We start from the raw sequence: 144,179 nt of genomic DNA, 5'->3' as shown, positions 1-144,179 counted from the left end.
AGTTACTATTTGCTGGGGGAGAGAACTCTCCTATGGTCATAATTAAACCACCACTAATGAATGCTGGTAGGTATGTCGGCTGGAAAGCATCCCTCACCAACATAAGCGCTGTCCCCACTGGTGCATTTGTCAGTGAAACTTATGTTGCTCAGGGGGGTGCTTTTATTCATGCCCCTAACCAACAGAAGTTTTGCCAATGAAAGCACTGGTATACACGAAGCTTTAATCTTCGTTGGTGGTTTTGGGCCAGGATGACATATGTATTTCAAATTATAACACATTAATCTTCCTCTGAGTGGTCTGTTCATAGCACCTTAAGAAATAAATCATCTCAAAATGAACATCAGCTGTGATCATGTGATCCAGAACCTCACCAGTTAAAATTATTATAATTCAAGATGGGCTGGACCACTTGGGAGGGCCCCAGAGTTCCCTTTAATTATTACACTTCCCTGTAAGATTGTCATGAAGCTGAACCATCTATTACATAAGTACCATAGATATGGCATGTCATAATCAGGAGTGCTGACCAGCACCTGGTGACTAAGGGGTTAACTAAAGTCTCCTGTACCTAGCTAGGTATCAGGTGGTCAGCCAATAACAATGCAGGAAGGAATTTCAAACTGGAAAAGAGGGGGTTTTCTCTCTCTTCTGTGTTTGAGATGCAGAGCAGTTTCCTCCCAGACTGAGGAAAATGGGAGACACTTCTCTCTCCAAGAATGGACTGCTTAAAATGTGTAAGTAGGGAAAAGTTTAGATAGTCCATCAGGATTTGTTGTTTTCCTTGTTTGGGAATTTGGAAATAATGTCTGAGCTGTTAATTGTGTTTTTCTTTTTTCTTTGTAACTAAGTTTTAGCTCAGGGGGCTTTCCTGAGTATCAAATGGTGGTTCTTTCCATCTAGCCACTTTACTATGCTTGCAACTGTAGCTTTGTTTTGATAATAAAGGATTGTTTTCTTTTCTAATTAACCAGAATTGGTTGATTGTTGTGTCCTTAGGACTTAACACCTAGTTACAAGGGTAGACTCCATTGTTGGCTGTGAATTCCCTCTGTTTTAACCAACTCCAAGTAAAACGGAGATCAGGGTTGGGGGAGAGTTTTACCTTAAGGAGGAGATTTCCCAAGTGATCTCTTCCCTGGTTTTCTTGGAATTACTTGGGTGGTGGCAGCAGATTCCTCAAACTCTGTGTATTAGGATTGGGGGGGGGGGAGTTTTTTCTTACCAGAGCCTGTAGAGGCAAGGTTTTGAAGTGCTCTTGCAGGTCCCCACTTCTGCATTCGTCATGCCAAAGTGGAGAACAGCCTTGACACAGCAAATGAAAAAGAATGATAAACAAACAGTTGCAGCTCTTGAGAAATGATGTCAGCTAAATGGATTTTCTCATTGCTCAGAATAAAAGCATAACTAAGAGATTGTTTGGATTACATAAGGAGCTTGAAATTAATGATTCTTATCACATTTTCAGTCATGCTTTTGGAAAGGCATGGCAGCAGTCTCACTGAAACTTACAAGACATTTTTACATTTATATTTTAAAGGTATGTCTCACAGAACCTTACAGTGCCACATTCAGACCAGTTTAATTGAATATAGATAGCTAAAGTACAATATTTCCCTGAAAATAATATCTGATGCACTACATGTTTGTTTCTGTAATTTTTGCCCCCTCCCAAGTGTAGGGGTTAATTGAGGAAGAACTGTGTACGTGCAAGTTTACGGGTGGTGAGACATGCATTCCCCCCTTCCCCTTTTCTCTATATCTGATGAGCCAGAAGTAAGCCTCTAGGAACATACACCATTTAAGATAAGCAATGGTGCCAATGTAGCAAAAACAAATTATAGATAAGGGTAAAGGGCAGGAACATATAAACAATCCTGTTTACCCTAATGTACTGATCATGTAAACAAGGCCAAACGACAAGTAGAACCAGATCAGTACCAGATCGATAGTTAACAGCTAAGCCACACACCAGCAAGTAATGAGTAACTCCTGGGAATTTCCAAACTGCAAAACAAGGCAGAGACATTGTATTTAAAGCTGCACCAGAGCACAGCAATTTGGACTTCACCGATGGGCTTTAATATCAGCGCCTCGAAGCTTAGACAGTCTCCCACTTTGTCCGCAGCTGTAATGGGGTCCCTAGCTTGCAGAAAAGACGTAAGATGCCGCTTTTCCTATCATGTTGTTCTTTTAGTTAAAGGGTGCAGCTGATAAATGTCAGAAAATTAACTCCTTGTGTTTGTCATATACCTGTGCAGCATGTTTTTGTACTTAGAGAACCCAGTATCGGACCTGAGTTTTTTGCCAGCAACTCCAAGAAACTTGGAAACAATTTGGTTTCAGTATGCAGTAAATCATCATAAACACAATTGACTTAAAAATCATTACTTCTGCCACTATACATTTTAGATAGATTATTAATATGTGATGGGATTTTTAAATTGTGGTAAATATTACTCTGCACATCTTTCTAGTATTTAATTTTTCTCTTATGACTAATTCACATTAATTGTTATTACTGACCAATGATTCCTGTGGATGGCAATGCTAAAATAGGATATTGTTTTGGTCTGTAAATTTGTTGATATGTCACACTGGTGTTACCAAGAGACTAAGCCTTCATTTGTAATACTTAAAGTCACAACTCATTCTTCTTCTTGACCTTTTGAAACATTGGACTGCAATCTCATGATTTGGCATAGGCCAAGCACGTTGGGTCTGATCAATAAAAGGCCAGGAGGTCTCTATGAAAAACAATGGTACGGCAGGTGATTCAGTAGATGCTGTTCTCCCTCTGAATCAATGTCGAACAAATGTCCCTTCATGACATTAGCTAAGTGAAGCTTAAGACACCAGCATGTGGTGAGATGAGCAGTCATGTGGAGGCAAATGAGGAGCTGCAGTTGCCCTCCTGGCTTTGGAGTCAGAGGAAGTTAGAGCACCCTCACGATTGTTCTAGCTGGCGCCTGCTTTCAAAGCCCTCCAGGAGTCTCTGAAGCACAAAGGAATGCTGGCCACATCCAGGGGTGGCCTGTGCATATAGGCCTACTAGGCCATCGCCTAGGGCGCCGCGTTAAATGGACGCCCAGTGATGACATCACACTGTTGAGGGCTGTGGATGCGGGGATGCCGATCACGCATTCTGCCTGGGGTGCCAGCTGCCGGCTGCTTGCCTCGGGCCGCCCCTGGCCATACCTCCCTCCTTCAGCTGGCATCTGCCAGTATGCTGGAACTAGCTATACCAGCCCTATCAAATGTAGGTGTTCCCCTAAAGGAGGTAAGAATACAGGCCATGGTTAAAATTAAACATACAATGCACAGAAGGCATTATTGATGTAAAAATAAACAGGGTCCACTGATAGACTTTTCCAGGCTCTGGACAAAGTGGGGAGGCTCAAATCCAGCCCCTCCCCCCAAAGTGGCAGGACCCCTGGTGAAAGGGCTAGGGCTAGGGACCACACCATGTGGGGCTCCTTCCCAAGGGCCTGTTCTCCTCCCTCCTCAGGCCACCTCCGCCAGCCTGCCTGGGGCCTGTTCTTCCCTCCCCCTGGCCACTCCATAGCCTACCTGGGGCTTGTTTTCCCCCTCGGCCCATCCTGTTCTACCTGTCCCCAGTCCCTTCTCTGGCCACCTCCCCAGCTGCCAGCGATGTGTTCTTCCCTCCCCGCCTCAGACCACGTCCCAGCCTATTCATGGCCTGTTCTCTCCTGCTTGCCCCCCACCCTGGATGATCCCAGCCTGTCCCAGGGCCTGTTCTCTACCCCCCACGACATTGTGGCCAGGGACTGGGAGTCGGGGAAATGGTTTGGGGTAAGGAGGCTACTTACCGGTGTGCTGCCAGACAAGATGGCCAAGCCCCAGCTCTGGATGGCCACTACCTTAGTGCTGCAGCTGCCCCCAGTGGACACTGCATGATAGCTCTACCTCATATTGCATCCCTTGGAGAAGCAGCCCCTCCCTTTGCATTTTATGGAAACTGCATACCAAATTTGGTGGCCCTAGCTCTTAGGAGTCTTGAACAATCAGACTCACAGACAGACACACAGACAAATGCACTTTAAGACAAACAGATAATAAGTCAATATAACACACTACTCACACCCCACTCACATCTCCTGCCCCAGAAGTACAACTATCAAAAGAAGAGATTCAAACAAACCTCGCTGTTTTAAATGTATACTGGACATGGTCAGAAACTTAACTTAGTTATTAGCATCGTCGTTCCCTCATTAACATCTTTATAAAGACAAAATACAGATGTAGCAGCCGATACACATGGTGATAGAGGGATAGATATTGATTGCATCCACAGGAAAGAAAGTCCACAAAGAAAACCCATTAAAGCTAGTAGAAAAATTATGAATTTAAAAACTCTTCAACAAATAAAGGGACACATTTTTTGCCAAATTTTTGCTACCAGCTTGAGATGCTAACTTTTTGAAAATGTGGGGTAAGATGTAATATTATGGTGAAAGTGAGCAAAAAATTACAATGACCATCTTGTACACAATACATGTGGACTGATTATGGTCATTTAAACTTTATAAGTAACTAAATATAAGGAAACCAATAGAAACTCTGAGTACAACTGTGATGATGATTTATTCACTTCAGATATAGCTTACACAAGCACCTAACCTGCAAATCTGTTGCTTTGTTATTTCTGTTTGTCAGTTCTGCTCATTAAAACATGGCCAGTATGAAAGATGCTTTGAAGATCACAAAGAACAAGAGTCTGCTTATCATGGAGATCTTGTGTGGGCTGCAGAAACAAAAAGCTACAGAACTTGTCCAGGCTTCAGTCACCTTGAGGAAAACTAGCACAAATATATCATGACAAAATGGAATAAAATGCAAATAAAATAAAATACAGGCAGTCCCCGGGTTATGTACAAGATAGGGACTGTAGGTTTGTTCTTAAGTTGAATTTGTATGTAAGTCGGAACTTGTACATATTGTAGGGGAAACTATAGCCAAACATTTCTCCAGAGCTCAGTTTTATTCTCCCACACCTCACTTCCCTCAGTCCTTTATTCTCAAGCTGAGGTGTCTGCTGAGAAAAGCCATTCCGCATCTCCCTGGTCTGCTGGGGGGAAGCAGCTAGTGCGGGGTTGCCTCACCCCATTTGTAAGTAGGGATCCGATGTAAGTCGGATCCATGTAACCCGGGCACTGCCTGTAAAATAAAATAAAATACTTTCTTTGGAGTGAAAATACCTTAAACTAACAATACATTTTGATATAGCCTTAATACATTAGAAATTATGCTTCGTGGACATACCACAAACATAGTAGCAAACAGAAGTTATAAAGCCTCCTAAAAGAGTAGACAGCACACCAAGGACATTTCATGGGACTTTGTTGATACTGCTGGCATGCTCTAGGGGAAAAAAGTGAGGTACTGTACTAGTAACCTGTGCTGTTGATGTTTGCTGGAGATATTGCTCCATTGCTTTGAGTTCTGTTACTGCTTTCTGACCTTTGGAAGCATTAGTTCAGAAGGCTCATCTCTTCAGTTTGCAATTGTTCTGTACAAGGTAATGAATACATCATAAAAAAACATTCAGTGAGAAACCTGTCTCAACTGAATGTCTTTCAACCACAGGACTCTGCTAGGGGAGGGAAAAACTATGTGTAAAATGACAGTTAAGAAAAGAAAAGTATGTTTATCTTCTCTGGACAGAAATATGATAAAACAGCCAAAATGGTTTCATTACACTTGGCTTCGAAGACACACAGTAGCTGGCAGCTTTCAGATTGTTGTACCTATACTGTGTGAAAAAGTCCAATTTTAAAAGGACATGGTGAGCTATTTGAAACCCAGATTGAATATATTTTTCAAGCTGCATAGTTTAAAGGGTTTTCCTGTTCATCTTATTATACTTTAATGTTGCTAAGTCCTTTGATCCAGCAGGAAACAAGTTGGTCATTTGCAGCAGTGAAATTTCTCCCCACATTTCTCCTACCACAGACCTTACAAAGCTGGCTAGGTTCTCTGAGGGAAGGCTTTTCTTTTCTTTGAGGCATCTCTGTCTTGGTACCCCGTTAGAGTAGAAGCTTAACACCTGAAAAATGGGAATGAATTGTGCCTCACAACACCCCATGTGAGGTTGGGAACTTCTATTATCTCTGCAGAGGGCAGAGGAGCTGAAGAGCCTCCACAGGCCCCTGGGCAATGTGTGTGTGTGTGTGGGGGGAGGGTGGCTCTGTGCTCCCAGAAGGGGTAGGACTGTGAGCAGCTGGCCCTCAGTGCCACCCGGAGCATGGTGCTTTTCACCCTCTCCCCTCGCCAGCCCTCAGACCTGCACAAAGCATGCAGTGCAGCCCTCCAGCAGCTATTTTTAAAGGGCCCAGAGCTTCAATAACTGTCACTGCCACAGTAGCGGCGGTGGTGGCCAGGAGCCCCAGTCGCCTTTGAATTGCCGGGCTCCGAAGCAACTGCTCCCTTTGCCCCTCAGACCACACCACCTCTGTCAGTGGGCCTGCCAATACAGCACAAAGAGACTTACTGGCATGCCCAAGAGCAGACAGGAATTCTGTGACAGGGCTGATTAGTGGTTACTGCTGAGATATTTTACTGGATTAAATCTCTGACCCAACAAGGCACCTAATAAAAATAAAGAAAATGTAAACAAAAATGTGGGCACATAGGGCCACGTTATCAACAGAGCTCAGGGCTATATTTTAAAGCACTCAGCATTCACCATCGGCAACACCTTCAACTTTAACATTATATATTATAAAACAACTTTAATGATAAATAATCAGTTAACATTACAGAGCTTTAGTTCAAAACTAATATACCTTGGAATATAGCAGGCCTTTTGCAGCTATCATAAACTCCCCTGGCTGACACACTTAGCATTCCAACAAGTCTAGTCTCTGAGTCTCAACAGAGGATCATTTCTTCATTCCCTGAAGCCTAGTGAGGACAGGAAGCAGTCCCTACTGTGCAAATGGAGAGGTATTCACTTCCCTTTACAACATAGTCAAACTATTCTGGCATGCTAGTAGAATCCCACTGAAGAAAAGTTGCTTCTTCTGCATACTAGACCTGTACCTGGCCCTTTTTTTGGGTTTCAATCTTGAATCTTCTCTATTGCTTCAAGTTCCTGAACCTCAGAGTACTCAGATCATCAACTTCTTGCCTCCTACTGCTCCTGCCTCCTACAATTCTTATCAAATCTGAATTATGAATGCTTTGAATATTCTGGATGCATAACCTTCTGAGTTTGATTGATTGCTGAATTAGTCTCTTTCAAACACCCTTCTTAGTTCATGTGTTTCTTTCAGCCCCCACCTCAAATTACATAAAAATGCTCCCTGACAGCTACGTTAATTTTTGCGTAAGTAATTCAGACATTTATAGTCATAAGGACCCTTTAAAAACATTTCACAAATACAATAACATAAATCATTGCAAAAGTTACATTTTCCTTAAACCAAAATGAAACTGCTCAGGACTGCCATCTAGTGACATGGAGCACACTTTGCATACAATCAAACTTCCAGAGCTGTCATAATACCCATGACACCTGTTGTCATAGATAGCATGCTTAGTTAGCTTTGTGTTTGGAAGAAATGCTCGGGGAATGAACCTGACCTGTGATACACAACACTAACTAAATCTTTCATTGCAAATGCCAGCAGAAGTATTGAGCCTTAAGTGTCTTTGGGGGAGTTTTGTTTTTAAAAGTGTATTTATTTCTGCAGCATGGTAAAACGGAAACCTGCAAAAGAGAAACAGTCATTCCAGGAAGGACTGCTTGGCGGAGATGGAGTTCACCTTTCTAGGAGCGGGAAGGCCTTGTTTGGACACAGACTGGCTAACCTTGTGAGGAGGGCTTTAAACTAGGTTTGTCGGGGGCAGTTGAGCAAAGCTCACAGGTAAGTGCTGCATGTGCGGGACTGGGAGATGGGTTGGAAATGGGGGGGACTACGGCCTATAATGGCAAGGAGAAAGGAGGGTCAGGGCACAACAGGGAGGCAAGATCAAATCAGTATCTTAGATGCCTATATACAAATGCGAGAAGTATGGGTAATAAGCAGGAAGAACTGGAATTGCTAACCAATAAATACAACTATGATATCATTGATATTACAGAAACCTGGTGGGATGGGACGCATGATTGGAATGTTGGTATGGAAGGGTACGGCTTGCTCAGGAAGGACAGACAGGGAAAAAAGGGAGGAGGGGTTGCCTTGTATATTAAAAATGTACACACTTGGACTGAAGTGGAGATGAATGTAGGAGATAGCTGTGTAGAGAGTCTCTGGGTTAAGCTAAAAGGGGTAAAAAACGAGGGTGATATCATGCTAGGAGTCTACTACAGGCCACCTAGCCAGGTGGAAGAGGTGGATGAGGCCTTTTTTAAACAATTAACAAAACTATCCAAAGCCCAAGATTTGGTGGTGATGGGGGACTTCAACTATCCAGACATTTGTTGGGAAACTAACACAGCGAGGCACAGGCTATCCAATAAGCATTGGAGACAACTTTCTGTTTCAGAAGGTTGAAAAAGCTACCAGAGGAGAAGCTGTTCTGGATTTGGTTTTAACAAATAGGGAGGAACTAGTTGAGAACTTGAAAGTGGAAGACAGTATAGGGGACAGTGATCACGAAATAATAGAGTTCATGATCTTAAGGAAAGGTAGAAGGGAGACCAGCACAATTGAGGTAATGGATTTCAGGAAGGCAGATTTTGATAAGCTCAGAGAACTTGTAGGTAAGGTCCCATGGGAAGCAAGACTGAAGGGAAAAACAACTGAGAAGAGTTGGAAGTATTTCAAAGGGACGTTGTTAAGGGCCCAAAAGCAAACAATTCCGCTGTGTAGGAAAGATAGAAAATATGGCAAAAGACCAGCTTGGCTTAACAAGGAGATCTTGCACGATCTCAAAATAAAAAAGGAGTCATATAAAAAATGGAAACTAGGACAACTAACAAAGGATGAATATAGGCAAGCAACACGGGAATGCAGGGGCAAGATTAGAAAGGCAAAGGCACAAAATGAGATCAAACTAGCTACAGGCATAAAGGGAAACAAGAAGACTTTTTATAAATACATTAAAAGCAAGAGGAAGACCAAGGACAGGGTAGGCCCACTGCTTAGTGAGGAGGGAGAAGCAGTAACAGGAAACTTGGAAATGGCGGAGATGCTCAATGACTTCTTTGTTTCGGTCTTCACCGAGAAGTCTGGAGGTGTGCCTAACATAGTGAATACAAGCAGAGAGAGGGTAGGTTTAGAAGATAGGATTCACAAAGAACAAGTTAAAAGTCACTTAGGAAAGTTAGATGTCAGCAAGTCACCAGGTCCTGATGAAATGCATCCCAGGATACTCAAGGAGCTGATAGAGGAGGTATCTGAGCCTTTAGCTATGATCTTTGAAAAATCATGGCAGACAGGGGAGATTCCAGAAGACTGGAAAAGGGCAAATATTGTGCCCATCTATAAAAAGGGGAATAAGAACAACCCAGGAAACTACAGACCCGTCAGTTTAACGTCTGTCCCAGGGAAGATAATGGAGCAGGTAATTAAGGAAATCCTATGCAAACACTTGGAAGGTAATAAAGTGATAGGGAATAGCCAGCATGGGTTTGTGAAGAACAAGTCATGCCAAACTAATCTGATAGCTTTCTTTGATAAGATAATGAGCCTTGTGGATAAGGGAGAAGCGGTGGATGTCATATACCTAGACTTTAGTAAGGCATTTGATACGGTCTCGCATGATATTCTTATTGATAAACTAGGCAAATATAACTTAGATAGGGCCACGATAAGGTGGGTGCATAATTGGCTGGATAACCGTAGTCAGAGAGTTGTTCTTAACGGTTCTAAATCTTGCTGGAAAGGGATAACAAGTGGAGTTCCTCAAGGGTCTGTTTTGGGACCCGTACTGTTCAATATCTTCATCAATGGTGTAGATATTGGGATAGAGAGTACGCTTATTAAGTTTGCGGATGATACCAAACTGGGTGGGGTTGCGACTTCTTTGGAGGATAGGGACATAATTCAAAATGACCTTAGCAAGTTAGAGAAATGGTCAGAGGTAAACAGGATGAGGTTTAATAAAGAGAAATGCAAAGTGCTCCACTTAGGAAGGAACAATCAGTTCCATACATACAAGATGGGAAGCGACTGTCTAGGAAGGAGCATGGCAGAAAGGGATCTAGGGGTCATAGTGGACCACAAGTTGAATATGAGTCAACGGTGTGATGCTGTTGCCAAAAAAGCAAATATGATTCTAGGTTGTATCAACAGGTGTGTTGTAAGCAAAACTCGTGAAGTCATTCTGCCGCTCTACTCTGCACTAGTTAGGCCTCAGCTGGAGTACTGTGTCCAGTTCTGGGCGCCACATTTCAAGAAAGATGTGGAGAAACTGGAAAGGGTACAGAGAAGAGCGACAAGAATGATTAAAGGTCTAGAGAACATGACCTATGAAGCCAGGCTTCATGAACTGGGCTTGTTTAGTTTGGAAAAAAGAAGATTAAGGGGGGACATGATAGCGGTTTTCAAATATCTAAAAGGGTGTCACAAGGAGGAAGGCGAAAATTTGTTCCTCTTGGTTTCTGAGGACAGGACAAGGAGTAATGGGCTTAAAGTGCAGCAGGGGAGGTTTAGATTGGACATTAGGAAAAAAATTCCTAACTGTCAGGGTGGTCAAATATTGGAATAAATTGCCAAGGGAGGTGGTGGAATCTCCCTCTCTGGAGATATTTAAGAACAGGTTAGATAGACATCTGTCAGGGATGGTATAGGTGGAGCTTGGTCCTGCCTTGAGGGCGGGGGGCTGGACTCGATGACCTCTTGAGGTCCCTTCCAGTCCTATTATTCTATGATTCTATGATTCTATGATTCCTTATCTCAACGCACAAGGCAAAATATGTTTTGGGCTTTAACACCTGGGAGATTTTGTATATGACTTTATTGGAAATTTTAAAAATACCTTTAAATAATTCAGTAAATTCATAAGCTGATGGTTTTATATAAACATAAATGTGCTAAAGAAATAAATGTATCTGTGAAACAGATATATATATATATAACAAATGTGTCAGTGGAGATGACGAGTTATTAGAATGTCTTTTTTTCTGTTATATGAAGCTATGGGATATATAAATAATGCATCTAAATAAACTGACAGAAGTAAGATTGTCAAACTTAAGTTTGCCTCCAATAATGCCTGGCATCATAGAAAAATGGAGTTGTCACTTGGTACCACCTAAATATAGCAATTTATTGTGTACGAATTTGGGGTCGGAATCTTCAGGGTAGTAGACTGTAGTTGTTTTTCATGACCGCTGGTTTAGCTGTTAGACTTACCAGTCTGTAATTGCTGGTAAACAGGAAACAATCATAGATAATGTAAATATTTATGTCTGGACATAGTCAATACCGGGTCAAGTCTAAAAATCATTGTACTAAAACACTAGAGATTAATGCTGTTCCAGTTCTTATATTTTTGTCCTTTTCCACAACTCTCCCAGGGACTTTTTGTGCTGGTGAAACTGAATTTTTAAGTGGACGTAAGCAGAGCAATAAATCTAATTCATGCTTTCCCTTGGGCTTTCATACAAAACAAAGATGTGAATTTAAAACTTCTTATCTCATCTTAGTGGCCTAGATTGTCTCATGAGCATTAGCATTAACCTTATCCTCATGAAGAACCCTTTCTTCCCCTTCCCCCTCCCCCACCTACATCTCCCCTGCCCAAGGATGTCATCTTTCCACACTGAATATGTTTGGGTGGGAAGAGAGTATCCTATAGCACCATTTCCTTGCCCTGTATCTAGCTGCCTCTAGTGTGATTTAGGAATGGGTGTGACATAAAATGGAAGGCTGAAGTAGGTTAATGGAACATGTATTTCCAAGGTTCTCAGAAGAGTCAGCAGAGACCCGCAATGCTTAGGGCTTTATTTACAGTTCCGCCACAGCCCTCTGTACTGTGTGTCCTGCACAGTGACACTGTGGGAAGGATTAGAAGTCCAGTGGTATTGGAACTGTGCTTTGACGGATAGGATTATAATTCAAAATGATACAGGAAAACTGGAGAAATGGTCTGAGGTAAATAAGATTACGTTCAATAAGGACAAATGCAAAGTACTCCACTTAGGAAGGAACAATCGGTTTCACACATACAGAACAGGAAGTGACTGTCTAGGAAGGTGTACTGAAGAAAGGGTTCTAGGGGTCATAGTGGATCACAAGCTAAATATGAGTCAAAATTATTGCCAAAAAAAGCAGACATGATTCTGGGAAGCATTAACAGGAGTGTTGCAAGCAAGTCATGAGAAGTAATTCTTCTACTTTACTATGCACTGATTAAACCTCTGGACACCACATTTCAGAAAAGATGTGGAGAAGTTGGAGAAGGTCCAGAAAAGAGCAACAAGTATGATTCGAGGCCTTTAAAATATGACCTATGAGGGAACTAGGTTTAGTTTGGAAAAGAGAGGACTGAGAGGGGACATAACAGCTTTCAAGTACCTCAAAAGGTGTTATAAGGAGAAGGGAGAAAAATTATTCTCCTTAACCTCTGATGATAGGACAAGAAGCAAGGGGCTTAAATTGCAGCAAGGGAGGTTTAGGTTGGACATTAGGGCTTCCTGTCAGGGTAATTAAACAATGAAATAAATTGCCTAGGGAGGTTGTGGAATCTCCATTACTGGAGATATTTAGGAGCAGGTTGGATAGACATTTATCAGGATGATCTAGATGGTTCTTGGTTCTGCTGTGAGTGCAGGGGACTGGACTTGATGACCTCTCAAAGTCCCTTCCAGTCCTAATATTTTATGATTCTATGCTCTTTGGGCTCCAAGGAGAGCCACCTGGTGTCTTGAAGACAGTGGGGACAGCCCCTATGATGTATAACAGAACTATTACCCACTTCTTAAGAGGGAAGGACAGAACTCATCCTTAAACCCTCTCAGAAGAAATGCCTCAAGACAAACTCCATGATGGAATCTTCCCAGAGAATTCTTCAGCCATTCATGCTTCCACAGCAGAACATGACTTATTTAGTTTGATTAGCCATGAAACTCATAGTAAAGTACCTTTCCAAGTGCTGTTCCTTTTCCTCACATTCCTTTCATCAGAAGGGGACCCAATGAAGTCCACCTCCAGCAGCATCACTTTGGTATTAGCTGTGCTGAATTTTCTCTAGCTTTTACATTAATGAATCCTTTTTGATACTGCTGAATTTCCAGATTATCCTGCCCTCTTGTGGTCCTTTGTTTTATTAATCGTGCAAGAGAAGTAAAGGCAGAAGAAGTAAAAAATGCAGGTTGATCCAAATCTAAGTTGTATTTGTGTGCATAGGAGAGATGGATCATTGAGTGTTCCCACTGTCTTGTCAGAACACTGCTTTGAAAGGCCATGTAAGAGTCTTCAGGCTGTTATAAATCACATTTTTGTAATTCCCATTTCCAGGCCCAGGATTCTATCATTTCCATCAACAGCTTCAAACTGTGAAGATTTGAATCTGGGAGGATGGGCCCTCTAAATAAAAAATTAAAACTTTATTTATATATACAAAAAAATATGTTCTCCAGGTCTGTGAGCTAAGGCAAGTCACCAAAAGCTGTCAGGAAAAGAGTATGCTTATCTCTCTCTCTCTCGCTGTTCTTGGGCAAATACCTCTGGAATGGAGACTGCTCCTATTTCTGAAATGTTCATAACTCCGAACAAAACATTATGGTTGTTATTTCAAAAATTTGCAACTGAACATTGACTTAATATAGCTGCAGAAGAAGAGTGCTCCTTTTAACAATATTAATTTAAATAAAAACCAGATAAACCATTTCATTACCTGGTCACATCTTTAACACAGTACAGTACTGATTTTTTTTGTCTCTGCTGTTTTTTGATTGCATAATTCTGGTTTCCAATGAGGTGTACTGTGGACCAGTGGGTTCGTATTGCTGGTGCTCACAACTCTGGGATGCTATCATATTGTATGATTCACAGTGGATGCTTATTTACAATCTGAACAAGATGAAAATCAATAGGTTGTATGGGCTGCAGGAAAAACAAAAACATCAGAGTTTATTCTGGTTAGCAGTAAAGATAATGAACATTTTAAACTATGAGGGTATGTCTACACTAAAGGGGAAGGTCGACTTAAGATACGCAACTCCAGTTACCTTAATTACGTAGCTCAAGTCGATGTATCTGAAATCACCATCCACACAGTGGGAGGTCGATGGGAGCGAACGCTCCCATCGGCTTCCCTTATGCCTCGTGAGGAGCAGGAGTACTGATGGGGGTGCCATCTCAGTTCAAATAAGTAGGTCTTCACTACACCCACTAAATCGAATCCCAGAAGATCAACCACAGCAGTGTCGATCTGCCGTGTAGTAGAGACATGGCCTAGCTGAGGTGCAGAAGAACCCCCAATTATCTTTCATTAGTGGAAGATAGATTGGCAGTGGGTTTGGCCTTATGACAGAAGAATCACAACCATCCTGATTAATAAACACTGCGAGCAGGACTTCGGGATACACAGTAACTTATTTATTAGACAAGAGGGCATCTTGTTAGTTGAGTGTAGGTTCTACAATGATTTTATTTTATATGTAACCCTTTGTTTCCAATGTTTCTCTGTTCTTTGTTAAGTAAATGGGGATATTTAATAAATAAAGTTTGCTTTCAGTAAAAACTGGAAGTGCTCCGTGTTAAGCAGAGTTTGTTCTAAGGTGTAGCTAGCAAGCTGTGGTGTGCATTCCTTGGGGAACGGGGAGCCTGGTAATTCTGAGAGAGTTCAGTGACTAAGGGGCGGCACACAAGGGGATGCTTGCAGGGCTCAGGGCCTGTCGCTAGCCTGCACGCGGGACAGCAGAGCCTGTGTGGGCACAGAGGAGTGCTTATGTGGCCTGTGATTGGGAAAATCAGAGAACACATGCAGCAAAGTCCCTCAAAAACCTGGGTCTCCCTGGAAAGCATTGCACTCACTCATTTGGGAAATGAGATGTTGAACCTGCATTTCCCACATCCCACAAGAGTGCCACGACCAGCAGGCTATTAGCTACTCTGGTCATGAGTCTCACGATAATTATTGTTTTCCTTAAAGCCCCAACTTCTAGAGTCAAGGGGATGTGGGACAATTTCAGGCTTCATTCTGAAAGAAAAAGTAAGTTTCTAGCCCTGGTGGTTTGGGAGAAAGCATCAAAATGTGGCCCCAGTGCACTTTAAAGTCTCAAAAAGCAGAATAAAAAAAGAACACCATACATAATCTCATGATTTTAAAGCTAGTCTCGTGATTTTTGCTAAGCCTGACTCATGATTTGATATCTGGGGTTGGCAATACTGTTTGGGTAGCTATTTCTAGGGCATTTTTGCAGTGAAGAATGATCATTCAGATACTCTCTGGGGTTCTAAAATGAAATCTCCAGGATCATGTTCACATTCCCTCTAAGGATCCAATCAATCCTTAAGTTATTATTTATTATTTATTTGTTTGTTTGTTTATATTGCCAAAGGAACTCAGAGCCTTAGTCATAGGCCAAGACTCCATTCTGCATTTGTATCCTGACTGGCACAAAGGGACAGTTCTTGCCCTAAGGAATTCATAATCTAAGTACGAGACAGGAGACAACAGACTTACAGGCAGACAGACCCATGAACAATGAGAGCACACTGAAAACTAATAGCCTGACCACTGTCATGTTTGTTTTCCTGGCAAGAGAGTTCGGAGGAGGGATTTAACTGTGAATAAGGAGGCAGTTTTGCCAGCGTTCATGGGGGAGGGGCACCTCTTAAGCTGTGGGGCAGCCTAGGGGAAAGCACAAAGGCTCTTGTATGAAATTTAACAAATGATCTGAAGTGAGCAGTGAGAGCTCTGTAGTGAATGAGAGATGTTAGGTAGGGTAAGGATTAACCACCAAGGGCCTTGAAAATGAATGCAAGCTAAGCAACTTATGTTTTATTCAACAGAGAATGAAGAGCTCATGGAAGAAAGTGATCTTTGCACTAAAATTTTCAATAGATTTGCGTGGAGCCAATTTTCATTTGTCACGATCAGAGAGAAGGATATTTACAATACTAGAGATGCAAGAGGTTGTGAGCTTGGATGAGAATTTGGGCTTTCTGTCCACCCATACAGTTATGTCTTTGAGATTTTATGCCGAAAGGATCTGTAAGATGTAGATATGAAGATCTAAGGGGAAGTCCAAGTCCAAGAGAATGCCCAGATTACTGCTCTAGGTGACAGACAAGATGGTGATGTTGGCCACAGTGACCAAATCCATACCTATTCAGTAAAACTACTACAAATTTGTGTTTAAATCCTGTAAAAGTCTGGAATTTAATCATGCACTGATGGTTAATTATGTGCTTAAGTGCTTTGTGGAATAAGGATGGATGACTGATTTGGAACCAAGATAATGAAGTCTAGTTGTCAATAATTATTATTTAGTTAATAATTTTGTTCTGTTACCCTTTCTCCTCAATGTCTCTCTTGGGAAACCCCCAAAACCATGACCATGAACATAAATATTGCCATTATTACTTCTTTTCTGTTATAAACTGCTTCTATTCCATCTGTCCAAAGCTAAAACCAAATATTGATTAATGCAGACTTAGAATCCAAAACAATCCAATAAAATTAATAATTACAATACATCTCATTCAAATGTTATAAACATAGGACCAGCTCCATAAAAGGCATTAAAGCAGGGGTGAGCAATAATTTTTAAAAGAGGGCCACTTAAGAAATTTCTGAAGTGGCCCCGGGCCACCCTGGAAAGGGCGGGGTCACAGGCAGAAGGGGCGGGGCCAGGAGACTTCTTGTGCTTCCCCCCACCCTGATTGGCCTGGGGTGGGGGAGCATGAGTGCGTGTGGCAGCTAGAGAGCCTGGGGTGGGCAAAGGGCCCTCCATGGGCTAGATCTGGCCCACAACCACCTTGCTGCTCCCCCACACCCAGGCCAATCAGGGGTGGGGGAGCATGCAAAGTCTCCTTGCCCCCCACAAGAGCATGCAGTGGCTAGAGAGACATGTCGGCTGTTTTAAAACAGCCAGTGTCTCTCTAGCCACTACACACCCCCTGGCAGGGTAGGAAAAGGACACGAGAGACTTCACATACTCCCCATCCCCAGGCCCTGATTGGCCTGGGGCAGGGAGTGCACAAAGCTCCCCTCCTCCCCACCAAAGTTGTATAGCAGCTAGAGATAAAAACCAGCTGTTTTAAAACAGCTGGCGTGTCTCTCTAGCCACTGCGTGCTCTTGTGGGGGCAAAGAGACATCACATGCTCCCCCGCCCGCAGGCCCTGATTGGCCTAGGAGCAGGGGAGCGGCAGAGTGGTCGCAGGCCGGATCCACCGGCTTCGTGGGTCAGATCCAGCCCGTGGACGGCCCTTTGCCTACCTCTGCATTAGAGCTACATCTACGTACTACACACAGGGCATGTTTGGTGTCAAGGTTTTTGTTAGTTTGTGTTTTCTTCTTTTGTCCCCACATTTCAGCTTATCAAAAGATCCATTTTTCTTTTTTCCCACCTACAGGAACTATATCTTTATTCTTTTTCTGATTTCTCAGTTTGATTTCTTTTATTTTGGGCTACATCTCCTGGTTTTATTTTCCACAGTGTAATTTTGACTTACTGATTTCTCTTACTACTTTTAGTTTTTTATTTGGCTCAAGTGCATTTGTTATTACTTTTCTTTCTTCATTTTCACTCCTTTATACTGTTTTGTAAATGCTATATATGGCATCTTTTTACTGCTCTTTTATTTAGAATTATACTGTTAGGGTACATCTACACTTGCTCCCTATCTTGAGATAGGGATGCAAATGAAATGTACCGAAATTACTAATGAAGCGTGGGCTTCATGTCCGGTCGCCATTTTGAAATCTCATTATTGCGAAATAAAATGCCCTGTGTAGCATCGTTATTTCAAGAGAAAAACCTTCTCTCTTGAGGTTTAACAGTTATTTCGAGAGAAGAGTTTTCTCTCGAAATCATGCTGCTACACAGGGTATTTTATTTCACAATAATGAGATTTCAAAAAGGCAGCTGGACGCGATTATGCTAATGAAGTGCAGGATATTTAAATCCTGCGCTTCATTAGCAATTTCGGTACACTACATTTGCATCCCTATCTCGAGAAAGGGATGCAAATGTAGATGTACCCTTATTCCATATACTTCAGGAGAGTTTTTCTGCACTGTGTCCTTTTTATGCATAGTTGATACAAGGTTGGGTAGTGCTTAGTGTTTGATTTTATAGAAGCCCATAATTATTTCTCATTCTCATGTCAAGTATTTCAATGTGTACTGCATTTTTCAGACTCTTTATCTTTTACTTTGGTATAAACCTTAGAGAAGCATAGAACCATAGGGCTGGAAGGGATTACAAGGATCACCTAGTCTAACTTCCTGCCAAGATAACCATCCAAGAGAGATGCCTACCCAGACTTTCTGAAAACCTCCAATGGAAAAGCTTCCACAACTTCCCTCGCCTTCTACAACTCTTCCTAGTCATTCTGTTCTAACAGTTAAGAGGTTTTTTCCAGATTTAATTTATATATACTATGTTGTAGTTTGAACACATTGGCTCTTATCCTGCCCTCTGAGGCAAAAGAAAACAAATTTTCTCCATCTTTTTATGGCAGTTTTTCACATATTTGAAGACCACTATCGTGCCTCCCTTAATATCCTGTTTTTCCAAAAACTAAACATAACCTGTTCCTGAAGCTTTTGTTCATATGGGTTGTATTCCATCCCTTTGATCGCCTTTGTCACTCACCTCTGGATCCTTTCCAGTTTCTCTACATCCTTTCTATACATTGATGTTCAAAACTGGACTTAGTATTCCACCTGAGGTGTAATCACCATTGAGTAAAGTGGTACTATCAACTTGCATGACATGGCTCTGTTAACGCAAGCCAAAATTTAACATACTTTGTTTTTTTTACATCATGGTTCTCTGATTTTCCTCTTTTGTGTTTGTTTGTTATACTAACTAGCTTACTTTCATGCATATTTTATGGTAGTGCCATTTTTAAAAAAAATCTCACCATTTATTTATTTATTTAGGTATTTGTAACTCGATGTCCCACTTAAGTTGGTGTCATGAACCCATCTATGATCTCACTTGACAGAATGACCAGACTGAATCCCACCCAGAGTGCTGTTGCATGTTCAGAGGCCTTAGCCAGCTTTTGGATACTGCATGAGGAAGAGGATTTGAATGGGCTCTCACCACTGGGCTAGATTCGATGCATGGCTAAAGTAAGGAATAGTTACAAGTGGGAATCAATCTAAGGATATGAAATGCTGTAGTTGAAAACGAGAGATAATGTGTTTTAATTGTCAATATTTAGACTACTGAAAATGTTGACAATTGAACAATCTGGTAAAAACAAAAGAAGGGAAAATATTATAAAATATTTTGATTTTTTCCACAAACCATTTGTTTGCAGTTTCAAAAATCTGAAAATGTTGAACCAGCTCAACTCTTTGCAAACAATAATCAATTGGGACTCACAGTCCCCCAGGATGTCATCTTGGACAATGACAGGGACTGACCAACAAGTTTTAATTAAGTCTGTCACCTCAGACTTGCATTTCCCCTGAGAACTTTGCCCTTGAAATCCTGCTGGCTGGCTTTGACAAGGGGCTGGTAGTCTAAACAAATTCCATAAGAGCTGTTGCCACACTGCACCCCCTCTTTGACTCCAACCCCTTCCCATCAAACTTCAAACGCAATCCTGCCCCTTTCACTCTTCTATTCATTACTGAAATCTGTTTTAAAAGTGTGCAACTTCCAAAATATACTTCATTTAAAGAGAGCAGGTGTCTTAAACAATATTATTTTGTGACCCTATGAAGCATTGTTCACTAATAGCTCATCTATATTTTTCCTTAAAAGGTTGTCATGTACAGTAGTTCTCATATGCTACATGTGCCATGTGATAAGTTACCGCAGCAACTGCTACTTAGGTAACAAATAGCAGGCAGAAAGCTCTTGTCATTCACACATGTTCCTTCATACTTTTCTCCCTGAATTTTCCATTCCTGTTATGCATAACCAAAAGGTGACCACATACTGTGCCATATAAGGGGGGAAGGAATTGGTAAGTTTCAGGAAATAGTAAATTGTGCTTACAGCACATGGTCTTTGAACTTTTTTTCCCTTTGCTTCTGCAACCTGCAGGGAAAATAATAAAATGATCTATGCATAAATACAGGCCTGAGAGAACTGATGTTTTTCAATCTGACTACCAACATTCAAACTCAGATTTAATGCTACTATTAAGATGTTTATACATAGCAAGTTATAATCAGGGGCATCGTTTGCATGGGGCTGGAAGAGATGGCTGTTTCCCACCCAGACTTGAGGTTATTTCATCATTGCAAAGATTAGAAGTGCAAAAATGCCATGCATGTCTCATTTCTTCTCCAGTATGGTTTTGTTTACTTTGTTGCCTGAAGCCCCATGAATATTCACAGGGCTCCAGAAATTCCTCTCCCTCCCCATCCCCCAAACACCACCTGCCCTCCTGCAACAACTTTGAGACAGCCCAACAAGGCTGTGTTGTCAGTTACAGCGAAGGAAGCATTTCAAACTGAGTGACAGTCTAGCTAGTTAGAACATAGCTCTTCAGAATGACTGTTGGAAATCTTTTACACAGGAGAAGAGGTTTTGGTGTTTTGTAAAGTCAACCTTTCTAACGTCACTTAAAATGGGAGCTATTCACAACTTCTCACATAAGGCACAAACAAGTGAGCTGTGGCATTTTAGAGTGCTTACAATATTATGGGCCTGTTTCAAAGCCCTCCAAACTCAATGGAGATTCATGTTGACTTCAGGGAGGCTTGGACCAATCTGTAGAAACCTGACACTGCAGCTTTGCACCCACCGTCAGCTGCTGCCTCAACCTAAATTAGCCCAAAGAGCCTGGCTAAGTTATGGTAACCTTCTTGGGCTGCCTTACAGGCTGCAGCACTGCTTGGAAACTTGCCAGCAGTGGGCTATGGCTCTGCTTCAGGCATGCCCCATGTATCTCATCACCTGCCCTAGCTTGCTGTCCCTTCCCCTGGGCATCTGAGAGAGCATTCTGAAGCTAGCCTTATGGCTGCCTTCAGCAGTGCCTGTGCAGGAGCTATCCTGCCATAGCTCATTGCAAAACTTGGAGAGTCCATCTGTGCTATTCCAACCCTGTTACCCAGAAGTATCCCCCCACACTGCAAAGTCCACAAGAACCCCTTGCCCCAGGGGATTAGCCTGTGTCTTTCCCTCAGCATCTCAACTGGTTTTATTTTGTTTTGCTTTGCCATGTCAAAAATGCCTAGCTCCCAAGAATAAGCGTTAACAGTGAAATATATTCTTGCCCTGGAAGCAAGAGGTTGAGGACCAAGTGCCTCCAGCGCTGCTGAAATGCATGTATCTCACTTCAACTCCTTGCCAAGGGTGTACCAGTGAAAGTAGCACTTGCTCTTACAAAATGTTTTTCCTGTGCATTTCACTAACTGAAGCATTACAAAAATTATACGTACTTTGCACAAGCAATAGTTTTTATTGTGTATATGGATACTAAAATCACAAAAAAAATCTCCTTTCTGTGAAGTGTGATATGGTGATTACTATTTGGAGCTCTTTAAAAAATATTTCTGTTAATTGCAGCTTAGCATATACACTGCAGGATCCCAATTCTGCATGGCAGCTTTCAGCCTGACTGTCCATTAACCCCCTGCCAGACAGACTTGACCAGTAATTACTTTAAATGCTTTGAAAATAGATTGACACAAAACAAGAATTTTCACCAAAGTCGATCATTAAAAATAGAGGTTCCCTGCAGAAGCTTCCAAGTGCGGAAATCAACTGAGGCCAGTATCTGTCAAGGGACTAAAGATGTGAGGCCTGATTCAGACTCATAATCTTTAAGGTCAAAAGCAACCATCCTGATAATCTAGGCTGACCTCCTGACCATCACAGGCCACAGAATTTCACCCATCCACTCCTGTAACAAGCTCATAACCTCTGGTGGATTAAAGTTCTCAACATTTTTATTTAATGGCTTCAAGTTACAGAAAACCCACCCTTCATTCTAGTTCAAACAAGCAAGTGACCTGTGCCATGCTCAACAGAAAAAGGTGATATTCTTCTACCCTTCACGGTCTCTGATTGGGGAAAATTCTTTCTGACACCACAATATGGTGGTGTTAGACCCTTAGCATTTGGTCAAGAACCACCAGCCTGATGGGAGAAAATTCTCTGTAGTATCTCAGAGCTCCCTTCAGCTAGTGTCCCATCTATGGTCATTGGAGATACTTGCTAATAGCAGTCCCAGATAGGCCATATGTTACTGGTAAAAACAAAAACAAAAAAAGGGAAAAGATTATAAAATATTTTGGGTTTTTTTCCCACAAACTATTTGTTAGCAATTTCAAAAATCTGAACATTTTGAACCAGCTCAACTCTTTGCAAACAATAGTCAATTGGGACTCTCAGTCCCCCAAGATGTAGGTCATCTCAACTTGAACAATGACAGGGACAATGCAGGCAATGTTGTCGTACCATCTTCTCTGTAAACATATCCAGATCCATCATTAAACTAATGGAGTTCAATAAAGAACAATTTGTAAGACCTAGCAACATGGATTGCCAGTGGAAGTGTTAACAGGCTCCTTATCAGAGCTGGCTCTATGATGGTGTTGCTGGTGTATATATGTGGGCAGAGCTGGCACCGAGGTTTGTAGCAGGAGGCTTCTGGGTACACGTCTGGCTCTGTCAATCCCGAAAGCCTACCGACTGCTATGCTTACCTGCATGCCTCCAGCTTCCATCCCGGACACACCACACGATCCATTGTTTACATTCAAGCACTGAGGTACAACCGCATATGCTCCAACCCCTCAGAAAGAGACCTACACCTACAAGATCTTCAACAAGCATTCTGTAAACTACGATAGATTGACAGAGCCAGACGTGTACCCAGAAGCCTCCTGCTACGGGACAAGCCTAAGAAAGAAACCAACAGAACACCACTGGCCATCACCTACAGTCCTCAGCTAAAACCTCTCCAACGCATCATTAGTGATCTACAACCCATCCTGGACAACGATCCCTCACTTTCACAGGCCTTGGGAGGCAGGCCAGTCCTTGCCCACAGACAACCCACCAATCCGAAGCATTCTCACCAGCAACTACACACCGCACCATAATAACTCTAACTCAGGAACCAATCCTTGCAACAAACCTCGGTGCCAACTCTGCCCACATATATACACCAGCAACACCATCACAGGACCTAACCAGATCAGCCATACTGTCACTGGTTCATTCTCCTGCATATCTGCTAATGTAATATATGCCATTATGTGCCAACAATGCCCCACTGCTATATACATCGGCCAAACTGGACAGTCCCTATGTAAAAGAATCAATGGACACAAACCAGATATTAGGAATGGCAACATACAAAAACCTGTAGGGGAACACTTCAATCTTACTGGACACACAATTGCAGATCTAAAGGTAGCCATCTTGCAGCAAAAAAAACGTCAGGACCAGACTTCAAAGAGAAGCTGCTGAGCTACAGTTCATCTTCAAGTTTGACACAATCAACTCTGGATTAAACAAAGACTGTGAATGGCTTGCTAACTACAAAAGCAGCTTCTCCTCTTTTGGAATTCACACCTCCAGATCAGCTACTAGAAGTGGGCCTCATCCTCTTTGATTGGATCCACCTCGTCATCTCCAGCCTGATTCTGGCCTGCATATTTATATCTGCCTCAGGAAATTTCCACTACCTGCATCTGACGAAATGGGTCTTTGCCCACGAAAGCTTATGCTCCTACACTTCACTTAGTCTATAAGGTGCCACAGGACTCCTCGCCGCTTTTACAGATTCAGACTAACCCGGCTACCCCTCTGATACTTTTCTGGAACAGATATTCCAAAAAAACTTCTTCTGAAAGAGAGCATTCACACTGCCAAAGCATGTTGAAAAAGCGGTCTACTTTTTTGAAAGATAGCATCCACATTGATTGGACGCTCTCTCACCCAGAACCAGTTCAGCCAGGGTTTTAGGTCACCAGTTGTTTCCGAGTGCTGTTGCCGAAGCCTAGCCAAGAGACACACTTGAAGGCACCTCCCTGGACAGCCGTTTTTCTGCTTCTGCTGCATGCTTGCCTACCTCTCCGAGGGATAGCAAAGCTCTTGCAGTGCCTGTTGTGGTTGCCCAGCCACACATACATGGAACTCCCCTCTGATTGCACAGGGGAACTCCAGGTGCTAGCTGCTGCCAGCGTCCAAGCTCCCACTGACATAACTGATGCTGGAACAAACTCCTTGTGTTCTTACGGGATCACATCCTATGTGTAAACACTGCTCCATAGTGAGTTTGGCTTGTGCTCACAGTAGAGTATACCAATGGAATCTTGGGACAAAGACCTGTGGTGTGGAAAGGCCACTGGAAAGAATTTTGTTGCAGCGTGCTGTGCCTTGCTGTGACCTCCTTGAAAGGGAACCACCCATGGATAAAAATGGACTTCGCTCGTCTCCCAGACATTATCTCCTGGCAGAGTTCCAAAGGAGCCTGAACTAAATTGTAAAGTTAGCTTTCCCCTCCCACCCCAGTGAAGAGCCACTGTGCAAACACTGCATGTCATTCACCAGTGCATGGGTCTCCATCATTGGAAGGATGTGCAATCTAAATCTTTCTGCACTAGTAAGGCTGAATTAAATCTCTTAAATGTTAAACATTATTGTATCAGAGACCTCATGAGAGTACTGTGAATTAGCAAATATAGCCCGTGGGTTGTCCATGTTTTTACCTACCATGCTTCCCCCCCACTCCCCGCGGGGTATATATGTCCGCGTCTTATGCAATTTGATTTTTACTCATATTACAAGAAGACAAGATCAACATAATAAAATCAGCATCACCAGATTCTTTTATGAAGGCAGCAGAAGTCTCTGCAGGTTACGTCCGTCCATGGGCATTCTAATATATTTTTTACACATGATAGAAAAACTGTGGGTAATACATGAGTGCATGTTATACTTGGATGCATGTTATATTCACTAATTTACAGTAATTAAACATGTTCTGTGCCTTTTCCAGCTCCTGCAAACACAGAGTTGAGAAATAAATTCCTGTTTTGCACACATTTGTGTAAAGAGAAATACTGATCCTTAGAGAAAATTGAAGTGGGTTCATTGGACAGTATTTCCCCCTTGTTGACCATAAGGTGGCACTGCAACATAAGTATTTTCTCTTAACTGTGATCCATATTTCAAACATCTTACAAGAGAGAGTCACATGGTACAGCGTTAATATTAAATATGCCTGTATTCGATTTACATGTTCCATCTATGTAAATCACATTCTGACACACAGTTTTGTCTTGTCTGGAGCTTTGCCTTTGTTGGGAATGGCATTAATTCTCGACAGGAAGACATTTTCAAAGCTGTAACAACTTAATTGTTTATTAAGCTGAAACATACAAGTCTCAACACTGGAATCAATAGACAGCAATGTATCATTTTTAATGTAAATAAGAAAGTTTGTTTATCTCAGAACAAGGCTTTTTTGTTGTGTGTTTACTTCATTTTTCCAACTGATCAAAAATTCTTAGATTTAATGTCGAGGATCTTACAGAAAACATATTTTGCATTCTCCTGCAGTTTGGCTGCACCATAATAAAAACATTTGGAAGTGTCCCTTTCATTAGTGACTCAGGAACCAGGCTTTCCTGATAGTTATGGCTTTCCTGATTACTATTATTTCAGGGGAGTAAGTGAAAACAGTAGGTGAGATATACATATTCCATTTTCTTCAAGTTGCAAAAAGCCACTGACACTTTGGCAAGCCTTAAAACACAGTATACTGAAAATACATACAAATTTTAAATTGTATGGAGTTGCTGGATGGTTCTGTGCTAGAGCAAATAGCACTATCACTTATGCTTTCCTCATCTGGTTTACCTCTTAGAATCCAACCCCCCATCCACAGTGTCAGAAAGTTACCATCCTTGAATTAGTGTCCAGCAGAGGAACAAAGAGTGAATTATCTCGGGAACTGAACTATTCATCTTCTGACCCATAGCGGCTTCTTGCCAAGTCAGGCTTCAAGTCCCTGGATAGGCAACGCCAGGAAGCTGGTATGATTCCACCCATAGTTTACTTGTTCTCTGGTGAAAAAGACAGGGTTTGGATCTCGAGAACCGTCAGTCTGGCATCTTTGAAGAACACTAATTTACCAAATGCTATTCTATGGGGAGAGACACTAGTCTCATATTTTCTTTTTCAGTCCTGGGAACAAACAGTGAATTCAGCACATAAATGGAAAAGTCCCACTTCATCGACCTGCTCCTACTGTTTTACCATGTGATATCACAATCTTATGTGATGCTGTTCTAATTTGTGATGTCACTTTTAGGCGGTACCTGAAGAGATGGGGCAATAAAATCAGCCTAGCTTCCATTTTCCTAGTTACTACAGTAACCTGAGAAATCATAAATGACCATTATTAGCATTTGATAAAGTACACAGTTTGCTGGAGTACAGCAGTACATCTTCAGTGTTGCTTTAGGACATAAAATCATGAACAAATGCATGATGATAACCTTAAAACATCCTAGCTTTTCTCAGATTCCTACTGGGACATTTTTCATTTTTACATTTAAAAAAGGCACACTTCAACAGAGACCCAGTCTGTGTACATTTAGCAGTCCTTCTTTTGAGCACAAATGAAATCTGATCTTTTCAAATCTTCATCTATTTTCAGAGTATGCTAGTTTTTCCTTTTCCCATTTTTGAATCAATAATCTTTGTACCAATTACCAGCTGGTATCTTTCCCATACGCTGCTGTACATGATCTGGCTGCGACCCAAGAGGTCTCTGGCTGTAGTCCCATTATTGTCCACACGAGAGTAGGCAATATCCACACAAAGTCAGGGTGCTGTGGGAAATAATGTTGGTGAACAAGTAGCGTCGGTTCTTCTGATCAATGGGTTACAACTGAACAATGCCTCAACATGGTGCTGGGGGCAAATAAGACTTACTACAAAGGTTGTGATCACTAAAGGTTAGGCTGTGATTTGGACTATGGCCCACAGCTGGGACTAGGGCAGGAAGTCCAGAAGGCAGCAATACCCAGAGACAGATGGCAGTCAGTTGGGATACAGAAGGGAGTGACCCAGAGAAGCTTAGTTGAGGCTGACACAAGATACCAGAGGGTGAGCGGAGCTGAACTAGCCTGCCAGGTAGGAACCCAGTAGAGCAGGAATGTTTGGGTTGCTTTTCCCCAGCCAGGAACTGTATCCATTCTGTCTGTAGAGCTGCTGCCTGGAATCTGAACCCACGAGGAAGAGCTGCTGTTTGTGGACTGGACCCACGAAGTTGAGTTCCCACCAACTGTATCCATTAGGTAAAGCTGCTGCTTGTGACCTGCACCCACTAGATGAGGTTGTCACCAGAGATGAACCATTGGGTATAACAGCCACCAGGAGCCCTAACCACTAGTGGAAGTCATTGCCTCTTGCCCAAAATCCCTTTTACAACCACTGAATTCAAAGGAACTAATCATGTGAGCTAGCACTGCTCAGCATAGATGAATGTTGTACAGTCCAGTTCAATACAGTTTGGTCATGTAGTCATTCCTGATACAAAGTGCTAAAAACAATATCTTTGCACTGGTAAATTTTGTACCACCAGTGCAAGATCTGTGCTATTGACAAATGAATGAAAACTAGTGAAAAATCTAATTTGGTACCATGAACTCTCCAAGAAAAATGCTTTTTGTAGTTTTCATCTGCCTTTCTGACAACAGATTACTGACTCTGATATACAATAGGACTGACAACATTGTTCAATGTAAAATAATAGTTGTTGAAAATATAGACCTATTTAGACCTATGTCTGTTCATACATTATTTCAGCAAATATGTCAAATATTCATAAATATTCACTGAATAGTTCTCATAAACAATTTTGAATATATGTTTATAACCTATTTTTTCCTGACCTAAACAAGAGGTCTGTGTAGACTTGAAAACTTGTCTCTTTCACCACCAGAAGTCAGTACAATAGAACATACTAGCTCTCCTAATTTGCCTCTGTAAACTATTAACATTTGTGGTATGAGAATGGGTCACCTGAATCTCATGGTATTGTTTCTGTTCCCTAATTATTCGATGAATGAATCTTTTTAAACAGGAGATTTGCCAATAGTGACTACGCAGTGATGAACTTCTGGCATGAATTTTCACATGAAGAATCATTGGTGAAATGTTCAGGTTTTGTGAACAAAGGAGGATTGGTACATAATAAATAATATGACCCCACAAACAGCAATGCAGTGAAGTCAGTACAATTATTTGCTAATATATTTACACATCTGGTTTTTTGTTATTATTATTCAGCCAGCTCTACTATGGACACAGGCACAAGATCAGAATGACAGTATTAAAAATAAGGGCACAATATACTGGTTAGAACCGGTTCTTTGGACTTTGGTGCATCAGCTTTAGTTGATCCAGTTTGGATGCACTTCAGTGAAGACATCATCCTAGCCCTTGAGAAGGAACTATACTAAAAGAAGTGATTTTGACTATCATCCACTGTGATTATTTAAAAATCAGCTTTACAGTTAGAATATGCTGGGCCAAATTCTTCCTTCACTGAGGCTATGTGAGTATAACTGAAAGGTGAATGTAGTTTGCCATATTTTAAATAAAAAGCATGAAATATTGCACAGCTGAACTTGCTTTGGACTAGATGCATACAAATGGCCTCAGCAGGGAAACAAGGAATGTGTGAAACTTCAATCAGTTTATCTGCATCTATCCTACAAGAATGAAAAGCATTATACTGCAATGCATGATACTGTATGGTACCAGTATATACATTTAATGATTAGGTTTTTAAATAGTTTCATAAATTCAACATGTGTCTTTATAATGGAATATTACATAGTAATGCATGTAGGGCCTGATCTAAATCCCACTGAAATAAGACTTCCACTGACATCAATGGAGTTAATTATCAGACCCATTATTGGTTTCTTGAGAAAATATGTATGTGAATGAATTTTACATATCTGATTTTAAATAAATAACAGTTTAAAAAAATCAAATGGAAACTTGTATATATGTTACTCTATATATACTCTACGTATAGCTTTTTCTTTAAGTTTATATTTTCCAGTTACTCATTCTTGCACTGAATATACAATTCTTCTCTTACTGCAAACTGTAAAATACCAGAAGAATTAATTAGGTTTGGGAATTTACCTAATTGCAGTCAGACACTGTATAGTCACTTGGTTATGCTTTTATATATCAAATTAATTAATTAATGTAAAGCAATAGTTTTAATCTGGGTGAACAGATTCCAAGCTATGTGTTGATGCACTGCAGTATTAAAACAGAATTTTGTATTCAATTCAAGTAAATGTTTTCGTGGCTAATGGATATATTTGATTTCTTTGGAAAGAGCGAGGGAAGAACATACCTTGAAAGTGATGACATAAGTGAAGTTTTAAGAGATCAATGCTAATTATGTATTATACTGTTTTAGAGAAGATTAAACTTCGAAACTACAGCCAGATGGTGTAAAATAACTCCTTGATTCCAATTTTATTTCCACACTACTCTGTTGCTGGGGGGAAAGAAATGGATAAGCATAATGTTTTACAGACTCACAAGGAAAATGTGATTTAGCTTCCGTGAAATATTGTACACTAAAGAAAGAGAACTCTCATCTCATTAGATCTGCTTTTTCTTGGAATGGATAAAATGTAAATATGTGCACACAAAAATAGACTTTAAAAAATAAAAACTCCTTAAAGAACTGTATTTGTGTAAGTGAATTTACATATTATGTCTTTTTCCATAAAAATGCATCATCAAAAAGAACTTGTGCCAGTTTTGTATTAAAAGGCCTATAGAAGTCTCTTAGGATCGCCTTTGTTGTTGGTAACATGGGTCCCAGATTTCGGTCCTCAGGCCGTCTAGTGTTTGATGCAGGACTCTTTGTAATTAGAGCTTCTTGTTTCTCACTTATAGGCCCTGCATTGAACAGAAAACTATTTTAATGTATTTTTTCTCAAAATATTCATATTAAAGAATGTAATTGGCTAAGTGAATAGGTTTGTCAAGAAAAGATTAATAGAATTTTTTTAGCAGTGGTTATGTCCCAGAATTAAGGATGTTAAGGTGCAGGTAACTGACTAATCGTATAGTCGATACAATTTGTATAAACTACACAATTAGTCAATAAGGCAGGCCTGGGCAAAGTACAGCCCATGGGCCACATCTGGCCCACCAACCCATCAGACCTGACCTGAGGACGCAGCAGAGCACCCCAGGCAGGCTCCCTGCTCGCCTTGCCCCACCCGCATGCCACTCAGAAAAGCGGCTGCCAGGCCGTTTCTCTTTTGCAACTGTGAGCCCGGGCAGGGGGTGGGCAGGCGGGAAACTAAGACTTCAGGGGCTGCCCGCACCCCCAGCACACCCATTGGCTAGTTTCCGACAAGAAGCTGGCCAATGGAAGTTGCCTGTTTGAATAACAGGCAGCACATGAAGCATCACTCCTCACTCCCCTCTGGCTCATAGTTATTCACACATGCACCCAACTCCTGCAACCTGTACAGAGGTGGAGCAGGCAGACAAGCTGCCTCAGAAACATGCTGGTCTGCTAGCCATGAATTACCCTGGGAAGTCTCCTGGCCAGAGCCTGCCTCTGTCACCTTAGCCCTTCCCTTCCCCAACCTTCTGCCCCCCACTCCACATAACCCAAACCTCTGCTCCCCCTCCTGTACCAATATCCCCTCCCAGATTCAGCACCCCGATCCTTGTCCCAGATCACAATTCCCTCCTGCCTTAGGTCCCGGACCAGTGTGAGCCAGGACAGAGCCGGGATCACTGTGGATCCGCATTTTAAATGTAGTAAGAGCCACCTGGCTCTTACTATGTTTAAAATGCAGAACCGCAGCAGTCCCAGGTCCAGCAGACCCTGTTCACAGCAGCCTGGGCTGGCCACAGGCAGAGGCTGCCCTTGCAGCAGCCCCTATCCATGGTCAGACCTGGCTGCTGTGAACAGAGGCTGCTCCAGCAGCAGCCCCTGTCCACGAGGGGGGCCCAGCTTTGAGGCAGCAGTGGGGCAGAGGGGAAGCAGCACCAGGGAGACAGTGCTGGGGGAGAATCAGCTTTTAAGCCAGCTCCCGTCAGCATTGCCTTCTGTTTCACCCCCCCCCCTTTCTGCCTCTCATGAAAAGGCAGCAAGGGGGGGAAGCAAGTAGTCAAGCTGCCAACTCAACTACTCGCTTTCATCCCTATCCAGAATATTGTCTATGGGTTTAGTTTAGAAAAATAAATTACAATTTGAATACATGGAAATACTTTGTTTTCCTTTCATATCAATGAATCATCTGTGCTATAAGTAAATATATATCATGCCTAGAGGTAGAGCTTTTGTTTCAGGAAACAAATATTACAGTAAAAATAACCATTAATGTGCAGGAAAAACTTAAAAAACAACTAATAGTCTAGTAGCACTTTCAAGATTAACAACACATGTAGATGTTATCATGAGCTTTCATGGACACCATTTGTTGCTGTTTAAGGTTCTCCTGATACAGACTAACGCGGCAACCCCTCTGAAGCTATTGAACATGAATGTGCATTCTTTGGTAACAATTATTTCATTTTATTTCCTGGTCTTTGTTATTTTAGGAAGGAGCCACCTGATACCTTTTAAAGTGAAGTTCACCTACTCAAACAGTGCAGCACTTATATCTGACTTCATCCCTCTTTAAGGACTTCAATGGGTTAGAAGTGGTGCATAGGTGCTATGAGGACTGTTAATGCAAGAGCCAATCTTCTCTCTCCTGAATCGTACTTAAGCATTCTGCTACCACTGGCCTCTTTCAATGCAACATGGATGGGAGAAACCAGGGCTCAGGTTAAATTCAATTACTTAGTCCAATATTTTGATTCAACTCAGTTAATTTGCAAACATATACTCCTCCTCCCCCTGTCTAACAAATAGGAGGCACCATTCTTTCTGCCAGTGTTGTTCTGATGATTAGCTATACGTGTCTCAGTAAATGACAGCCAAAACATATTCTCCCAATACTAGAAATGCTGCTTTTTATATTAGATTTTGGATTGGCTTATCTAGCAGTGAAACGCATCATTTAGAGAGCTTGGGCCTGCTCTTGCTTCTGGCTCCAGTCCATCACAAAAACTCGCACTGACATCAAGAGAAGTAGTATCGGCCCTAACTAGGGATGTTAATGGTTAGCAGGTGAGGCTTACCAGTTACTGGATAACCAGAGGGACTGGAGCAACCCTCCACCCACGGCAGGCCCAACCCCGGTGTGCCGTGGATGAGACACTCCAACACAGCCAAAGCAGCCCCCATCTGCAACAAAGGAGTCACTCCAGCTCATCCACAGCAGGAGGGGTGAGGGAAGCCACTCCAGCCCTAATTAAATGGGATTTTACACTCTGAGCCCTAACTGCTAAACACATGCATGGAGTACTGTGTTTCTGATTTTTTAATATAGTTTTTAATTCTTTATAAACTCTCTTGCACTGTCTTTACTCAGCCAAAACTCCCATTGAAAACAACAGGCACTTTGGAGTGCTGCCCCCTGCAAAAAAAAAAAAAAAAAAACTTGCTTGAGTTAGGACAGTACAATTTGCCCTTCTATCCACACAGTTTCACATTTTGAATCTCTCTCCATAAGCATTAATAATCCAGAAAGTAAATGTGATTTTTGCACTTCACTCAAACCAGCTAGACGATGCCTACCTAAATCCAGAAACTGGAACACCATGTGCATGGTGTATTTAACATTGGAGGCATGATCCTCTAAACGGAGAACTAGTATTTGATCTTTGTCAAAAACAGTCAGCCAGTCCAAGAGATACACAACATAAAGGCCAACCTGTAGCCTTACCTACAAAAAAACAAACAAAAGGAGGTGAGTTAATTCATTTATACTGTCTTGTATCAAAATCAATGAATATTCATTCCACTGTTCTCTATGAGAAGAAAAATCTATTTTGGATTTGATCTAGAAGACTTTTAAAATACAGTAAGATGCCTACAACATTTTAAACTTGATTATGTCGCTCTTATGCATGGAGTTGTCTATTGAGTTCAGTGGGGCTACTTACATAGTTAAATCCTTCCACACTGGACCCCTATATTTGTAAATTATGTCTCAATTTAGTAAGAGCCTGAGCCTGTGTGCTTAGGCTCCAGTACTGCTAAGTGCAGAGCGCTCTGACCTTCAACCATTGAACAGAATAGGCATTCATGCAGGTATTTCAAGCTAGACATATAGCTGAGTACATTCACTTTCACTAGAGTCTAAAGGCACAGGAGTCCGCACAATGGTAGCTGAAAGCACTCAGCACCTTTTAAATGTGTCTTATAAACCTTATGATATATTGGGGTTACAATTTATTCCTCTATTTTATCAAAAATGCATTCTGTCAGGATACTCACAATATCTGCACCTAGGGTTGCCAGGTGTCTGGTATTGTACCGGACAGTCCAGTATTTGTGAGCTTTGTCCGGTAAAAAAGAAAATCAGAAAATACTGGACATGTGCAATGTCCGGTATTTTCTGATTTTTCTGGCTGCGCATCGGACGGAAGCCTGGTGTGGGCCGGGGGAGTAGCTGGAAGTCCCAGCTGGGAGGCGAACCCACAATTGCCGCTGGGAGCCCTCAGTCGGTTGAGTGTAAGGAGGAGGAGAAGCCTCCTCCTCACTTGTGCGTCGCCGAGAGCCTGCACGGGACAGGCAGCAAGTGCCCAGGTCAGTCCCACTCCCCGCCAGGCAATTTGCTCCCCCTTCCCTTCCCAGCCGGCTGTTTCTCCATCACTTCCCCTCCCTCACTTCCCTGGCCAGCCCCCCTGCACCCTCACCAGCTCCGCTTCCCGCTGGCCCATTCCTCTTCCTGATCTCCCCAGCCAGCGCCATTGCACACCCCCCCCCACTGCCAGCTCTGCTTCCCGACCACCCTTCCTCCCAGCCAGCGCTGCTGCCCCCCCCAGCTCTGCTTCCCATGCCCCCTTATTCCCGGCCAGCCCCCCCCACCGGATATCCTGCAGACAGCCCCGTTCTGCCTGACCCCCCCCCACAACCAGCCCTGCTTCCCGTTGGCCCCCCCATCTTCCCTGGCCAGACCCGTTCCCCCCGCTTCCCCCCATTAGCTGTTTCCAGGACCCCCCTTCCTGGCCAGCACTGCTTCCTTCCTGTCTGGTCCTCCTCCCCGTCCCCCCCCCCCCCCCCCCGATGAAGCATGTCTGGGTTTTTGTGTGTTTTTAAATGACTACCTGGTAACCCCTAGCAGTGATCCAGGTCCTTGGAGTCCCCCCCCCCCCCACCTTTTTTTTTCCTTCAACAAAATTTTTTCCCGGTGTTTTTTCTTGGGGGGGGGGGGGGAATGTTCAGTGTTTTTGTTTCAGCCATCTGGTAATCCTATCTGCACCATCCTTAAACTGTTGGACTACTGCACAGAATGGCATGAATTGCTATGGTACACCCCTCAGGTTTTCAAACCAGTTAGAGTGTGAAGAGATAATCAGTTAAGTTTTGCTTTATGAAGATCAATCCTGAATAGTTCCGCCTGACAGATTCTGCCTCACAAATATCCAGAAGGAAAAAGTCACCAATGTTATCTTAAAATGAAGAAAGCAGAGGATTTCTGTACTATTAAATCATACTCCTGTCAGTCAATAATAATAATTCCTAGAGAACCAAATAGATGGTCAGATACTAAAATTAGGGGCATTGAAAAATACCTTGATAGACTTAGCAGTACACCATCTAACAGTTAGTCTCTAAGGGTATGTCTACACTTGCACCCTCTTTCAAAGAGAGGGATGCAACTGAAGACATTCGAAATTGCAAATGAAGCCAGGATTTAATATCCCGTGCTTCATTTGCATATTCGCGTTATGGCGCTATTTTGAAATAACAGACGCTGTTAAGACGCGGTTATTTCGAGAGAAAATCCTTCTCTTGAAATAACCCTTATTCCTCATACAATGAGGTTTACTAGTTATTTCAACAGAAGGGTTTTCTCTCGAAATAACCGCATCTTAACAGCGTCTATTATTTCAAAATAATCCTATTTCAAAATAGCGTCATAACGCAAATATGCAAATTAATTGTGGGATATTTAAATCCCGGCTTCATTTGCAATTTCGAATGTCTTCATTTGCATCCCTCTCTCAAAAGAGGGTGCAAATGTAGACATACCCTAACTGTTCAACAGAAGACCTATAGGCTACGTCTACACAGGCACCCTTTTCCGGAAATGCTTAAAACGGAACAGTTTTCCATTATAAGTATTTCTGGAAAAAGCGCGTCTACATTGGCAGGATGCTTTTCTGGACAAGCACTTTTTCCGGAAAAGCGTCCGTGGCCAATGTAGACACGCTTTTCCAGAAAAAAGCCCCAATCGTCATTTTCGCGATCGGGGCTTTTTTGCGGAAAAGAAATCTCTGCTGTCTACACTGGCCCTTTTCCGGAACAGTTTTTCCAGAAAAGGACTTTTGCCTGAACAGGAGCAGCATAGTTTTTCCGGAAAAACACTGACAATTTTACAGTAGATCGTCATTGCTTTTCCGGAAAAGCAAGCAGCCAGTGTAGACAGCTGGCAAGTTATTCCGGAAAAGCAGTTGCTTTTCCGGAATAAGTGGCCCAGTGTAGACACAGCCATACTGTATTATACTATAGAGGAAAATATGATCATTCTCTTTTGTGTCAAGGGCCAAATTTTTAGTCTGGCCTAAATCAGGTCTCAATTTTTTGCATAATTTTGCACAATAATTTAAGGGTTTAAACAAACATTTAAAGGTGCAGACTAGGCTTCTTAAAACCCCAAGTGCTTGTTTGGGCTTATGTGTTGGTTTTTTATAATCATTCTTTCAGACACAGAAACAGAAGAATGTGAAAATGTGGCCTCAGGTGCCTTTGATAAGATAAATTTGGTACATCTCGGAGTCATATTCAGTACAGACTTGACAAAAGCAGACAACAAAGTCTTGTGCTCTTTTAGTTTGACTTCTGTAATGGCAGTTATGGCCTAAGTATTGCTGAAAGAATGAATGTTTTGAATCATTACTATCGAAAATTGAGAGCTTTTTAAAATTAATCTATAAAATAACTTACACATCAATAAACAACATGAAACCATTTAAAAAGACCCACTTCGCTGTCTCAGTTGCCAGAAAAGCACAAAAGGAACATTAATCCTATCCTCCAACAATTGTCAGAATATTATTAAATTAAAATTCCAACTCAAGAACACAAACAGAATATTTTGGTTTCTACTTTTATGAGATGACAACAAGCAGAGAAACTAATCTATGCAATCTGACTCAAAGTCTATTCAAACTGAAAAAATCAAGTTTCCAAAGCAGCCTCTGCATGTGCACTTTCAAAACTGCAGATCTACATTTTTTGGTATTTAAATATTAATTCCTGAGTTTTTGCATGGCAAACAACTTTTGATTTGCATTAAAGTAGCTACAGGTTGAACCTCCTATATCCGGGACTCCCTGGCAACATCTGTGATCCGGAAGGATCACAGATGTTGCTGGACCAGTGATCCCCGGCACCTGGAAGTGTGAGCTGGTCAGGAGTCCAGCGGTGGGGAGCACTGCCATCAGAACTGGACAGCCTTGTTCTGGGAAGCCCTAGCTGGTCTCAGCACAGCGGTGCAGCTGCAGAGCCCCAACCCCATGCAGCACAGTGGTGTAGCCGTGGCACCCCAACTCAGTGTGGCACAGACGCAGAGCATCAACCTGGAGCGGCACAGAGGGGCAGCTGTGGAGCCCCAACCACGGGAAGCCCTGGCCAGGCGGGAAAAAAGCAAGGCAGCTACAGAGCCCCGTTCATGGAAAGCCCCAGCTAGGTGGGACAGAAGCAGAGCCGTGGCAGCTGGGGAGCTCCGTCTCCAGAGAGCCCCAGCTGGCTGGCAGCAGCGGGCCAGAGCCAAGCCAAAGCCCTTTAGCAGCAGGGCTGGAGCGAAGCCACCCGGAGGGAGGGGCGGTGTCCTGGAAGGTCAGCGGCAGAGGAACTCCCCTAATCCAGCAAGCCTTCATTTGGGATGGTTCAGATCCCCAGGATGCTGGACCAGGGAAGTCCAATCTGTATTTTGCATATGCAAAACAGTCTTTGGGCAGAGAGATTTAGAAATCGTGATTCAAAAGGTCTCGCTACAAACTTAGTCTTTATTTTTGGCTCAGATTTTATGTGGAATATTTTCTGAGTAAACAGTGCCCACAGTTTATTAACTGCTTGTTATTATTTATACCGCAGTAGTGCCCAGAGGCACATTCATTATCATTATGATCCACTATGTCAGGTAACGAACAAACATTCAGTAGAAGACCGTTCCTTTCCCAAAAATTAATTATGGTTATCTTAAAAGCTGCAACCTGACATCAGTCTTGGGTTGCTTGGGTAACCTATATAACAAAATCCCTTATGTATGTATTGTATAGAATGGAAACATGTAGGGCAAGCTTCCCTCCACACAAGACATTATATGTGAATGCTATGAGCTCTAAATAATTTATTTTAATTATTAGCCTCACACATATTGCACTATTGCAGGATAAGGGCTAAATTAAGCTAGACACTGTACAATCATACAGCAAATCATCTCCATGTATTCCTCACCTTTATTCCTCTATCTCCCAACAGAACGGTACTGGGCAAGTGAAAGCCCAGTATCGGTTGTATAATGTAGGCTGGGATGCTGAATTTTATAGCATTTTTTTCTACACAAAAAACTCAAGTCTGTGTATGTCTCTCTCTCAGGTGCCACAGGACTACTCATTGAACTCAAACAGAGTTCACTTCATCCAGAAAGAAGAACTTCAGATGTAAAGTCCCCGTTTTGCTCAGGATAGTCGTCTTCACTTCTCTTGGGACCTCTGAAAAAACGACATGATACACAAGCCTGTGTTTTCCCCCTATTGTTCCAAAACAAATTCCCCTTTTCAGGAAAGTCACTTGCTTTTTTTCCTATAAATTATGCAGTACAACTGAGCATTTCCCCAAGAATCCTCTGCAAATGCAGCCTCTCCCATTTGAGTTTAACACCTCTGGCTCTCCTTCCCTTTCCTTGCTTTCTATATTTTCTATTGATGGTAACTGAAGATAAACTGATGTATGCCCTTTCTCTGTACAGAGGATTACCTATCAGCAGACGCAGTCACTATAGTACTTGCTTTTCTTTTAGGAATACTGCTGTAGTCACACAACATACAGTGTCATAGAAAAAAATTCTACTCTTTCAATATATAACAAAATACACATATATAGACTGTGTCAGATATGCTTGCGAGGAAGCTGAAAAGTCCATTCATGAGTCTGGCTAGTGTTCCATGCTTTTTTAAGGATGCCCACTGGTAGCTGTCTGGACAGCTAAATGATCTCAGAAGAAAGAACAAGGAGTTAATTTTCAGAAGTACTTTCTTCAAGGTGCTAAGACAAGGAATAAACTGTGGGACAAATATTGACTTCTGGGTACCTGGGGGAATAAGAAGTTGTGAGCAATAGAAGCCCATTTTTCCATCAAATGTAGTTTTGCCACAATGCGATGGCATCTGTTCTAGGGAGAGAACTGACAAGCATTGCATTATAGTGGTGCAACTCCAGAGTGGGCATGACTGGAGACACTCAGAATTGGCCTCAGAGGGGAAGAGATTGTTGCAGCCATTGATTTTAGAGTTTTGTTCATATACTGTGTGATGTTATGATTAACTAATATTTTATATCACAAAGATTCATTGTCTGCTCAATAGAGTTAAGCTGTAGAATTAAGACTGATCAGTGGTTAGAAGTGGTAATTAGATATCTAAGTTAAGTAGGGCTGAAACACAAGGGCTACGTCTACACTGGCATGATTTTCTGGAAATGCTTTTAACGGAAAAGGTTTACCGTTAAAAGTATTTCCGGAAAAGCACGTCTAGATTGGCAGGATGCTTTTCCAGAAAAGCACTTTTCCCGGAAAAGCGTCCGTGGCCAATCTAGACATGCTTTTCCGCAAAAAAGCCCCGATCGTCATTTTCGCAATCTGGGCTTTTTTGCGGAAAACAGTACTGTGCTGTCTACACCGGCCCTTTTCCGGAACAGTTTTCCGGAAAAAGACTTTTGCCCGAACGGGAGCAGCTTAGTTTTTCCAGAAAAGCACTGATGATTTTACATTAGATCGTCAGTGCTTTTCCGGAAATTCAAGCGGCCAGTGTAGACAGCTGGCAAGTTTTTCCGGAAAAGCGCTGATTTTCCGGAATAACTTGCCAGTGTAGACACAGCCAAGGCCTACAGGCTGAAACCTGTAAAATGTCAGCTTAACCTTACTAGGCTACAGGCTTAAGATGTGATTGACATAAATAGATGACCAAAGAATGACACTATGCTACACAAGATTACAGGGAAAAATGTACCAATGGGTGACATTACAAAAAATGAACTGTTTGCTTACAAGGTACCTGGTAGTCACATTTTTCTAACTTATGCCATAACTGCAAGGTGCACTATGCGTGTAAATGCTAGTAAGGTACAGTCAGAATCACATTATAATAAGAGGGTGTACAGGTTAGGAAAACTGAGCTCCCTGCAGGAGCATTCCAGCAGAAACCAGCCCTGTACGGATGATCAGCTGGCAAGGCCGCCACCAGACCTTGGGAATGGTCTCTGTGTGTGTCATAGCCAAAGCAAGTGGCAGAGGGGACTTTCATCTTGTGGAGCATTAAACTGTAGCCCCCAGAGACATGGGAGCATAATACCACATTACAAAATAACTTTAAATGAAATAAAAAGCTTCCCTCTCTCTTTAATATTCTATTTCAGTGTGATCAGAATAGCAGCACTACGGTATATGGAGCTTGATTCCCATTCCCAGTATGGGAAAGGCTTTCCTTTGACTTCAATGGGCTTTGGCTAGAGCCTATGATGCATGATGCAATCTGGAGAAAGAGAAGAAAAGTATCCCTCCACTCCAATCAAGAAAATGGAATGCAAAGGTCTGGATCACACTGATCTGTTACTTTACAAGTACATCCCACAGTAAAGATGAAATACTGTTATGTATTGCCCTTTCCTCATCCTCAAATGAAATATAAAAAAAGCAACAGTAAAATTTGAATTTTGGAACAATCAACACTGAGAGTTAGCTGTGTTCTTTGCCAACATCTTATGTAATAGATTTCTCAATTTCTGCTGTGCACAGCTTAAAGGAGAGAGGGAGAGCATTTAATCTAGCTATCAATAGCCTTTTCTTGAGGAAAAAAAATCCAGCATAAATGATGTATTCTTACGGGAAGTTTGAAAATGGCCTTATCTTTGCCAGAGCTATTTTTTGGGTAGGTTTGCAAGTAAAGATTAAACTGTAATCTTTGCTAAATGTGCTCTTCATGCTCCTGCACACTAGAAAGAATGCATTATGACTGTCGGCATTCATCAGGGTATGGTCTGAAAAGACAGCTGAGGAAGCACATCAGTTTTTACATGCATGAATCTATTTTTTGTCACCAATTTTAAAAAAAGAAAGGGTTTTTTATAGTGACAAATTAAACCACATCTTGAGTATAATTATAACTATTATTACTATTTTATTAAGGATCCTGGTATTTTAAGAATCCAGACAAAATGTACTGTTGTTTAAGCAAGGAATAAAACATTTTTGGAAATACATACAGGCATGGCATTGTTAAGGGTGTTGTTGTAGACACAGGCTCTCAGTGAGTAATCCAACATGCAATTTTCAAACAGCTGCAGGGATTCTGCCACTTTTTCATGAAAGTCTTCTGCAGATTTATTCACACTTGCAAAGTATAGATAATCTGAGTACAATCTGTGAATGAAATACACATGCACAAAGACAAATGAAATTAAGGAAAATCAATTTAAATGATAATGAAAACAAGAGGGCAACATTACTTGAGAAAAGAGGACATGAATATAACATGTATCCATTAGCGGCTGATCCAAAACCTACTGAAGAAAATAACAGTCTTTGTTGATTTCAGAAGGCTTTGGCTCCGACCTTACAGGTCCAATCTTATGAAGTTGCTAAGCATCTGACACTCTTACTAAAGTCAGCATCTAGCCGGATTAAGCTGTAAACTGTTGGGAGCCAAACCTTTTCTCAAGAGAAACTCTTGAAATAAATTTTTGTTCATTCTGTATTAATAATTATTAATTATTATTATTATTATTCTGTTTAGGTCTCAAACAAAATCAGGGTTCCATTGTGCTAAACCCAGAAGGTACCCATAATAAGCAACAGGCCTTGCTTCAAACTTTAGTGTCCAAACAGACAAAATGGACAAAGAGTGGGAGAAGAAACTGAGGCATAGGAAAGTGGAGTGACTTTTCCAAGGGGCCTATACAAGAGCTGAGAATAAAATCCGGGTTTCCTGAGACCACACTCCCACTCTGTAGCTTGGTAGGCAACCTGGGGAGGAGCTGTATCATGGCACAATCTCGTCTCACCCCTGCAGTCTCTATTTGGGTAAAGTTCCCATTTAATTCAACACAAGGTTTGCCTAAGTAAGAGTGTGGTCCACATATGTATGCAATGCCAATATCATAAGCAACTACAGGAGAAGTATTATAAGAAGTCCAGAGACCCTGAGTACACTCCATTCTCTGTAAGAGGTTGGCTGTGTCTACATAGGCACCCCTTTCCGGAAAAGGGATGCTAATGTAGACTTCGGAATTGCAAATTCCGCGGGGGATTTAAATATCCCCCGCGGCATTTGCATTTACATGGCTGCCGCTTTTTTCCAGCTTGGGGATAAGCTGGAGAAAAGCGCCAGTCTAGACGTGATTCTCCGGAAAATAAGCCCTTTTCCGGAGGATCTCTTATTCCTACTTGAAAGGGCTATTTTCCGGAGAATCACGTCTAGACTAGCGCTTTTCTCCGGCTTATCCCCAAGCCGGAAAAAAGCGGCAGCCATGTAAATGCAAATGCCGTGGGGGATATTTGAATCCCCCACGGAATTTGCAATTCTGAAGTCTACATTAGCATCCCTTTTCCGGAAAGGGGTGCCAATGTAGACACAGCCAAAGTGTGTATGTAAATCATTATCTAACCCTACAAATGTAAAAGTGGGCTTTATTTCACAGCTATTGCTGGAGGAACACTGTATTCACTTCCATCTTTGATGGTCTCCCCTCATTTTTATTACACCAAAAATATCAGGCTGGACATAAATTTCCACAGAAGCTTTAAAATGCTAAGATTTTTTTTTTTTTTTTTTTTTTTAATTTAGAGAAATTAGGACTGTTTCTGCAAAGCACCAGCATGTGAGCTTAAGTGTTTTGGTGGATCAGGACATTTATTACAGTATGAGTTTATGACCTCCCAACTCATCTGAAAAATAGAAAGACAGAAAGAAAAGACAAATGAAAGAGACTGAGTAGAGGAGAGAGAGAGTTTGGAGGAATAAAAGGTTAGTGTTTTTTATTGACAGACCATTCGTTTCTAAACTTTTATGTTTGTTTTTAATTTTATTTTTAATTTTATTTTTAAATATTCATAAACATTACTGAAAACTGTTGAGAAACTGATGATGAGACATGAAAGGCTCTGTGTAACCACTCAAACCAGTGAATACGGACTCAACAAGTAGACCTATTGACTTCAAAGTGTATATCTACACTGCAGCTGGAAGCGTGCCTGCTAGTACAATTAGACTGACTGGCACTGAATCAGCTTGAATTAGCATGCTAAAAACAGCACTGTGGATGTTGCATGGGAAGCAGCAAAGACTAGTCACCCCAGTCTAAACCTACCCAAACACCCTGGATCCGAGCACCAGTGGCTAGCCCAAGGCACTGCCCACCCCACAGTGTCCACATTGCTATTTTTAGCGTGCTAGCTCGAGCAAAAAATAATCTGTATCTGTCTGTCACCAGAGACCCAATTAAGACTTCTGTCCTGTGTGTTTTCTAATTTTTGGCCCATTTCCCAGCCCAGCTGTTTGGTTAGCAGATTGCAGAGCATTTCCATAGAGGAATATGTATCTTGTTTAGAAAATTTAACTGGTAGGCAGTCAGAGCTTTCTGCTATTACATTTCTGCTCTTTGGCAAAATTTCAAACGTGCATTGATTTCTCTAGATTTATCTACAGAAAGGGTATGGAATTGAGCCTCCCTTACCTGCATTGTTCTGTTTATGTGCTGAAACAAAATTGGTTCATGTGTGTTGAAGTTACCCATTTTCAACAATATTCTCTTATAACAGGAGAAAGGATTTGAATTCAAAATGATCTTGATAAATTAGAACACTAATCTGAAATCAATAATACCAAATTCAATAGTGACAAGTGTAAAATTGCACTTAGAAAGGAAAATACAAATGCACAAATAAAATATGGAGTATGATTAGTTAAGACAGCAGTATTGCAGAAAAGATGTTTTTAATGGATGACAAATTGAACAAGAGTCAACAGTGTGATGTTGTTGTAAAAAAGGCACTCTGGGTTGTATTAACAGGAGTGCTGCATGTAAGCTGGGCAAAGTAACTGATCCACTCTACTAGTCTGTTCTAAAAAGACCTTAGCTGAAGTATCCAGATTTGGGCACCATGCTATAACTAAGCTGCGGACAAACTGGACAGAGTCCAGAGGACAGCAATAAATTTATAAGAAAACTTGACCTGTAAGGAAAATTTGAAAGAAAAGAAGATTGAAAAGGGATGTACATTTGGGCTACGTCTACACTGGCATGATTTTCCGAAAATGCTTTTAACGGAAAAGTTTTCCGTTAAAAGTATTTTTGGAAAAGCACATCTAGATTGGCAGAATGCTTTTCCGCAAAAGCACTTTTTGCGGAAAAGCGTCCGTGGCCAATCTAGACACGGTTTTCTGCAAAAAAGCCCCGATCGCCATTTTTGAGATCAGGGCTTTTTTGCGGAAAACTGTACTGTGCTGTCTACACTGGCCCTTTTGCGCAAAAGTCTTTTGGAAAAAGACTTTTGCCCGAATGGGAGCAGCATAGTATTTCCGGAAAAGCACTGACGATCTTACATGAGATCGTCAGTGCTTTTGCGGAAATTCAAGCGGCCAGTGTAGACAGCTGGCAAGTTTTTCTGCAAAAGCAGATGATTTTGTGGAAAAACTTGCCAGTCTAGACACAGCCACATTGTAAAGAAGACAAGAGTTAATTCTTGCCCTTGATTTTCCCCCTGTGGACATGAAGTAATCAGTTTAGTTTGTAATGGGGAAGATTTAAATTAGATCATAGGAAAAACTTTCAAACTACAAAGGATAAGACGACACTGGACCAGGTTACCTAAGGAGGTTGTGGAATCCTTCTTAAAGTTTTTAAAGAACAGGTTAAACATACACTTATCAAGATATCTGAAAAGGAAACGCACAGAAACCTATTGGGGAACATTTTAACTTGCCTGAGCACTCATTAATGGATCTCCAAGTCACTATATTATTTCAAACCAATTTCAAAAGCTAGCTCAACAGGGAAGCTACAGAACTTAATTTCATTTACAAGTTTGATTCCTACAACAGAAGTCTAAACAAAGACCCTTGGCTGGACAGCCCGCTATATTCCACATCCTAATGACATAAAAAACCCCAACAAAGAGTACTTAGAGAGTGTACTAAGTATTATTATCCGCTTCATTTAGCATGGAAACTTTAATTGACAATTTCTTTCCTTCCTCTCCCCCCCCCCCCCCGCTTCCCCTGCCATCCCCTCTCTGTGCTATTTATTTGAAAACTGGACCCCTTAAACTCCATTCATCTGAAGAAGTGGGTTGTGCTCATGAAAGCTCATGATACCATCTACATTTTTTGTTAGTCTCTAAGGTGCTGCTAGACTATTCATTGTTTTTTTAAAGTTTTTCCAGTTACAGTCTAATATGGCTACCCCTCTGAAAACCCCTCTGAAAGAATGTTTTAGGGCAATGTTTCTCAAACTGTGTTCCGCAGAGCCCCAGCAGCTCTGCGAGACATCTCCAGGAACTCCGCGAAGTTGACAAACTGGAAAGATCGATAGGTACAACACATACAATCAGTGGACCGCTGGGGCTCCGCATAAATTTTTATGCATGTAAAGGGCTCCAGAAACCAAAAAGTTTGAGAACCACTGTTTTAGGTATACTTAGCTCTCCCTTGACACAGAGGGCTGGATGACATGGCCTTGTTAGGTCTCTTTTTACCCTACATTTCTGATTCTGAAAAGTAATAGATGCATTTCAATGCTCTAAAGGCTGCTTATAAAATTTCTCATGGCACCAATGGATTTAATCCTGTCCTATTATTTTTGCTTATAGGAAATACTGATACTTTTTAAATATCAAGCTCCTCAGCATCTGTACTTTAAAATTATTCTTCTCTTTAAGGAGAAGTCCATAGGGTTAAATGTACACAATCCTAACCGTATGATTCTTTGATAAGATAATGAGCCTTGTGGATAAGGGAGAAGCGGTGGATGTCATATACCTAGACTTTAGTAAGGCATTTGATACGGTCTCGCATGATATTCTTATTGATAAACTAGGCAAATATAACTTAGATAGGGCCACGATAAGGTGGGTGCATAATTGGCTGGAAAACCGTAGTCAGAGAGTTGTTGTTAACGGTGCTAAATCCTGTTGGAAAGGGATAACAAGTGGAGTTCCTCAAGGGTCTGTTTTGGGACCCGTACTGCTCAATATCTTCATCAATGATGTAGATATTGGGATAGAGAGTACGCTTATTAAGTTTGCAGATGATACCAAACTGGGTGGGGTTGCAACTTCTTTGGAGGATAGGGACATAATTCAAAATGACCTTAGCAAGTTACAGAAATGGTCAGAGGTAAACAGGATGAAGTTTAATAAAGAGAAATGCAAAGTGCTCCACTTAGGAAGGAACAATCAGTTCCATACATACAAGATGGGAAGCGACTGTCTAGGAAGGAGCATGGCGGAAAGGGATCTAGGGGTCATAGTGGACCACAAGTTGAATATGAGTCAACAGTGTGATGCTGTTGCAAAAAAAGCAAATATGATTCTAGGTTGTATCAACAGGTGTGTTGTAAGCAAAACTCGTGAAGTCATTCTGCCGCTCTACTCTGCACTAGTTAGGCCTCAGCTGGAGTACTGTGTCCAGTTCTGGGCGCCACATTTCAAGAAAGATGTGGAGAAATTGGAAAGGGTACAGAGAAGAGCGACAAGAATGATTAAAGGTCTAGAGAACATGACCTATGAAGCCAGGCTTCATGAACTGGGCTTGTTTAGTTTGGAAAAAAGAAAATTAAGGGGGGACATGATAGCGGTTTTCAAATATCTAAAAGGGTGTCACAAGGAGGAAGGAGAAAATTTGTTCCTCTTGGTTTCTGAGGACAGGACAAGGAGTAATGGGCTTAAAGTGCAGCAGGGGAGGTTTAGATTGGACATTAGGAAATAATTCCTAACTGTCAGGGTGGTCAAAAATTGGAATAAATTGCCAAGGGAGGTGGTGGAATCTCCCTCTCTGGAGATATTTAAGAACAGGTTAGATAGACATCTGTCAGGGATGGTGTAGACGGAGCTTGGTCCTGCCTTGAGGGCGGGGGGCTGGACTCAATGACCTCTCGAGGTCCCTTCCAGTCCTATTATTCTATGATTCTATGATTCAAGCACATTACTCCAATTCAGCCGCGAGAACATCAGTTCTGGTTTAAGGAATGTGTCAATAAGATTCCATCATGAGATGAAGTGAAGGGGACAGGCTTCTAGTAGGAAAATTCTACTATTCATCCTGAAATGATTGTTGCTGGCTCAGTTCCTCCATCTAGCACATAAGAGAGAGAACCAAATCTCTGCATTTTCTACCCATCTTCACAGGTGAGGACAGAAATACCTGCTGAGATGCTAAATGTCAGAGATGGCTTGTAGGAAAGCAATGAAGATGTATGTGGGTGGGGGATCTTATTCTCTCACAAGTATTTATGTGGTGCTGTAGGTTCAACCTTCTCCCAAATAAACTGATTAATGTAATCTGATTTTTAAAAGAGAGAAGTGTGGTAATTGTCAAAGTAGAAGACACTAAGGCTTTGTGTACACTGCAGGGTTTTTGCACAAGAAGTTTTTTGCAGAAGAGATCTTCTGCAAAAACTTCTTGCACAAAAGTGCATCCATACCTCAAAAGCACATTGCTTTTGCACAAGAGAGCATCCACATGACATGGACACTCTTGTGCAAGAAAGCTCTAATTGCCATTAACAGAATGGCCATCAGAGCACCTGTGCTTTTTCTGATAGGCTCTTTTAGTGAAAGAAACCCCTGTGCAAGAGCTGTAGCGCAAAAAGGAGTTATTCCTCATGGGGAGAGGAATAACTCTAACAGCAAAAGCCCTCTGTCCTGTCAATTTACTGGGTTTTTTTGCGCAAAAACGCACTTGAGATGTGGACATTCCACCCGTTTTTGCGCAAAAACCTTGTAGTATAGACATAGCCTAAATCTTGATGTTTGATGAAGGCAGAGAGAAAAATGTATGCCTGTTTAAGCCCCTATTCACTGACAATAGACCCTAAAGACTTTCTTTACATGGCCAACTGAGCCCAAAACTTTCGTCATTCACAGATGCTTAAAAAAAAGCAGCAGGGTAAACAGTGCATTGTTGGCAGGAGCACTCCCCTGCTCATAGAGGGTGGAAGAATTTTGTCAGCAAAAGTGCTGATAATCAGCATTTACGCTACCTGGCTTTTAGTGACATGGCTGTGTCACTGAAAGCTGTGTAGTATAGACATATACTCAGTGTTTGGCTGCCCCTAATATTTTTCCGCTTTAGGCAGCTGTTTGTTCTGGTGTATATGGAAGATCTCGCTGTAGAGTGGAGAATATGAAAAAAAAATGGGGAAAAAGCTGAGGGACAGAGCCAGCTTGTTTAGCTGAATGTAGCAGGCATTAGGCACAGTATCATCTTCTTGCAGAAATATGTGTGCGAGTAAAGACTGTTTGTTAATGGCACGTTAACAAAAACCCTAAATGAGGAGCAAGCTGGCAGTGTTTCTCTCAGGGAGAACAGGATCAGGCTAACAGCGCCTGCCATCCAGAGTAAAGAAGAACAGGAACTCACAGGAGGAACTGAGCCAGCAAGAATCATTTTCAAGACGAGTCATAACTGCATTTTGTTTAAAAGATTTAATTTTCTGATTGTTCTAATCAACCAATTTAAAATATATAATTTTAAAGAGCTGCTGACACCTCATGGAAAGCATCTCTCTCTCTCTATTGGGCTGCCTACATTTCCTGCATTTCTTTCCATCTGTTTTTCAATTCTAGGGACATCTGCATGAAAATAAAATCTTTGGTGATTGGGATTTCAGCTGCTCCTGGTACTTAATGCTCACTTGAAGTCATTATCTTCAGTCATAATCCAACATGATTAAATGACTTGGCCATGACTGTGATGTCGTCCATCAAGGATTATGAAACAAGTCAGCCCTGACATAAGCAGCTGAAACTCCTGCTGAAGCCATTGGGACAGTATTGATCTCAGTAGCACTGGGAATCTACACAACTGATGTCATTGGGAGTTCTCCCATTGACTTCATAGGAAGCAGACTCAGGCCCTAAATACAGAATGACTGTATTGAGCCAAATTCACCCTGTGCTAGCCAAAGGGCAGGACAAGAGGCACTTGCGTGGAGAACTGCCCTAAATTGTACTGTCCAAGGCCCATATGAGCCTTGCAGCAGCTAAAGACAAGCCTGGCCACACTCCTTCCCATAACTCTGAATGCACCAACAGATTTCAGAATGCCCTCTCTACCAGCAAGCTCAATGCAACTGACAGCAGAATCTGGACCAATGAGCATTGCACCCATTTATGGCAGGGCTAAATTTGCTCCAATCATTTCAGATGAGGCACAACCAAAAAGGGCAAATAAAATCCTAAATGTACAGAATCTAGTTCTCTGTAAATAGAGTTAGTGAAATGGTGTTTAAACAGTGGCTTCCACCAGTTCAGTAGTTTGACTTTCTTTAAAATTCAGCAGCAAATGTGTATTGCTTAATATTTTTTTAAATTTAATTTAAGTGATTTTAAGTGATTTTAATAGATTATAAGTAGTTTAGGCCTTAACATAGATTGTCAATTTCAAATTGAATTTTAATTATTATGTTACCACCCAAATGTCCCAGTGGAGCCCAATTGTGCTTGATGATATATAGATATACAAAAGACAATCTCTGCCCATCTTAACCCATCACCTCCTTCCTCCAGATTTAGCATGGTTCCTAGCACACTGTTGATAAAATAATGTTCAAAGTTTGCAGGTCAGCTGAGAAGATGAGGTTTCTTCTTTCCCCGCTTGACAAACTAGAATTTCACTGATGAGGTTTATCGCTAAGTCAGTTAAAATGGAAGAAAACTCTGCAAGGGTAATGATAGAATCTCACACTTATCACCTAAAAACATTTCTAATCCATGAAGTTTATGAAGATACATGAACTGATTAAAACTCAGGAACTATGGATATTTCTATACTGCAATTAAATACACACATGTGAAACACACATACCTGGCCCATATCACCTGACAAGGCTTGGTGTAGAGGTAATGAGGTCTCAAGCTAATGAATGATTTAATTGTGGTGTAAACATTCTAGTTAAACAGCTCTTTGGCCCAAATCCTGTGAGCCTAAGTCAGTTTACATAGGCCAGCCATAGATTTTTACTTTTAATGTACATGTATTCTCTGGAACCAACCCAATGCCAACTGAAGTCCATTGATCTAGGTGTTGGATCAGACCTCAGAGACACAAGCATCAGGAGATATGCAATGCTATCAGCTGAGGAGCCAACTTTATATTTCTAAAATCACTTATCCAAGTGATATCAGTGGTTGCATCTGTAGTTAGACAGACTTTAACAATAGTTCCACTCTCAAATCGGAGAACTGCCCATGCATTTTAATGTTTTAGCGTTCCACTGTTTGGTGGGTTCTGTCAACACTCACCCAGGACGACGGTGTGTGTGGTAGCCCTTGTTGCCATCAACCCTGAGGTGGTATTGGCAAAGCCACATACATAGAGTCTTATTTGCTTGGGTAAATGGGGGCTGAGTCATGGGCAGGCCCTAGCACATTTGACAGAGAATGGTGAGCTGAGGCTCAGCCGGTCCAAACAAACATGTCGGTGGGACCCCACCAACCTACTAGATGTCTTTTATGTGGATGAACCATGGCAGTGCACACTGGATCCCATGAAGCACATGTCATGGGCTGGAATGATTTGGTTCAGCCCTGGTTTGGACAGTCCCTTTAGAATGATGCTTCTCCAGTCCCTTCCCCCAATTCTTACGCCCTTGATATACTGCCTTTATCTTAGACTCTACATATCTAGCCAAATGTGTCTAAATCCGTAATGTCCAACCAGTTCTCTAGTGGCGATAGCAAACTAGCCCCCACAACCCACCAAATAGCCACATTGTTCAAGCCAACTAGCCACACTCAACCAGCCAGATTCCCACATGTGGCTAATGGCTAACGTGTTGGACATCACGGATCTAAATCTTTAGAAGGGGAAAACTAATGTCAAATATTCCACAACAAACAGAGAAAGTACACCATTATAGATTCTCGCCACTTGTGTGTGGCATTAGAGGGTTCCCAGAGAGGCATAGCCCACAACCACAAGCAAGAGCATAGGTGGGAAACTCTGGCCCAAACTGTGTGGCTCTTATAACACTAGTGAAGACAGTCTACACTTCTACTAACTTCTCAGGTTGCCTCACTGCTTTCCTATGAAACTTATGGACCTTTTATCTAAGACCTTATCCTTCATGGATGGGGAAGCCTTAGTCTACAGCTGATTGAGTGGACCTGAAAACGTATGTGTGACAAAATGTTTTGCTGCCATGGAGGGACTCTGAGCAAGAGGATCACGCTGCACAGCTTCACCCTGATCCACAGGGCTTCTGTCCTTTGCTACATTCTGCATCACACGTAAATGGGAGCCCAGTTCACAGAAATCCAACTCTACTGACAGCTTGCTAGATCACAGCTGCTGAGGAAAGAGCTAAAACATAAATGAAAAAGGATTATTGTGTCTAACACAAGGAAGAACAGCTCAAGAACAGTTTATCTTTGTAAAAGTACAACCCCATACCACTGCCAAAGTCAGCAAGATTAAGGATGACCTGATAAGTAGGTGTTAGCTGTGGAAGTAAATGTCTGGGGCATATTTAGCTTAATACTGAACCAAGTCTTTCCAAGATTTTAAAAACAAAAACAAAGATACTTGTATAATTTGCTTATTTTTTAACTATTCCCAATCTTCCCTTTCAATATTCTACCAATTTGGAGACGTAAACCCTAGTAATCATTGAATTGAAGTATTACACAGCACCAGTTATTGTTTCCCAACATTTAAAAATCCTAAATACTTGGAATGAAGGCATAAATATTTACAAAGTCTCAAGTTAATTATAAGTCAGTAAAGCTATGGGGATTTTTCAAGTATTAATACTTAGACCAGAAAAGAATTAGACCTCAGACATATAAACAATATCAGTACATTACAACCTTAAAAGCCCTAGTGAGAAAGAATTCCATGTGTTGCTTTATCACTAGAGCCCTATGCAGATACAAAATTGGTATCCACAAAAAGAAACTGTGAATATCCACAACAACATCCGTAAATGCAGATACCCACAGATATAAAGTGGATATCCAGAAGTTTGCAGGGTTCTAGATACAAAATTTGTATCCACATCCACAAAAATAAGCTGCAGATATCCACATCCACATTTGTGGATGTGGATATAAAGCAGATATCCACAGATTTGCAGGGTTCTATTCATCACTAACCTTTCAACAGGATCTCTCAACATGATGATGAGTTTGGCATGGGGTTGAAAAGCATGGATGAAATCCTGGATTAAAAATGGAGGTTCTCCATCAGTACTGTTGTCATAAAAGAAAACCCAGGCATTGTTATCCCACATTGTAGATGCACTGGCCTCTCCTAGAAACGAAAAGCATTTACAATGAGTATCTGTGATTAAATTTATTTCTTTATATCAGCACAAAAGATATAGGTCTTGAACCTCAACTGGTGTCACTCCATTGACTTTGATGGATTTATTTACACTGGCTGAAGATCTGGCCCACGCTTCTGCAGAATCAGGAAGCAATTCCTGTTTAAATGTAGTTATAATTAAAGCCACGTGTATGTAATTACACAAATTATCAATGTCATTATGCTGTATTTCTCAAAATGGTTCATATGCAAATATATTTAACTTTAATAGGGTGTGACCAATTATATAATGCACAGAATTTGTATTCTAGTGGTAGCAAAGTTATTTCGTACCATCCAGACAGGAAGAACTTATATCCCATCAAGATTTTCAGTTCTATTTGACCTTTAAAGAGCTTTCGGTTACTCTGAACACTTCACTAAATGCAAGCTCTAGTGCAGGGCTATTCAACATGTGGCCCATGGGCTGCATGCGGCCTGTTTGTTTGCGGCCCGCGGGTGGGAGCCAAAACAAAAAAAATAGTCAATATAATGGTCTTCTGTTGATATGCGTTTTAGTAGTTAAATTCCTGGACTGTCATTGCTCATTAAAAGTGTTGTTATATGGCTGAAAATCGGGTAAATATTGTATTTTATTAATATAATCAGAACTGACTTAAATGGGGCTTGTGTTGTATAGTCATGCCTTAATCTTTGTGTTCAAGCCCGTCAGTGTGAAAGAAGCTATTTGCATATATTTCCATGTATATTTGCCTGTATATGCAACCACACTTCAGTTGCAGCCCTCGGCATGTGCTGTGAGTATCATTGTGGACCCTGGGGCTTCCAAAGTCGAGTAGCCCTGCTCTAGTGAATGGCAGTGTTTGAAATTGGCCAGCCTGACAAAAAATGTAAAGAACCACTCTAGACAATCAGTGTTGCTTAGAACATGAACTGAGGATTTTAGAGATACAGAGGCAACGTGGGAATAAAAGCACCAGCCAGCTTGGGTGTGTTACACTGTATTGAATCTTTTCTTTTTCTCAGTTATTATGAGTTATTATCCAAGCTTTATTATACACTGTACAATGGCACCATGTCCCACAGTCTCAAGTACAGATATGCAGTTAATTGGAAGATAAAATGAACTGATTTCACAATGAATAGTAATATAAAGACCAGCTTCTGGTATCTTTAGGTCAAGAAGAACTCTACTCTGGAAGCAGTGTCATTTATTTCAACAGGATTACTCCTGGAGTAGGTTGCTACTCAGTAAATACACAGCTGATTAAAGGATATCGGAATCTAGATGCAGTATGTGGCAGTATGTGTCACTATCTTTTCTTCTGTTGAGTAACATTAACATTTATGAGAAAAAATTTGCTTGAACAAAATATGATTTAGCCTTTTGCAGTGTGGGAGGCACTAATTTCTGTTACTGAGTTTTTGAACCAAAAAGGACAAGAAAAAAAAATCTCATAACTGATAGTTCTGTGATTTACTCATGACATGTACATATATGCAAATATGTTCTTATATCATTTTTGCCTCCTCCTCATTGTATTTGAAACCTAATTTTGGAAAAAATCCAATAAAGTTTTTAATTTTAAATAAAAAATTGCCAAAGCCTTCATACTAAATAAGCATTTATTAATTCCTTCAGGTTCCACTTTTACTCATTGGCTGTGTCTACACTGGGCCACTTATTCCAGAAAATCAGCTGCTTTTCCGGAATAAGCTGTGAGCTGTCTACACTGGCCCTTGAATTTCCGGAAAAGCAACGATGCTCTACTGTAAAAAATCAGCTGCTATTCCGGAAAAACTATTCTGCTCCCGCTCGGGCATAAGTCCTTATTAAAGAACACTGTTCCGGAAAAGGGCCAGTGTAGACAGCCCAGTAGTCTTTTCAGGAAAAAAGCCCCGATCGCGAAAATGGTGATCGGGGCTCTTTTCCGGAAAAGTGCGTCTACATTGGCCACAGATGCTTTTTCGGAAAAAGGGCTTTTCCGGAAAAGCAGCCTGCCAATGTAGACGCTCCTTTTCCGGAAAAACTGAAAACGGAATAGTATTCCGTTTTAAGCATTTCCGGAAATTCATGCCAGTGTAGACACATCCATAGTATTTTACTAAAAGCACCTGGAAGCCATTAGAAAACACTGTTGTTTACGGATATTCTCATTGCCACTGTTTTGAAATGAGAAATTGAGGCTCTGCAGTCTAAGACTATGTCTACACTGCGCTGGTTTTGCGCAAGAAATATGCAAACGAGGCTAAGCATGGAATATCACCGATCCTCATTTGCATAATTAATGAGCAGCCACTTTTTGTGCAAGAGGCTTTTGCGCAAAAAGGAGCCGTCTACACAGCTCCTCGCACAAAAACTCTATCTTGTGCAAGAGCCGTTCTTCCGCATTTTTTCAGGAGGAACAGCTTTTGCACAAGAGGGGGTTTTTACGCAGGAAGGAGCCGTGTAGATGGTGCCTTTTTGTGCAAAAGCCTCTTGCGCAAAAAGCAGCCCCTCATTAATTATGCAAATGAGACTTGGCGATATTCCACGCTTAGCCTTATTTGCATCTTTCTTGCGCAAAACCAGCGCAGTGTAGACGTAGCCTAAGACTGGATGTCCAGAGGATCTTTGGTTTCTCAATCCAAATCAATTATAAACACCATTGCATGAGTTTGAACAGATCACGTGCCATATTAGTTCACCAGCAGGACAAAATTAAACTGCAAAAGATTAAATTCAGCATTGGAGCAAACTTTCCACACCAAAACAGGAGAGTCATATTTGCACTACCATATGAGTTCTCTGATAGTTGATTGACACCACTCTACTAAAGTGTATGGAATTACATAGATTTATACAGAGAATGTGCTCAACAGCCTAAAGCCAAAATAAGAGTTGTGTTAGGCCACAGATGCATTGGGTTGTCCTGTTGTATGAGAAGAGGGTAGGAATCTAGACAGAGTGAAGGCTTCATCTACCTATTGCAGAGAGCTGTTTGAGAGCCAAGCAGCTGTTCAGGGCATAAGTCCATATATTCATGAATCTACCCATGAAGGAAGCAGTGTACAACAGCTATAACAACTATATTAACTGCTACAGAAAGTCTCTGCAAATAATCTGTAGGCTTTCATCTATTTAGCCAGCCAGCTAGCTATCCTTCAGGCTATAGCTGCCAACCCTCTAGGATAGGCCTGGAGCAACAACGGGCAAATACCAGCCACCGCCACTATATTTACCTGAATCTCCACAGGCAAAGGCCCCTGTAGCTATTGTTGACCACTTATCACTATTTCCAGCTAATGGGAGCTGCTGGAAGCAATATCCCGGTTCACGCCACTTCTGCTGATCCCATTGGCTAGGAATAATGTATCTGCAGCCAATGGGAGCTGCAAGCACCTGTACTTGTGAAGGTGCAGGTAAAAAATAGTGGGGGCAGCCCATCAGGGGCTAACTATGGCAAACAGCCACCATCGAATTGCTCACCCCTGGCCTGAAGTCTCCAGGAATTAAAGATTCATCTTTTATTAAAGATTATGTCATTGTAATTAATTCTCCAGCCAAAATTGGCAAGCTCTGATTAGCATAGTGTCTGAACAATTAAGATAGTCTTTCTTGCCGTCACTCCTTTGGAACTCTTCTGAACACAATTCATGTGGAATCAGATTCTACCACCTTTAGCTATTGAAAGAAGGAGTGTAGCCCTTTCTCTGGCTATAGATTTGGCCCACGTAATATTTACTTTTGTATACATGTTCTCAGTTTACTAATTAAGCAGAGTGAACCTTAAGCTAAAGCTGCTACTTTTAGTATGGTCAATTCAGCATTGATTAGTATATAAATTCAGTATGGAAGCTGAACAGGAATACTGTGAGGAACTAAAAGGAAATTAATTCCTATGCATATGACAGTGTCTCTTTACACAGAATACAGATTTGATATCTGTAAAGAGTAGGGATATGAACATGTACCCATTTACACAATTAATCAATGAGCCTGAGCTCATCAGTTAATCCTAATGATTACACGCTGTCCCTGCCCCCGCTACATCTGAATCAGCGGCAGGAAAGGGGGCGGGGCGGAGGAAGGGAAACAGGGAGCGAGTGCGCATTGGGTGCTGGCTTTTAAGCCAGTTCCCCCTGAGCACCGGCTCCCATAGAGCTACCTCTCCCTCCACACACACACACACTTCTGCCTCTGAAACAGAGACAACAGCAAGAGGAAAGAGGCAGGCTGGAGTCATTGCACATGGGGAGCCAACTTAAGCCAGCCCAGCTCCCATTATGTACCAACTCTCACAGCATCACCTGCCCCAGTCCCCGCCCCCGCCCCCGCCCCCGCCCCTGCCCAGCAACCTCTGCTCCGGCCTGGCCCCTGCATGTAAATATGTGACCACTGTAAATTTCAGTGGTTACACGTTTAGAAAAATAAACAGATTTTAACATCCCTAGTAATGAGGGTGCCCTATTCAACAAATGTTGAATTAATCACTGTTATATCTACTTCATTTTTATATGAAATTACCATAACACAATCAAAAATATACTAATTTTTCATATGGACTTAAAGCACATTTTGTATGATTAAACTGCCTACTTTCATTGAAGAATAAATTTACAAAGTCCTTATCCTGAGATTAATGGAATGAAACAATGTCATGTTATCATAAAACATTATTGTGAATTTATCATATTAATGATCATAAATAAGTCAGTCCTGCTTAGATTGCCTGAAGCTGGAACAGCAGTGTAAGCTCTTCTAAAGATCTATTGTTTTATTTGAGAAAATATATTACCTAATAAAGATATAATTCAAAGATGGTTAGAAATTGAAAATACTATTACATGATAAAGTTAAAGGAATGTTTATAGTTTTAATTAAATTTTCCTTTTTAATAATCTGAGTTTAACAATGCAGCATCTGAAGGAAACCTGATTTTCATATATCATGTAGACTGTCTCTAGACTAGATTGTTTTTTGTTAACTGAGGTCATAAAAAACTGTTTTAAATGAGCATAATAATTCAGAACTTTTCCTACAAATGTAATAAGAGCCAAAGTAACCTTAGCACTAAGGGAACCGAGACTACAGAAAAACATGAACTCTAGAAAAAACTGTAACGAGGTAAAAATACTCAAAAATGTACATGATTAATTTAAATGAGTGAATTGAATTTATCTAAGTGTTTCACCTGTGAACGTTTTGTAGCTTGTAATATAAATTACAGGAATATCTGCAGATGTCCTTGATGGCAGAGCTTCATAGGACCTAATACTGCAATCTTGCCAAGAACAGCACATCCATTTAAGAAAATGAAAGCTACCTGCCTCCTGAGGAAAACAAATAATGCTCCTACTTGTAGACAGGGGTATTAACTGACATCAACGGCCCTCTGTTATGATTAACTTACCCCAACACAACACCTTGATTAAGCTTATTTTACCATTACTATAAATGTTACAACAAATTTAGTACCATTGACATTTTCATAAGCAGTATTTGCAGTACCGATGATGATGTGGTTCAGCTTGTTGTGCCCTTTTGTTACATCATTCTGTAACACTCCCTGAATCTGATGTGCAGCCAAGTCAAACAGATCAAGGTAATCTTCCACTGGATAGCGATCATGAAATCCATCCCTCAGACGAATTATTCCTAAAAACAAAATCCTAATGAGTAAAAAAGAAGCTAGAAAAAAGAACTTAAGAGCCAGATCCACAGTGGAATAAATCAGCAACACTCCACTGACATCAATAAATCTACAACAGTTTACAGCTACAGAGGATTAAGCCAAGGAGCATAACATTAAGATAAAAAGCCAATTTTGAAGTAGTTGATATTCAGGATAGAATAGTAAGATTAAAATATTTGCTCTCAGCATAAATGTGTAAGTGCATGTGTTATAGACCCTGAATGACTAGCTTGGTATTTCATCTAAATTTAGCTTTTGAGATTAGCATAGAAGGTCAGATTCTGCTAATTTACACCATCATAAACTGGAATAATTTCATTTTGGATTTACACTTGTAGCGCCCCCTCTCCACCTGGTTACCTTCTTTTAGAGCCAATCTCCTTTCAGGTTCGGATGGATAGGTCTGGGTTCTTCTGGATCCCGCCACCTACTCAATTTTATTCTTTCTGATTGATGTACTTGGCGGTGCCTCCACCCCCCTCACTCCTTCCTAGCAGGGTTGCCAGGGCAGCTTGGGAGGAAAATTCTAGCCCAGGATAATCCCCACGTATTCGCCAGATAGTTGGAGACTCCCAGAAAATAACACAAACACATACACTATAATAAACACAATTATATTAAACAGGAGACAATTATAACAGAACAGGGTAAAACATCATTTTTAGGGTCACCAGTGCCCTGCAACTGTGAAGTTAGTGTCCCGTTGGTACGCGTACTTTGTTGGGGCCCTTGATGACTGTTGACCACACAATCCTTCTCTGCAGAGGTTTAGCAGTGGGGCTGACTAGGTCCAGTACAGCCCAAAGGACTCACACATGGGAGAAGGCAGTAAATCCCTCCACAGTTTAATAGGCTGCAGGTAATAAAATCCCCAAACAAATTCCCTGACTTACTAACTAAAAATTGGTGCACTCACACACTCCATGAATGAGCCTCAGGTTGAGAGATGACTCAGTCTCTGCAAAGGGGCTGCTCTCTTCTCACAGGGGTCCTCTTCAAGCAGGAACCAGGCTGCTTCGGTCCCAGAATTTCCCCTTACCGTGAAGGGGTGCAGGGCTCAAGATGCAGACCACACAACTGCACCAAAATTCAAAACTATAGCCTCCCAGGCCAGCCTCCAGACCCACACGGCAGGCAGCAGCCCTGAACTTGCTGCTAGAGCCCAGCTGACTATGCAGTGACTCCCTCACCCAGGGAGCTGGAGAGCCAACTCCGCCTGGCTGGGGAAGCCTCCCAGCAAACTCCACAACTGGGAATCAACAGTGGAGACATAAACCCAGCTGAGGGATCCTGCCTTCAGGTCCCTAGAGGCTAGCTCTCAGGGGGAACCCTGCATGCAGGCCTGGGGCTTACTAGCTCCCACACACTCAGTCCTCCCCTTTTCCTGGCTGGCTCCAGACTCCCCTCAACAATGGTCTCTCCTTCCCCCTGGGAGGGGCATCTCACTCCCCATGGGTTGCCGGGCAGACTCTGGCCCTGGTAGGGAGGGGGAGCCAAGGCAAACTCAGAGTGCCTCTCCCTGAGCTGCCAGCAGACAAAGCCCCAGGAATCCAAGCAATCTCCTTGGGGGTTACACACTGGTGGGTCTGAGAGCAAAATCTGGCCCTGAACCTGTCAATTACACCCATCCTTAACAAAACATTGACTGTCTTCCACATTTGAGGTAAACAGTATCATTCTGTGATTCCTGGCTTTAACATCAATTTTACCTGAGGATGAATGGATTTCACAGACACTTTCAAACAAGACAGGTAAGGAAAATGAATAAAACATCTTCCCCTCAATTTTTTAATTCTTTCATTTCACCTACCAATGTAATAAACAGCAATAGTAAATTAAACTTATTACAAAATGATATCAAGACATAATTCCTATTTTATTATTTTGGGGCAGATCCAATTCCTGTGAAAGCCAACAGCAAAACACTGTAATCCCTATGCTACTTTTCCTTTGACATTTACCTTGCATCCTGAAGTGTTTCAGTTTTACTGGCTGTCAATCTTCATATCCAATATCAGCAATAACCCCTCACTCCCTTCCCTTTTTAGGGGCCCGCTCTCTCCACTTGTTCCTAATACAGGTTGGACTTCCCTAGTCATCACCCTTTCGACCTGACTGGTCCCAAAGGAGGGAATTTGCTGGTCCTGGGGAGGTCTGCCCATCTGCTGATGGACTCTGGGCTCTCCTGGGTCTGTCAGCAGATCACTAGGCTTCCCTGCCCCAAGCCATCAGGTTCCCAGCTCCCCAGCCAGCCCTGGGCCACACTGCCCCAGGCTGCTGGGACTCTCTGGCCTAGGGACCTTCTGATACGCAGCATCCATGGTCCAACAAAACCACAGCTGTTGCTGGACAAGAGAGCCCCAAATTAATGAAAGGGAATGTGTTAGTGTAAGGAAATCTAGCATTACACTCCACCTCTGAATTTGGTTTTGTCTCCCCCAAATGTACTATTGTGGCTGATACAATCAGCTGAGATTCTTTTGTTGACAAACCCTACATTTAAACAACTGGGATATGTCTAGACTACATCCCTCTGTCACCAGAGGAATGTAAATTAGACATACCGAAATTGCTAATGCGCTTCATTAGAATAAAAATGCCTGCCACTTTTTGCCGATGCAGCACTTTGCTGGCAAAAAGTGGCAGTCTAGACAGGGATTGGTCGACAAGGAAAGCCTTTTCAGACCGATCTCTTATGCCTCGTGTAGTTTAGACATACCTCTGGAGATTAGAAGCAGACTATTCTCAGTAGAAGGTTCTAGAATCTGAATTTCACTTCCTGAATTGATCTGACAAAACTTGAGCCTATTAACCATCAGATTATTAAATAAGGCTTATCCTTTTTTTCCACGCTTTTTCCTGAGGGTCTGACTGTGAAGAATGAATTTGATTTTAATAGATTTTTAAGAGGAGAGAATGCATTATGATCATCATCTCTGACATCCTGCTTTGTACAGTCCATAGAATTTCATCCTGTGATTCCTGAAGTGGAAGGAATTGCTTCTTTTCTATTATGTTTGATTTGGTGGGGAGAAACCTATTTGAGAATGATGTTATACTTGTGCAATATTACATGATTCCTAAATTATGACTGTGCACTCAAAATGTCCAGCAGACAATTCCATAAAAAGTGCATTACATTTATTACCTTACAAGAACTAAAGTGGAAAAGGAGTTCTCTTCTTTATTCATTTTGCTTGCCTATTTATGTGTGTTTGTGTGCATTCACACAGATATTTAAAATATGTTTGTAAGTACAGGCAGTCCCCGGGTTACGTACAAGATAGGGACTGTAGGTTTGTTCTTAAGTTGAATCTGTATGTAAGTCGGAACTGGCATCCAGATTCAGCCGCTGCTGAAACTGATCAGTTTCAACAGCGGCTGAATCTGGACACCAGTTCTGACTTACATACAGATTCAACTTAACAACCCCAGGCATCCCCAAGTCAGCTGCTGCTGAAACTGATCAGCGGCTGATACCAGGAAGCCCGAGGCAGGGGCTTCCTGTAGTCAGCCACTGGTCAGTTTCAGCAGCGGCTGACTTGGGGACGCCTGGGGCAGAGCAGCTGGGGTGCTGCTGGGTTGGTCCAGGAGCGCCGCCGCTCCTCGGCGCTACTGGACCAACCCAGCAGCACCCAAGCTGCTCTGCCCCAGGCGTCCTGATTCAGCCGCTGCTGAATCTGACCAGCAGTGGCTGAATCAGGACGCCTGAGGCAGAACAGCTGGGGTGCTGCCCGGTTGGTCCAGTAGCGCCCAGAGCGGCGCTACAGGACCAACTGGCAGCGCCCGAGCTGCTGTACCACAGGTGTCCGGAGCAAAGCCATGGAGCACGGGGGCAGCGGGACAGCCCAGACGCGCCATGGCTGTCCTGCTGCCCTCGGGCTCCGTGGCTTTGCTCTGCTTTGTTCCCCTTCCCCCTGGTCTGCAGACCAGGGGGACGGGGAGCAAAGCCGCGGAACACGCGGGCAGCGGACAGCCCAGACGCGTCTGGGCTGTCCGCTGCCCGCGTGCTCAGCGGCTTTGCTCTGCTTTGCCCCCCCCCCGTCCCCCTGGTCTGCAGACCAGAGGGATGGGGGGGGGAGCAAAGCAGAGCCAAGCCGCGGAGGACGCGGCCAGCTGACAGCTGACAGCTGACCGCACGCTCCGCGGCTTGGCTCTGCTTTGCCCCCCCCCCCGGTCTGCAGACCAGGGGGACGGGGGGGGGGAGGCAAGGCGGAGCCAAGCCGCGGAGCACCCGGCCAGCTGACAGCCCAGACGCGTCTGGGCTGTCAGCTGATGGCGCGCTCCGCGGCTTGGCTCTGCTTTGCCCCCCCCCCCGTCCCCCTGGTCTGCAGACCAGGGGGAGGGGGGGCGCGAAGCAGAGCGAAGCAGAGCCAAGCCTTGGAGCGCGTGGGCAGTGGACAGCCCTGTCCGCTGCCCACGGGTTCCGCAGCTTTGCTTCCTCTCCCTGGTCTGCTGGAGACCAGGGAGAGGAACGCCCCGTTCTTAACTGCGGATCCGACATAAGTCGGATCCGCGTAACTCGGGGACTGCCTGTACATAGAGTTCTTCTCTTCCATGTGTGCATGTGGTCGATATTTAAAGGTTTAGCCAGAGAGATGAACCCAAATAATAGGGTTGCCAGGTTTTTGCCCCTGTCCGGTTAAAAAAAAAAAAAAAAAACAGAAAATACCGGTATTTTCTGTTTTTCTTGGATGGAAGGCTGGCAGGGACATTGTGGCATGGGGAAACAAGGAGCACTGGGATTCTGAAATCCCAACTCAGGTTTTATTCAAGCTTCACTGAAGAATATTTATATAAATAAACCATCCGTGATATACATGAACATTAAACAAGATTTCCATGCTACTAAATCAGGAAAGTTGGACTTTTCTAAGTTCTGGTCTATACGGCAGAGTTAGGTCAACAAGAGGCAGCTTACATCGACATAACTATGGAAGTGTCTATTGCTTAAATTTTGCTCTTGCTGATGTAACTGCTCTGCTATGCTGATTTAATAACTCCACTTCCATGAGCAGCAGTGTCAAGGTTAAAGTAATTAGGGCAACACGCTATGAGTGTAGGCTTATGTTGACTGTTGCTGGCTTTCAGAAGCTGTCCCACAATACGCCATGTTGACAGTACAATCGAGTCAAGTGCTCCTGGCAAGGATGTGCACTGCCGACATGCACAAGCAATGTAATTACTTTGATGGCTGACAGAAGTTAGGCCAACTTAATTTTGTAGTGTAGGCATGGCCTAAGTCTGAGCCAACATTCTACTGAGCTGCAGCTCCACAAATGAAACACTCTTATGTGTTCATTAAGGGCTGCTTTTCCAAGAAGTTAAAAGAAAACAAATACAATCAAAAAAGAGTAGGTAACTGTAGCCCTGAAAGTGATATAGAACCCCAGCATAACAAGATAAATACATCAGCAGAAAAAGGATATGCTTTTAAACAAAACTAAGGAATACAATCACAGAATTATAGAAATATAGGACTGGAAGGGGCCTGGATAGATCTTTTGGTACGTAGACCATCCCTGACAGGTGTCTGTCTAGCCCAGTGGTTCTCAAACACACACCCTCTTTTCACCCCACTGCCACTATTTCCCCTACCTCACCACACCGCCACCTCCAATCTATCCCTTATTCCCTTCAAGGCCACCAATTCACCTTACTTGGGTGTCCTCTCCAGGATCCAGACACCTAATTAGTGGAGACATAACTCCTCTAAATTAGGTGAGCAAGTCTTCATTCTCTTGTGTACAGCTGACCAAGTGTACACTTGCCCAAGTGTGCACCTTAGAGGGAACTATCTACCATCTGAATGGAGCTCACAGACACCCGGTAATCTGTGGACTAGAGTTTCAGAACCTCTAGTCTAACCTACTTTTAAAAACCTCCAATGACAGAGACTCCACAACCTTCCTAAATAATTATTCCTGTGCTTATATTTAGCAAGTTTTTTCCTAGTGTCTAACCTAAATCTCCTTTGTTGCAATTTATGTCCATTGCTTCTTAGCCTGTCCCTAGTGGCTACAGAGAACAATTTATCATCTTCTTTATATAAATTATAAAACTTACATAATTTTGCAAACTTGAAGATTTAGGCTCCCCTCAGTTTCTCTTCTATAGATTAAACAAACCCAGTTTTTACTTCATACATCATGTTTTCTAGACTTTTAATAATTTCTGTTGCTCTCCTCCAGATATTCTCCAGCTTTAGCTACAACTTTCCTAAAAGTGTGGTTTTCAGAACTGAACACAATATTCAAGTTGAAGCCTTGTCAGTGCTGAGTAGAGGGAGAACAATTTATCATCTTCTTTATATAAATTATAAAACTTACATAATTTTGCAAACTTGAAGATTTAGGCTCCCCTCAGTTTCTCTTCTATAGATTAAACAAACCCAGTTTTTACTCCATACATCATGTTTTCTAGACTTTTAATAATTTCTGTTGCTCTCCTCCAGATATTCTCCAGTTTTAGCTACAACTTTCCTAAAAGTGTGGTTTTCAGAACTGAACACAATATTCAAGTTGAAGCCTTGTCAGTGCTGAGTAGAGGGAGAAGAATTTCTCATGTCTTGCATGCAATACTCTGAATGTTTTTTATTTGCAACAGTATTACATTGCAGATTCATATTTAGTTTGTGATGCACTATAATACCCAGACCCTTTTCTGCAGTACTTCTTCCTAGGCAGTCATTTCCCATTTGGTAATTGTACAGTTGATATTCCTTCCTAGGCAGAATACTTTGCATCTGTCCTTACTGAATTTCATTCAGACTATTTCTCCACTTTGTCAAGATCATTTTGAATTCTAATCCTGTCCTCTAAAGCACTTACAACCCCTCCCAGTTTAATATAAACATTATAAAAGTATACTTGCTATGCAATTATCCAAATCACTGAAGAAGATACTTAATAGAAACCAATCCAGGACTGAGCCATGTAGGAGCCTATTCAATATGCCCCTTCAGCTTGATTGTGAACCACTGATAACTACTCTCAGGGTATGTCTACACTACAGCGCTAATTCGAACTAACTTAGTTTGAATTAGTTAATTCGAACTAAGCTAATTCAAACTAACGCATCTAGAACTAAAAACTAGTTCGAATTAGCGTTTTGCTAATTCGAACTAGCACGTCCACATTAAGTGGACCCTGAAGCGGGGTTAAGGATGGCCGGAAGCAGTGCCGGCAGGGCATCAGAGGAGGACTTAGAGCGTGGAGATGCTGTCTCAGGCTAGCCGAGGGCTGTGCTTAAAGGGTCCCGACCCCCACCCCGGACAGACAGTTCTCAGGGGTGCCCCGCTTGCAAAGCAGTCCTGGCTTGGAGTGCCCTGAGTGCCCACACTGGGCACATCACAGCACTCGGCCATCAGACCGGCTGCACTTGCTGCAGGCTGCCATCTGGGGAGAGGGGACAATTGGGGGGCTGCAGGAGAGCTTCCACCCCCAGAAGCCCACAGAGCCAGCCCAGTCCTCCCCATCAGGGGCTCGTGCCCCATTCCTCCCTCACCTCCTTCCACTTACCCTTCCCTAGCCCCTCTTCTTGATGTACAAAATAAAGATAACATGTCTTCCAAAATGGAATCTGTCTTTATTGAACAAAACTGGGGGAGACTGGGAAAAGGAGGTGGGAGAGGGGAAGAGAGAGGCTGGGAGAGGGGAGGGCAACTAAAATGATCACGGGTTGGGAACAGGTCCCATATGAAGAGAGGCTAAAGAGACTGGGACTTTTCAGCTTAGAAAAGAGGAGACAGAGGGGGGACAGGATAGAGGTCTCTAAAAGCAGGAGTGGGGTGGAGACGGTGCATACAGAAAAGTTCTTCATTAGTTCCCATAAAGAGGGACTAGAGGACACCAAAGGAAAGGAATGGGTAGCAGGCTTCAAACTAGTAACAGAAAGTTCTTCTTCACAAAGCAAAGAGTCAGCCTGTGGAACTCCTTGCTGCAGGAGGCTGTGAAGGCTAGAACTAGAACAGAGTTTAAAGGGAAGTGAGATCAAGTCATGGAGGTTGGGTCCATGGAGTGCTATTAGCCAGGGGGTAGGAGTGGTGTCCCTGCCCAAGGTTTGTGGAAGGCTGGAGAGGGATGGCACGAGACAAATGGCTTGGTCACTGTCTTCGGTCCATCCCCTCCAGGGTCCCTAGGGTTGGCTGCTGTCGACAGACAGGCTACTGGGCTAGATGGACCTTTGGTCTGACCCAGGAAGGCCATTGTAAGCTCAGGGCTCAGGGTCGGGGGTCTCACTGGACCCCCTTGATTCTCTTGCACACCTGCTCCTGGGTGGCCAGGCTGGCAGCTCTCCTGCCCAAGCCGGCCACTTTCCTGTGCCTAGTGCGGAGATCGTGGACGAGGTCCACGATGTCTGCACTAGCCCAGGCGGGTGCCCGCCTCTTGCAGTCCCGGGCAAGCTCCCGGGAGCTGCCAGCCTGGTCCCGGGAAGAGGGGGAGGGCTGGGGGGCATCGGGTGGGTGGCTCGATCCGTGCCAGGTGCAGGGTCTGCTGGCTGGGTGCTGGCAGGCTTGCACCTGGCACGGGCACCGTAGCCAGCCCGTGCCCCTTTAAAGGGTCTGGGCCGGGAGGGGGGCAGAAGAGTTTCCCTGGTGTTGGCCAGAGTGGCCACCAGGGAAACCTGGGGAGGGCTAGCCTCCCACTAGTTCGAATTAAGGGGCTACACACCCCTTAATTCGAACTAGCTAGTTCGAACTAGGCTTAATCCTTGTGGAATGAGGATTACCTAGTTCGAACTAAGCGCTCCGTTAGTTCGAATTAAATTCGAACTAGCGGAGCGCTAATGTAGCGCCTATGAAAGTTAGTTCGAACTAACGTCCGTTAGTTCGAACTAACTTTGTAGTGTAGACATACCCTCAGAGATTGGTATTCCAGCCAGGGTTAGCTTCTGGCAGGCTGCTGAATGCTTTTATTTGCCTGGTATCCGCAGGTACGACCACTCGCAGCTCCCATTCCTGACCAATGGGAGCTCTGGGAAGCGGTGTCCTATGACCTTTCTGGGTATCAGAATTAAGCTGACTGGGTCTATAATTACCTGGATTATCCTTTTGACCTTTTTTTGGACACAGCCTATATTTACTCTTTTCCAGTATTTTGGTATTCTTCCGCTCCTCCACATATATTCTCCTTTATCACTTCATCAAAAGTTAATGGGGGATATACTAACACTTTGAAAAAAGGCACTATTCTCTGAAGAGTTATGCTTCCATTTCAGTAGTTGCTATTCTTCTGAAATGTTAGAATACATATTTACTCACCAAATCGCTTTCTTGTCCACCAGTGTGGTTCTTTAATTGCTGAGAATCTAACATCAGGATGTAACCTGAGTCTGTCATAAAGATCAGTTGTTCCACATTTTGGCTGACCTATTATGTAGAAATGAGGAAGACAGCGTAGCCGATAATGCTTGTCCTGATAATGATACAAGTGGTTCCAAAATACCTTCCTGAGGTAATCAAATATAGTCCGAAAACGTTTTGAATACAGTGCATAAGAATTTGTTGTATAAGGATCCGTAGTAGTATTTCCTCGATATTCTTCATACCAACAAGGATTCTTGCTATTTGGTAGGAATTTGTTAGGGATTACTGAAAACATCTGCAACAGAAAGAACAAATAATTTCAGTCAAGGCAGCAACGAAGTTTTTAAAGACACCTTCGTATTTAGCATAATTTGTGAAAACATAATAACCACTATCATCATAATCTTTCCTTCTGTCTTTTTGTAATTGCACAGTAAAATTCTGTGGTTGACCAAACTGGAGTCAGATCCTATACAGCTGCATGAGGTGGAGAGAAGGTACAGAGTTAGATGGAGAAGGGAAAATAATCATACACTCACCCATTTTAAGGACAGTGGTAACAGCTCTGAATATCTAGTCTCACTTCCTGCATAAACCTATAGTAATCTCTACGGCAGAAGGATATTACCTCATGAATACATAAGTGAATGTGATCAAAGTACAGCACTTAAAACAAGAGTCATACAATGCCTTTTACACCTCCCCTGGGGAATATGCACCTCGGTACCATCCCAGTGGCTGCCACCATCTACATGTTTGGTTAGTCTTTAAGGTGCTGCTAGACTATTAGTTGTTTTTTAAGTTTTACCACTTTTAGTCCAATTTCTCTAAAAGACAATGGAAAGGCTCCCATTGGTATCAATTGGCTTAGGTCCTAAATAAACAAATGAGTCCAGAAATATATATGTGTAAAATTAAAATCACCCAATTGCAAAGTTTTTGGGAGGCGGGGGAGAGGGGTTAATGAAGGAAAAGACTGAGGACAAAAACAAATTAGTAAAAAATACATTCTGCTGTTAGCTTTATCTGGTCTAATCAGAAGAACTGTATGACTCTTGCTTAAGTGCTATACTTCAACCACAAATTGAGCACCTCTTCAGCCAAATCCTAAAATGCTAATGCAAGTTTTTCTCAGTCTTCACTCAGGGATAAATACAACTCATTCGGGACTTTACTGAAAGTAAAAGATTTTCCAATTCGACCCACTGACTTCAATGGGAGCTGAGTGTGTTCAGCCTTCCAAGGACCAGGCCTTATCTTCATGCTGCGAGCACAGGTAAAGTCTACCAAGCCTGCTGGAATCTGTAGTACTACTTCATTTAAGGAATCCTTAAAATAAGCTTTCAAAGAATAATAATTAGGAACACTGATTTAACCAAAGATAAAAATAATCAGATCAAATTAACTTCCAGTTTTTAATTCTGAAATACAAAATTTGCATGAGTGATTGGAATACCAATTACTAGATTTCTGGAAAGGTACATTAGCAATTAGTTATTAAGGGGAAGCTGCTCTTTATTTATAAGGTAAGTGTTTTGGCATATCTGACTAACTCCTCTGAATTATTTTGAATAAAATGATAAGAAATAAGTTCAATGTAATTGCACTATCACAAAAGATTGTCAGACTTCTTGTCTCAGATGTTAAGATCTTCTGTTTTGCCTATGGCTCAAATACAAATTATGACAGACAGACAGACACAGAGAGAGAGAGAGAGAGAGAGAGAGAGAGAGAGAGAGACAGACAGACAGACAGACAGACAGACGGAGACAGAGAGACATGCATGGAATAACAGGAAATTATTAACCAAAATGAAGATGTGCATTTTTGAGACCTGTGTGCTGTTATCCCTGCTTTATGTTTCAGAAACATGGACTACATATGCTAGGCACATCAGGAGCCTGAATATTTCCATGTGAAATGCCTGCACATGAGCCTGAAAATAAAGTGAGACAATAAAATATGAAACAGAGGTACTGGAGCACACAGGGCTAACTCTTACAAACAATTATCAAGAAGAGGTTGCAATGGCTTGATCATGTTAGGAGAATGAGAGGTGACTGAATCCCCAAAAGTATTTTGTATAGCAAAATTTGAGACTGCACTAGAAAATGGGGTCACCTTTACATGAAGTCATTCAGCATAATGTAGAAAACTATCCCATCCCACCTGAATGGAATATCTGACTGGGTGCAAAAGTGTCAGAGGAGTAGCTGGGTTCGTCTGTAACTTTAAAAAACAGCTTAAAAAAGCGAGTGGTTCTATCGCACCTCAGAGACTAACAAAAAATATAGATAGTATAATGAGCTTTGTGGGCACAACCCGCTTCTTCAGCTGACAAATATGGAGCAAGATCGTGAGTGCAGTTCAACATGAAGCAGCTTTGATATAAAAGATGGAAGGAAAGCGAAAAAGAAGAAAGCAACAAATCTGTATTCTTAGGCTACAACTCTAACAACACATGGACCCACAAATTATGTAACAAGCTGTGTCACTCTTGAATTGCGATGGTCAGCCATAAGTGGATTCCTCAGGAACTTAATTAGATCTCTTACACATGCACAATGATCTAGCGGATCAACAGTTGTCTGTCTGTGTATATAGTGGCAAGGCACTTTCTTTGTCTCCTCAGTTTCAGTACTTCTTTCTTTCGCGAAATGGGCCTGAGGTAAATCAACCCCTATCTGCCAAACTGGGCAGTAAATCTTTGCGCTAACTGTAATAGAGAGGTAGCCGTTTTAGTCTGATCTTGCTAAAACAAGAGGAAAAACTATGTAGCCCTTTAAAGACTAACAAGATTGTTTAATAGGTGATGAGCTTTCGTGGGCCAGAAGTGGGTCTGAGGAAGTGGGTCTGGCCCACGAAAGCTCATCATCTATTAAACCATCCTGTTAGTCTTTAAAGGGCTACCTAGTTTTTCCTTTTGTTTTTGCCCTAACTGGCACTCAGACCTGTCTGTTTCCCCTATAGGGAAGAAGCAGAGCCTCTCCTTCTGGAGATACTTACTCCTCTCCTGCCACTAGCCTAGTAACAACATGTCTATCTGTGTCTCTCTCTTCCCCCCATCCTTCAATCTTATCTCAACAGGCAGCAGGGCAGACAGCTTGCCTGAGCCCCTGGACAAAGGGGGGAGGGCCTCTGGGCTCCACACTCCCAAAGGCACAGGTCCTCAGGACGAAGGAGTGGGGCAGAGGGCAACCAACCTTCACAGCCACCCAGAGAGCACCAGTGGTGATATAAAGGGCCTGGGATTCCAGCCACCACTGTTACTGTGGTAGTGGCAGGAGCCCCAGGCCCTTTTGAATGACCAGTCCCCAGGCAACTGTCCTCTCTTCCCCTTTCCCTTCCCTCCACCCTCCCCATTCGGTGGGTCCGTCAACAGGGGAGCAGTTTAAGAAGGTCTCAGGTAGTGCTTAATTGAATCCTAATTGGGAAGAGGGCCTTTAATATTCTAGAACTTTCATGTCTGCCTTCTAATACCCTCTTGCAGCTGGCTGGCCTGACTTTGTCACTATATATATGGACTAGTCTTCAACTGGTGAGCTATATTGTTTTACTTCATCTGAGGATCCAGCCCAGAATACTTGAAATAAACAAGTAACAGTTTCAAGGGAAATTTTGGTTCTACTTACATGCAGCTCTTGTTTCTTCAGGTCTTCTAAAACTGGACTTTTTCTGGTTATAAACTCAATCTTTGAAGTAATAGCATCAATAATTAATTTCATGCTTGGATAATCCTTTACATATGAAATATTAATTTCAGAAGGCTGGTAATGGTGTTTCATATCACTAAGGCTTTCATTGTCCATTAAGTTTGGATTGCTAGTAAAATCTCCATAATGGAATGGCAACGGTATCAACAGTAGGCCATGTTTGGCTCCAGTCAGTATGTATGATGCCATGACTAAAGTCATTATTATCAACCCAAAAATCAAGCTGCATAGCTTCCCTTTCCTCAAGCAAAAAAATCCATTCCAACTTTCATTATGATCAGTCCTTACTTCCAAAACAGCAAGTAAGTTCATCTGCTTATCCACACACAAAGGAATTTTATTTTCTTGTTTGCGTACAGAACACTTTTGATTATTATGATTAGGCCCCCGGCATCTGAGACACTGTTTGTGCAAGTCATTTGATAATAACTGTATGCAACAATTAATGCAATGCCTCATATTAATACCTTTAAACTGCTATATTAATGAGCCAGGTATAGCCATAAAAAATGTCTGATGCATATAACTTATTTTCTGAAAACCTAAAATAATTTAATTCCTTACATTAGTAGATATTTTGTCATTTGAAAAGCCAGTTTAAAACCAAACAGCTGAAGTAGACTAAAATTAATATACCAGCTCAGTCAAAAATGAAAAAAATAAATGTATTGTGGGAGTGTTTCAAAAGGTATTTGGCTCATTAAGGTAAATCTAGTAAAATAAAAAGCAACAACAGGTCTTGCTCAAGTTTTTCCCATTGAACAAAATGAAATGGAAGCAACTTCACTATATGGTGTGAAAATATACAAAAAATAAAAAAGCCTCATTGTCCTCTGCTGTATTTAGGAGTAAGCAATATATGTAGTCCAGACGGAAGGTGCCTTGGAAAATCCCATATGCTCTGAAAAAAAGTGTTCCAAAATGGAGTGCTGCTTCTGAAAGTTTCATCTACATAAAGGTAGCTTCAAAGATCTGTGTTGCATAACCTAAAAAAACAAAACAAAAACATATGGATATATGCCAGCGGGTAAGCCATTATAATAACCAGCTGCAATACAAATACAAGCTATCAGTCACAAATTCTTAGTTGATTTAGCAATTTTAATTGAAACTATCTTCTACTTAAAAACAAAAACAAATAGCTATAAAACTTAAAACACTGAAAATTTGGAAACTCCCAGCTAAATGTTGTCAATGAAGAATCACTCTCTTTAACCCACATTTAGATTGAGAGCTCTTTACTTATACTGTTGACCTGTTACTCACACAAACTGTACCACTGCCTTTGATAAATGCTCACCAATGTAAATTTGTAATCTGGCCTTTTCTTTGTTGACCTCTTTCATGAAATACATGGAGGGAATTAGGCATTGCAAACAAAGTGTACCATCTAAGGTACTTAGAAAATCAACGACACAGGAACAACACTGTGATCCACAAACTTAAGCTCCCAATGAATGGGAAGGGCTGATATCCTTTGTCCCACCTCTTTCTCAGAGGGTATGTCTACACTAGCCCCCTAGATCGATCTAGGGAGGCTAATGAGGGCGACCGAAATTGCAAATGAAGCGCGGGATTTAAATATCCCGTGCTTGATTTGCATGTTCACTGCCGGTCGCCATTTTAGAAATTGACTAGCCCGAAGTAACTGCCCGCGTCTACACGCGGCAGTGAAACGGAATTCTGAAATAAAGCCCTAACTCAAATTAGTTGGTAAACCTCATTGCAGGAGGAATACCAGCTAATTCGAGTTAGGGCTTTATTTCGGAATCCCGTTTCACTGCCGTGTGTAGACATGGGTAGTTACTTCAGGCTAGTCAATTTCTAAAATGGTGACCGGCAGGGAACATGCAAATCAAGCGTAGGATATTTAAATCCAGCACTTTATTTGCAATTTTGGTCGCTCTCATTAGCCTCCCTAGATCGATCTAGGGGGCTAGTGTAGACGTACCCAGAGATAAGTGCCTAAGTCCAGGCTACAGGATAGCAGGCTCTGCTAGCTATCCACAAATGGGGACTCATCTCCTGGATTGTGGGAATGAGTTAAGTTCTTGCCTCACTCCACAGGAAATAGCCAGAGCCAAGAGATAGTGACTGTTTTTTCATAGATTCCAAGGCCAGATGGGATTACTGTGGTCATCTAAGCTGCCCTCCTGCATAACACAGGAATTTCCCCAAAATCATTCCTGGAGCACATCTTTTAGCAAAACATCCAATCTTGATTTACAAGATATCAGTGATGAAGAATCCACTATGACCCTTGGTAAATTGTTCCAATGATAACGTATTCCTTATTTCTAGTCTGAATTCATAGCTTCAACTTTCTGCCATTGCATTATGCTATACCCTTCCCTCCTAGAATGAAGAGCCCTTTATTAAATATGTGTTCCCCAGGTACGAATATATAGGCTTAATCCAGTTACCCCCTTAACCATCTCTTTGTTAAACAAAATAGATTGAGTTCCTTGACTTTATTAGTATAAGGCACATTTTCCGATCCTTTTATCTTTCTGTAGTTCTCACAGTCATTTTGAATTGTAGGCATTAGACCTGGATCAGTATTCCAGCACGATTTGTGTCACTGCAGCTGCATCGATAGTGACGAACAAGTAACTTTTAGCCCAGTGGTGAAGTGGGAAAATGAGGTTCAATTCCCCCTCTTGCCTGGCACAGGAGAGAAAAGGTCTGAACATGGATCTCCCAGTTCTCCGGCAAAGGCTCTAGGCTCCAAGACAAGGATATTCCACAGGGCCTCCCTCAGTCTGTCCTGTTGAATCTGTTTGATTGTAGATAAATACTTAGTCACTGGGGGGAAGAAGGGGGGAGAATGACTCTGTAACCCAGTGTTTATGGCATCCACCTGAGGGGCAGGAAACCCTGTGTCAAGTCCCTCTCCTCCAACCGCTCTTAACATATTCATCCACAGTGGAACAACTTCAACAGAACCTGAAGGAACTTAAGCACCCCAAAAAACCTAGAACTTGTTTGCCTAATTTGCGTTTAGGCACTAATTAGCTTCCTGGATTCGTTTCTGCTCAGTGCTCAAGAGTCTAGTATATGAATACTATACCCAACCCTGTTCATGGAAACTACATCGGTTATATTCCCAAACCTGAGGCAGAAACGAAGAAAAAGCGAACACACACAGCTTGCACAAGCCCCTTTGCTGCCCAGTCCTTTCACAGAACACCACTGCAACCAACCGGAGCTGTCCCCTTTGACCTCATCAAACTGTCAATCCTTAAAGGAACACGGAGTATCAGAAGCTGCATTTCTAAAGGTTGAAAAGGAGTGTTCCTGACAGTTCCTCTCAATGCAGCAGGACTTAAGTCAGAATGAAGTGTTCTGTTGAGTGACAGTTGTGGATGTGCTAGCAGTTAAGAGGAAGAACTCAAGATAGGAGCTCGGGTGCTTACACTCGGTAGCTCTGGGATATTTGGGGGAGCTACAGATAACACATGATACACAGAAAAATCTCTGAGAAACTATAATTAGTAATCAGTTTACATTTTGGAAGGGCACTTTTGTAATAAAATGCTTAAGAATCCTGTATTTCTTTAATACAAATATATATTAGCAATGCCATTTAAGAGTTAAGGCCCTAGCAAAAGCATGTAAGCACATGCATATCTTTAAGTATGGGAATAGATCCACTCGAGTAATCGAAGGCAGATTTCCTTTGATCAGGGTGAATGCTGGATAGACTATCTCATGCAAAGACTTTTAGACACTGTTGTATCATGCAAGCAAGGTACTAACAAACTTCAACAGGACTTTATTTACCAAAAGTGAAACCTCTTTACAAAACTGCTGCATCACTTTGTAGCTCTCACTCAGCTTCTCCCTTCTCCCTCCTCTTCCCCCCCCCCCCCCACGCTAATCTTCTCTCCCCTCCTTCCTGTTTCCTGTGCTTCCAGACTCCCAACGGCCAATGGTCTCAGTTCTAATAATTACAAGCAGTATTACATCTAAAACACCACATTCCCTCCTCTATTATAAAATAAATGTTGTTCTAACCACAACAACAGATATGGAACAAGCCACTATACCGTTGGCAGAAATATTACACTGAAAACACTGTAAATACTACATAACACAGTCTCTAGTCCAGACAGGAGGTCTGGGTTTGACAGACCATCTCTCAAACCCCGTTTTTAGTGCAATGTCTTGTTGTGTTGGTACTACGGTGAAGTCATCCAACATGGACTGAGTGTTGGTATTATCTCCTCTTAGTGCATAGGCAGGTGCAAGATAAGAAGCAATCCATACATGCCCATCAGAAAGTCGATAGGTGCAAGGTCCCCTCTTCTCAATGATTTCAAGAGATGTGAATTTATGGTCTCCTTTGTGTAGAATTCCAGATTTTCTTACTCTAACGAAGGAACCACACTCAAACTTCGGTTCTGTAGCACCCCGCCATTTGTCTGTGAAAGCCTTATACTTTTCTTGGTTCTGTTCAACTGTTTTTCTCACATCATCCTCTTTTGGTGCATCAGATCTTGACTTTAACAATCCAACAATGTTCAGTTTAGTATTTATCTATTTTCCATACAGTAACTCTGCGGGTGATCTTTGCGTTGTGGCATGTCATGGAGCCCTGTATGCTTGCAAGAAACCAGTAGTGAAGGTTATCCATGATTGCCCTTCCAATTTAGCCATTTGCAAACTCTCTTTCAAGCTTCTGTTAAACCTTTTGATTTCCCCATTGGCTTGATGGTAATATACGGATGATCTTCTATATAAAATGTTCCCCTCTGCTAGAAAAGTTTTAAATTCCAGAGAAGTAAATTGATTTCCATTATCCGAAACCAGTTCTTTGGGGTTACCTTCCCTGTGCTAAAAACTGTAGAGAGGAACTTAATTATCACAGAAGAAGAGATTTGTGATGTAAACAGTACTTCAGGCCATTTACTGAAATAGTCTATTAAAGTGATGGCATAACAACAGTCAATTGGAGCAGTGTCAAAGGGTCCTACAATGTCAATCGCAACTTTTCCCAAGAAAAATCAGGAAGAGGAACAGGCTGTAATGGTGGGGTACATGTCACTGCTGTTTTATCATGCATTTGGCAAGTGACACAAGTAGCCGGTGTGTACCTCGTAGCACACGGCCATCAAGGAAAGAAAGTTCATCCCAAACTCTAAAATAAGGCAGCAAAACTGGGTCAAGGTTTTTAGGGTTACTGGGCCATCTCTTTGTCAGAAATTCCCGTAGCTTTTGTTGAATTGGACATGCTAAACAAGCAGCTTGGAATTGCTCTCTTGTAACTGCAGTAAGAATGTTTGTAATAAGCACAACTACTTCATCCTCATACTCCAGTGAACCATCTGGTGAACACAAAGGCAGGCGAGAAAGGCAATCAACTACCACATTTTGGTTTCCAGGCTTATATTCCAGTTCATAATTGAAAGAGAGTAGTCTTGCAGACCATCGAGCAACACTGCTCTTCCTAGTCCTTTCAAGGTTAGCAATGTTGTCAAAGGGCTGTGGTCTGTGCGCAACTTGAACGTGCGGCCCCACAGGTAAGTTCTCCATTTTTCAGTAGCCCAGACACAAGCAAGTGATTCTTTTTCAATTGTAGAATATTTTCTCTCAGCATCACTCAGTGTCCTTGAAGCAAATGCAACAGTTCTCTCCGTGTTGTCCTCATGAAGTTGTGTGAGGACAGCCCCAAGTCCATAACTGGAAGGATCAGTAGTCACTATTGTGGGCAATGTGGGACTGAATAGTGCAACTACTGGACTATGTACAATCAAGTCTTTCACAGTTTCCAAACAAGCTTGTGCATCCGTTGTCTACACCAAGGTTGAACTTCTCCGTAGTAATTCTCGTAATGGTTCAATGACAGAAGCATAATTGGGAATACATTTTGCATACCAGGAAGTAAGACCCAAGAAGGAACATAAGGTTTGCAAATCTGTTGGAGAAGGAGCCTTTGAAATTGCTAGGATATGAACTGGATCAAATTTTCATCCAGCTGATGAAATTGTATGTCCCAGAAAGGAGAGTTCTATTTGTCTACATTTGCATTTAGAAAAGGTGAGCTTAAGGCCCGCTGTGCTGATGCAGTTCAGGACAGACTGCAGGTTATTCTCATGCTCCTCAGAACTATTTCCAAACACAATAATATCATCCAGATAGAACTGAACTCCATGTTGATTCTTCAAAAACAATTACATCATTTTTGGAAGGCATTTGGGGCAGATGCAAGACCGTATGGAACACGTTTAAAATGAAATAGTCCCTCATGTGTAATAAATGCTGTGAGGTCTCTGCTGTCTTCATGCAACATAACCTGGTGGTATGCACTCTGCAAATCAAGAGTAGAAAACATCTTTGCTCCACAGAGTTCTGCAAATCATAGAAGGAAAAGACCTCAGAAGGTCATCAAGTCCAGCCCCCTGCTCTAGGCAGGACCAATCCCAATTAAATCAACCCAGCCAGGGCTTTATCAAGCCGAGACTTAAATAAATCAATTCCTCTTAAAATAAGGAATAAGGGATCTTTTGGAAAAGGCTTTATTTTCCAAAAGATCCCCGTCTAGACTGGCGCTTTTTTCCGGCAAAGCTCCGAGCCGGAAAAAAGCGGCAGCCATGTTTATGCAAATGAAGCGGGGGGATTTAAATCCCCGCTTCATTTGCAATTGCGATGTGTCTAATTTGCATCCCTTTTACAGAAAAGGGATGCAGTCTAGACACAGCCAAGATGTGGCCTCACCAGAGCTGAATAAAGGGGAATAATGCCATCTCTGGATCTGCTGGCAATGCTCCTCTTAATGCAACCTAATATGCCATTAGCCTTCTTGGCTACAAGGGCACACTGTTGACTCATATCCAGCTTCTCATCCACTGTAACCCCCAGGTCCTTTTCTGCAGAACTATGACTTAGCCATTCGGTCCCCAGCCTGTAACAAATACTTCTTCCATGTGAGGCAGTGAGTGGCTGTCAATCACAATAGCTTTATTTGGCTCCCTTAAGTCCACACAAAGGCGAATGCCTCCATCCTTCTTCTGTGTCACCACTATAGGTAAAACCCATTCAGATGAGTCAATCTCTTCAATAATGTCCTTTTGTACAAGTTTTTTAAGTTCCTCTGAAACAGCTTCCCTGACTGAAAATGGTAAGCTCCGTAACTTCTGTCATACAGGCATCACATTATGTCACATTTTAATTTTGTGCACAAACCCATAAGCACAGCCAAGTTTCTTCTCAACCTGGTCTTGGGGTTCCAGCTAAAACTGGTGTGTGTACTACAAGAAGTGTTTTGCTGAGGAATATCAATTTGTCCATTAACTATCCTGAAGTTTAAAGCACTCAAGAAATCTCTGCCAAGGACAGGAGTGCCTTTGTGGACAATTTAGAACTTTGCAGTTACACAGAAATCACCAAAAGTCACCGTTGCTGGCAGGCAGTCACATACTGGAATTTGGTTTTTCAAATAGCACACCAACTGAAGTTTGGGTTCAGTAAAAGGCACATATTTAAAGTAATGCAAATAGATGGAATCAGGTAGTATAGATACTGCTGAGCCAGTGTCCAACATTAACTGAACAGAATGTGATTTGCCTGAAGATGTGGCAGAAACATTTACAGTGCACCTTATCTGTTCTGGAATATGTGCAGTAGTGATTTTGTCCATACTCAACACAGTAACATCTGGTATTGTAACAGCATGCACCTGTTGATTGGACTGGCTACTATGGCATACCTTAGAAAAATCCCCAATCTTTTTGCAGTGATTGCACTGAGCTACTTTTGCAGGACATCTTGTGTAGCTTACGAGGTATTGTGGGGATTGTGCTTTGAATTTGCTGATTCTATGGTTTTCCATTAGTTTTTGCCTTCTAAATGTTTGTCTGTAGTGATGTGGACTTTTCTGCAAAGGAGTCACAGCCTGGACTGGGACTCTTGTATCCATGCTCATTATTTTGGCTTCTGCGATAGCTGACTTAATCTGGGTAGCAATGGTTATTGCTTTTTCCAGTGTAAGTTGTGGTTCTAGAAGCAAGTGTTCTCTTACACGAAGCATGGTTGTTTTCTCAATGAGCTGGTCTCTAATCTGCCATATTCCCAAAGTTACACATTACAATCGCACTCCTCAGAGAAGCAATATACTGCATTATAGTTTCCCCTGGTTTCTGCTCACACTGGCAAAATCTGTAGTGATTAGCTACTACATTCATTTTTGGCAGAAAAAAGTTCTTTAATGAAGTAAGGGCAGTCTCATATTTATCATCTGCAAGGGGAAAAGTGTAAAGTATATGCTGCCCTTCTGCTCCAAGGCAGTGGATTAGCAGAGCACGTTTTCTTACTTCAGAAATCTCTGTAGCACTGAATGTAAGCAGATACATCTCAAACATATGAATCCAGGCAGTAAAAGCAATTGGAGGCTCACCTGGGCTTTGCAGAAAGGGTGCAGGTGAGTTCAGAGGCAGAAAATCCATCCTTGTCGCCAAAATGCTGTATCATGCAAGCAAGGTACTAATAAACTTCAACAGTACTTTATTTACCTAAAGTGAAACCTCTTTACAAAACTGCTGCTGCATCACTCTGTAGCTCTCATTCAGTCCTCCTGCCCCCCAGCTAATCTTCTCTCACCGCCTTCCTGTTTCCTGTGCTTTCTAGACTCCCAACAGCCAGAGCTCTCAGTTCTAATAATTACGAGGAGTATTATGTCTAAAACACCACAGACACCAAAGCCACCAACGCTCCAGAGGTCAATCGTCCAGCATGTTTAGTACAGACCCATAAATCGAACATTGAAGGCAGTTTCGGTTGACATCCGGTACTCCTCCTTTTGTGATGTGGATTTTAAGAGGCAGGTGATTCGCTAATTGTGTAGCTGACAGATGATAAGGGGAAACACTCAGTCCCAGCTCGTGCTAGGTCCAGGACCAAACCCCACTGTTGCTCTGGAGTTTAAATGTAGTAAGAGCTGAGCAGGCAGGCAGCTTGGCTTTTACTACAACTAAACTGCAGAGGCTCAGCAGGGACAGTTCCCCGGCCCAGCCCAAGCTGGGTCTGAGCCAACCTGGCTCAGTCCCAGCTCGTGCTTGGCCCAAGACCTACCCGCACTGAGGATCTGCAGTTAAAATGTACTAAGAGCCGGGCTGCCTACCAAGCTGAAGCAGCCCCTGTCCACAGCAGTCTGGGCTGGCCACAGGCACAGGCTGCTGCCGCAAAGTAGCTGAGAACCCCAGCAGACAGGGGCTGCTGCCAGAGCAACCTCTTCGGGTATGTCTACACTACCACCCTAGTTCGAACTAGCGGGGTAATGTAGGCATACCGCACTTGCAAATGAAGCCCGGGATTTGAATTTCCCGGGCTTCATTTGCATAAGCCGGCCGGCGCCATTTTTAAATGCTGGCTTGTTCGAACCCCGTGCCGCGCGGCTACACGCGGCACGGGGTTCGAACAAGCCGGCATTTAAAAATGGCGCCGGCCGGCTTATGCAAATGAAGCCCGGGAAATTCAAATCCCGGGCTTCATTTGCAAGTGCGGTATGCCTACATTACCCCGCTTGTTCGAGCTAGCGGGGTAGTGTAGACATACCCTTCCTGTGGCGAGCCAGAGCCTGCTGCTGGCAGAGGAGGCTTTGCGGCAGCCTCCCCTTGCCCTTGCTCTCCCTCCACCCCACCCCACCCTCCGCCCCGTGCCGCTGCCTCTGATAGAGACAGAAATACATGAGGAGGTGGCAGACAGCGTGCTGGTGGGAATTGGCTTTTAAGTCAGCTCCTCCCAGCTCCTTCTCCTGCTTCTTCCACCCTCTCCCTTTGCTGCCTTTGATACAGAGGCAGCAAGGTGGGGAATGTGAGTAGTCTACTACTCTCTTACATCCCGAGCTTGCTCCTGTCGGCCTCCCTCTGTGTGAACGGTGAGGAAAAGCAATGTAAGATACGTCAACTTCAGCTACATAATTAACAAAGCTGGAGTTGAGTATCTTAATTTGACTTTCTGCAGTAGTGTGCACCAGGCCTGAGAAGACTTCAATAACACTATTCACAAGATTAAGTTTACACTGGTGCTTTAGTGTATAACTAGATTGGAGACCAAATTTTTCTCAGTTAAATACTTCACCATCACAAGGTGTTCATGTAGAAGCAGGGAGCATAGTAATTAATAACTTCTTTATTTAAACAATTTTGTTTGAAATTACTCTATTACAGGAAGGATTCAGAGCAGAGAAATCAGAAGTCATGAATCCAAGCATTAGCTTCCCAAATGGAGCTAGAGTCTTTTAACTAAGGTCTGAAACCTATTTTTTTTACTGTCCTTTTACTCAAAAGCAGATATGTTGATTTGCTTCAAAGTTTTTATTTTATGTATTCATTTAGTAAATATCTTCTTTTAAGCCTCCACATATTTGGGGGGGGGGAAGTGTTTTAAATTTGTTTGTGACAAAACTATGAGGACAGCAGCATCCAATATAAAGCTTTCGGGGGTAGCAAACAAAATGTGCCAACCTCCAGCAGATCTGACATCTAATAATCATTTAGTTTGGGCACATTATGCCAGAAAAGCTTTTAAAATACTTTTGAAAACAAAAATCAAACATAACAGTGAATGTAAGGTGAGAGGCCCAGAAAAATGATGAAGGAAGCCAAAGAGGAAAACAGCAGGGACACATCATTATCAGTGGGTAATGTTTAATTTTGCTTTTAATATACCAGTAAACTATAGAAGTGTCTCTTTTACAAAGTGAGGAGGCTCTTACTGAAGTCCCTTTCCCACAGACTTAAAAAAAACTATATTTGATCCTTATTTAAGGCTCAATACAAAACCTACTGAAGACACTGGAAAGACTACCATTGATTTCATAATTAAGTAGATAAAATGTAACCGACGAAGGAAAAACAGTCTATTCGATTGAATCTGTGACAAGGCTTAAAAAGCATATTTCCTGTATAGGATTCTCAAAAAGAACTACACACCAAGAGCCAAAAGGCCTAAGCAGGAGGAGTGAGGTCCATCCTGTCCCATAAGGAGCTTAGAGGGGGAAGAAGAGGGTTGTGCTCATTTAGGATGATGCAACCTGATGCCCCCAGTGTGGCTGGCCTTGGCCATATGCTTCCATGGAGTGAAGTAGGCACATGATTCTTCCTCCGTGCTTACCTCTGGGCTACTGTAGGCTTCCAGGATCACATAAAGGCAGGGCTCATTTCTCTCCACTTTCCCTGTGCCATTCACACAATGAATTGCCAGAATCTAGGTTTAAATGAGGCTGCCATTTAGAGCAGTGACTTAACTGGATTTTACAAGACATCTAGTGGTCCCCAAGCTCAGAGTGATAAAGCTTCTATTTGCCTCCAAAGTCCCATATGCTGTTTTCTCTCGCCCTTTGTCTCTTGGAATTAGAAAGAACAGTACTAGCAAATTACATTCACCACCAACGCCAAGGTAGTAACTTGGGAAACTGCAGTTGGCTCTCGCTCTCTCGAATAGGCTCACAATTAGAATAACTCTTCAGCTAAAGAAGTTAAATAAGGAACATGGGACAAACGAGACTGGAAGAAATGAATGCCTTATTTCCTGAAATACAATCCAACACATTCTTTCTTTGATCTGTTTTCCATTTCCTTCTTCGCACAAATAAAAAGAAAGCATTTGCTCTGCATTACGCTAGCATTTTCTGAGCCACACTGCACTGCCAAGCATCCTGCATTCTTTGTATATGTATTTATAAAAGTCAGAGAGTTATGTTCCAAAACAGGAGTGGCAAGGAGAAAATGGAAACTCGAGAGCCAACAGCTTCTCAGCACTATCTCATAACAGGTTGAACCACAATGGTGGGTTGTGTTAGAGATGAGATACCTTCCTCAAAAATAAAAGAGCATTCTATTTTCTATAGCCCCAATTTAGGCAGCTTCAATATTAACCTGAACAGAAAGATCATTAGTAAAACATTTAAAAAATTGAAATGGAGAGGCTCAGAAATACCACTGCAGGCTAGATAATGAATGTTCCTTCCGTACAAGATCGATAAAGGGCATCCAGTTTCCCCATAACAATCGTATCAAATTATTACAGATAAAAGCTTAGATAGCAGAGATAAGAGAGCTTGAAGAGTTCAAGTGAACATTAGCTTTAATCCAGAGGAGGGAGAGAAACACTAGTTAATTAAATTATTTTTTTAATTAAATTAATCTATGGCCTTGACTAAGAGAGAGACTTCTGCCAACTTTTATGGTATCCCAAAAGGCTCACTACCATTTTCAGACTATTTAAATGGAAATACATTTTTCAAGGAGGTTTAATCAAAAGGTGAAATAATACAGGGGTCTGATTATTCATATTTAACATAAAATGAATGAATATTGTCAGTGTGACACAAAAAATGTACCAAGGCGTCACTATAATAAGGAGCAACATGTCATCTGCAAATAGGTCCATTTATAAACAATGTCTCCAATACAGACATGCGTTGGTGAGCTGTGACTTCAACTACTGTAATGGTGTCATTGGCCTCTGTGAATCCCATCTTGCCCGTGGCCCATCTATCAAAAAAACTTATGTTTATATCATCTTCCTTGCCTGCAGCTGCTGTCATCACTACCTTTCTCTTTCTATTAGATTCCACCTCGCAATCTCAAGCTCACTTTAAAGGTTCTGTACAACTTCTTCTGCCTGACTCCTAAGCAGCTTTGTTCTCCCTTCTTTTCTCCACTACCTCTGGCTCCCTGCTCTCCAACCAAGCTTCCAGGCTAACTCATCCTTTTGTTTCCTTCTCTCACTATTGCCTTCTTCCACATTATCCTTTATGACTTAGAATCACTCCCTCTGCTGACACATCCAGGAACCATCCAATTCTTTCAAATCCCACCATAACACACGTTTTCCACTAAGCTTAGTATTGTTAATCCACTGAGGAGAGAAAGGTTACAGGAGAAAAAACATTGCTACATTTTAAATCTATATATATTTACTAGGGGGCTCTGCCCCCTACTTGCTATGCATGCCAACCCTGGTCTCTGGATGTAGGCAGGCTGGCTCTTCCCCTGGGCTGCCGCCAGCCCCGACCTTTCATCCCCATGCCTCTGGCTGCTGGTGAGGGGAGGGCCAGGGCTGCTGGCCATAGTCATCCCCGGCAGCCATGGATATAGGGCAGGGCAAGCGGGGCAGCTGCCCCGGGCCCCGCGCTTCAATAGGCCCAGCACACGCTCTACCTGTCAGCTGTCGCTGTAGCGCATGTGCAAAATTGTGCTGCCCTGGGCCCCTCAAAACTCTCATCCACCCCTAAGCCCCGGTCTCTCACCCCCACTCCCAGCCACAACCAACCCAGGTCTCTTGCCCCACAGCCAGCCTGGGCCTTTTGGGCCACCCCACTCCTCTCCCACCACAAGCCGTGGTTACGGTTACCAGATGGTTTCAAAAAAATACCGAACACACTTGATCTCAGATGGGGGTAGGTGACTGGCTGGGAAGGGAGCGGGGCTGGCCGGGAGGAGGTCGGGGGGAGCTAGGCTGGCTGGGGGTGATCGGGGGGAACCGGCCAACAGGAAGCAGGGCTCGCCGGGAGGGTGTCAGGGGGAGCAGGGCTGGCCGGGTGGAGAGTGGGGGGGGGGGGGGGGGGAGGGAACCAGTTGGTGGGGAGCGGGGCTGGCCCAGGCGCACACAGATCCCGAGGTGCTGCCTGTCCTGCACACGGTCCCAGCAGGGCACACAGGCGAGTCCGGCCCCAGGGATTCTATCCTGCCCTGGCCCCACCCCCTCCTCTCTACCATGAAATTGCGTACTGATACTCATGATAATAATAAAACATACTTAATTAGAAAATACCAGACATTTATATGTCTGGTATTTTCTCAATTTGTTTTTCGGACAGAAAGCTCAAAACCGGACACTTGGCAACCCTAGCTGTGGTCTCTCGGCCCCTCTCCAGCTACTGTGTAGGCCATGGTCTCTTGGCCGCCAAAGGAGGGCTGGGGCTGAGCTAGGGCTCTCCCCTGGCTGCTGGGGAGGAATGGGGAAGGCCAGCCAGGCAGGGGCTGCAGCACCCAGGCTGGGAGTGGGTGTGGCTTATTCCTGTGGATGCAGAGTGACGTAATGATGTCACTCTGTTGTCCTGCAGGAAAAGCTTTTTAGAAAGAGAGAGAGAAAGAGAGAGATGTATGTACGCACATTTTGAACTACTTTACGACAAACCTACCTAGTTTTCATCTAGTGTATTATTAATTATTACTAAAGTGCCATAATATACGAGTCCTGGAACATATTCCTACCTCAAGGAATGTGAAATCTAACTAAAATATTCCAAGTAAGGAATTACAATTTACAGAGTGGAGAAAGGGGTAAGAAAGGACAAGGGTGAACAAGCATGAGACATGCTTGCTTTCAAATATGATTCTTGAAGAAACGTTTTTTGTGTTTGATTTTTAAAACTGTATATATTTAGATAAAATAGATACTGAAACTCAGAGCAGTGTCCAGCATGAAGTCTAAGGTGAAGGCTAATGATGAAAGTAAGTTCAGAACAAGGCTATATCTACCCTGCATTAAAAGACCCCCAGCAGTGAGTCTCAGACAAAGTGTCAAATAACAGGGTGCCAACCGTGATGCTAAAAAAAGTCGTGAAGATGCCTGGGCTGAGGCTCTGAAACCCAATGAGGGACGTGGATGTCTGAGCCCAGAATCCAGCCCAAAACTGAAAATCTAGACCACTGTATTTAGTTCTGCAGTCACAAGCAGAATCAGTTGATCTGGACTACGAGACTCTCTTCTATTGTTTGTTTTTACTGCCATGTTGACATGCAATTGAAGTTCTGAGGTATGTAGGGTTAGGTTGTGTTTCAGGCATAGGAGAAACATATGAAAATAATAATTAACAGGGGTATGTCTACACTACCACCCTAGTTCGAACTAGGGTGGTTAATGTAGTCATACGAACTTGCAAATGAAGCCCGGGATTTGAATTTCCTGGGCTTCATTTGCATGTTGGCGGGCGCCGCCATTTTTAAATGTCCACTAGTTCGGACTCTGTGCCCGCGGCTACATGCGGCACGAACTAGGTAGTTCAGACTAGGCTTCCTATTCTGAACTACCTAGTTCGTGCCGTGTGTAGCCGCGGGCACGGAGTCCGAACTGGTGGACATTTAAAAATGGCAGCACCTGGCAACATGCAAATGAAGCCCGGGAAATTCAAATCCCGGGCTTCATTTGCAAGTTCGTATGACTACATTAACCACCCTAGTTCGAACTAGGGTGGTAGTGTAGACACAGCCCAAGGGCTTTAAAACCCCAATGTCAGAATGATATTGCAGATGACAAAGTGCACCTTGGGATGCATAAATTATTAAAATAATACTTAGTGACTAGAGACAGAGCAATAGTGTCCTTCAAAAAAGTGGCTTGAATAGTCGATCTCATTTAACTATAACAATTAACCTATGTAGATATATTCTACAGTTGGATGATTGACTACAAGAAGAAAAACATGGTATTAATATGGGGTCTTCTGCTCTGCTCATTAATGTAGTGAATACTACTAACAATGATGTGACTATTCTACTGTGTATAAGCATCATGGCCTTCCATTGTAGTAATAGCTATTTTTTCCATTTTTAAAAATCCCTTAATAAGGGTACAAGCAACTACAACAGAATATTTCACCTTTCAAAGAAGTAACATATCCAATATTGCATGTAAACAACCCAAGTTCATAGCAACAATAGCACTGCAGAGACCCAGACTAGTACCAAGTGCAGCCATATAAGAATAGCCAGGAAGATAATAACTAATGCAAGATATGAAATGAGATGTGATGAAGTCCTTATGTCCCAAAAGGAATTCTCTAACTTCCAAATATTTCTCCCAGTTAACAGAAGTTGTGCATCAGGTAGCTCCTGCACCCATTCCAAGAAAGCCTGTGAGACTTCCAATCGACTCAATACCCATAAGCTGGAAGAGAGGTCTATATTTTCCCAAAAATTCCACAACTAAATAACCATGAACAAAATGCAAGGTTGGTTGGCATACTGCTGCTAATATTTCTGGAATTTACTGTGATTCTTTAGTGATGCCTAGCAAAGACATCCAGGGATCCAGTAAAACCTCCTCAAGATCTTGTTTTAAAGGGAATGTAAGGATAAGAAAATATTAAAATAAACATTTAGACAATATAATGAATTTCCATGCTACTTTAAAAATATATACCTTGTAAACCATTATACCAGTGGCTAATATGACTGACATGAGTGGTGTCACTAACCAACAGAATTATCCAGGTACCGTTAAACACATAGAGGTATTTAAGAGATCAGATCCTTAGTACTACATGTTCCCTGCCTGAATAAACTTACAGCCTAAATCAGACAAAGCAAAGATAAGGCAGAGCATAACCATGTATGGAAAACACAGTGAGGAGATTCTATGAGTAAAGAGAAGGGAGGAGGGAGAGAGGAAGAAATGAGAGTTTCAAGGACTGTTCCAAACAGTGGGGCAGGTATGATTGTGATGGAAGGCTGAATGGCTAGAATGAGCAAATCAGAGACTCAGAAGTGGAAATTTCAATTTACTAGTCAGGCTTAATAGCAACTTGAATTCTTGTTGTTTGGTGATAATTCAATGCATTTTTAAAATGAGTTGATGGACTTAGTCCTGCTGACCAATGTAATAAGACAAATGTTAACGATATAACCCGGAACACCATAATCACTGACTCTTATTAGCTAATGACTTTAACAAAAAGGAAAAGGATTGAATGGGAATGGAAACTAAATTCTGTTTTCTCTAGAACAGATTGAGTCATTTTGGCAGAGCAGCGTGGGGAAATTTAAACGACTGCTGAGCATCCTGTACATAAACGGTGAAAAAGCCCCCACAAACAATACAAATAACTTTAAAGAGGGAAAAAAGGGGGCAGACGGAATAAAGAAAAACTAATTCTTCACTGGATGTTGAGCGTATTTGGCTTTTCATGTTAACAATCTGATAATAAACTTGGTCTCAAGTCACAGCTGTTTACTTGTAAGCAATCAACTATCTGCTCCCCCCGCCACCCAAAAAACCCCTCTAAATGATACAAGAAATTGTTGATCTCTACAACTGTACCACAAAAACTTCAAGTAATAGTTCTGAGAGCCCACATAATTCAATATGAAGGTCAGCAATCTTCTTTGGGAAGCTTCCTTGCTCACTTGCTAAAAAAAGTCTCCAAGTTCAAGCCACAGGGAAAAAACACTGTGAAAATAATGCTTGTCAAATGATTTCCATAAAGAAAGCACTAGCATTATTCCTTTTGTCAAAAATTAGAACATTTGGTAGCAGTCAAAAGATTATATACACAGCCTGCATAACAGTTGTTCAAAGCTAAACTTGTCATGACTATTTAAGGCCTTAATCTTAAAGTCTTTAATAAAAGCTGAAAACCTCCTACTGAAGTCAGTAGTTTTAAGCAGTAATCATGACTTCAGGATTGTTCCCTAACACTTAAAATTTACCCTAACAGATTTAATCCAAACATGTTGTAATTCCTACTCATCAGTATACTTATGTCAAAACTGCACATACTGAGCCACATCCTCATTTTCTGTAAATGAGCAAGCTCCACTGAAGTAAATGGATCTTCAGCAACTTAAACCAGCAGAGGACTGGGCCCAGATTTTTTGCATTTCTTCCTTGAAGGAAGCTTGAGACTTTTGAGCCTTGTTTTTCTCTTCACTTATACTGTATTTTAGAGCAGGTCAAAATATATGGGGGGAAAGACCCTACAATTATATTTTGTTTTGAAATTTACCATTAAAAAATGTTGGTTACAGATAGACTTTCACATTGGAGAAATTGTTTGGGCCAAAAAATGTTGCTCAAGTCTAGTGGGTTTAGATCTATAGGGCCCCGACCAGATACAAAATTGGTATCCACACCTGCAAAAATGATCGGCGGACATAAAATGGGTATTTGCAAATTTGCAGGATTCTAGATGCAAAATCTGTAAACACATCTGTAACCACAAAAATGAGCTTCAGATCTGTGTATTTGCTGGCCTATACCTCTGTGCTTCTCCAATTTATGCCTGTGGAAGCAGAATGTCCATTCCTTTATTTTATTTTCAGAATCAAATGATTTCCTGTTAGAAAATATAGCAAAAAATCTTGTGTACTCCTAAGAGTATGGCAGAAAGGGATCTAGGGGTGACAGTGGACCATAAGCTGAATGTGAGTCAGCAGTGTGATGCTGTTGCAAAAAAAGCAAACATGATTCTGGGATGCATTAACAGGTGTGTTGTGAGCAAGACACAAGAAGTCATTCTTCCGCTCTACTCTGCACTAGTTAGGCCTCAGTTGGAGTATTGTGTCCAGTTCTGGGCACCGCATTTCAAGAAAGATGTGGAGAAATTGGAGAGGGTCCAGAGAAGAGCAACAAGAATGATTAAAGGTCTAGAGAACATGACCTATGAAGGAAGGCTGAAAGAATTGGGTTTGTTTAGTTTAGAAAAGAGAAGATTGAGGAGAGGACATGAGAGCAGTTTTCAGATATCTAAAAGAGTGTCATAAGGAGGAGGGAGAAAACTTGTTCATCTTGGCCTCTGAGGATAGAACAATAAGCAATGGGCTTAAACTGCAGCAAGGGAGGTTTAGGTTGGACTGCCAGGGTAGTCAAACACTGGAATAAATTGCCCAGGGAGGTTGTGGAATCCCCATCTCTGGAGATATTTAAGAGTAGGTTAGATAAATGTCTATCGGGGATGGTCCAGACAGTATTTGGTCCTGCCATGGGGGCAGGGGACTGGACTCGATGACCACTCGAGGTCCCTTCCAGTCTTAGTATTCTGTGATTCTATGATAGGAATTAGTCCAATTGCTTCTTTGGTATAGGGATGTTAAATTTTGATGAGGCAATAAGGGGAGGTGCTCGCTATCCCGCTGTTCCTCTCCCTTTGAAATGCACAGAAGCCGCCCTGGCTCTTGTACATTTCAAAGGGAGAGACCCAGCGGGTTCCCACTGCCCCTTTCCCTTTGAAATGCACAAGAGCCGCCCTGGCTCTTGTACATTTCAAAGGAAGAGAGGCATTGGGAACCCACGCCAGCAGGGACAGAAACAGTCCCCACTGGCACGAGTTCCTCTCGTTGCCTCTTCCTTTGAAATGTTCAAGTGGCAGCTCTTGTACATTTCAAGGAGCAGGAGTCAGACCAGCGCAATTTCCGCTCAAGCTGTTTCCCTGCTGTCCTCTGCTTCCCCCACCCCGTGCAGACGCTGCTGGGAAGGAACCAGCTTTTAAGCCAGTTCCCTCCATCACCTGCTCATGCTCCCCCCCCTTACTGTCTCTCTCTGATAGAGGCAACAAGGGGGATAAGCATTTGCTTATCCGGTAGTCAACTAGTCGCTTACATACCTACTCTGGTATTGACACTGAAGGTAAAGCAAGAAAGATTTTAAGGCTTGCCTGGGATCAAGACTCCCATGATGCTTTACAATTAGATAAAGAAATCTAACGAAGAATGGAATTTTACTGAACAATAATCCCCAACCTAATTTGACAGCTGTTTTAGATATATTTGTATAATATACTAACCTCAAGATGCATAATCAATGAAATTATCCCCAAAAAAGGCATAAACACTAACCACCAGGTGCTAAGACAGCTGGAAAGATGCAATAGAACAGGGAACCTTGGAAATTACTTAAGATAAATAGAAAGAGGAAAGAGATAAGGACCAGTGATACATAACAAGGGTAACATGAATACAACTGCCCCTAAATTACAGGGGTACTGAAACTGTCAACGGACAGGATGCAAGCTGTCAAACTTTAGGGAAGCTGCTGGTAACTATGTTTCTCTGAATATGTGTGGTCTTTCCTAACTGTTTGATTACTAAATCTAATCAAAGCTGACTTATCAGCTGTTCTGCTATTACTGAGCTGTGCTCAACTAGAAAGAACACTCTCACTAAATATAAAATCAATGTTAAAATTCCTATCCATTATTGAGATACAAATTATTGATAATTGATCAATTCTTCAAACTGGTCAACACCTTGCTACATTAGAGCATCGCCATGAAATTGAGTAGTCAGTAAGCATTCATAGTTTGTGCTAGACAAAAATCATTCCCTTGCTCTTCATTATAAGAGACATTTACTCATCTTACATCTTAATTCACGTCTGTTCTAAGGAGATATAAAAATCCAGTACACCTTAGTTGAGGTTATAGAAAATGTTAGCACTCAATAAATCAATCCTTCAGTCACTTGCAAAAGGACTTTTTTCTCTCCTATTAATTACCAACATAGGGCCTTGTGCTTGGAAAAATTCTGTCCTAAAGGTATTTGCACAGCTCTTGCCAAGAGTTTCTAGACTTGGCATTTGCAAAATGGTGGACATTAAAAAGAATCACATTATTTCAATTATCATGTTGCTCTTTTTTTCCCTTCCAGTCTTACATGATTTTAGCAACTGCTATGAAGAATATTTAGAGTTGGAAACAAATTCTTTACACCATCTGAAAATTAATGATTTATGCCAATTTTTAAATGCATTAATCACTAACTGTAGTGGTTTTTGAGTGATTAGCTGCTAACTTACGATTCTTTTGATAGATGAATACCATTATTAGTAAAAGGAATAAATGGAATGTGCATAACATAACATCATCATTGCCTATTTATTCTGTGCTTTGGTAAAACATGTTTTTGCATACAGCCAAATGTTCCACTAAAATAATGCAACAAAATGCTATGTACTAGAATTCATCTGACAATACTTTCCATTCTGCAAGAAATCAGTATTATTTTGTGTAGAGGTGTTTGAAGGCCAATTCTTAATATTGTTATAACGTAGTATTTGTGTGACAATTGTAAAACCACATGTATTTTAGCAGCAGCTACCTGATCATCACACTACATGAAAAGCAGTTTTCTCCACATCCTAAACTGATTTCTCTTAAAAAATCTGTTTGCTTAAACCCCACATCTAAATTAGATGTTTCTTTATGAATCAAGCACAGTATATTCTCCAAAAGACATACGTTAAAAATGGGTGGAAAAAATGTATCTAGATTACATACGAGTACTGCATAACCTCTTTTTTTCCATGAACAGGGCACTTCATCTTTCATCTACTGCTGAGTGGGAGAAAGGAAACATACACAGCTGCATCCTGAGAAGATAAACTGTTTGCGTATTAGAGCCTATCATTAAAGTTTCTTGTAGATTCAAACAAAAATTAACCCACAAAAACTAACCATTGATAACAAATGACAACTCTGGTTTTGCTTTAATAATTTAAAAAAAGTGTTCCAAATTTAGCAAAACTTCTACAAATTTTCAGCAACTTAAGTTTTAAAAATATTAACACTATGTATAAAAATTCATCTAATTCATTCCACAGACAGATAATTGATTAGTAAATCACAGTCCAAGGGTTGGACTAATGCAAGGTCTAGATGTTCATAAGAAATCACGAATAGGGAAGTTCCTTTTTTGGAATATAAAAGTAAGGTGGCATCACTGGATGAAACCCAAACTGCCTGCAAATAACTTCTGGCTACAAAGGGAAGCAAACTTTTCCTACGGAATACATTGCGTACACCAACAAACAGTACAAACACTAGAAGTGTGTGTATTCCAGCAGTCATATGTATTTCTCAAGTCTCCTTCCCCATTCAGTATAAGGCTTGAACTCCACCACTTTTCTCTTATGTTTTTACCCATCCTTTAACAAGAAAGTGCAATGACTATTAACCATTTTATAAGATACTACCACTTTCAATTGTTTCCATATGGATACACTTAGTTCTTGCATAAGTCACATAGAAAAGTACTAATTATGACACAAAATAAGTGTCACTCACACTTGATATAGTACCTATGACAAATTCATAATTCACAGTTTAAAAGCTAATCACTACTTACATCATCCACTTACACCAACACACATACCCATTACAATATACAACTCACCCTTTCACCAGCCTATCAGCATTCAGGATTCTCCAACATAGGACAAAAATCACTATGGATACATCTACACTACAGTTGGAAGTGAGCCTCAAGTTCAAAGTAGACAAAGCTCACACAATATGCTAAAAACAGCAATGTGGCCACTGAGGCTCAGGTTCTCAAACCCACTCATTCTCTACCCCTAATCCAAAGAACTCCAAACCGAAGCCCATATTGCAACATCCAAATCCTGCTGTCTATCAGGACGGCTCCCAGTTGCAATGTAGACATACCTTATAAGACCTAGTCAATTATACCTATAATTTGGTCAGGAGATGCAGTTACAGCACAGCAAAATGTTATAGCATATATGGGCCCTGGCCAGGCCCCAGTAAATAAATTAAAACTGTGTGATAACTAAAATCCTTGACTTTGACTGTATAGTACGTACAGTCCTAAACGTTTTATAATCAGTGTATGTTTAGCTTCAAACTTTAGCTTTTCATGTGGAAGAATACAACCAAGACTATCTGAGCATAAACTATGTATATAATGCGGATTGCACAAACAAATGAGAATATATCCTCATACTTTTCCTCCCTCCTCAAATTCACAGGAAAAGAAACCAGGAAAAAAAAATAAATTTCCATAATGATCAATGAACCAAGAAGAATTTGGCACGCACTCTCTCACACTCTCTCTGCTTAAAAGGCAACATTTGCCACAGCACAGCAGACCATATTAATTTATAGTCAAGAGCAAAACCAAAGCAAGCGCCTCAATAGACTTTTTAATATTCCAGCAGTATTCTGTAATCTTATGCTATTTATTTCCACAGTCTGTTTTTTAAAATAGAGGTGTTAACCACTTAATTCTTGTTGTACTAGATAGAGACCAGCTCAAATTAAACCCAGGATCTATATTATAAAGGGCTCAAGTGTGCTTTTAAGGTCCAGTCTTGCTTGCACTGAGGGGTTGAAGAATGCTTCCCAAGAAGCAGAACACTTTCTGAAAGTGCTACTTGGTGCAAAGGAACATGTATGATGCTATGCTTCTTCATGGGCTTCTGTCTACTCCACCAGCATGTTAGCTGGTGAGTAGTAGGACAAGAGGCTATGTCTCTTACCTGTTCCCAGTGGGGTACATCTTGTGTCTCACAGGATACAGAGAGGAAGAAATCACTATGAAAATGAAGACTACAATTTTCCTCCAGTATCCCACAGGAGCACAGGGCACAAATCTTTCTGCCTTCTACAAACCCCAAAACCCTTCTGGGCAGCATGACACAAACTGAGCAGAGGAAACAGATTCAAATTGAGCAGAGAAAAACGGAAGGTCCTCAGATATAGCTGCTTATTCTTAGATAATAATTACCTCATCATAAGAACATAAGAATGGCCACTCTGGGTCGGACCAAAGGTCCATCTAGCCCAGTATCCTGTCTGCTGACAGTGGCAAATTCCAGATGTATTAGAGGGAGTGAACAGAACAGGGAACCATCAAGTAAACCCTTCTGCTGTCACCTATTCCCAGCCTCTTAAAGAGACTAGGGACACTATTCCTACCCATCCTGGCTAATAGCCATTGATGGACCTAATCTCCATTAATTTATCTAGTTCTTTTTTGAACCCTATTAAAGGCCTGATCTTCACAACCTGCTCTAGCAAGCAGGTCCACAGGCTGACTGTGCACTGTGTGAAGAAAAACTACTTTTTTTTGTTTTAAACCTGCTACCTATTAATTTCATTTAGTGATCCCTAATTATTATCGGAACAAGTAAATAACTTTTCCTTATTCACTTTTTCCACACCAGTCATGATTTTATAGACTTCTGTCATATTCCCCCTTAGTCTCCTCTTTTCTAAAATGAAAAGTCCCAGTCTTTTTAATCTCTCTTCATATGGCACCCATTCCAAAGCCCTAAACATTTTTGTTGCCCTTTTCTGAAACTTTTCCAATGCCAATATCTCTCTCTTGAGATGAGGCGATCACATCTGCCTGCAGTATTCAAGATGTGAGCAGTCCATGGATTTCTATAGAGACAATAAGATGTTCTCTGTGTTATTCTCTACCCCTTTTTTGAATGATTCCTTACATTCTGTTTGCTCTTTTGACTGCCACTGCACATGGAGTGGATGTTTTCAGACAACTATCCACAATGACTCCAAGATCTCTCTCTTAAGCAGTTACAACTTAATTTGTCCCCATCATAGTGTATGTATAGTTGGGATTATTTTTTTCCAATGTGCATTACTTTACATTTATCAGCATTCAATTTCATTTGCCATTTTGTTGCCTAATCACTCAGTTTGGAGAGGTCATTTTGAAGCTCTTCAAAGTCTGCTTTGGTCTTAACTATCTTGAGCAGGTTAGCATCATCTGCAAATTTTGCCATCTCACTGTTTACCCCTTTCTCCAGATCATTTATAAATAGGTTGAACAGGACTGGCCCCAGTTCAAACCCTTGGGGGACACCACTAATTACCTCTCTCTCCATTCTGAAAACATACTATTTATTCCTACCCTTTGTTTCCTGTTTTTTAACAAGTTATAAATCCATGAAAGGACCTTCCCTCTTATCCTATGACAACTTACTTTCCTTAAGAGCCTTTAGTGAGGGACCTTGTCAAAAGCTTTCTGGAAATCTAAGTACACTATATCCACTGGATCCCACTTGTCCACATGTTTGTTGACCCCCTCAAAGAACTCTAGTAGATTAGTAAGGCATCATTTTCCTTTACAAAAACCATGTGGACTTTTTCACAACAAATTATATTCATCTATGTATCTGACAATTTTAGTCTTTACTATAGTTTATACCAGTGGTCCCCAACACGGTGCCCGCGGGCGCCATGGCGCCCGCGGGGCCATTTTTGTGCGCCCGCCAAGTGCTCGGGGCTGGCCTGGCCCTGGGCACGTGGAGCATGCGCTGTGCTGGAGCTGGCCCGGGCGCATAGTAAGCGCCGGCCCGGGAGCACCGTGAATTGGCTGCTCGTGCCCCAGGCGCGCGGCGCTTGGAGGAGGGGGGCGCCGGCCCCGGGCGTGCGGCGCTTAGGAGGAGCGCCGGCCCCGGGCGCATGGCACCTGCGGGGGGGAGGGACCACCAGCCCCAGGCGCACGGTGCCTGCGGGGGGGGCGCCAGCCCCAGGCGTGCGGCACGCGACGGGAGAACGCCGGCCCGGGCACGCAGCACTTAGGGGAGGAGAGGGCACCAGAGCGCGGCGCTTGCAGGGGGGGGCTGGCCCCGGGAGCGTGGCGCTTGCGGGGGCCGCCCCCGATCACGCGGGTATGGGGGGGGCCACCCACCCCCTGGCGCCCCGCAGGCGAACGGCCACGCCCCTTGGCGCCCGGCAGGCTGTAAAGGTTGGGGACCACTGGTTTATACTAATTTGCTGATCATCAGCTGTAGAGATTCAGTTCTGCACAAACAAGATGTTGTCCCTCCCTCCCAGAGGTAACAACTGAAGACAGACAGAGTAAGCAATGGTTATTCTGTGGAAAAGGATATCAATTACTAATAAATACAGGCTCAATTCTACAACAACTTACACATTTAAGAGCAGCTTGTTTCCAGACATCCCTAAACTTAGCTGTGACATTTTCTTTTGAGATTTTGCTGCAATAGAAGAACACTAAAAGACATGGAATGGATTTAGCTTGTTGTAGACACCCAGGATTTCAGTCTCCATCCTATCACATCAACATAAGCAATCAAGGCCCACTGTCATCACAGTTTAATGGAAATCAAGGACTCTCAAAGATGCTAGGAACTTCACCTCTGAGAACATAGTTTCACTTTTAATAACTCCCTCAGCATTCAGTGAAGGAAAGATGGGACCCTTTCAAGAAATATACCATAGAGGAGAAACCAAAACTTCAGCCCCTGGTGCCACAGTAATTGAGTTAGAACATTTGACCTAAAAGGCTCACTAACAGGGGTGAGGAACCTTTTTTGGGTTGGGGGCCACTGACCACACACAAGCGAGAAGCAAAAAAAAAAAAAAAAAAGTGTTTTGGGAAAGTGACCACTAGCCACAGTTATGGACACACTCAGAGGCTACCAAACAATTTGTCCTGAGAACCCCTACGTGCTGAGAACCTCTATGTAGTAAGAGATAATCCCTGTCCTGAAGAGCTTATATTCTAAATTGAGGAGACAAAGTGTGAAGGACAAGAAGCATTATTATCCCTACTCTAGATCTTAATGGCAAACTTATTCTTCAGTTTTTAAAAATATATATGGCAGCCAAAGAAATGATAAAAAAGCAATAAATATTTTTTTCATGCAGATAATGCCATCAAAAAATGAGCATAAGTAAGATATATGAAAATGTAACAATAATAAGAATCCAGAGTTGAGGTAGTCACATTGCAATTCTAGAGAGGTTAGAAATGTGTTATTTGATAAGTGCCTCACAAGAGTAGAGAGGTTTGAAAAATGGATTACATGTATATTTGTTTCATATACAATACCACGATGATACATGTGCCAATGTTATGTGATAGGAAGAACACCCTTACAGTCACAGAAATATCTCTTCATACATCATGATAAAAGCTCAACTTGTTATGCCTTTTCCTCCTCTCCTCAGGAATGGCGTTGTCCCCTTGACTGTGTATTTTATTGCACAACACAATGCCTTTCATAGCAGCTGTCAGTTTCAACAGAGGATCAAGCATGGAAAACCTTCAAAGCTATGGGTTGTTGAACAAACTTTAGTCCCAAATGCCTCTTGCATACTTCTTCATAAAACTGATCCTTGTAGTCCTTGAAAAACTTTAAAACAAACAAGCAAACTTTTTCTGCAACTTTACATAAACAAATTTCTCACAGCTGTAAGGAATATTTTCTTTAAAAAACAAAAACAGAAGTACTTGGGTAGACTAGGAGCTTAAGATAACAAACAACTTGTAAAGTAGCTCAGTTTGAGGCCAAATGAAATTGACAGTGTCTCTTTTACCAGGCTTGTGAAAGCTCTTAGGGATAGCAGTTACTACTGAAAAGATATTCGTGTCGCCATAAACATGTTCCCTTTACTTGCAGAGCAAGGAGGTTTTTCACCTCCTATTTTGTCTAAATAATAGATATAAATACAATTATTTTTCAATGTTTGTCCAAAAACCACAGCAAATGACTATTGTTCCCTCTGTGATGAGAATTATGATCTAAACAGAGAGCACAGAAAAGTATCTGTACTGGACAAAGTTATTTGGATTTCTATTCTATTAAACATACATTTTCAGCAGCTTCATCCATGGAGTTTCAATAGAACTTCTCAGGCTCAAATGTAATGGAGCTTAATATGGGTCATAACGGAAGAGCCAATATTTTAGCACTATTCCCATGGAACATCCTCAGCTTTTGGAAATCTCTTCTTTTTACTACTTCATCTCTTCCCACAGGTCTTTAGAAAGAGAACCACATCTGATTCTTTTATCAGTATATTTATACTGCTTTATTTACACTGCCATTACGGAGATCAAAATCAAAGGCATCAATATAGAGAAAAGAGCCCTTGGATGCTGTTACAGGATATCCCTGTAGTAGATCAAAGAGAAACACACTATTTATGTCTTACATGTGGAGAGGGTATGCCAAAGAGGCATTTTCAGCCTCTGGACCAGAGGTGGGCAGCAAGCGGCCTGTGGGCCAGACGTGGTTCGCTAGGGTTACTAATGGCAGGCCTTAGGACGCTTTACAGTATTTATCTGTGCATCGATAGGTATTGTCACTCCCAGCTCCCATTGGCCAGGAATGGTGCTCTGTGGCCAATGGGAGCTGTGATGCGCAGGTAAATAAAGTGTCTCGTGGCCCACAACAGGCTAACCCTAGCAAACCATGTCCGGCCCACAGGCCTCTTATTGCCCCTTCCCTCCCCGCTCCCCCCTCCGCTCTGAACTACGACAGCCCAAAATTGCTCAGTAAAAGCAGCTGGAAGAAGTTAAAGAGGAGAAAAGTAAGATCCTCCTTACCCTAATCCAAAGATTTAAGCCTTAAACTCTGGGCTCTATCACAAAGGAATTTTGTACTCTCCAGCAGCTCACTTCAATACAACCATAAATGGGTAATTAACTCCTGGATCTCCAACATGAAGATGCTGCTTGGAACCTCTCTCTCTGAACTCTGAGACAACTACAGGTTTATCCATTGTCAATCTGATACCTGCCTCCTCCTCCCATGTGGAGCTGGCTGATCCTATCCTTGCCTTTCCTGCAAATGGGTGGAGATTTATGATCAGAACTGCCTTACATGTGTGAGCCACTGATTCTTTATCAAGACATGAGTGATTGTATTGTGAAAATTCGTGATTTGGGGGAGTATAAGAATCTACAACAGATTAGTAGTAGTACTAGTGATAATACACAAGAAAGGAAGCGTGTTGGAGTGCAATAACTACAGAATGATTGCCTTAACGAGACATCTAGACAAGGTGCTGATGATGATACTGACGGAGAGATTGAGATCACAGATAGAAGAACATGTAGCAGATGAGCAAGTGGAATTCAGGAAAGATAGAAGTAACCTACAGCAGATATTGGCACTAAGTTGGATACCGGAGAAAGCTTGTGAAAGAACAAGAACATCTACAACTGCTTTGTCCATTTTCAGAATGCATTTGATAGTATAGATCATAAAGTGATTTGGGTGGTGCTGAAGTCATACAGAGTGGATAGCAGACTGATACGGCTGTTGAAGGATATCAACAATAATGCGTAGGCAGTGGTGAGAACGTGTGGACAGTTGGGAAGTTGGTTTAGAATGAGCAGAGTTATGAGACAAGGAGATCCTATATCGCCAAGTATCTTCATCACACACCTAGAGAGAGCAATGAACAAGATCAAGGAAAAAGTAGAAGAGATATTGGTGCACAGGATGAGAATTAACAACTTGAGGTTCGTGAATGATACAGGTATCATTGAGGAGTATGAGGAGAAGTTAGTGAGAATGGTGCAGGTGCTAAATGAGGAAGGGAATCGGTAATGACTTATTATGAATATTGATAAAACGAAGACAATGGTATTTGGAGATAAGGAAATAGGAAGGAAGGATCAGTGTAAATGGGATCGAACTAGAGAACGTAGAGAAGTTCACATATTTGGGTAGCAACATGACATACGATCTAAACTGTAAGCAGGAAATAGCGACTAGAATAGCGAAAGCAAAAGCGAGTTTGAAGGCGATGGATAAGATCTGGAAAAGTAAAGCGATTAGCTTAGGAACAAAGCTGAAAATCTTGAAAACATGAGTATTTAGTAGCATGTTGTATGGATGTGAGACATGGGTGATAATGAAAGATTCAAAGAGAAGGATACTGGCATTTGAGAGGAGTTGTTATAGAAAAATTCTTAGAGTAGGATGGATGCAGAAGGTTACCAATGAGGAACTATATAGGAAGATAACGCCACAAGAGAACCTACTGCAGAAGGTTATACAATGGAAATTACAGCTATTCGGGCATATCTGCAGAATGAAAAACAAGTGAAAAGTTAAGACCCTGGTATTCGGCATAATGGATGGTCTGCATAGGAGAGGCAGACCCCACAGAGAATGGTTAGATGATATAGTAGACTGGTGTGGAGCTATACAGAAACTAAGCCACTCTAAGATGGACAGAGAAAGATGGAGGAAATAGTGAGGGAGGCATCGGACACCAACGGGCGCTGAGCCCTTGGTTGTTAATGATGATGATGATGATGATGATGATGATATTAGTAGTGAATAGTACTCGTCTTCCTACAGGACAGACATCCCCATTTTTGGTTAACTGACTATATTTTTAATTGATGGCAGGAAATATGGCATTTGAAACTGGCATAAATTTGGATATTTTAAAAATCAAGATAAATACAGACACCACCATAGCACTAAGCCGGTGTCTCCACTTATCGGAGGGTCCACACCTTGGTGATCAATCTTCTGGGGTTCAATTTAGTGGGTCTAGTAAAGACCCACTAAATTGAATGCTGAGGGTACCCCCCATCAATACTGGTATTCACGCAGTCGCAGGGAATAAGTGAAGTCCAGGAGAGTTTGACCTTCCGCTGTGGGGCTGCCCCAGAAAAATTGATGCAAGGTGCATCAACTCCAGCTATGCAAATCATGTAGCTGGAGCTGCGTATCTTGCATCAATTTTCAGTACCAATGCAGACCTGACCGCTGTAATACCTTTAGAGTAGGGATGTTAAATTTCGATTAACTAATTGAATAGTTGATGGGATTTCCATCAACTGTTCGATTAGTCAATAAGAATTTCCATGTTCCACCTTTGAAATGTGGAAGAGTCCCCGCTGGACTCCCCACTGGCTCCGGACTCCAGGTAGCATGCCAGCTTTGAAATGTACAAGAGTCCCCAGCGGGGGCTCTTGTGCATTTCAAAGTTGGAACATGGTGTGGAGCTAGGGGACTTTTGTACATTTCAAAGCTGGCATGCCACGTGGAGCCCAGGGCCAGCAGGGAGTCCAGTGGGGACTCTTGTACATTTCAAAGTTGGCCGCCACTGCATCCCTGGTCCCTTCCATGGAGCTGGGGGGAAGAGGCTTTTAAGCCAGCTCCTTCCAGCACGCCCTCGGCTTCCCTCCCCACTTCTGCCTCTTTGTGATAGCGGCAGCAAGGGGGGAAGCGAATTGTTGACTAGTGTGTCGACTAGCCGATAAGCAAAAGCTTTTGCTTATCAGATAGTTGACTAGTCAATTGGTCACTTACATCCCTCCTTTAGAGGGAGTCAAAGTTCAGTAGGCAAGGACAGAACAGGTCCAGAGAATCAAACTCCAGATTCTTAGAGATATTCTCTTTGGTCCAGGGCTGAAGCATAAACGTATGGTGAGCTTGCTCAACCATTGCTCATCACTGGGCTCCAATTCTGTCCATGTAGCACCTTTGGTGAACAGCAACCAAAAAAAAGTCAATACTTTAAACGTTTTACACTCATAGGACCAATCTAAATAAGTCAATTCACACTATTTGTGTGACTAACCACTTACCAACATCTGTAAGGAGTTCAGAGTCTATGAGAGTGACTGGTTTCCCATGTTGCAACTGATTTTCTATTAGTCATTCTTTTAGGCTTTGAAGAAATACAAATTATGAATGGATGGCCATTAATTCAGAAGTGAACCTTCACTTTTCTATGGACACTATGATTAGTCTTACCTTCACTTGCTGTCTCAATACATTTGCTTCGTGTTATTCACCCAGTCCTGTGTTCGTTTTTGTCTTATTTCTTTTAATCTTGCTGAGGATGTATACATATTTAAACCCTTATATCTCTCCCTAATACTTGGACATTTCATATGGTTAAGTCACACAGGGCATAAAAATATCATAAAATGTGTTTTAATATGGATAAATGTAAATGTATGCAGCTGGGAACAAAGAATATAAGTCATACTTACAGGGTAGCGGAGTCTCTCCTGGAAAGCAGTGACTCTTAGAAAGATTTGGGGGTCAGAGTGGATCATCTGCAAGAACATGAGCTCTCATTGTGAAGTTGTTGCCAAAAGGACTAATCCACTTCTGCTATGCATAAATAAAGGTATCTGCAGTATAGGGATCTGAAATTTCGATTAATCAGCTAATGGAGTAGTTGATGGAATTTGCATCGACTACTCAATTAGTCGAGAAGGGGGAGCACTCGCTATCCCCGCTGCACCTCTGCATTTTTAATGTATTAAGAGCCCCACAGGCGGCTATGCCTTGAGGCGCAGCAGTCACGACCCAGAGCAAGTGGGTACTGCTTGAGTCCCCACTCGCTGCAGTTTCCCGACTACACCTCTAACTCTCCCCTCCCCCGGGAGATGGTGCTGGAGTGGGGGGGGAACGGCTTTTAAGCTGGCTCCTCCCAGCACTGGCTCTTGCTCCCCCATTGCTGTCTCTGATACAGGCTTATCAGGTAGTGGACTGGTTGCTTACACATCCCTACTTCAGTAGGAGGAGAGAGGTTATTTTACTTCTGTATTTGGCATAGGTGAACCAATATTGGAATACTATATCCAGTTCTGGTGTTCACAATTCAAGAAGGATGTTGATAAATTGGAGAGGACTCGTTAAAGAGCCAAAAGAATGAGTAAAGGATTAGAAAACATGTCTTACAGTGATAAATTCAAAGAGCTCAATCTATTTATCTTAACAAAAGAAAAGTTAATGGGGGACTTGAGTAGCAGACAATCAGTATCTACATGGAGAACAGTGATTGAAATTTAGACGTGTTAGTCTGGTGTAGCTGAAACAAAATACAGGACTATGTAGCACTTTTTAAAGACTAACAAGATGGTTTATTAGTTGATGAGCTTTCGTGGGCCAGACCCACTTCCTCAGATCAAATAGTGGAAGAAAATAGTCACAACCATATATAAAAAAGGATACAATTAAAAAAAAAGGAACACATATGAAAAGGAGAAATCAAATTTCAGAACAGAAGCGGGGTGCGGGGGGGGAGGGGGAAGGTAAATGTCTGTGAGCTAATGGTAGCTCACAGACATTTACCTTCCCCCTCCCCCCGCGCATCCCCCTTCTGTTCTGAAATTTGATTTGTCCTTTTCATATGTGTTCCTTTTTTTTAATTGTATCCTTTTTTATATATGGTTGTGACTATTTTCTTCCACTATTTGATCTGAGGAAGTGGGTCTGGCCCACGAAAGCTCATCATCTAATAAACCATCTTGTTAGTCTTTAAAAAGTGCTACATAGTCCTGTATTTTGTTACACGGGGAACAAGCATTTAAATGGCAAGCTGTTCAGTCTAACAGAGAAAAATATAACATGAGCCAATGGCTGAAAATGGGGCATACATTTTTAACACTGAGCATAATTAACCATTTCAACAATTTACCAAGGGTCGTAGTAGAGTCTCCATCTCTAACAATTTTTAAAGCAAGTTTGGATGTATTTTCCTAAAGATATTTTCAAAGAATTATTTTGGGGAAGTTCTCTAGACTGTGTTATACAGGAGGTCAGATTAGATAATCACAGTGGTCCCTTCTGTCCCTACAATCTATGAATAAGGAATCATGGTCCCTCTTAAGGAAAAAAACGTTTTGTTTCCAACAAAAACTACCACAAATTATGGACACTAAAAAATAAGTTACATTGCCACACAGACTGCATTTCAACTTTGTGTCCTTTATGTACCAGGGCACACATTGCATGGAATTCTATCTACCTCATAGAGACATGAAGTGGGTGTATAGTATACTGCCACTAAACAATTATCAGTTGAACCTCTCTAGTCCAGCACACTCTGGTCCAGCAACATCCATGATCCAGCACGATTTTAGTTAGCCAAGGTGAGCATGGGTGTGGCCAAATTTTCTATGATCCCATAAGTATATTTACAGCCACCAGTCCTGGTTCTCAGTGTTCTGTGCTGTTATTTAACTCTAATGTAGCCCTAACTGTCTTCTAAGAGCCCAGTAAGCAGTGGAAGTGTTGGTAATGCTGTTAGATAATATTGATCTTCCGTGGTTCAGCAAATTCTCTGGTTTGGCACCAGTCAGGTCCTGAAGGTGCTGGACTAGAGAGGTTCAACCTGTAGTTTCAAACCTAAACTTCAGACTACAGGCAGTCCCCGGGTTACATGGATCCGACTTACATCGGATCCCTACTTACAAACGGGGTGAGGCAACCCCACACTAGCTGCTTCCCCCCAGCAGACCAGGGAGACGCAAAGCTAGCACCCACCCCCAGCTGACCAGGGAGACGCAGAGCGGCTTTTCTCAGTAGACACCTCAGCTTAAGAATAAAGGACTGAGGGAAGTGAGGTGTGGGAGAATAAAACTGAGCTCTGGAGAAATGTTTGGCTAGAGTTTCCCCTACAATAAGCACCAGTTCCGACTTACATACAAATTCAACTTAAGAACAAACCTACAGTCCCTATCTTGTATGTAACCCGGGGACTGCCTGTACCCTTTTATCTGCTTATTTTTCATTTGTTGTTTCTTAATACAGTTGTGTATATTTATTTTTATCTTATTGTTAGGTATTATGATCCATGAGAATGGTACAATCTAAAGCATACAATAGATGTGGGAGCGACATATACACCTCAGGGGGAAAATATGCTTCAGTTAAACTGTCAAAGCATTACACAGGTTTAGCCAGGGAACGCCAATGAAAGTCAATGAGACCAGTTAAAATCCCTGAATAGAATTTTTAAAAAGTAACCCTTAATCATGCTTAAGGAATTTAATATCAATTTGGTGTTATCAGAACATTATTTTTTTTCAGAGAACCGTTGTGCATATTTAAATTACGATTTTCATTCCGAGGTTAGCAGCACTGTGATCTGTGACTGAATCTGGTCAGTTCCCGTTTTATTTTCCCAAGCAGACACTTCAAATATAAGACAATTAGCACCCAACACCTACCATTTCATCAGGCTGAAATAAAATCCCTTGGAAAGCAAAGACATCTGCAGAGTAATTAAGACTACACATATGGCCAAACCAAAGTTAAAAGTACAAAACTGTCAACACCATAATTTCAAGGTTCATAATCATGGCTTCAGCAATAATAAATATTTGGATACACAGAATTTAATTTTATAAATATCATCTTTGTGGAAGGAAATGAAATAAACACACTTGCTGCATTTATCCACATGAAAGTTCAAGGATATCCCTACTAAATAAAGAGCTACCGCTGAATCATGCAATGTTCTTATGAGGCCGTGCTGGGCGAGACTTTATTTCAAGCTTGAAAAGGGGGAGAAAGATCACCTAACCACCAATTCAACTGTACACAGAAGCTTGTTTCCAACAGGACAAAGCTAGGAATGTTGCCATGACTAGTTCTTAATACTGTTACTTACTGAAGATGACTCTCAGAGCTGCACCATAAATGACATAAAACAATACTTCCAGCAAAAATTGAGCGTTGGGACTTTTAGCACTTAGCCCTCCTTAATAATGCACACATCCCTCAGGATGATCAACACACTCAGCATCAAGGTGAGCTGAAGATACTAAGTACCTACAAGGTCTGGATTCCTTCTGTGTAGCAATTACTGATTTATTATTTCATTTTCATATATGAACTACAATTCTGGTTGGTGGTATCTTCTATATAACACTTCTTGGCTGATCTAATGAGCAGCCCTCATTCAAGGCTCAATAATTCATCAAGAGCTAAAACATTTCAAGCTTACCTCATTCTGTGAAATCCTGACCCCACTCAAGACAATTACAAAATTCACATTCACTTTAATGAGGCCAGGATTTCACCCAGTGAGTTATCTGGAACACATGCACCAGGTAGAATACCTAACCTTGACTTTTACAATGTATCATTAAACACAATATTGAAAATAACAGTTCAATGGGAAATGAAAGCATTTTTAAATGAAAGAAACAAAACACATCAAAATAATAAAAGGTTACTATTTCTGTTTAGGGATGTGAAAGTGTAACCATGTACATGGTTAACCAATGCGTCTGGGCTCAACAGTTAACATTCACGGTTACACGCAGGCTCCTGGTACGTGCGGGGAGCTGGCTTTTAAGCTCCTGGGGAGCCGCCTACCACCTCCCAACCCCCACCCTCTGTTGCTATCTCTTGAACAGAGGCACCAACACGAGGGTGGGGGGCAGGTGGGAGATGGTGGGGGCAGGTGGAGAATTCCATAACATGAAGATCTTTTAAAATGAACAAACAGAAATTGTCGCCAAGTTTCCCTTTACTCTCTTGCTGTTAGGGATGTAAAATCGCATTTAACTGGTTTACCTGTTAAATGCAATGTTTAACCAGTTAATAGGGGAGGTGGGCGGGTGGGCCACTCCAGCACCCACCAGTTTTCCCAGAACCAGTAAGCCTCACCTATTAATGGTTAACCCTTCACATCTCTACTAGCCGTGAAACAGCTGTTTTATAAAAAGAATCAAATTAATCTGGCAAAATATCTAAAGGTGTGTGTGGTACCTATATGGGTACTCATAGTTTTATAATATATACTTACATTTTTGTCATTTATTATGCAATATGCCAAAACACAATAAGAGCATAAAAGGCTCAATAACTTATTAAACTCACTAAAAGGGTACGATTAAAACACTATTAAAACACTGCAGATGCTTTTTGTACATTTCATTGTACAATTCCAGAATGAACTATTGCAAAATTTTAGCTATGACATCAAAAAGTATTTATTATTTAGCAAGAATACTCTGAAGTGCTCAAACTGTGTCTAGCAATTATCAATGAGTGACTTTGAAAGTCGTTTTACAGAATATTTCAATCATAAAATGACCTAAATATGATTTAACAAACCTAAATAGCAGTGACTTTTAGTTTAAAGCTAAAAGTTAATGAGTAAATTACAGTGATCTAGCAGCATAAAGTACTAGACAGTTACAGCAGACTGTTTCTTAAGTTTTTACTACCTTACAGGGGAAAAGATGTGCCTTACTCATAGATATCCTACAGTACTGCTTAAACCATTCGTTTGCAAGCTAGCAAAGGAAGTCAAAATATCATGGGTCCTTTACTGAGTGCCATTGCTAGTATTTGACTGAGGCACTATATAAAAATCTAAAACATAGATGTGAAACCCATGCATGCAACCTGAACCACTTGATTGTTGTTTCACCTTAATTCTCCAGACCAGGTAGGGTTGCCAACTTTCTAATCGCACAACACCAAACATACCTGCCCCACCCCTGGCCCTTTCCTTAGATCCCATCCCTTCTCCAAGACCCCATCCCCCACTTACCCCATCTCCCCTCCCTCAGTTGCTTGTTCTCCCCACCCTCACTCATTTTCACTGGGCTCAGGAAGGAGTTTGGGGTGCAGAAGGAGATGAGGGCTCCAGGTGGGGCCAAAAATAAGGGGTTCAGAGTGTAGGAACAGGCTCAGGGCTGGGACAGAGAGTTGGGGTGAGGGCTCCATCTGAAGGTGTAGGCTCTCAGGTGGGGTCAGGGATGTGGAGTTCAGGCCTCTGCCCCTGCACTGGGATCACAGGGTATGTCTACACTACCCTCCTAGTTCGAACTAGCGGGGTAATGTAGGCATACCGCACTTGGAAATGAAGCCCGGGATTTGAATTTCCCGGGCTTCATTTGCATAAGCGGGGAGCCGCCATTTTTAAAACCCCGCTGGTTCGAACCCCGTGCAGCGCGACTACACGGGGCACGAACTAGGTAGTTCGAACTAGGCTTCCTAGTTCGAACTACCGTTACTCCTCGTGAAATGAGGAGTAACGGTAGTTCGAGCTAGGAAGCCTAGTTCAAACTACCTAGTTCGTGCCCCGTGTAGCCGCGCTGCACGGGGTTCGAACCAGCGGGGTTTTAAAAATGGCGGCTCCCCGCTTATGCAAATGAAGCCCGGGAAATTCAAATCCCGGGCTTCATTTGCAAGTGCGGTATGCCTACATTACCCTCCTAGTTCGAACTAGGAGGGTAGTGTAGACATACCCACAGAGACATGTTGGGTGCTTCCAGAAGCGGCATGGAACCAGGGCAGGTAGGGAACCTATTTTCGCCCCTCTGCACTGCCAACAGGACTTTTAGAGCTTCCAGGGTCCCTTTTCGACAGGGTGTTCCAGTCAAAAAGCAGATGCAGGGCAACCCTAACACCAGAGTCTCTCTTACACTGATCTGCTGGTGTAAAATAATCTCTCCAGGCCTGTTCCATTATTAGCAGGTGAAGACAGACTCAGAAGAGTTTCATGAACAGTTCCCCAGCCCTTCAGGAACTACACACAGGGCAACACTGGTCAGATATCTAGTCCCAGGCTTATACTCTGAGAAATATGAGCCTTGCACTGCCCAGTTCACTCACTATGCAGCCTATTTTTAAGTTCAGATAAATTTCATCATTCCATCAAAGAGTAACGAATATGCAACAGCCTTTGTTAGCTGAGTAGAGATTCTCCAGACACTTCAATCAACATACTGGTTTAGATCAGGGATGTAAATTTCCATTTTAAAAGTTAACCAGTTAAACATTATGACATGATGAGCCTGGCCGGGCTGGAGCAGCCCCTCCCATCTGAGATACTGAACTGTTTCGTAGGATTATTATTTATGAAATTTCCCTTCTCTTCAGTAAAGGCTCCAATGAGACACTCACAACCTAGACCAATAACAATCAACCTTGACTACCTGCTTTGACAAGAAAGAGACCTTAAAAAAAAATCACACAGTAATTGTGAAGTGATGATCCTTTGTCACCGGACCCTCCATCCCCAGTCAGATGGGTCTCTCAGCCAGCTGGTGGAACAGAAGGTTTATTAGTCCATGGGGATACAGCATAAAAGAGACTCATTAGCACAGGAACTAGAAGCAGTCAGTACAATCCATCTTGAGGAGAAGGGGCTCAGAGCCAAGGCCCCAGCACCCCATCTCTGCCCCCCAAGCCACCGAGACACACACAGCAGTCACTCACACGCACAGCAATTTTATTAATGGCAAGAACAATATCTTGGACCTCTGGCCATTGTGGAATGAGCACAACTATATAGTTTCTTTCCTTTTCAGCAATCATTGTAACTTGGCATCTTAATTTTGTTCGTTTTTGCTAAAGATCATGTGCTAGAAGTTCTCCATTTTCTGATCAATATCTAAACTATCATGGAGGATGGTGTGTTCCTTACAGGAAGCACTTACAAGTAGTGTTCAACAGTGGCTAGAAACTAGGCATAAAATATATGAATATTCCATTGCAAAAGACACATTAACCCTTTGCCCCGGAAGTGCCAGTCATTGCCTACAATATCAGTGTAATCAAAGACTTGCAGTGCTCTCGTTGCACTCAAGTTCCCCGATTGCTTGATCTGATTTTTAGGCTACTAGTCCAGAATCATGACCACATTTTCAGTTATTTGGTCAAAAAGCACAAGTGAAATGGCCATAAGGACAACTACTACTGTGACTGTGTTGGCTAAAGAGTTGTTTGTGGCAAAACTGGAGATTAGATTCAACAAATTATGAAACTGAAAGATTTTAATGCTTCTTTAAGTGCAAATCTCCACACAACGTGAAGTCTAAAGATTCTGCTGATGTGTCCATACTTTTGAACACTTGCCAGAATTGCACAGTTATGTACGGATTGTTGATTCACTCTAGTGTATGTATGGTGGAATGTAATGCTTACATTTTTAATTGAAGGTTTATGGAATTTTTCATATTTGTATATGAACCAAATAAAAGACAAAGTTGCAGGCTGAGAAGGGGAACTAATGTGTGCCATATAAATGGGGGACACCCCCCAGATGATGTACATTGTTGTATCTATGACAATTCTATGGAATAGAATTTCTAGTTTTATTTAGTAAAGTGCAAAATGTAGTATATTTTAGTAAAATAAACTACCGGCAAATTTGGACAGGATAGATTTTTTTTAAATGATCCCCACTGAAAATTTCCTCCATTTTCCCCATATTTCCCTAGATTTCTCTAACTAAACACCCACAGTCCTCAGTAAGGAATGTGATGGGACTCAAAGACAGCTATTAGGATGAGGGGGAAATAAGTGGACTATGTGGCTGGTGGAGAGAGGAAGTGCAGGCTGAGAGAAGGAACTGATGAGTGCCATATAAATGGGACACACCCTTCACTGATGTACATTGTTGTATCTTATGACAAATTACTCCAAAGAATCTGCCCTGGAGCACTCAATCACTTACCTGCATTTTTCCTAGATGTTTCTGATTTGTAGAACACAGTATAGTAATCTTAATGTTAATGAAGATTTTTGTGCAATAATGTAATGGCATATATTTTGGGCCTGGTTATTTTCTGCTGCGTTGATATATCTATACAAAAGGAGCAAAATATCTGGATGTTTTAACTTCCTAAATCAATACATCAATAAGGCAAGAACAGACCATTGGTGTTAGTTTAAATCTAAAGAAAGCATGTCTGGTATTATTAAAGCTAACAATGTGATTACAATGGAAAGTTAAATACATTGCTAAGTAGAAGATCTGCAACTTTGTCTTTTATTTGGTTCATATACAAATGCGAGGAAGCACTAAACAAAGTATGGTTTGTTTAAGAAATAATAGGCTATGATTACATTATTTAGCAAAGATCATTTTGATAAGTGCAAGAGATCTCCAGTTAATTTTTTAATTTGTGTATTATTTTTTCAGTGGGGAAGGGCTGATGTTCTATCCATTTAATAAACAGCCCTTAAACATTAATTAATTAATTAATCCTCAGAGAAATGTATGAGTGCTGTTGGAAACATCTCTCATCATGTAATGTAATTTTCAGAAACAGGAGTATATTTTTCCCGCCACAGTCCTGTCATATACTGCCTAGTGATGACATTATTTAAAAAAAAAATCCCTAATATTTTACAGCATTTATGGTCATTTAAAGGACACTTTGTTGCTATTGTGGGATGGAGATTAAATAATGACTTGTCAACTGATTTTGAGATGGTTTCCCTATAAGCTGACTGGTTTTGCAATTGATTTTGAACTCTGAATAATATAAAGTGACTCTTATTTTCTAACTAACTTGAGCATTTTATTTCTCTACCAAAAAAATGTATCTCCAGCTTTAATTGCACTTCAGGCATTACTTATACTTAGTGTTTCATGTTTTCAGTTTTTACCAATTTCCACTAAAACATTACTAGGATTTTTTAAATTAAAGGAGTGCGGTTTTTACTGAGTCATACCTGTTTATCAATCCACTCAGTATTTTGGGGTTCCTTATTTTTGTTGACACTAAACTTTACACAATTATTGTGTTCTGCAACTCTGAGATTGAAATAGTTCCACAGGGTAAAACTCAGAACACATACGCAGTGGAGGTTAGAAAATCAAACACTGTTAATACTGTACTCTGATTGGCTCACAAGGCAACACTACCCGTCTATATCTTTTCATCCATTTAGCGTGGCATTGAATTTAAACAATCAACAGTCCACAGATAAGGATATGTAATGTCTCCTTATCCACCTCTTGGTTACCTCCTTTATTTCTTCTGGATCCCCGTATATAGCCAGTCTTGATTTTTTGGTGGCTGATTCCATACGAACGGCCATACTGGGTCAGACCAACAGTCCATCTAGCCCAGTATCCTGTCTGCTGACAGTGGCCAATACCATATAATCCTCAGGTGATCTCTCTCCTGTCACCCATTTCCAGACAAACAGAGGCTAGGGATGCCATTCCTACCCATCCCGGCTAATAACCATTGATGGTTCTAATCTCCATGAATCTATCTAGCTCTTTTTTCAACCCTGTTAAAGACCTAGCCTTCACCACATCTCTGGCAAAGAGTTTCACAGCTTGACTACTCCTAAAATGGCTCCTCTCCTCCCCAGAGTTCCCAAGGGAGGGCTTCTCACATGTTACTGGTCAGACTAGCTCTTCTTCCTAGGTTTTCTCTTGTCAACAATATGACTCTACCCCTTCCTCTGAGCAGACATAGCTGTATTCCTTCCCCAACCCACTGGGGTTCAGATTGTTCTACATCAGTGTTTCTTAAATGTGTTCCGTGGCACACCAGGCAGTCGGAGGTGTGCCACGGAGAACAACAGAATTCAAAATGGCCACCCTTAAAGGGGCAGGTGACCTTTTATCGTGGAAAAAAGTTGGGGGGAAAAGAGGCGGGAGGGAAGTTCCCCCCCCCCCCTCCAATAACTTTCCCCCAAACCAACTTTCCCCAAAAACTTTTTTCCCCACAACAACTTCCCACCCACACTTGCCCCCACCTCCAACCTTTTTTTGGGGGGGAGGGATGTCCAACAAAAAATCCTTGGTGTTCCTCATAAAAAAATTATTGTTTGGTGTTCCTCTGTCTTAAAAAGTTTAAGAAACACTGTTCTACATAGTGTCTCTCCTTTCTATCTCTGAGTTGCCTAGGAGACTGAGTCAGTCCTTGGTTCCCCATTCCAACCAGGGATAGTGTGCCTCTCACTGAACTACAGGAGACCTTCATGATTCATGGAATTGCTATTCGCAATATTGTGTATTCGCAAATCTCCCATATTTCTTCCATCCCCAAGCCATGCCTTGCCCTCTCTTTCCCCACTGTATCCCACCCCCCAACTGTTGAGGGGCAGCAGCAGTGGTCAGGCTCCTTCCCCTCCTCCTCTGGTGCTCACTGCGGCTGCCAGGAGCTGTTGGTAAACGAAGCACTCGCTCCTCTTCCCCCCAAGCCCAGTAAAGTATTCACAGATTTAACTGTTCTCAGTGGTGTCAGGAATGCATCAATTCTGAATGGCGAAGGTTTCCTGTACCACCATAAGGGCCCTAGGAAGCTAGGGAAACAGTTTAGGGGTTACATATAGATAAGGAACAAAAATAAACATGGAGCAAAAAAGCAAATCTATGCCCGAAAACCAAGAAAATCGGTGGCTAAAAATTTTCTAGAACAGTAAAGACAGAGTGAAGAGGATGCCATGTAGTCTAGACATACCCCTAGGTAATGTTCATTGTTAAAAACTGGAATTACTGTGTGACATGTAGAAAACACTAGAGTTTTCTTTGACTACTATCAACATGTTGCTAGCCCTTACAGATGTTTACTAGATCCTGACAATGAAAACCTCAGCTGAACTGACCACAAAAGGAAGAGGAGAAACATATGTTAAGAAAACTCATGAGTTTCTGGAAATACTTCCTCCCCAATAACATGTGGAAACCAAAAAGCATTCCAAACCTTTAACACTACACTAAGGCTGTGTCCAGACTCCATGCCTCCGTCGACGGAGGCATGTAGATTAGCCAGATCGGAAGAGGGAAATGAAGCCGCGATTAAAATAATCGCGGCTTCATTTAAATTTAAATGGCTGCCCCGATCTGCCGATCAGCTGTTTGTCGGCAGATCGGGAGAGTCTGGACGCGATGCCCCGACAAAGAAGCCTTTCTTCATCGACACAGGTAAGCCTCGTGAAACCAGGCTTACCTGTGTCGATGAAGAAAGGCTTCTTTGTCGGGGCATCGCGTCCAGACTCTCCCGATCTGCCGACAAACAGCTGATCGGCAGATCGGGGCAGCCATTTAAATTTAAATGAAGCCGCGATTATTTTAATCGCGGCTTCATTTCCCTCTTCCGATCTGGCTAATCTACATGCCTCCGTCGACGGAGGCATGGAGTCTGGACACAGCCCAAAGTGAGAAATGGGAGATAAGCATGGTTTATAATCTGAATAAGTTTTTGGTGCCAAAAATGCCGTTTGAAATGTAATCAAGATGTCGCACCCTTTCCTCAAGGTGAAATGTGCCACCAGCTACGGTCTTTATGCCGGAGTGTTTCAATCATTTACCACAAAAGAAAACATTTTAAAATGGAAAGGGGAATGTACTACTTAAATGAACTTGCCTAATCACGATAGTGTGAAATTGGATGTGCTTGCTTTTTGGAACAGTCATCAAGACACACTTTCCAATGTCAGCAAAGTGGCACTACAAGCTTTGAAGGTACCTCCTGGGTTTTCAAAGTTACAGTACCTCCAAGCAACAAGCAGCTCAACATAAATGAGGATATTATGAAGGAAATTATGCAAGTATATGCAAACCAGGAAGAACAACTAGCTCCAAGAGAGACAAAAGATACCTTAGTATGTTTTAAAAAATGTGTGTATTATACATTTATATTGTGGTAAAATGTGTATATCACAAAAGTTTTTGGAGGAGGCGGGTTTGTAATTTTTTCCAATTTTTTAATGTTTAACCTGACTTCATTCAGGTTTTCATGTTTGGAAAATAAACAGTGAAAAGTTCCCAGATTCATTTCGTTTTCAAAAAAATTTTGAAAATGTGAAACAGTAATTTTATTTTAGAATTACCAGCTTGTTTCTAGCAAACAAATCAAGATATGAGCAGATCACAATTTCTGTCTATCTTGGCAGTAATTTTAGGAATCCCTAATGTCAAAAATGAATAGGTAAGAAAAAAATTGTAAAATTTCACTGTACTAATCTGTTTAAGCAAATTTCCTGTGCTGATGAAATGAACTGAAAAAGTATCAATAATAAATTATGCACATACATCTATAACAGGAGGCTTGTTAGTACTTGTTGTGGATTGTCTAGTCTAATCCTTGTATTTTAGCCACATAAAATATCTGAAATGTCAACAGTCTGCTTTTATCTTCTCCTCTGTACACATTCCAGCCACTGTAATTTTACTGTAGCAATGTAATTAAGTCCATTATAGCATCTTCAGTTGTAACAACAGAATTATAAGTATTTTGTAATGCAAATTTCAACTAGTTAAGCACATTCCTCTTACAAATCCTCACAAAGTATTCTGCATTTGGAACTGGATTTTCTATCACAATTCTTGAATGATAAAATCAATTTGTTGTTGACTTCAGAATATAGGATTGGGCTCCACGTTGACTTGATTTACAACCACAGATACATTGTTCGGGATCTCCCAGGTTCCAGTGTCATCAGAAAACTGGTTGTTTCCACTGACTTTTCATACAAGTCATTCCTTCTTTTTGGTATTTAAATTAAATAGTAAAGAGCTAATGGACTACTTTGACTCAATGCCCAGGAGTGTGAAATGGCATCAGCAGCAGAGAATATAAGAGGAGCTCTATCATGGCATTGGAGATGACATTTTTTGCATCACTAACATAAGCAGAACATTTCAAGACAATTGTGCCATAGTATATGGTGGAAATTACTAATTTTTATGACTGCTGGTTTAAGATGTCTGTCCCCATTTAGGCAAAAACCAAAATTAGTCTATAGTCAGCATTAAGCCTAATACCATTCAATTACATATTTGTTAATGAAGATAAGGCCATTTTTCAGGTACCCCTTCAAAATATTTACTCATCATGAGTAATTCAAGTGAATACAAAGCTTTAAATGTCAGCCTATAACTTGTTCTTTTGATTATTCTGGTATTATAAGTAGATGATCATTTTCTGACTACAACACAAAAAGTGTATGTTTGAGATGCATGCACCAGATGCTAAAGATCTTCCCTGGCTAATCATTCAGTTCGATTTTAATTATACACTTACAAGCAAATTAAAGCAGTGTCCAAATAAAGGTTATACAATGAAAAATACACATTGCATAGCTGTATTTGAAGGTTCACAACTATGTTAGACTGCACCTATCCTGAAAAGAGTGTCCTTTTAACCTACAACTCAAACTGTGGTCACTGCAGAGCAAAACTGTAGTATTATGATTAAACAAGGAATACAGCAAAAGGAAGATCACATGTGACATCTCCAAAAGTTCAGACTGATTCCTAGCTTAAAAGATTTAAATTGTAATAAGTGGTCACTAAACCCAGATTGCATTCTCAATAAATGCATACTATGAAGCCATTTTTAAATGGTCAACAGCTTACCCTTAAGATACATCTCTTTCATCATCTAAAAATCTACATCACTGAATGACAATAGCCATCCACAATTTTATTCAAGGTACACACACTGAGTTAACTGAAGGAAAACGCTCCAGATAAAAACTGTTTTACAAATGTCTTCTCTTACAAATCACTGTAAAACTACTGTAATTAACCAACTGGCAGTTCTCAGGCAGACAGGCACTAGCCCAACAGGCAGCCCAGCACAGTGACAGCAAAAAATGCATTATTGTAGTAATTAGACATTTCTTCCAAGGCCTCACTACAGACAGCTAACATTTTCACATTTTTAAAAAGTCAAGTACTCCCGATCTGTTCACAGAGTGGAAATGCTGAATAGCATCTACGGCCTAATCCCTGGGCATGCATATTAATAAATGACTAACTAGGACTGTACATAAAGAAAAGCAGACTACACAGCTTACCAGCACATTACCTAGTATTTGTCCGGGGGAGGAGGGTGTTAATATTGTACTGTTAAGACCTCAGAGGTAGTCCTTGCATAATCAAGAATGCCCGTCCCACTGTCTTTGATGCCAAGGTATTCTAAGCTGTAACTGAAAAAACAACAAAAAGTAGCACTTTATAGACTAACAAAACATGTAGATGGTATCATGAGCTTTCATGGGCACAGCCCACTTCTTCAGATGACCAGAGTGTTGGATGTTTAGGACCAAAATAAATAGGGGAGACAGGAGCGGAAGAAGGGAAAATTGGGAGCGGGGGGGGGAGGGAGGAGAGGACAAGAAAAGGCAGTGGGTAAAAAATATATCAAAGGAAAGCCGAGTCTATAAGCACCTAAAGACTAGTCAAAGGGGGCAGATAAGAACCATTAATTATCAAACAAAGAGTCAGGAAACACATAAAGACTGATGAAACATCTAGCCTTTTCTTGTGTTCCCCTTCCCCCTCCCCAATTTTCCCTTCTTCCACTTCCCCCCCCCCCCCCATCTCCCCTGTTTCTTTTGGTCCTAGACATCCAACATTCCAGTCATCTGAAGAAGTGGGCTGTGCCCACGAAAGCTCAGGATACCATCTACATGTTTTGTTAGTCTATACAGTGTTACCAGACTATTTGTTGTTTTTTTCAGTTTACCTATACAGACTAACTCTGTATAGGTAACCCCCTGAAGCTTCTAGGCAATTACTGTCATTCTTCACTTTGCAAAGGGGGAAAAAGAGTTAAAGCATCTTGCCATCACCAGCAGTTGCTACTGAAAATTGTCAGCAAGAATCACCTGCACATGACAAAATCTCTGTCAGTTTCTCCAACACAAAGCACGTCAAAACCAAGGACAGACACTTACAGATCACCCCCAAGGCAAATAAAATGCAAACTCTTTCTAGCAAGAAATCTGATCACACAAATCTACATACCTGCAGGAAGAAATCCACCTCCCCTACAAGTACCCTTATAATGTGCTCTGTTATAGACACAGCCGATAGAGATCCTCCCTAACTCTTGTATAAATACATATCCCAACACAGGGTCACATATATACCCCTGTATGAACACACTCTCAAACCCCTCTACATAGTCACCTTTACGCCATCTCCCAGCTGATCATATTACATCCTTTATTACAACACACAAAGTAATAGCTCAGCTTATCAAGCTGATCTTAATGGAAAGGTTGAAATATCACAGCTTCAGCGAGTCATTACTGAAAAAGTCAAAACCAAAAACGCTACCTCACAGCTGTGCGTGGTTTGGTGTCCTGAGGGCAGTCAACAGGAAACGCATGTCCCTAAATAGCTAATGCAGTTATGAAACAGATATGCAGCCACACATACGGATGGTTAGGTCAGATGCCTGCTTTACACACCTCGTTGGGTATCTTAGGTAAAATCCCTGCTCATCTCTCACGAGTCGCGTGTGCGTGGCGAGGCTCCCAATGCCTTTTTCTGCCCGCTCGCTCTGCGTGTGTGTGTGAGCGTGTGCACAATGCTTGCTCCGCACACCTCACGCCGTGTGTTGTGCAGGTCCAGTGTCTATTCTGCACGCCTCAGCAAGCGTGTGTGTTGTGTCTGCAGCACTCCCCAGTGAGTGTGTGTGTGTTGTGCAGGTGCGATGCCTGCTCCGCACTCGCGGGGCGTGCGTGAGGGCTGCACCCCTCAGTGAGCGGGTGTGCTGTGTAGGGAGCGTGCCTGCTCCGCACTCGCGGCGTGAGTTGTGCAGGCACGGTGCCCGCTCCAGCACCCCGGGTGTGAGGGCAGCCCCGCTCCACAAGTTCCGCGGCGCCTCTCCCACCAACGCGGGGCACTTCCCTGCTGCTGGCGGAGAAAGGCGCGTCGGGTCCCCGCCTCCCCCGCAGCCAGCAATCCCTGAGGCAGCAACTTCTCCGGCCAGAGACAAGAGCCAGCGCCTCAGCATCCCTCCTCCCGCGGGCCCGATGCGCCTTTCCCAGCGGCTCGGGCTGCAGCCCGCCCGCCGGCTCCTCCCTGCCCTGCCCCAGCGCGCTCCACTCACCGCTTCGTCGCCGCTCCCCGCTAGGGCGGCCCGAGCCCCCCAGCCGCGATCCGCCGCCAGCCCAGGCGCTGCGAGAGCGGGGTGGGTCTCTCCTGCCCCCGCTCGGCGTAGTGGCGGGGCTGCAGAGCCAGGCTGCTCCGGGCAGCCCAAGCCCGCTCGTCCCCGGCAGCGGCGGCGAGTCCTGCAGGCGCGGAGGAGCGAGACGGCACCGTCCACGTGTAGCTGCGGGCAGGGACTTGCCCGCCGGAGCTGCAGCCGCTGCTTCGCTCAGAGCCGGCCACGAGCGCCGCGCCGCCCCGCCCTACCCTGCCTAGCGCAGCGTCGGAAGTTTGACCAGTTTGTGGCTGCGAAGCCCCTGCGCCCCGGGAGCTGCCCGCCGGCAGGAGGCGGCCTGCTACAAGGATGGGGGGGGGAGGAGGGCAAGCAGCCTCCCAGGCGCGGCTGGAATTACAGCTAGCCTTCCGCACCTGGTCCCGCCAGCCCAGCCATTTGCACCGTGCTCCTGGGTCGGCAAGATTGAGCCAGGTTAGGGAGAAGAATTGCCTTGGACCCAGACCCTGGCCCATCCTTTTGGCTGCGAAGGCAACCTGGGCTGCAGTTGCCCCTCCAAACTCCTGTTCCCCTTACTGTGCTTGTCCATGGCATGATCCCAGGGCCAGGAAAGCTGGGGAGGACAAGCAGTCTAGCTGCTGTCAACCACTTTAAGTACTGGGGAAACAGAAGGCAGCACCTCTAGGTCATCCAAACAGCCCACCCACCTCCTCTCCAGGGTCCAGTCTCACTGCCTGGTCTAAGAGGTAGCACAACTTTCATTGCCAGCTGTCTCTCAGAACTAGGTCCATCACAGCTTGGGTCAAGGACAAGCTTCAGATCAACAGCAACATCAGCTCCTGGGGAAGGCTCTGTTTCTCTGTCTTCCTCCTATGCTCTTATAAACAGAAGGGCCTTTCCAAGAAAATGGGCAGTTTCTAGCTAGTTTAGTGTGCAGGTTAAAACCAACATCTTCCATTCTAACTGGAAGCCAGAAAGCTTCCAGAACAATTTTTGGATCACAAGTGTCAGATGCTCCTGAGAAGAAGCTCCTTTCCCCAAGCAAGCAGCTACTTTTTGCACTTGCTTCCAAATGGAGCTAGATGTATTCCCACCAGAGAGAACATTGCAATGGTTTAATCTTGAAGTCACATGTGCTGGTGGCAAAATAAACTACCAAGATGTATCCCTCCAGACAAGTATAGATGGAGAAAAGCTGTTTTGGACATAGCTTCTCCTTAGTCATCCAAATGTAGCTGTTAGTCCAACCAAACCCTTAGATCAATGGGTCAATAATGGCAGGCACACACCTTCCAACATGGGAACTAATATAAACTCTTTAACAACTTTATTCTCCTAGTCCACCAACATCACTTCTTTTTTATAGTTTTGCTCTCACCCTTGTTCCAACTTCCACCAACTCCTAGCTTAATTGCTCTTGCTAGTCAGTCATGATGAAGACACAAAGCTATGTTTCATCAGCCTATAGAAAATAAAGTAATTTCTGCAGCTTAATCTCCCTGCATATTCCTGAAGGCATCAAACCATGCACACAGCACAGCATCAGAAGCTGAAGACAACTCAAATGACAAAAGGCTTTTTGTCCATCTAACGTGAGATAATTCTATCCCGTCTGGTAAATCTTTCTTAAAAGATGATTCCCGTGTTTTTATATAAAAAAATGTAATGTCATAGAGAACGCATCTATACAATTGTACGCTTTCATGGAAAGAGAGTCATTATTTCCCTCACTCTTGAATAGACGGAATGAGTGTTTTTGACATCTTTTAAGACACTGCATGTGTAGGTTCAGAGGCATGGACAACTTTACTCCTTTCCTAAATCTTGTTATATGTTGTATGTTGCTCCACAAACTTACTTTGTCTTGGAATGTACCTTTGGAAAAAGCAATATCTGAACATGAAGGCACCTGCAGTATAATGCTTATATTGTAAAGGGAAAGTACAAACTTCATAGAATTCACGCCAGCCTGAATGAGAATTGAATGCCTTCAAGCAGCACCAATCTAATCAGGTAGATTTGCATGCAGTCCTAGTATTGGGGCCCCAGAAAAAGGCTTGGTAGCCAATTTAAATGTTGCCTAGTGAGGAAGAGAAAGATGTCTCATCAGTTTCTGGGGAGCTCCTAGATTTATCCATTGAGTTCCACAACCTGGAAGGATTTAGACTGGTGGTGTGGCACAATCTCAGCTGCCACTAATTTAGTAAAGTACTGCACTCAATCTTGGTGATAAGAATGTTTAAACTCATAGATTGAGGTACTCATCTTTAGGTTCAGGTGCATTTTTCTCCTCTACTGTGGTCTAGATGCTGGGCCAGTCTTATTGGAGCAGCAAAAGAAATGGGAGCTTACTGCTACTCTTTACAAGGAAAGATTTCACAGGAAGTATACCAGAGATTGACAATCTAAGTGAGGATGGGAAAGATATATTGCACCTAATATATATGCTGATTCATATTGGGGGGAGGGAATGCTGAGAAAACATTTTGCTATTCTGCTGTGCAGTAAAGACAAGGATAGCTCTAAGTCCAAAGCCTTCTTCCTTGATTTACAAATCACAGCGGTTAGGCTTGTTGTTGGATTATTCATGCAGTATAACCAGGCATACTGTGTTGTACACAGTAGTTTTCTTTAAAGTGTTAACCACCAAAAGTTGTAGTGTTGCTGTGAATTGTATGTGCTTTGTAGAGGTCTGCATGTTACCACAGTGGGGAATGTAGACCTTTGCACTTCTTTCCCAACAGTGAATATAATCAATGATCAGCTTTAATCTGAATGATCAGTATTCTACAAGGTTACAGTTAAACCAAATGAAATGTTAGTTAAGTGCAAAGCTGGTGAATAATACATCCTAGGTAAAGGTTTGATTTATTCATGCAATATTCTAGGGTTATCTAAAATTAGTGGGGATTTCTTTTAAGTAAAGTCATTTTTGGTGCTGTATAATAAAATACAAAGCAAAATGTTTCTTCTTATTATTAATTATTATTATGACATCATCACTAGGAGCCAAGCAGCTTGAGTATTTCAAATTACTGATTATTTACCCACAAGACTAAATTTAAGCAGTTCTGAAGGGTTGATTTAAACCCACAGCTGCCCACAAATTCAGCTTTAAGGCCATTCCTGTGCCACAGCACATATGGCTCTGGGTGTATCAGACAGGCTCATTTCATGTCAGATATGAATGTCTTCTAACCCTAGAGTTAAAAAAAGGTTTAAATAACAGATTTCGATACAGAGTTTACCACAACTCTTTTTAAGACATCTCCCTGGGTAAAACACCTGGGTAGGCAAATGATGAAGCTTGTAATTTTAAAAAGTTACATATTCTGTGGTCCTATTCTGTGTTAAGTATGACCTGCTTATGCTTCAAGGACACTGAGCAGCATTCTGCTTAGCAATAATTTTGCGTACTCATAATATTTTTAGATTTTTTCTGTCTTTTTATTGCTGTTTTAATATCTAAGACATTGCCACAAACACAGGTTTTATCTGCTCATATGCCTTACTCCCCACAGAAGGTCATAGGAGCAGGTCTTCACCTGATATAAATTAGCATAGTTCTGCTGACTTCAAAGTTACACTGATGGATGGATGATCTGTCCTGTAATCTCCGTAAGGGCCTGATTCTGTTCCTACTGAAGTCAATAGGATTTGGATCAGTTCCTAGGTTCTAATGGCATTAGCAAATAGGTTCTCCATAATCGTAGTCTTATTGCTCCACAAATGTGAATGAATTTATTTTTACAATACCCCAGTGAGGTAGAGGAGAAAAAATATTAACATTTTGTGACATAATAAATCACCTCTGTGGCAGCTAATTGTGATGTCACAAAAGATTATGGCTTCAGAAGGGAAATAAACAGCAGGAGCAAATGGTTTATTTAAAACCAAGATCCTGTTTTCACACTAGTGAATCTAGTTATTAAAAGAAGGAAGAGAAGAGAGATTAATACTGAGTATCGGTAAAACAGTCTCTAACAAGATTGTTTTTCATACAACATCAGCTCCTGGCCTTTCTCTCAGTAAATATGATGCATCACTAGTTCTCGTGCGCACCATTGCCAGCACAGAAAGGATCAAATCACTTTTCAAACAAGTTTGTTCATATTACTTGGCTCTGGGCAGGTTTATTTGCTGAGGAAAGATAACAAAACTCTTCAGCGATGTTGGTAAAAAGCAAACATTGTAACTAGCAGCATCAGTGTGTGGGTTTTAAAGGGCATTTTATACACATGTAGTTCTCATTGATATTAACTGGATTTAAGTGTGCCCATCTGGAGAAGAAAAACTGCTTAGCATGTCAATCAGCAGTAGAGTCTTGATAGCCAGATTTGTCTCTTTTAAAATTAAAGTCTGTGTTCTCAGTGCACAGCTGTACTGGGAGTCTGATTTTGAGGGTGGGGTGAAAGTGCTCTGTTGTTTTGTTTTCCTATTATGTTGTTAGGGTTTTTGTGATGGGTCATTTGCCCCCACACTGGCCCATTGGCAGTTAAAGCAGGGGACTTGAACACACAGCCTGGGGGCCATCTACAGCCCAAATGGTTCCGCAATCTGGCCTGCACATGGCTGCTGGCATGTGAATCCCAGCCCCTCTCTCTCCCCCATATCACTGCTTCCTTTAAGCCCCCTTCCCTAAGGGATGTGACATTGGGGATTACTGGGAGGGCTGGCATATGGTGGCAGCGATTTCTTTCTCCCTCCCCCCACTCACTGCAGCAGGAGGCAGAAGGAAGTGGAGTTATGCAGTAGCCTGCACTCTTTTCTGCTATCATCTCCCAGGCCCGACCAGTTGCTCCACTTCACCGTGGGGGCAGGAAGTGGAACACCCCAGTCCCAGCACAGACTGCCTTGGATGATGACAGCAGAGCAGAGCAGGCTGCTATGTAGCTCTGCATCGCAGCAGCTCCTGCTGCTGCAGTGAGTGCAGGGGAGGAGTCCCAAATCCTGTTGCTGGCGTCAGCCCACCCTGGACCCGTAGGCTAACCTGAGAATGGGGTGTAGACGTACCCTTGGCGTCCAGCAAACCTCAGCGTCATGGCAGCACTCCCTGCTGAGGCACATGGTCCGTGTTTTGGGCAAGCGGGAATTAGGGAAACACCATTTTGCAGATTTCTCAATCCTTTCTTAGGCAAAGAGGGTAGCACAATAGCCACAGAGGATGCTCCAGCCCTTAGTCTGAATTATCAGGCTGGGCTGTAAGGCAGGATTTAATGCTGTGGGAAGTTAAAGAAAAGGATATTCTCCTTAATAGTCTGTTCTGCCCTTAGTACTATTGTATAAGTCCCGTTGAAACTAATAGGAGAGATGTGTGCTGCTGAGGATAAACTGTTGATTTTGTTATTGCCATGGTACCATGGTGACAAGCACACTCTAGATACAGAGATCAATCACTTCAAGTCAGGGGAACAGGAAGATGATCTCTTAAAACATGAAAACTGTTTTCCTTACAACGTTACCCTTGCGAACAATGCTTATGGGGCATAAACTCCTAGACCAGGGCTGGACAAAATATGTCCCGGGGCCAGATCCGGCCCACCAAGCCACTGGATCCAGCCCACAGACTACCCTGCCAGGACCTTCAGGCACACAGCTGCCCCAGTTTAACGTGCAGTCCCTATGTTTCTCTGCTCTGCAGGGAGGGGGGAAGTTTCGTGTGATCACCCCACCCCCAGTCCAATCCTCAGCTCCTATTGGCCAGAAACAGCCAGCCAATAAGAACTGACCTCAGACAATTTCTCAGCTCCTATTGGCTGGACACAGCCAGCCAATTGGAGCTGAGAGATTGACCTGGGAGACAGGGCAGTGCAAGCCTCTTCCCCTACCTGGAGTTGAGAGCCATGTGGAGGGAGCAGTCTGTTTTTTCAAGTGGTCTGGGGCTGCAGCAGGCAGGGAGCCCAGTACTTGGTGTGCTGCAGGGCTGCAGGCCAGGAGACACTTAGGTAAACTCCTCCCAGCCAGAGCCTGCCTCTGGCATCCTAGCCCGTCCTACATCCCAACTCCCTCCCCCAGGTCACCATCCAAACCCACTGTACCCCTTGTCCCAGGTCACAACTCCATCTCAGACCTTGCACCCTCTCCTATACCTCTGCCCTGGGCTAGAATCGTCTCCTGCACCCAAACACCCTCCCAGACCCTGCACCCTAATTCCCTGTCCCATGTCACAATTCCCTTCTTCACCCAAACTCCCTCTCAGACCCCACATCATCTTCTGAACCCCAGACCCTTACCCCATGCACCCTTCTGCACCCAGCCTCCATTCTAGACCCTGCACCTCCTCCCTGGAAAAGTGTGGACCACTTTCCAAAATCTTGGAGTGGTCCCCCACCAAAATTTCCCACCCCTGTCCTAGACCATACCTGAAGTCCTTTACTTTGAATTTTCACTGAAAATAATGGGAGTTTTGCCTATTTAAGAACTACATTAGAATTGATAAACATCAGCATTTGGCCTATTTGAAAATACAACACCAGATTTTAAATGTTCAGATTCAGGTTTTTATTCCTAGTGGTACATCCTTGTAATGCCCTTCAAGAAATACTTAAAAGACATAAACATTAATGAGACAAAGGAATTATGTAGGGTATCATTTCTTTCAGTCAGTATTTAGCCAATTTATACATATTTCGATCCTTGAAATCTTTCCTCATAAGTCAATCTCTTCAGAACTTTAATCATTTTTAGTGCTGTTCTATGAATTGCCTTCCATTTATCTATAGTTCTCTGGTGCCCAGAATTGAATGCAGAATTTTATATGATCTCACCACAGCAGTACACAGAGGGAATATTACCTCCCTGCTACCCTTATCTATCACCAGTTTAATAACTTGTTGGAATCATGGAGTAGCCAGAAAATGATTCAAATAGCTTTAAACAGAGGGTTCAGAAATATAGTAATAGTTTTGTGGCAATGCTTACATTAAGAAAAACAAAGCCACAACAAATGTACACTTAAATGCTTGGAAAAATGAAGGCATTAAAATCTGACAAACACAAGCATTTGAGTGTTTAAATGAATATGAATGAAGAATTATACAATTTAGAAGACAAATGGATAGGGTTCAAATTAGCACTAGAAATAGTACACATGCATACATACCTTGAGGGTTTCATACTGCACATCCTATAATTCACAAGTATATGACCAAACAATCGAAGATGAACTAGAATAACAGACCACTTGGAGTAAGAAGACATGTCTATAAGGCACTGGGCCCTGTATTGGGGCTGGTGCAGAGTTGTTCTACCTGAGGAAGAGCCCCTGTATTTCAGGATAACAGAGTTTCCAAGAGTTATAGAATACTCTATTCTGCTCTACCTTGAATAGTCCCTTAGGCTGTGCCTAGATTACATCCTTCTTTCGACAGAGGGATGTAAATTAGACACTTCGAAATTCCAAAGGAAGCTGAGATTTGAATTTCCTGTGCTTCATTTGCATATTCACATCATGGTGCTCTTTTGAAAAAGTGCTATTTCGAAATTAAAACCAGGAAAATAGAAGCCTCGGTTTACAGGATCTTTTGAAAAAGGCTTCTATTTTTGAATGAACTGCGTCTAGACTGCGATTTTACTTTCGAAATAGCGCTTTTTCGAAAGAGCGCCATGATGCAAATATGCAAATGAATCACAGGAAATTCAAATCCCGGCTTCATTTGCCATTTCGAAGTGTCTAGTTTACATCCCTCTGTTGAAGGAGGGATGTAATCTAGACATACCCATAGAATATGTGCTAACTACTTATGCTAAACAACATGTTCCACTTTTCATTTAAATGTGATGTTTGGAGTACATTTCTCAGATCCTGAAGAAGAGCACTTTGTGGCTCAAAAGCTTTTCTGTATCCAGAGAAGTTGGTCCACTAAAAGATATTACTTCATCTCTCACCACCAACCCCCCCTTGTCTCTCTGATATCTTGGAACCCACATGGCTACAACTACATTACATATTACATTCTGTCATACATGTGAAGAATATCACCTCCCAGAAATACTAACTATGCTAATAGATTTCATTGTTGTGCCACAGATAAGGAATTGTGGGTCACTGGGCCATTTTATATGCACTTCAGTGTTCAGCATAGCTTCTCTTTTCATGTCATTTATTATTCCTCCCCCCAGCTCTTGACTACAAAATACAGTGTTTAAAATTTGATCCGTGATGTATCCTAACCTGTCCTTGAATAATACATGTTGCTTATTCTTCTTTCCTTAACCCCTTTTTTCACCTTAACTACCTCAAGAGAAATCAGAATGAAGTTTATTTTACAAGCTGCATTCCCCTTATACAGTACTTTTCTATCCCTTATCTCAGCTATTCCTCATTCAAAATCTGACTATATGTTTCTTGCATACCTTAAACCACCATTTACTTCAGTGGGAGCTATGCGTGTTCAAGCAGCATATACATACACATATGCATCTCTAGCTTTTCAATTGACTCATAAGAATTATTTATATTCTGGACAAATATTTTCATGCTGCTGGACAAATCTATGCTCCTTAGGCCATAAATTGAAATGTTTTCAACGGTCAAGATCATTTGGTTAATATTGATTTGGCTGTTACAAGTGCACAGTTTATGGTAATTAAATTGATTTCACTAGGAATTCTGAACATGAAGAGTGAGATCCTCCCTACATAAAGAGGAAGCTTAAGACTTGCTCAAAATGGGACTTAGTCTATGCAGTGCCTCTGCAGAGGGTGACTTTTTCCCTGGAGCCCTTAATGGATCAAGCTTTGTACCATATTCTGGGTATGTGTGGTGGAGGAGGGTAATTTGCTCACTTTTAGGATATAAAAATAGTCATTTGATTTACCAGACACCATAAGGAAATGTAGAGAAAGAGTACCTTTTGTTTCACTGGAAAAAAAAAAAGAAAATCTCCCTGATACATAAAAACATTTATTCAATAAACTCAATAATCTTCCTTCTCTTTGGGAGGGGATGGCTATCTCAGCCTTCTTTACATAGTTGTTTCATAGTTGTTTGCTGCACTTTTCAATACATTTTAAGGTCACTTTTGTCACCTTTGTCTAGCCTGTCCTTGTCTGTCCCTCTATGAGCACAATCGATGCCACACCATAGGGTCATAATTCAAAATGATCTGGACAAATTGGAGAAATGGTCTGAGGTAAACAGGATGAAGTTTAATAAAGCAAATATGATTCTGGGATGCATTAACAGGTGTGTTGTGAGCAAGACACGAGAAGTCCTTCTTCCACTCTACTCTGCGCTGGGTAGGCCTCAATTGAAGTATTGTGTCTAGTTCTGGGCACCGCATTTCAAGAAAGATGTGGAGAAATTGGAGAGGGTCCAGAGAAGAGCAACAAAAATGATTAAAGGTCTAGAGAACATGATCTATGAAGGAAGGCTGAAAGAATTGGGTTTGTTTAGTTTAGAAAGGAGAAGATTGAGGGGGGACATGATAGCAGTTTTCAGGTATCTAAAAGGGTGTCATAAGGAGGAGGGAGAACAAGAAGCAATGGGCTTAAACTGCAGTAAGGGAGGTTTAGGTTGGACGTTAGGAAAAATTTCCTACCTGTCAGGGTAGTTAAACACTGGAATAAATTGCCCAGGGAGGTTGTGAAATCTCTCTGTGGAGATATTTAAGAGTAGGTTAGATAAATGTCTATCAGGGATGGTCTAGACAGGACTTGGTCCTGCCATAAGGGAAGGGGACTGGACTTGATGACCTCTCGAGGTCCCTTCCAGTCCTAGTATTCTGTGAGTCTATGACCATTTTGTTGGAAGCTAATTCTTTCCATTTCTAGCCAAAGACTTGTTATGTGATCGGCCCAGCATATTTTGGTCTACCCAATGGTCATTTGTGCTCTCTAGTGATCCAGTCTCTATATGGGTTGCCCACCTATTTCCTTGCCTACAGACTATATGACCCACCTATCTCCACTTTCAGTACATCTCCATTACATCTGTCACTTTTGTATGCCTTCTGAGCTCATCATTTGGTATGTGATCACAGAGCGATAGCTTATATATTCATCTTTCTATTGCTCTCTGGGTGACAGCAAATTTTTCTCCCTCCACTTTTATTATTAATCAGTTTTCCACTCTGTATAGCAGAGGTGGGGAACTTCAGGCCCAGGGGCCTAATGCAGCCGCCGGTTTGGCTAGATCCAGCCCCTGAGGATCATGGCTTCCCCCAGTATTGGGGAGCCCGCACTGGCATTCTAGTCCCCCCGCCACTCGCCTGTGGGGCTAAAGCACACAGTTTACTAGCCTGGGCCCCTACAAGGCTCTGTTGTGTGAGGGGAATATGGGGAGTATCTCTCTCCTTTTCAGACCAGGGACTTCTCACTTTGCTTCTCACTTGTGTGTGGCCCCCAACTGATTTTTCTGTGGACCAGTGGCCCCCAACCCAAAAAATGTTCCCCACCTCTGCTGTATAGTATTGCAGGCAGAATAGTGGAGTTAAACAGTTCTTTATTTTTCTTCCTGGGAAGCTCATCATCCATTAGAGACATCTTTATTTTGGTGAAACTTGTCTACCCCACCTTTCTTCTCCTACTGCATTCCTCTTCAAATGAATTATCTCTGTTCAGCTGCTGGCCCAGGTAAAAATATGTTTGTCAACCTCCTCAATTACTTTCCCATTTACAGTGGTGATTCTTGTTGCTCAATGTACATCCCATATCCACTTCGTCTTTGACATGTTCACTTCCAACCCAATATTTTGTGAAAGTGTTTGCAGCTGCTGCAATTTGTTTTCCAGTTCTACTGTGTCTTTTGCCAGTATTACCTAGTTGTCAGCAAAGAGAAGTTGTGCTACCTGTTATCTATCAATTCTAATTTTTTCTTCCTAGTTTAATTTCTTGAACAGCAATTCCAGTACCATTGCAAACAGCTTTGATGAAATTTTGTTACCATTTCTGACTCCAATATGTATAATATTCAATGTCCAATGCACTAATGTTATCCGTCAAACAATTGTAGTTAATTTCCTTCAGCAATCAATGTACCTTGGGTCAATTCCCATTTCATTGAGTGCAACATTAATCTCCACTGCGACGAATGGTTTTTTATACTTGAAAAATGCAAGATGCAATGGTATTTTATATTCCTTCCATTTTTTGATGAGCTGCTGAACTGAGTAGATATAATCAGTTGTTGAACACTGAGTGGACACTAACTTTTCTCTATTTTCATGTATTTCAAGATCTTTCTTAACCCGATGGAGTATGATGCAGGTAAAGATACTATACATTTGTGAGAGAAGTGTAATTGGATGTTAATTGCTTAATTTTTCTGGATCATCTTTCTTCCTCAATAGTACTGTTTTCTATTACTGTCATGTCTCTGGAATATGCTTGCTTTTGATGCTGATGGTGTACCATCGTACCAATGTTTGAAGAGAGTATCTTTCCTTGCTTTCAGATATTCCAGATGAATATCGCCCACTCCTAGGCTCTTCTTTCTCTTTGTTACATACTGCACGTTTGATTTCTTTCCACATAATATCAGGAACATCTTCTGTAGTCTTGATGGCGTATGCTGGATATCGATATGCCAGGAGTAGAGATAATTGCAAAAAATATGTATATATTTCATTCATCTTTCTCCTTTCCTCATTTTCATTTTTCAGTGCTGCCAGCATAACCTGTTTCAGTCTAACATCGCTTTCTGCCTTCTTCACGCTCTTGTTCTTTTTGGCCACCTCTCTGTTTCTTCTTTCTGTAGTCTTCACAATCTTCTTTGATCTTTATGCAATTTATTTTCACAATGTTCTATATTCTTTCCATTTTCCTTTCTAATTTCATGTGTGTCCTCCTTGCCATCAGATTCAGTTTCCTCACTGATCCCCTGTTTGCTTCTCATTGTTTTCAATGCCTTTGCCTTCTTAGCTACAGAGATTATCTGCAAGATAAGTTCTTTCAAGTCTTCACTGATGTCCTTGTTGACCTTATACTCACACTTCCCACAGAATCCTGCCTCCCTATCTCAATGTTGGTGGGGGGTGGGTGAATGGGATTCAGCAGTAGAGTGCAGTGGAGCATATTCTTTGGCAGACCTTGTATACCAAGGTGTCAAGCTAGTGTCCAGGTTAGTAGGGAGTCTAACTGTGTCTCTAGTACTCTAGGGCAACACAGCCAAAGTGGAGGGGATACCACAGCTACAGGGCACAAGGACCAGCCTTTCCAATGCACTGCTGAAAAAAATTTCTGCCAGACAAGCCACACAAAGCAGAATTAATTGTGAAATTGAGCACAGTCTACTGCATGAGCAATGCTCACAACCAAAGGTAGCACAAGACATAAACCAGAAATGGCTAAGGGAACATTCCAAATATTTGTTGCAAGTCACAAGCCAAGAACCCCATAATGTGATCTGAATATCAATACTTACATCCAAGTTGTAAAATCAGATATCATGGGATATGTGAAACAAGGAGAACAAAATACTTCATTACATAGGGAAAAAGAGGAGAGCAAATATTCCTTGGAAGATCATTCAATAAGAGAGCAAGGATTGGAGGTGCTGGATTCATTGTCAGGAAAGAAACAGTTGCAAGGATCAGCTGTGACAGGACATCACCTCAGATAGCAGTTCTCATGATTCAGATAAAATGAAGAAGACCAATTAAAATCATTCAGGTATGTGCTCCTATGCAGCAAGTGGAAAACGAAGAAATGAACAATTCTACAAAATGCTGAAGGAGATAACACAGAAAAGATCCAGCTACACAGTCATCCAAGGGGATTTTGATGCACTAATAGGTGGAAAGGAGAGTGAGAAGGAAAAGTATGTGGTAAAGTTTGGTAAAGGTGTAAGAAATGATCATGGAGTGCATCTGGTTGCATTCATAGAGGCAAACCATCTCCACATAATGAATACAATATTTCAAAATGAACAACGTTGGTATGGACATGGAAAAGCCTGGATAGAGTCACACAAAAACATACTGATTATGTATTGATGGATACCAGAAGAATCTTCAATGGTGTAGTAACAATAGGAGAATGAATTATTTGCATAGACTCAGACCATTGTATGTGGCACTCAAGACTATGCGTTGACAGTGCTTACGAAGACCAAGTCAAGGGAAGCCAGAAACGAAAGAGAAATTAGCACTTCAACAAAGGCATTTGCACAGAAAGTGAAATTTTAAAGGTAATGATTAAAAATTTATCAACATTTAGTTTTCAGTTACTACCATAGTTGCAATAAAATTCTGGCTTTGGGAATATTAATAGAAACATTGGAAATTGGAATGGCATTCTGTATAAGAGTGAATTTCATGTTAAGTGGACAAACCTTTGTTGTTACCCCATTATCAGTGCATATTTTTCATGATATGTTTCTATTCATATGATTAAAATAATGGCATACTTGTATTTTCATGAAATTTCAACTTACCAGTAACTTTCTGCAGCCTGGTTCCTCAAAAACCAGGGTATAATAGAAGAGCTGCTTCACACAAGCTCATTTCTTGCTGAATCAGACAGTTTGGTGGGGAGCCAACTTTTTCAACCTCAGTGGCTTTGCATCAGAAATTACTATTGTCGAATAGATCTCTGCTTGTGACTTAAATACACTCCAGGAATAACATGAGGGTTTTTCTTAAATACATTTTACTGCTCTTTTACAGGTATAGTGCCTTCCTCTGAGATTTAGACATCTTTCTCTTCTCATATGTTCACTACTAGTGCTCTTATTGGGGCAGAAAGGAATTTAAAGGTAGGCTTTGTCAGTAGGATCATGCAGCTCATTTAACTTCTCTTTGTCTCAACTTCCTAATTCACCCATCTATAGGATGGGGATAAAAATAGTCATCATAATGACAGGTTTCAAAAAGGTAGCCATGTTAGTCTGTTTCAGAAAAAAAAAGTCCTGTGGCACTTTTAAGATTAACAAATGTACGAGGGTATTAGACCGTAAGTGGTGAGTTGTAGCTCATGAAAGCTTATGCTCTAATACCCTAATACATTTGTTAGTCTTTAAAGTGCCATCAGACTCCTCATCATCATAATAAGCACTTAGTCCCTTGACTTCACACGCAGATACGCCCATTGATTCCAGTGGGACTACAGACCATCCTCGCTATAAGTCCAAGATACGTTCCAAAAAACTTGGACTTATAGCTGTGGAAGCAGGCTCTTTGCTGGCCAGGCCTCTCGCACGTATTGCCATCCAAGCAAAAGGTCAACTTCCCCTATGAAAAACCCTTATACTATGTAACTTAAAGATCAGCGACGAACAGGAACCAAAACCAGACCTAAAAAGTTCATGTAAAGTTCGTGCTGACCGTGCCATGCCCGTTAAGGCAGAAAAGGAAAAACAGGAAACCATCTCACCCTCTTATTCCTGTCACTTTAACAGGCAGGGTCTGATAGCCTATTACAAAAAGTGCGCAAAATCTCTCTCTATAAATCAGCTACCCCTCATATCAAATTGAGGAATCCCGAATAAACATTGGATGGCAGAATATGAGCCAGGTCCGAGGACTGATCACCCAAGGGCCACCTCCTGCTCACCGAACCAAACGAGTTCCTGTAGAGCGTAACATATACCAAACATAACGAATACCAAATATGTTGTTGTTATTGTTTAGTTTGTGTGTCTGTTAAATGTAAGTATAGTTATCTGAAATTGTTTAGAGATATTGTTAAGTAGTAGTGTTAAAAGTTTTAGATAAATGATTAGTCTTATAAGTAACACTGATGTAAATGTAACTGTTAATAATCCCTGGTCCCTTGTTAACAACTATTGGGATTTAGAGAAACCTCAAGGAAGTTTCTTTACTGTATTGCATTTTGCTTATTGGTCATTCTAATAATTATTTGGTGCCTACGTATGTAAGAAATTGATAAAATAATAATTTATACGTAGAAGCCCTTTAATAAAAGTTTAAAAGATATTTAGTAATAGTTTGCCTGTTTCTGCACCTCCCTGGGACTAGCCACATTTCCGAACCTTTTACTTTAAACCACAATAGAGAAACAACTTAAAGTGGGGATTTTTTTTCCAGTGCCCGACTTCCATTTAAGCAATTGTGGGGAATGTTTCGCACGACTTATAGCAGGGAATGGGAGGACTTATAACGCATCTGTACAAATGTCAATGACTTTAGTGTGGAACGGATGTATACCAGGGCAACTTATAGTGGGGATGCCCTCTACTCACATGTGTAGAATTCAGCAGGTCTGTAAATGGTTGAAGGATCAGAGCCTTACATACCAGCCAATGATTTTGTGAGGATGAATGATCATTTAGACCATATTTGTACTAAACAGAGGATTGATGCTTCGGAGGTCAGTTTTCTGGTGTTGGTAGCGGGTTTAGTAAGGACCCACTAAATCAAACGCAAGGATGCCCCATTGACTCTGGACTTCTTCACAGTCACAAGGAGTAATGGAAGTCAACAGGAAAGTTTCTCCCATCAACTTCACGCTGTGGGGCCACCCCAGAAAAATCAATGAAAGGTACATCAACTCCAGCTATGCAATTCATATAACTGGAGTTGCACATTTTGCATCAATTTTCCCCGCCAGTATATATTCAGCCTTAGTGCTTGAACTGTCTTTTAATGTGTAAAACACCATCCACATTTTATTAATTATCAATATTATTAGTCATTATTTATTAGTGGTTAGATCTAGGAACTATGAGTCACAATCTCTTGGTTTTATTGCCAAGTCTGCTTCTCAGTGAGAAATACTAAACAAGTAGCCCTGAATAAGAGCTCTGTGTAGCTTGAAAGCTTTTTCTCTTTCACCAACAGAAGCTGGTCTAATAAAAGATATTACCTCACCCACCTCTCTCCAATATCCTGGGACCAACAAAAGTACAACACTGATATTGAACAAATTATTTAACTTATGTGTCATTTTTCCTTTCATTCAAGTGCCTACCTCAGTGTGATGAGAAGTTTAATTATGTTTGAAAAGTGCTTTGAGAATTTTGTATGAAAGGTAATATATAGATGCAAAATTGTACACAAGTTAATTCACCTCTGTACAAAGAGTTAGCACTAGTCCTATGCAACATTTCGTTGATAGTGCATAGGCTTTGTTCTAGGCCTTTGTAGACAGGTGGATTTCATTCACTAAGTAGTGAGATATACACTGAGGCTTTGTCTTACTGCCGGCAAAACCAGCAGTGAGTTTGCAAATGAGGTGCGGATTAGCATAACACCGTGCCTCATTTGCATAATGTATGCAAGTTTTTTTGTGCAAAGGGTTTTTGTGGAAAAAAGTAGTGTGGACATTTTTGGGGCAAAAATGGCTTGCATATATTATGCGAAAGAGGAGTGACGATATGCTAATCAATGCCTCATTTGCATACTCATTGCCTGCAAAACCAACAGCGTAAACATAACCTGAGTCAGAATTTCATATAGTGAGAGCTAAGGTCTTAAAACGAGGGGATAAGGGATGTTTCGGAAAAGGCTTTATTTTCCAAAAGATCTGTTGCCATGAGAAATTAAAAGTTGAATTATTCTCATTTTCCCCCCACCCCATCCCATCCCCACCCCCTCCCACACACATACTTCCTTCTTTCCATGATCCTAGAATAATGAAACGCAAAAACACTGTAATGCAATGTGTTGGCTGACTTTCTCAGTATGTTAAATTAAGAAATTTTAAAATTCCCCATCACAACCATCACTCGGCTGCTTTGCACATATTGTATGAATTATTTTCTAGTACCATTTATGCTATTTAAATGTATGTCTCAGTATATAAAATGTCTTTGAACTATAAAAATATATGTGGTGTTGACAGTTCAATGTGATAGGTACAATAATTTTAAAATGCTTGACTTTCGTACATTTGAAAGAAACAGTGCTTTGAATGACTATAGTTTTGTTCATTTAAAATGTCTATGCTTGCCATCTGAAACCTGGGAAATATCCTTTTGATTCCACTTTCAGTAGTTTGGCTTAACTTCCATATTAGGCTAACAATGTAGCCTCTTTTTGATAGCTCTTTTTTCATAATGGATTATGCTGTCATAACAGATTATGGAACATATTACTTGAGTGTAATTGCTCCTATAAGAAATTTTAGCTCAACAAGGTTTATAAGCAAAAAGTGCATGTGCCATTTCACACAGTCATCATTCTGAATTTGGCCTTCGGATGAATGAACTGTAAATATTTTGGATATTGCTTAATTCCCTTATGCTATAATACTTTTCAGTATTTATTTAGAAATGACATTCTCTTTGGTTGAAAATGGACATGTGTGAAGGGGCCTGTATGGCAGGACACTCTACATACCTCGAGGATGGCACCTCCTCCTAGCCACAGTGGTGATTAGCATTCCGAGATTGACACCCCATCCTAGGGTTAAACACTGACTCCACCTCTCTCTCATTTACAGCCCTTCTTTTGCTTCACAAGCTGCTGCACCTTCATAACTTATCTCGCCAACCAGGTCACTATATGCATTTCCCTTTCCATGATACCAAAATGTTCCTTTAACAGCTTTAAGCAGTCTTCCCATTCAGAGGTGTAGTGAGCGGGGGGGGGGGGGGGGGGGGGGGGCGGGCAGTTGCCCCCAGGTGCCATACTAGGGGGGCATCAATGTATTTGCCTGTGAATAGCCTCTGCAGCACATCCTGGGCAAGACAGTGAGACCCGGCTTCTTTTTACTCTGACAACCTCTATGCGAGATTGGAGCGACCCCACCATGGCGACCCTGAATTCAGGGAATGGAGGGGTGGCAACTGGAGTTCAGTATTGACTCCATCTTCCACCCTCTTCCAGTCCAGCTGGAGGCTGGGGTGCAGCTGCAGGCCGGACAGACCCGGAGCTACGAAACCGGCAAGAGCTACAGGGGCAATTGCAGGTTAGGGCCGACCCCTAGAGCTAGGCCTCTCCACCCACTGGAGGGGAATATATGGAAACCGGGACCAGCTCCTAGAGTCCCTTGCCCCCGTGAGAATCCGCTGCAAGATCTGCGTCACACTCACCACTGGCCAGCCCACTAGGGTTGCCAGATGGTTTCAACAAAAATACCAGACACACTTGACATTACATCACAATCTACATCTTATTTAGAAAATACCGGACATTTATATTTTCCCAAACAGAAAGCTCAAATACTGGACTGTCCAACCCTACTAGCCCCGGTAAGCTACCCCTGCCTTCCAGCGCCCTGCTGTGAGCCCTTCACCTCCCACCACCATCCCTGACTCCTGCACCCTCACCCCTGTCCCTGTGCCCACCTCCAAACCCAACCCCCTGCATGATTCCTTAACTCCATCTGCACCCCTCCAAACATCAGCCCTCTGTCCCAAACTCACCTCCTGATACTGGAACCCCCTGTCCTGAGCCCCCCTACATGTCCCATCCCTCTGCTTAGGAACACGAGCAAAGCCAGGGACATTGCTCGGCGCTCCACAGAGACTGGCTCCCACTTCGGCTACACTGCAGCATCTGCTCACAACGCAATGGCACTTGGGACCCGCACAGCGGATACACACAGCACACAGCCCCCGCGTGAAGCTCAAACAATTCTCTGGCCTCGGCCGCTCTAGTGGGTGCAATTCATTGTCACCTCAAACCACTGGGCCCCGCTAGCCTTGTGAGCTCCCGCTTCCCACGCAGCAAATTCTGTACTTTAGCCAGACAGGGGCAGCATGGAGGGTCCAAGTCAAAGCCTGTTCGCATGTTCCCCTCCCAATGCAGATTGGAATGTGGAAAGTCCCACAGGAAGTAGCAAATGATTGGGGGGAGCAAATTTTGCCTTTGCCCTGGGCGCATAACACCCTCGCAACACCTCTGTTCCCATTCACTGCCTCAGTGCCATTTCCTCTGGCTGAAGTGGCTATCGGCCTAACTCCAGCTTTGGCCCAGGGATGCTGGAGCCAGTAATCAAAATCTGATCCCTCCTAGACCTTGCTGCCTTTCCTTGAGCCCTTTCCTTACCATCTGGCACTCCCATCAAGATTTGCCATCCTCCTAACTCTCCCTCCTCCTGTAGGCTACCTGTCTCTCTAGCCTCTAAACTTTCCTCCTCCTCCTCCTCCCAGGAAGTGAATGCAGACTTTCCCAGCAGCCTCCTCTCCTACGAGCTTCCTACTTGCCTTTTAAAGTCCAGCACAGCTCATTCCTCCTCAGCAGGGCCCCCTCACTCAGGGCATTACTTAGCCACCTGATTCCTGTCACCTGTGACCTTTGGAGTTAATTAGCTCTCTAATCCCTTCAGGGCAAGTATCTGGTGAATACCTCACCACTGGCTCTCTGATAGCAACCACTCCCACCCCCAGTATAAGGCTGTCTGGACACAGTATTGCAAGGGGTTTTCATTTCAGGTGCCATCTCATGGCCATTTCTTTGGGTCTGCAGTGGCCTGTCTCTCTGTCATCTGAGTGCTCTAGTGCTTGGACTTTGGCTAGGTCACATAAAGGTTTAGTCCCCGTCCATGGTAACAGAGAGCCACCTATAAGGTGGAATGTCATTCAGTTAATAAGTTTTTATCTCCTCTGTCTCTACACTTAAATTTTCCACTTATTGGCCCCTGCAGAGTTTCCTCTTTGCTACATCCCCTAGCACAGTGGTTTTCAAACTTATTCATGCCCCAATATTGGGTCATGGAATGACAGCCACTGGGTCTGATTGCCCCAAGGTGATCAGTGGGGGGTGCAAAGGCAGGCTACCTGCCTCTCCTGGCACCACAGACCGCTCTGCACCGCAGAAGCAGACAGCAGCAGGCCTAGCTCCTTGGTGGTGAGGGAGAGCGTGCATAGGGCTCCGCACATGGTCCCTGTCCCGAGCACTAGCTCTGCACTCCCATTGGCTGGGAACCTGCTTCAGGCTGCTTCTGGGGTGCAGCATGGTCTGAGGTGCCAGGAGAGGCAGGAAGCCCACCTTAGCACCCCCAGTGCACTGCTGACTGGGAGCCGCTGAAGGTAAGTCCCTTCCTGTCTCAGCCCTGACTCCCCCCAGAGCTGGAGCACCTTCCTACATCTCAAAGTTCTCATCTTTGGCCCCTCCCCAGAGCCCACATTCTAGTCACATTATGTTGAGTTGCAGGCATCAACAGTTTTCTTCAACTACTCCTAGCTCAAGGACCTCCCACAAAAAGCTTACACAGCTCCTTGTGGATCTTTGAGCCTAGTTTCCTGAGGTCTCTCCGCAAGAGACAGAGAGCTCTCCTGCTGTCTTTTTTCTGAGGTTTTTCACCCAGACCAAGTTCATAGCTTTAAGTAGTCGTGACTGATCCATGGCAGCTGGGATCTTTCATTATAATTAAGCTCCATCACACCCAATGGTATCACTGTATTAATACCTCACCTATGAGGCTGATGTATAGCTTGTAGGTCATAGGCAAGCTGAGCCTTAAAAGGCCACCAGCCTGTGACAGGGCCCAATACATGAAAGGAAATGTTGCTGATAGACACAGTGTTACTGTGAGATACATGCAGAGGTACATGATTCCTCACCTGTGACTCCATTTTATTTTAAAAAAATAACAAATTCACTGCTAGCATAGGCTAGCACAGTTAAGTCAATGGATTTGTGCCTTCTTATGCCAATGGTGAATCTGGCCTGCAATGTTCAGATTATATCTTGTGCAGTTGTGTGTAGGCATCAAAATTGCAAGGCAAATTTCAGCATAAAGAAAAGCTGTTAACATAAGAAGATGCAGGACTTCGTAGAAAGGTACATATTATTGTTATTGTGGCATGGATAGCGTATGCAGTTTCTTTTTATTCCTGAATCAAAAAGAAAGATGAATGTGACCCATATACCAAGATTATGAATCCATTACAAGACAAGTATTTACATTTTAAAATGCCTACACTGGAACAAATTCATCCTTAGAGTAACTCCATTAAATTCAATATTGAAAGGCAATGGGATTACCCCAGAGAAGAATTTGGCTCAAAGCCAAGAAAACATTGAAGCGATCTACCAGTGAATATGCATCATATCTTTCACAAATCTAGAAATTCCTATCCCCTTGTGCTTTTACTTGAAATGCAAGCAGCAAATAGGCATGGGGGGAAAGGTTTCCTGTACTGTTAGAATATTAAAATCTTCCCAGCTAATAGATTTTCATTGTATCAAGGTGACTGTTAACTGTATTAATATTCATTTTCATTTATATTATTGCAAAGTCATTAATATGATAAGGGTATTATTATTTGTATAATAATGAGTGTTTATTAAAAGCACGTACAGTGAAAATCACTACTGTGATGGGGCATTGCAAAATACTATGCAATAGATCCCTTGGGGAAAATAATATAGATTTTTACTTCTTTTTTTCAACAACATCACAGAAGAAAAAGCAAGATAACAATGAAGAGTTGAACTTACATAACAGAATTTGCAAGTGCTTTGAAAGTTTATACTGCATGCAGAGAGAGACCTAGAGGATTCATTTCAAGGAGATGATAATTGTCTACCCTTTTAGACAGAAATTGTCTTGCTGTTTAGTTTAATTAAAAATGTCACTGTCAATTACTGCCCACAAACAGAAAAAAGTTGAACAATTAATTTTATGGGACAGTCTATCCAGTACGCAGTCACCCAAAACTGGGTATGCCTCATCTTATAATCACGCCACATTTAATTCAGGTGGCAGGTCTCCTATGTAATGCTGGTAGCAGGTCTCCTATGTATGTATCTTATAGTTTTTATTCAAACAAAAGTGATCCATAAATGACTAGAGGGGGAAATGCCTACATATTGAAATCTGGTTCATCCTGAATCAGGATGAAAAATTAAAATCTGAATTTTTCACATATCAAAATATTCCAAAAATATTTCATTTCCACCTTATGAAAACATTTTGTTTAGAAAAGGTTAAAATGTTAGGACTTTTTATGCTATATAACTATTTGTTATGAATCCGTTACATTTCATTTGGTAAGTTTGAAATGTTTAGTCTTTTATGTTATATTAAAAGACTTACCTACTCTTGCTTGGGTCCTTAACTCAATTGATTTTTGTTTTTTATAAAATTGTTTTTTATAAAAAAAAAATAAAATTAATATGTACATGCTTCATTTACATCAATAACAGATTATGAAAAGAATGTCTTCCATTAGCCAGGGATACTGACAGGGATTATATCAGACTAGGCAACAAAATTCTGGTGGGTTTTTCTCAGACTCCTCAGTGTTAAGTCTCTTGATTTGTCTGCCTATGCCTCACAGACTAATAAGCAAATGCAGGTTGAACCCTCTGGTCCAGAAACATCTATCATCCGGAATAATTTTAACTAGCCAGATGTCCACTTTTCATGGGTGTGGCCAATTTTCCCGGGGTCCCATAAAGTTTGTTTATAGCCACAAGTCCTCGCTTTCAGTGTTCTGTGCTGTTATTTAGCTCTAATTTACCCTTAAATGTCTTCTAATAGCCCAGTAAGCAGTGGAAGTGTTGGTAATACTGCTAGACAATATTGACCTTGCATGGTCCAGAAAATTCTCTGGTTTGGAACTGATCAGGTCTCAAGGGAACGAGACTAGAGAGGTTCAACGTCTACAAGCAGTCAACTCTTGGAGTAATCTTCACTGCTTTTTGAATTATCGACAATCGTCAGCATGACTTGCTGTGCTAAGTCAAGTTAACAGAACAATGTAATCTATGGTTTGACCCACCACTGTCCATTCTTTCCAAACTTCGGCTTTCACCATTGCTTCCCCTCAGACTTCACAGAAGGCCCCCAGTATCAGCTGCTGAAAATTTAACCTTTCACATGCACTGGGAGCTCAAGAAACTCTTGCACTAAAGCAATTTATGAAAACAAGATTATCGGGTTCAGTTTGACTATAGGGAATAAGATGTGGCTCTTTGTCCGGACCATTGAATCAAGTTGCCCAACTGCCAGGCTAGACTAACAATGCCTGGGCCCTTTCAAGATTATAGAATGGGGAAAGCCTGTGCCTTTCTGACTGCAGCAGCCTGCATTCTTGATGTACCCCATCTTTCACAGCTCTCTTTCAAAGCCCTGCACTGAGCATACATACCCAAAGCACCGACCATAAGTCTGTGGACAGAGGAAGTCGTACATCCAGTGAATTTGCGACACTCAATGAGCTAAAGGAAGACTCCAGAACTTTATGGACTGGGAAGGCTACAGTCGAGACCTATTGCAAAAATATCACTGGAACTACCCTGAGAAATTGGGATCTGATTCTCTAGGAGGTGCCTTCTCATTGTGGGGGCAGGCAGGTAATGTCAGGAATCAGGGCCTTCACCAAAGTCAGTCTCCAGGCCACCTAACAAGTACAGCTGGCCTGTAATAGATTGCCTGATTGGATAGACCTCCTGCCTGGTAGACAGAGTCAGCAGAACAGCTCTTCAAAACATAAGCAAAACATGGTGGCTGCTAATATAATTTGCTCATGGCTAGAATAGCTTCTGCACCTGATGTTCTCACCCCTGCTGCTGCCTTGCCTCACCCCAGGTAACACAGCTCACATTTTGGGCTCCAATTCCTCACTTCAGGTTTCATAGCTGACTTTGGTTCTGACCCTGGGCTCAGATTCCTGATGGCTGATTCCTGCCCCAACTACCAGACATGGTCTCTGACAGGATGGATTTGATGACCTCTCAAGGTCCCTTTGAGTCCTACATTTCTATCATTCCATGATTTTGGAGAATAACAAATTACCTATATTCCATGCATGTATATCTATTTATTGCTTGTACACCATAACAAGATACCAATGGCATAATAGTAGACCAATACGTTTATACTAGTAAGTTTTCATGAAATGTTCTGCCCATTGATACATTGGCCTCAATTCTCTACTCAGTGAAACAAGTTTTATGCGTGCATAACTCCAAGCCATGGCCATAAAGTTCCCTTTGTGCATTTTGATACTAAACCATAATTTCCAAAGCCTTTTTCAAATTTCTGGGAGGTGAAAAATCATGTCATTCTATCTCCTTTACAGCTGCATCAGTCATTTGCATCAAATCATGTTTTCTCCTTGAGCAGGATTATAAATTCTCTACACAGTTCCTTAAACACATTTGTGTGATCCTTTAGAAAGCTACAGGCATATCATTACAAAGTATATTGTGATATAACAAATATGGCTTTCCAGCTATACATAAAATTGATTTTTTTCTCTTCTACTTAGAGCTGTATTTCTCAGTGTGGTCCACGAAACCACTTTGAGAAACCTGCTAAATGGCCTCTCTAGTTTGTTTATTTACTGGCTCCATGGCCATGGAGCTTTGTGGCTTCATTGGCTCCGGTTCACCTATGCAGCCAAGGGGAGCTGCAGGGAAAAGGCGTGGGCCAGGCTGCTGCTTCCCACAGCTCCCCTTGGCTGCAAATGGTGAATTGGAGTCAATGGGAGCTGTGAGGCTCTGTGGCTACGGAGCCGGTAAATAAACACACCGAAGCAGCCAGTTAGCCGCTTTCTCAGAGTGGTTTTGCAAACCATTTTGAGAATCACTGACTTAGAGATTTGTTGAGATATTTTCAGATAAGGTGCACATGGTTTATTGTCTCAAAGACTGCATTGTCTTAATATAATAAGAGACTGGCTGATGCACAAACAAAAGGTTATAAATGCACGGTCTGTATGTATTATAATTACACTCTATAGGACAGATCTTTAACCAGTGTAAATAATGGGCTCTCTTGATGAGGCCCATTATTTCTGTAGTACTAAATGAAAGAAGGAAACTGAACAAAGAATTTTTTTCTATTTCAAAACCAAACTAGGACAAATATACAATACTAGGAATAAAAACTAGAGTTCTTAAAATACTATTAGTGATACAATATTGATTTTTTTCATTCATTCATTTATACCTATAGCTTGTGACTTATTGAACTTCATGTCAAATATATTTGCCATATTTGTTATATCAGCTCCTGCTTATGAAATTCACAAATGGAGAGTGGGCACTATCCATTTTTACCTTGCCTTATTAATTGTAGCATGGTTGTTCATAGCACTTTCAAATGCATGCTGAAGACATTGTTCTGCTAAATACTTTCTAAACTGTACTAATTTTAATTTAGTACTTTTGAGTAGTTTTTCCTGTCTTTCAGTGGTTTTTTTATATGTTTCAGTGAAAATAGATAATTGATATTTGAAATTCTTCCTCACTTCTGTGTCAGAACAAGGACATTGTGGGAGACATGAAGGTGAAGAACTACAACTAAAATAATATCTGTATTCTATGTCCCACATCCCTTTGCGGGTTTTTTTCTTATTTTATGAGTTCTGTTTTCCTTTCATATTACAGATTTGGCTTTGATCCACTCCAAAAGAATCAGCAATCTTTTGTAAAAATTCTTTTGTGTGTGAATCCTTTTTAGTGATAAGAACTGAATTGTACAAAGAGGCAATTTAGATGGTATGTGACTAGACTCTTGATCTCTCTGACCTGTAAATGAAAAAAATATGATTCTGAAGGATATGAATCTGACCAGGACAAACATGGATCCTAATGAACTAAGTCATTGTAAAGGTTTGTTTTGTTTTTGTTAACAGGAAAACTTATCCTTTGGGAATAATCATTAAAAAAAACAGGTTCAACACTTTATGCAGAATTCTAGCTGAAACCCTTAAGGATCCCTGGTCACCTGCTTATCTGCTCTTCTCACAAATGTCTTTTTGCTTCCTCCTTTGCTATCCCTTTCACTTGTGAAAGACTCACCACCAAAATTTACAAAGCAACTAACTTATTCTCTTTTCAGCTCCATGGCGGTAAGCAGACAGCTAATTTTTGAATAAGATTACTCTCTCACCTTTCTCACACTTAAAGTTAGGCATATCTTTAAGTAAATTGCTGAGAGAGGCAATAAATTCCCCTTGCACACATATGATTGCTGTGATACCTAGAAATTGCTACCATCTGGACTTAGTTTGGTTGATAATCCTTTGTCATGACTACCCAC

General features: G+C 42.0%; 1 protein-coding gene and 1 long non-coding RNA gene across 10 annotated transcripts; one reads left to right on the top strand and one right to left on the bottom strand.

The window, feature by feature from the left end:
• The first annotated feature begins 2,048 nt into the window (after window positions 1-2,048).
• Window positions 2,049-16,067, top strand: LOC142830438 (uncharacterized). The gene is made up of 3 exons (XR_012905673.1): window positions 2,049-2,160; window positions 7,716-7,889; window positions 15,933-16,067. It is a non-coding gene; the product is annotated as an uncharacterized LOC142830438 (long non-coding RNA).
• A 9,194-nt stretch (window positions 16,068-25,261) lies between these two features.
• Window positions 25,262-118,636, bottom strand: CHST15 (carbohydrate sulfotransferase 15). 9 transcript variants are annotated; one of them, XM_075935307.1, is made up of 9 exons: window positions 118,284-118,636; window positions 101,922-101,987; window positions 70,576-71,642; window positions 66,899-67,238; window positions 57,420-57,599; window positions 51,790-51,946; window positions 40,683-40,839; window positions 32,766-32,913; window positions 25,262-30,016 (listed from the first exon to the last, which is right to left on the bottom strand). In XM_075935307.1, exons 3-9 carry the CDS (start codon window positions 71,113-71,115, stop codon window positions 29,826-29,828), a joined length of 1,713 nt encoding a protein of 570 aa, XP_075791422.1. In that variant the 5' UTR covers window positions 71,116-71,642; window positions 101,922-101,987; window positions 118,284-118,636; the 3' UTR covers window positions 25,262-29,825. The 9 variants fall into 9 exon arrangements, with proteins under 9 accessions (XP_075791422.1, XP_025033778.2, XP_075791421.1 ...); XM_025177993.2 differs by lacking the exon at window positions 118,284-118,636 and adding an exon at window positions 117,191-117,483; XM_075935306.1 differs by lacking the exon at window positions 101,922-101,987.
• Between the last annotated feature and the right edge of the window lie 25,543 nt (window positions 118,637-144,179).

Source organism: Pelodiscus sinensis, chromosome 8 (assembly GCF_049634645.1).
Source record: "Pelodiscus sinensis isolate JC-2024 chromosome 8, ASM4963464v1, whole genome shotgun sequence".
NCBI classification, from domain to species: domain Eukaryota; kingdom Metazoa; phylum Chordata; order Testudines; family Trionychidae; genus Pelodiscus; species Pelodiscus sinensis.
This window is presented reverse-complemented; position numbering and strand designations above follow the sequence as displayed.

Excerpts from the sequence above, each read along its gene's own strand:
- CHST15 (XM_075935307.1), bottom strand. The coding sequence starts at position 71,115 with ATGAGGCATTGCATTAATTGTTGCATACAGTTATTATCAAATGACTTG. Across the intron at positions 67,239-70,575 it reads TGAAGAAACAAGAGCTGCAT|ATGTTTTCAGTAATCCCTAA; the intron begins GTAAGTAGAACC and ends TTTCTGTTGCAG. Across the intron at positions 51,947-57,419 it reads TGCTTATGAAAATGTCAATG|GAGAGGCCAGTGCATCTACA; the intron begins GTACTAAATTTG and ends TTTCGTTTCTAG.